The sequence below is a fragment of the Melospiza georgiana genome, chromosome 15 (assembly GCF_028018845.1).
Source record: "Melospiza georgiana isolate bMelGeo1 chromosome 15, bMelGeo1.pri, whole genome shotgun sequence".
In the NCBI taxonomy this organism is placed as follows: domain Eukaryota; kingdom Metazoa; phylum Chordata; class Aves; order Passeriformes; family Passerellidae; genus Melospiza; species Melospiza georgiana.
In genome coordinates, this window is record NC_080444.1 from 11,120,151 (window position 1) to 11,264,329 (window position 144,179).

The 144,179-nt window shown below is 40.6% G+C and overlaps 1 protein-coding gene across 1 annotated transcript; it reads right to left on the minus strand.

Annotated features, from left to right (window-relative positions):
- Positions 1 to 39,652: 39,652 nt before the first annotated feature.
- ATP10B (ATPase phospholipid transporting 10B (putative)) lies at positions 39,653 to 85,372 on the minus strand. Its single transcript, XM_058035102.1, has 22 exons — positions 85,062 to 85,372; positions 83,514 to 83,708; positions 70,934 to 71,138; positions 68,582 to 68,667; positions 65,890 to 65,996; positions 62,184 to 62,315; positions 59,672 to 59,799; positions 58,315 to 58,567; positions 57,171 to 57,400; positions 54,180 to 54,359; positions 53,009 to 53,609; positions 52,401 to 52,507; positions 51,599 to 51,725; positions 49,923 to 50,107; positions 47,533 to 47,845; positions 46,311 to 46,387; positions 45,608 to 45,733; positions 44,285 to 44,485; positions 43,615 to 43,695; positions 43,403 to 43,507; positions 42,775 to 42,962; positions 39,653 to 40,133 (listed from the first exon to the last, which is right to left on the minus strand). The coding sequence occupies exons 1-22, from the start codon at positions 85,370 to 85,372 to the stop codon at positions 39,653 to 39,655; spliced, it is 4,419 nt and encodes a 1,472-aa protein (XP_057891085.1).
- Positions 85,373 to 144,179: the final 58,807 nt, after the last annotated feature.

The following is a 144,179-nucleotide window of genomic DNA, read 5'->3' on the forward strand; positions in this document are numbered from 1 at the left end:
GATTACTAGCTTTGCAGTTGTTTATTGCACTGTGCTTCTCCAAGTAAATTCCTTGCTAGGTGATGATGACATTACTTTTTTTAAATAATGGGAGGGTTACAAAAATGTGATTAATTGATGTTTGCCTGTTTGTTTTTTACCTGCTTACTCAGAGTGTAACCATTTTTCTATTAGTAGTATAGTCTAGTAGTTATGTAGTGATAAATTCTGTAAGGATCTGCATACTTTCAACAGAAGAAACATTGCCAGTACTCTTGAGTTATTAAAAATATGTAAATTGGGAAGGAATGAGAAATGGTCATCCACTCTTTCCTGTTTGTTGTTTTTTATATCTTCCTGTTTTGGGTGTTTAGATTATTTCTGAAACATACTGATTGACCAGTCATTTTGAGCTTGTGCTTTTCCACTCCATTTATCAGGAATTAGTTCAGCCGAGCAGTTCCCACCTGCTGGAGACAGCACATCTGTCACCTCCAGCATGCCCTGGTTATCAGATATCCTGACCAAGGAAAGAAGGGTCACTGGGTTTGGGACAGCTCTTTGAGGAGTCAGGACTTTTCCTTTGTCCTCAGTCAGCTGGTGTGACACTTCTTGTTCGTTTACAGTAAAATTTTACTGCTGAAATTAGAAAGAATAGGTAGAGGTTGAGCAGTTGCAAGGGCTGTTAGCATCTCAGTTCTCATTGCTCTTGTTAGCACACTGAAAATTGGCTTTCCAGTTCCTTACATCTGGGCACTGTCAGTACAGCTGTTACTGCAGTTGTGTCAATGTGCACAGTGTGTGCTTCAGACTGCCACATTCTTCTACATAAGTTTCATCCTGTCATCTCAAAGCACACATAAAAAAGCCAGAATATGGAGCCCACAAAAGTTTCTATTTTTCAATACATAAAGCTTGCTGAAATTGTCTCCAGGGCTGTGACTTATTGTGGCTGAGTATAAATGAAACTATTCTACACTGTAAGTAAATGGTATAGTGATTACTAAAAATAATGCTAGTATTAGAAGTCTTTATTATTGCTTTCAGCTAGAACTTTTTAAAAATAGGAAATAAATAACTTTTCATCATGCACTTTTGATACTAGTGTTTTTACTAGGTGTAATGTATATAGATGGCTGATAGTGTAAATGTTGTTTTCTCTTAGTGATTTATGCCTAGTGGGTGTGTATTTTGCCAAGTATTCTTTCTTCAATTTAGTGAAAAAATGCAGAAAAAAATCAGTAAGTTCTAGGTAAAAAAATAACACTCATTTCATTTAAATAATGAAAAGGAATATGCAATAATTTTTATCTGCCATGAAGGAAAATGGTTTGTTGCACAAAATACTGAGTTGGAAAATCTGATTAAAATGGAAACAAGAGAATTGAACCTAAAGATAAGCAGAGTAAGATAATTCTACAGCAGAAGAAATTGAATGTTTGTTACTTGTGGAATAGGCATTGGCAATAGAAATGTAGCTATCTCTTAAAATTAAAAATGCAGCCAGAAAATAACTGGAAGTTCCAGAAAGCATTTTGGGAACAAATACACTTGTTTCTGGACAATCCAAAATAAGTGTTTGGGCTAATCTGATTCATCATGAGATGAGAATTTTTTTTTTTTTTCATATAAGAATTAACCAGTCCAGATTATTAATTTTTTTTTTCTGTGGTGTGGGAATAATGAAAGTGTAGTTGCAGGGCCAAAGGTGTTATGGGCTTGTTCTATTTTTCATCCTGAAGGGTTCAGGGGGAAGAATATCTACAGTTCCTCATCTGATCTGGGGAGAGCCTGGGAGCAGGGTGTGCCTGGCATCAGGGTCTGTGTCTGATGGGAGCTGATGATGCTGGCAGAGCTCAAGGGCAGAGCTTAGGTGAGGCTTTTCTTTAAGCCTCTGAGCTGAAACCTCGGCCTTGGGTTTTTCGTGGGCGAACTTGATCTTTATAGAGCACAGAATTATCTGTGTGTGAGCACTCTGCCTGTAAACTTGCGTATGAGCTGTACTGAGAGGGATTTACAATATTAAAAATTAGGATATGGCAGTGTTTACCTTGTACTCAAGCACCAGAGTAAAGATTTTCTTTAATCCCTAATCTGTGGCAGAGCTGCTCTGCTGAGAAAGGGAATGATGGAAGGAGACCTGCTCAGTGCAGAAAGGGTGGGATGGTTTTTGGTGGGAGGTAGCCCTTGTTTCTGGTGTGATGTAGCCCTTGTTTTTTGGTGGGAGGTAACCCTTGTTTTTTGGTGGGAGGTAGCCCTTGTTTTTGGTGTGATGTAGCCCTTGTTTTTGGTGGGAGGTAACCCCAGGTGAGAGCTCCCCCCAGCCCAGCACCCCAGGCAGCTCCTACAGACACAGGAATTGCTGTGAGAGCAGATGAGGCTGCCTGTCCTGGGCTGAGTGGGAAAAGGGCGAAGTCAGAGAAATAGGTAATTTTTAAACGGAGAGGACCAAGTGTTTGGGTTTTAGAGGCTGAGCTCTGGGTTCATGACAGCAGCAGAGGTTTTCACACGTGATGCTGCTCGAGGCAGACCTGCCCAGTGAGCTAACTCCCCTGCAGGACACTCTGGCTTTGCAGAGCGCAGCCCACGGTCTGCACTGAAATGTCACAGCCAGCACAGCTGAGCCTGAGAGCTTCTGCTGGGCTCGAGTGTTTGCCTGCCTCTGGTGCCACTGTGCTCCTTTCTGGCTGTGAGTTTTCCTCTTAAAAAAATAAAATACAAAAATTCCAGAATAACTTAATATTCTATTTCACCCTCTTGTTTCAGCTACCCAGCTGTCAGTGTAGCTGTGAGACATTTATTTTTCTGCTAGCTTTGGGGAAAATGTATTTAATGAAATAAGGGTGAAAAAGGTGCTTTATGTTCTTAATGAAATGGGACCATATTCATATTTTATTTCAAGTTCCCTATCTGTGTTAATTAATTACCACCCATGATGAGCTCATTTGGGTAGTGTCTGGATTTCATGTGAAGCTGCAGTAGATAATTAACTGGTTAAAAAGCATTAAAATCTCACTCTTTGGTTATATGTTTGGACAAATGCAGATGTTTTACTAAAAATAAAGGTTTTAATGACAGCATAGAGAATAAAAGGAAGGAATGGTAAGGAAAATGGAGAGAATTTACACATTGCAGTGACTTGATGGCTTTAAGATCTTTATGTTCTTTTCCTGTTAAAACGTATTTAATTAAGAAGAAAGCTCATGGAAGAACAGTCTTCAGGCTGTTAACATTATTCAATCACTCTAAAAAGGTTTGCCTTTTGGTGTAGCAGTAAAACTTTATAGGATGATTGTCTATTAAGTGTCAGTCCTGTAGGAATTGTTAAATCTGGGGTAATAAGATCTCCAAGCTGTGAGGTACTAAGGGACCTTGCTGGAATAGAACAAAATAGTGTTTTTCCAAGAAGTAAATTTATGGCCCATTGGAAAGACTCACCCCCTCACTGCTCTTGCAAAGGCAGAACAATATAATTTTATGGGCTGTCTTCTTGTTTGGAAATGCATGAATTTAATCCTGGAGTGAGTGGGTTCTCAGAGGGAGGGAGTTATTCCTGGAAGGACAGTGAAAGGACAGAGAATGTCACATATGAAGTTCATGAAGGGTCAAAGCAGAAACTGGCATCGTGTTTTTGAAGATGAGAGATAACTAATGCACTGCAATGATATTAAACTCTGCAGGCAAACTGAAAGAGAAAATGTCACCTTTTGTCCTACTTAGTTAAAAAAACCTGTAAAGCCAACTTACCTGGAAAATGGCTGTGGAATTATGAGGATGTGCCCTTCTGCACCTTTCCTTAGGGGTTTCACTGAACCATCAGGTGTGCTGCTGGAGAGCTGGGCTGTTCTGTGCTCCCTGGGGACACCTGTGGGACAGATCCATGCCAGGGTTCTGGGAGGGAGGGGAGCAATCCTAGAGCATCTGTATCCACAGGCATCTGTATCTTAGAGCATGTTCCCCTGCCTCGGGGCTGTCTCTGTGCATTCCCATCTCCCTGGGCACAGGCAGCTCTGCCCGAGCTCACCCGGGCAGGGGACAGGGACAACAGGCTTGGGGAGCACCCCAGAGCTCAGCTCTGCTGCTCTGGGCAGCTCAGAGCTGCTGCAGCTCTTTAACTGGGTCCCATGCAGGGGCATTTCATGTTTTCCCTTTCATTTTGTGCCATGATGGGTGCCAAAGCTGTGTGTACCCAGCTGGGGTGTGACCCCACTAGTGCCTCTGTGGAAGTGCCATGCACTTTCCTGTCACAGACAGCTTTTCATTAAAATCCTTTCGTTAGGATTTTTCCTGCTGAAGCTGAGAAGTTTCAGCAACAAAGTGTGAACAATGGTTATCTGCTGCTGTGGAATGCAACAGGTGGATCCGTGATTGGTCTCCTGTGGGTGTTTGTATTTACTGACCACTCACGGCAGAGCTGGGTCTCATTCTCTGCTGGGACACAGACCTTTGTTATTCATTCTTTTCTATTCTTAGCTGAGCTAGCCTTCTTCTTTTCTTCTATTTCTTTTTAATATAGTTATAATGTAATATATATATCATAAAGTAATAAATCAAGCCTTCTGAACATGAGGTCAACATTCTCGCCTCTCTCTTCATCTTGCAACCCTTGTGACCACCGTCACACTTTCCATAGCATGGGCACACTGTCCTAAGGGATGGACACTTCCACCCTTTCCTCTTCCTGACCTTTTCTCTGCTTTAAGATAAGATGTTTTATTGATGATCATGAGATGTTTTTCCTGCTTGGCATTGGAAGAGGGATTGCCACAGAAGGGCAACTCTGCTTGTGAAGGTCTTGCTTAATTAACTCAGCAGTGATCTTAGCAAGCAGTAATCCAGTGACAAATTAGAAATATCAGACAAGCAAAATTTATTGCTACATACCTTATTTTAAATTTGCAGATGAAGTTTTGTCCTATTTGAGGGCCTTAGCAAGATGTTGCTTTTGTTAATTTGATTTTTCTTTCCTGTCTCACAGAGTCAAGTGACAGATGGGTAGGACTGAGCTGGGCTGTGGGTACCACATGGCAGTTACTGAGCAAATATGTTTGTTCAGAGGTTTCCCTCCCAGCAAGAGAAACAGTTAAAGAAGTATATTTTTAATTTCTGTTGTTTGGTTGACTGGTTCAGCAGTCTGAGAAGACAATTAGAGCTGTAAAAACATGGGCACACCGCTGCCTTTCCTGCCAGCACTGCTGGGGCTGCATGTGAGCCTGATGTACTGGGAAAGCGGCATGGGGTGTTAGCAATGAAAAAAATACTTACTTATAACTTAATTAAATCAATGCTAAACCAAAATAATTCTATTTGAACCATTCTGTTCAGTAAATTTCCTAAAATTTAGTTTTTAAAGCTAAAAAGATTTAATCTGGAATCCCATTGACCTCCAAATATTTTATTTCAGATCAAATATTCTTTTCATTGACACCAAAGAGATTTTTTTTCTGAGACCTCATCTCACTGTAACAAAAAGAAGTATCTTTACAATGTTCTGAATAAATCTGTTTTTTTTTTTTTTTTTTTAATAACTTACCCAACACTGTTTATATATAATCCTATATGCATCTAACATCTATTTTTCCTCAAAAATTCCCCATTTTGGGTATGTGGTTTAATGAAATTTGTGCCTTCCCTTAGGTTTGTCAGAGGTGACGAGGTGTTTCCCTGTGGGAGATGTCACTTTGACCTCCAGCATGTTTGACAGTGTTTTTCTGTGGCCCAGAACGCCTTTGGGTGGGATTGTCACCCTGGGATGATTTACAAAGTTGGGTCAGTACACAGCCACGCAGCTGTTATGCTGAAGGCTCCCACTTTCCTTTTTGCCACACAGACTCTGATGACTCTGCAGCGCTGCACATGTGCCAGATTTCCTTCTTTTCAGCTTCTGGTTGGGTTATTTTGTTAACAAGATTGCTGAGTAACTCTGGAAGATTTTAACTCTGTGTTTGTGTTGTTGTATTTAAAGAAAACAAAATAAAAAAAAAAAGAAGGAAATTTATAACTCACCTCTTTGAAATCCCCAAAGGCTTCCAGAAAAGTGCAAAATGTTTTAGTGCTATATTCCTTGGCTGTACATTTGTTTTATTACTAGGAATTCTGCAACACGTTAGGGCACATTGTGCCTGTGTGTGTGGCCACTTCTGGTGTCAAGGGAATATATGAAATAGCTCATTTTTCACAATATATATCCTGGAGCCATTATTCTGCTTCTGCCCTACAGTCTGGGAACAGCTGATTTGGCTGCAGTGAAGTTTTCACTCTTGTTTTACAGCTCCTGGAAGAAGGCCAGGCACTGGAGAGAGCCAGCAGGAGAATGAGCTACTGGGACAGCCTGAAAATGAATGCCATTTATTCTCAGCTTTGAGAACTGAATTCCATGGGTTGTAATTGAATCTGCTGTCAGACCCATGGGGCTCAGTTCTTCAGCTTGGATATTTCTGTCTTCACATACACAGGAGATCAAAGAAGCACTCGATCATTCTCTGCCTCTTCTGGTGATAGCAGCAAGCAGGAGAGGAAGCACGAGGGATGTGAATCATTTCAGCAGGGAGGGGTCACTGCAAAGGCCTGGCTCTCTCAGGATAAATAGCTGTGCAGTGATTGAATCTCTTCTGAACTCACGGGCTCTGTGGTGCTACCCACTGTTTGATTAGCTTCATTCTTTCCCCTCATTGTTATCAAGGTTACAGCTGAGTCCCTGACATGGTGTTGATGATGGATGATGATGATGATGGGCGATGGTCCCCAGGCCCTGCTGAGAGGTGCATTCTCCTGTGGCCAGCTCTGCTGAGCTCCTTTAGGCTGTGGAACACCTGGACCTCCCTTGGGCTGAGCACTAAATTTGCCAACTGATAATCCACTGTACCCTGCTCTCTTGGTACCACTGCTGTGCACTTATTGCCTCATTTGCTTTGTCTGTGCCAAATACCACTTTTGACAGAAGCTGTGACCATAAAGATCATTCATTTGCACCAGCCAACCAGCCCGCTTATAGAAACACAGATTTCCTTTCCTGGGGTTGGTGATGTGCTCCCAAATTGTTTGGTTTAGGGAGTTTCCAGTGTAATTAGTGATGGCAATGTAAGTGCTGTTTGAAGGCTTGGTAGTACAAACATCCCTCTGTGGGGGAATTAATTCAAGTCACAGGTTAATGTTTTTTCTTGGAGGACTTATGTTAAAATTTTTCATTTTTCATTCCAGGGATCAGGAAAAGTAATTGTCATCTTTAAGCATGTGAAGAGTTACAATTAGCAATGAGCTTTCCACCTCTTTCCTGCAATAATAACACCTAAATTACATTTTTCCAACTCAGTAAAGTGGATCATAACTGATCTTATCCCTGTGTTACAAAGCTCTTAAAAGCATAGAAATGCTAAAACCCCACAGGTGCAGGAAGAGCATGTTCAGCTAAGTAGCTTAAAACTGCTGTGTGCCTTTCATTCTGAATATGTATTTGCACACACAAAAAAATCAGATATTAATCACTGTTGCCTGTGGATACAGATGTACCTTCATACTGATATACTTTTCATATAAATTTTTGTCCTAGGGGTTGAAGAGTTTCAATTGCAGCTGTGTGAGATGTATTGTGCTCACCAGTTTAGAGATTACAATTCCTAAAAGAGCCCCCTGGTTCCACAGCTCCTGCTGTGGGAATATCCATTAAACAGGATAGAGAAACCGAGCAAAGGATGATATTGAAATTTTTACTTTTTATTTTCCTCTATCATCCCTGTCAGAAAGAGGAAATGAAATTTGAGGTCAGAGTTGGCAAAGTCTTCAAAAGAAGAGAGATCAGTGGAACAATTGACAGTATGCCTGATGCAGGCAGTGTGGTGGATATTGGATGCTGCAAAGCTTCGTCCTCTTCCTTCGCTGTGCAGCCCAGCCTTGGGGCAGCGATGCAGCACAGAAGGTGATGTGTGCATGGTGGTAATGATAGTATAAGGATAAAATGTTTCTAAAATCACGGGATATTCAGGGCAGTTGGAAAAGGCTGGGCCTGGTTGGCCCTGGGAAAATGTTAGTGTAGGCCCATGGAAAATGTTAGGCTTTACTGGATCATGAAAAACTGCCTCTGTATAATCATTTAATGACTATGATAAATGATATGATTGTTAAATGCAATGACTTTTGGAAATTGGATATGATTATTGTTTAATCGTAACAAGAATCATGAGAAACGATGTTTTAGGGGTTTGATGGAAATTACAAAAATCCATGCTTAGATGAAATCAATGTATAGAATAGAACAATATAAGTTTAATAATTAATAGGTAGTTATATAACAATAAGGTTATAAAAATGTGTTCATCCCAAACCCATGTTGGAGTCAGATTTGGGTCTGTACCCCTGACACCCAGAGCTCTTCAATAAAAGCACCTGCATAGAATCATTTTGTGATTATGTGTTTCTGAATGCTAGCAGTAACAAGGCCATGGATGAAACCAAGGAATACAGAACTCTTGGGAGTCCCATCTATGTGAAAAACAAAAATGTGGGGTGAGTAATGCTCTTTTTTTTTCCCCTCAAAAGCCTAGAGTAAGTAATGTACTAATAATGGCTCTGCTGATGTCTCAAACTGAGCGTAAGTATTTAAAGTGCAGAGGGGTGAAGAGTCACTGTCCTGCAGGCAGGGAGCACACGCAGGGCTGTTTTACTCTGGTGGTGGCTGGTGCTTGTGATCTTCTCACAGGAGGGGCCAGAGGGGTGTGTGTACCCCCAGGGTGAGGTTACTCACCCCCTACAAACCCCCAGGTCACCATGCCTTTGGCAAACTGCAAATGGGATCTCGCTACCCTCGCTACCAGAAATTCCCAAGTGCACGGAGCTGGCTGTGCCTAGGTGAGAGTCAGGAAAGCTCTGTCCAGCTTTGGGCTCTCCATGAATGAGGACCTGTCATAGCCTGTGTGCAATGAAACAATTAGATAGTATTTTTGTCCTGAGCAAGTATATGTTCTGATCAGAGCATTCATGTGGAAAATGGTGTGAAGGAAAAAGCTGTTCCCAGGGTTCATTATTCTCAAGCCTTTTTTCTCTCAGAGCTGCCTGGATGTTTCTGTGCTCTACAGTTGCTGCTCACCGAGAGAACAGAATAAAATGAATGGGTACAGAGCTATTTTGAAAGCAGATGCAAGGCTGCCTTTCAGCCCTGCAGTGACCAAACCACTCAGGGTTCCTTCCTTAGGCCAGGCTGTTGTGGCTCCCTTTCAGGCTTGCTTGCCCTTCCTGACAAAGCATCTTCTTGATGTATTTAAACCAGAGAAGTTTTCAGTCCCAGGCTGTCCTACTGACATTGCTGTGCCTTTCCAGCAGAACAGAAAGTATTTTTAGAGTGCAGTTTCAAACCAGTGCAACCTCTGTCTGTCCCATTCTGCTGCCTCACACAATTCCTGTTTATTCTGCCTCCCTCTAACTGGGGCAGCCTCAGGATGGCCCAGCCTGCCCATGGAGGAGTGCAGGGTCACAGAGCTGAAGGTAAAATGGCTCAGTGCCTCCTGTCCCAGGGTTCTGTCAGAGGTACAGCACGTCAGGGGACATTAATGGATCTAAATCTTTACTGAATCTACCAGCTCCATGCACATCCACCAGAAGTTGAAGCATCACAACTCTGATGACTGCAGCTCTTCTGGGGGATTTATCCAAATGTTTCATTCCAAAGTGAAATTCTGATTTTTCACTTTATTTTTTCAGTACAGAAGCATTCAGGTAGCTTCACCTGAAATTTTTATGCTGATTTAGATTAAAACCTACTTTTTGGCACAAGTAAAGCTTTTCCTAAAAAGATATACTCTCTCTATGTCTCTTTTAAACTGACCTATGGCACCTTCTGATCTCACTCTCTTTATTTTCTGAAATAAATAAATAAATGGGCTGAATCCCCCTGGTACAGCTCTGGCAGACCAGCAGGGCACCCACATTTTGCAGATGAGCAAACTGAGAGACCAAACACTTTAAATGGAGAAGCCCTGAGTTCTCTTGCATGCTTTTTGCTTTTGACTTGTGGTTTTCTGCTTACTATTCACAACAAACAAATGAGGACAGACACCTACATACTTCTTCTTGTAGGAGCGTGCCCCAGTGCCACCACACTGCTTGTGTGGTTTGCTGCCTTCCCCTCCCTCGACTGATATTCTGTCCCCACTTCTTGGTCCTCTCTTAGAGCATATCTCTTTTAAGATTTTTTTTTGCTTTTCTCCCCTGTATGTTGTGTATTATCTCTTTCCCTCATTTTAAAAATTTTATTTCCTTTTTTTTTTTTTTTTTTTTTAGCTCATCCTCCAAGATTCTCTTCTCCTTGCTTCAAGATGATGCTTGAATCTGGTGGAAAAAATCAAACCTCCTGTGCTGGAGGGCCTGATGAACTGCTTGAAAAGCAAAATGGGAGCAAACAGCAAAGCAGCACAGGGAGAGGAGCAGCACAGAGGGAGGAGCTGCAGCAGCCCCTGGTCTGTAGGTGCTGCTGTGTTCCCTTTGCAGGTGAGGGCAGGAGGTGCCCTGTGGCTCTGAGCACGGCTCCCTTTGGCTGCCTCCCATCCTCTCCTTCAGCCTCTGCATTTCTGCCTTGCCCTGTGCAGGCTGCAGGGAGGGCTCTCAGGAGATCATTTCAGACTCCCCAGACAGTGCCGTGCATGGCTCACTCCTCTGGAGATTCCTCTGCCCCTCCTGCTCTCTGGCTCTCAGGACAAGGTAGCTCTTGCAGACCATGGCTCATCTTTGTGGCTAACATCTCTTTTCCTTCCAGGAAAATGCTGAGTTGCGTTGGGTTCAGCAGTCCTGATGTCTGCACAGCTGAGAGAAATCACTTTGCTGTGAGTGTGAGTGTGGCTCTGCAGCTTTGACAAGCCTCACCTGCCCGGGGGAGGAAGGAGCAGCAGGGCTGGAGAGCTGTGGAGTCACAATGTGCTGACTAAGGTCAGGAGCTTGAAGGCACTCACAATCTGGTTTCCTGACAGCCCAGCCATACAGCAGGCTGTGCTTTTTTAATCTTCTGTTTCTTTCCTTGAAAAAAACCTCTACATCAGAAAAGTTAATGCCTAAAAATATACAGGAAGGCGTGACCCTCTGACAGGATACCTGCACAGCACAGACTTCTCTGTTCATTGGCATGGTTCCCTCACTCTGCTGGGCTAGCCTCTTTTCACCCTGGCAAAGAGAAATTTTTATAGCTTACATTATAAAAGATATTTACTAGGTTGTTTTTCTGGTAGCCATTATTTTTTCTCACTTTCTGATCACTTACTGCCAGTGTGGAGAGGGATGTTGGGCAAAGCCAGCTGAACAGTCTTGTGCCAGGATCTCACTGGGTGACTGAGATGTGTCTGCCTACCATGAAGTATCTAACTTCTAAAATTAAAATGAGGGACTCTTCCATCTTTTCTTAAAAATTTGTGTTCTGTGCTAAAGATAGTACTGAAACTGCCTCAGTACCTATGAATCATGAAATCGTGGAATGGTGTGGTTTGGAAGGAATCTGAAAAATCATCCATTTCCAACCACCTGCCATGGGCAGGGCCACCTTCCACCGGACCAGGATGCTCCAAGCCCCATTCCACCTGGCCTTGAAAACTTCCTTGAGCACTTGGAATTAGTAAAAATATGTAATTTGTTAGGAGAATCTGCTATGATAGCTTTTTAACTTTCCTTTTTTAAACTTTCATTTAAAGTTTTATTCTAACTTTGTTCCCCTTTGTTTTTCTTTGTCTTTTACCCCAGAATAATTTTGGAGCAAACAAACAGTCATTGGGAAAGGAAGCTGTTTCATTTTAAGATGCTATGGAGGTACCTCTGAGAAACAGGTGGTAGATAAATGAAGCAATGTGCATAAAACCAGTAATCACTGAGATGGTTTCTTCAGAATCATAATAGTGTTATTAATAATAATCATTAATTTTTTGTTTAGAAAATCACCCAGACCCAGCCAAGCATTTCCCCCTTCCACAGACAGCAATTCAATTACTGTTTTGGTGGAATTAAATCTCTTGATATTCTGCTGAGAAATTTTATTCTTTATTTATTTTTGTTTTATGGACACAGAGACATACTTTTGTGCCTGAGGCACAAAAAGACTTTATTTGAAGCTTTTTGTAGGACTTTTGCCACAGTTAACACTACAGGTTGAACGGAGGCTCTTGATCTTGTCCTTAGATTAGGCCTCCCCAAACAGGTGCCCACAGTGCAGAAATGTTTGTTTCCTGCTCACACTATTGCACAGAATGCTGCTCTATTCAAGCCAGGGAGAGCTCCTACAGAAGAAGAAACAGCCTCCTGATGCCCAGCAAGCTCTCAGCACCATTGGATTGGGGGCCCCCTCAATCAGCCTCTCCTCAAAAACCTCCTGCCAGTGTTTTACAGCGTCCCTTGTTTTTCACATTTCCTCCTTTCTGTGTTTCCTTGTACAGCTCAGGCAAGGAAGGGCTTTTCTTGTACAGAAGTCTGTGGCTCTTGGGGCATTTTTAACCCCACTGCTGCCAGACAAGCAGTTCACTCAGAAAGCCCTTCAGAGCAAGCAGAGGCTGCAACACATCCCTTGTGCCTGGGGACTTGTACCAGGCTGGGGCTCAGCAGGGGAAATTTTTGTGTTTTCCAGCATGAAAACAAAGCTCTTCTCTTGACTGAGATCTCTGGCACTGCTGACAGCATTTCCCGGGGTCCTGTCAACAGAGTGGTATTTTCTCTAAAAGCCAGGACCCATAGTAAAAGTTTCTAAGCTGTGTTTATGAAAATCTTGGTCATTTGATTAGGAGCTTGAATTTGATCAGAATCCTTCCAGCTTCCCCACTTCATCTTCCTTTCCATAGGATACTGCAGCTGCTCTGACGAAAAGCAGTTATTTAAAAATTTGCTTGTAGCTATGGCAACCTCCATGCACTGTATTTCAATGGAAAACCTAAAACAGCATCAGAAGTTTCTTAATAGGATATTTATGAAGATTTTAGTCTTTATACATTTTAAAATTGAAATACTCTATTTTTAAAAGGGGGGGGTTATCAAAATCTCATTAATTTTGGAAATGCATTTTTGTCGTAAGGGCTGCTGCTTAGCTTTTTTTTTTTTTTTTTTTTTTTTTTTTTTTTTTTTTTTAAATTTTTTTGGTTTTGCTTTTGTTTACTATTCCTCTGGTTGCTTTAACTCTTCTGAGCCCAAGAGCTGGAGCACTTTCCAAGTGCCAGCCCCTCCCTCCTGTCTGTGTCTGCCTCCCACTCTCTCCTGCAGACCCTGTTTTTTACTGGAGGGACAGGGCAGCCAGTTGTGTTGGCACAAGGCTGGAGCAGTGCCAGGGATCTCAGACTTCACCTTCCTGCAGTAAATAACTCAGGGGGTTCATGTAGCCCTTTGCCCATTGTTTTTCTGCTCTTAGAGAAGCAAATAGATGTGCTTGTAGTTGGGTTATTTGGTACCTCCATGATATTTCAACGTTTTCTCTCAAGGCACAGACATCACAGGGTACTTAGTTTGCCTAGGAAGAGCCCCAGCAGTATTTAACCTCCCACACAACTCACCTAGGAAAGGTTAAATTTGCAAATCTGCTATTTTTCTTTTTGTTTTCTTCCCTCTTCAAACTCGTGAGGAGGAAATGAAGGACGCTTTGCTGAAACACACAGTCTGCTGCCCTAAACCCCTGGAGCCACGCTGATACCTTCTGCTGCCTCCGAGGTGTGGATTAGGTCTAATTAATGCTGGTTCTTGATCAATGGTCCTGACACAAATGCATGGAAGGGATTTCTGTAATTACTGCTGTAACAGCCAGGGATTTTTGCTGGCAGCTCCCAGTGCTGTAGGAAGGGAGTTTGCTCCTGTGACAGGATTTTTCTGCTCTGGGTGACTGACTGCCCCATCACTATCGAGATTTTGTTTTTCCTTTCTCCTGGACAGGTTTGAAGCTGCTGGTTTGCAGTGGGAGCTGTCTGAGATGTGGGCAGAGTTTCCTCAGGTGCCACAGGTTTGTGTAACTGAGCGTTGGCATCTTTTGTCTGATCACTCCTGACCCACAAGTTCTCTGAACTCCTGCTAAATAAAGCCAGCTCTGATAAACTGGTCTGAGAAATCTTGTGATAAAGGCAAGTTCTCTGATGCATACTCCTCAGATTTGGCTGAGAGTCTGAAAATGTGCATATTTACTTGAGTAAAGCCGATGTTTACAGCATCCCCGGCAGATCTGTGTGCTTCCATCTGGCTGTTTGGTGCTGCCATCCCCTGCACAGTCCCGGCGTGCGGGGCAGTGGGCAGAGCCAGCCAGGCCGGGGGGTTTTCGGGGTTTTTCAGGGGTTTTCCCCATTCCCCGGAGCAGCACAGACGGTGCGAGGCTCCCTCTGCCCGGGAGAGGGCAGGGGTGTCGGGCAGAGAGCGCTGAGCGGGATCCCGGTTTGATAAAGAACCGGCTTTCAGCAGGAGAAGGGACAGTGGGCATCCAGTGGGACAGGCTGGGGAGTGGGAAACCGAGAGGGAACCTTGGCCAGAAATTATAAGATTAGAAACTGTGAAGGAGCTGTGGCATCCTCTGGAGGCTGCTGCTCATTTCTGGGGGCTGAGCTCTTCTCTTTTGGAGTGCAGCTCTGTTGGTGAATGTCACACCTTAGATGGTGTCAGTCTGCCTCCCCAGACTGTGCTGACCGTGGGGCAAAAGCCTGCTCTTGCTGGCATTTGTGCAAAGGGTTAATTTCAAGCCCATCTCTTTGTGCTCAGTGAGGTGCCTCTCCTGCTTTAGAGGGAGTGAGTGCCTGTGTTTTGGGAGAGTGGCAATCAGGGCAGGGACAGTGGAGCTGTGCTCTGGCTGGCAGGGGCAGGGATGGAACTCACCATCAGCAGATCTGCCCCAGGCCAGGTTTGCCTGCAAGTGGAGAACAGCTCCTTCACTCTGAGGCAGAAGAAGGAGGAGAATGGGAGAGAAAGAAGGTGGGAGACACAAACCTGGCTCTTTCCAGCAATAACGGGAAACCACAGCTATGTGCTGTGTTGTGAATGGAATCCTGGTTTAATAAAGAACCTGCTTGCAAGAGGAGAAGGGAGAGGGCATCAAGTGGGACAGGTTGGCCCTGCTGAGCTTTCTGGGGAGTGGGAAACCGAGAAGGAACCTTTGCCAGAAATTATAAGATTAGAAACTGTGAAGGAGCTGTGGCATCCTCTGGAGGCTGCTGCTCATTTCTGGGGGCTGAGCTCTTCTCTTTTTGAGTGCAGCTCTGTTGGTGAATGTCACACCTGAGATGGTGTCAGTCTGCCTCCTAGACTGTGCTGGCTGTGGGACAAAAGCCTGCTCTTGCTGGCATTTGTGCAAAGGGTTAATTTCAAACGCATGTGCATCTCTTTGTGCTCAGTGAGGTGCCTGTCCTGCTTTAGAGGGAGTGAGTGCCTGTGTTTAGGGAGGGTGGCAATCAGGGCAGGGACAGTGGAGCTGTGCTCTGGCTGGCAGGGGCAGCCTTGGTCCAGAGAAAGGGGAATGACTTTATTCTGAAAGATAGTAGGTTTAGATTAGATGTTAGGAAGAAATTCTCCCTGTGAGGGTGGTGAGGCCCTGGCACAGGGTGCCCAGAGAGGCTGTAGGTGCCCCATCCTGGAAGTGTCCAAGGCCAGGTTGGATGGGGCCTTGAGCAGTCTGGGACAGTGGAAGGTGTCCTTGCTGATGGCAGGGGGCTGGAACTGGGTGATCTTTAAAGTCCCTCCCAACACAAACCCTTCTGTGTTTTCATGATTTTAATTTAAAAATACTAAATTTAGCAAAGAACTTACAGGTGTAGTGGAACAAGGGGTAAAGTCAAAAAGGGGATGTTCGGGTGTTCTCAAAACTGTTACTTTCACTGACTGGCACTGGACACTTTTCCCATTCCTTTCTAGAATTCAGCGGCAAGAAAGATTCAGTCATCCCAGGCTTATTTAGTCCAAATAGCTCTGTGGTTGCCTTTGCTTCAGGAATTGTCTGTTTGCACAGACGATTGCTGAGCTGAACCTGAGAAACATTTGCTTCATCTTGTTCCCCCTTCCCCGAAGACTCCTGGTTTGCAGGAGCCTGTCAGTCCCTTTTGTGAAGCTGCAGAGCTGCTTGGGATGCCAAACACAATCCTCAGATTTATCAAAATGCTTTGCTTGCTTTTTGTCAACGCTGCTGATGTCAGCACGAACAACAGGGCAAAACCATTAATGTTGGGCAAGCCAAGTCTGGGTAGTGTCCGTCTCACACACACAAAGTTGGGATTTGGCTCAGCTGCTGCTGTACAGGCAGGGGTGGTATTAGTCTGTAATGGTGTTGGAATTAAGGGTAGAAGTCCAGTTGGCTGCTGGGCTTAATTCTGAGCCAGTTGTCCCCAGGGCTGAGCCCTGAGCCAGGGCAGATCTCTGGGGCAGCTCTGCAGCAAGGAAAGCTTTCATGTGGCTCAGGCTGGACACAGAGTGAGAGACCCTGTCACCCTGTCACCTGTGAGGGCTGGTACTGTGCCTGCACTCTGCACACGGTGACATTGTAAAAGAGAGAGAGGCAGCTCTGCAGGGGCTGTGCTGGGAGAGCATTTTACAGAAATAGGAACAGAAATAGGAACAGTTGATCTAGCACTGCCCTCCTGTGGGTAGAGCTGCCTTTCCACAAGGCACAGAAGCACCAAAACTGCTTCTTCACACATGGGAGAGAGAGCAGTCTCCTCTTCTGCCATTACTGAAGAACTGCCCTAATTAGTTAATAATTTTAATTGTAAAGCTATTTGTTTTTTTTAATCTGGAAAGCTGTGGCTGTTGTCCAAATCATCAAGGTCTTTTTTATCTGAGTAAATGAGCAAATATTTCATATACGTGATAAAAATGTAGAGTCTCACTGAATACTTTAACAAAGAGGCTGAAAGACAACACTGAATTGCTGAAATAAAAATGCATCAGTGGACGTAAATGGATCTCACCTGTGAGAATAGAAATCCCTTTTGTCTGTTGTGACCAACTGGGGTTTGCAACCCATCTCAGGCAAGGTAGAGCTATTTGTTTAAAATGCTTTACTTTTGCATAGGAGTTGCTCCAGTAATGACTCAGGGGGAGGTTGCAGTGAATAGAATCACTCCTTAAATTGTCTAATGCATGAGAAATTCAGCTGCAGGAAAAAGGTTGGTGAAAAGCCTCCAGAGTGTAAGGTGATCACAGCCCAAACTGCTCTGATCATTTTCACTTGGGAACTCTGCAGTCTGGGCTGAGCCTCACTGCTGATGGGATTTTTCCCTGCAGGACTCTTCTTCTGCATTTGTTTGGATTATATTGGCATTACCTAGTGTCCAAATACAGAGAATGTTTCCATTCAGTGCTTTTTGTGTGCAGAATGTGTTAATCTGCTCCAAGCAGCAGAGCATCCTCCATCAGCTGATATTTTGACACTTCTTTTGGTCCATGGCTACTTCAATTTTCCTGAACTCTTAGAAGGGGAAACATGTCTTGGGACAGAAAGCAGAGCTGCAGAGGTCCCACTGCTTGAAGGAACTGAGGTACCTTCAGCTGATGAAACTCTTCTGTCAGAGGAGTGCAGGCCTGAAACTGTGGTGAAAATCTGGCAGATGTGATTTCCTTTCTCAAAAGGAGGAACTTTCTTCCTATCAGGTCAGGTCCTGGATCAGGAAGGTGACATCTTTTCTTCTATCAGGTCAGGAACTGGATCAGGAAGGTGACATCTTTCTGAGAAGGTGGAAATTTTAGTCTTTGGAGAAGATGGTCCTAAGGGTGGTGAAGGGATGTTTGTGAGCAGCCTCACCAGAGGTATCCAGGATTGTCAGTGACTCCAATCTCACATGGGCAGTGCTGCTCACTGCCAAGCCAGTTCTCAGCTTTCTGCCCAGCAGAACTCACCCAGCCTCCAGCACCTCCATTGGTACCCAGAGCTGTGCAGCCTTAGCAGCTGTGAGGATGGGAATCAGCAGCCAGCCAACCCCCAAAACCTCATTTTCCCACAGTGAATAATAAAATAATTACATCATAACAGGCAAAGCTGCTGATTCTAAGGAGGTTCACTTTCCCAAGGGCAATACTAAGATGATAAGCTTTTCCCTCTGGTGTGACACTGCTCTTCCCTGGGTGGTATTTTATTGTGGTTTCTATGGAGCAAGTGGCTACTTAGCAAAAAATAATGTCAGTATGAGAACTTTATGTGGGGCCTGGGATATCATCACGGACCTTTTCATGCATTTAAAAAACCATAATAATGTCAGGAGAGATTTAGCTATCACTACTAGTTTGCTTCCCAGACCACACCACAACACTTTTACTTTTTATCCAGGGGTTCTTGCACTGCTCCCAGGAGTTATTTGCAGAAGCAGCTCCCTGGAGCTGGAGTGGACAACACAATTTAATGTGACTAAAGTTTAAAAAATGCTTCTCTCCTTTCTAATTCAAACTATATGTAATGAATTATCACTCCTCCTAGGGTTAGAATATAAGCCCAATGTTTTACACCTGGCAATATTTAATGGTTGTGCCTCTTTGCCTCTTTGCTCTGTGACCCAGGGGAATGGCTTCGTAGTATTTCTCTTAAAGACTTAGTGTTTGTGTTGGCTTCCCTCTAAATTCATGGTATTTCATTAGCAGCTAAGCTGCAGCAAACCCCACATAACTATTAGGAAGTCTTGCACATACACAGAGAAAATGCAGTCACAAGATTGCTAAACAGAAATTGCTCTGTCTTCAAATGACCATGGGCTGTCAGCTGTTCCTTTGTTTGGATTATTGTAGACACACATGAAATATTTGAATGAATGCTCAAGTTTTCCCCAGCTAGAATCCAGACAGATGTCTGATAAAATAACAAACACACCCTACTGCAGCCCTCCTCAGAATCCCCTTCCTGCTTTGGCTGGATTTCTCCCTGTATTGAACCCAGTATTTCAGGGACTAAATTGGACAAAGCAAGCAAACAACATCCTTCACATTGATTTCCAAATCAAATCATTGTTAATCACATCAATATTTCCAGCTGGTTCAACAGCCCCGAATCCCAGCCTTGTGGCTAAAGCAGCTCCTCAGCATGGATGCCATGGAGCCATGTGTGTGTAATAGGTTTGCTATCAACTTTGGTTGGAAGTATTCAGGTCTGATTCTTTCACCTCTTCAGTTCTGCACATGACATTGGATTTCATGTCACGTGAAGGGAAGGGACCCTGCCTTGTACTAAAGCAGTGATCCAGGGCAACGTTGACTCAAAAGGAGCCACAAATCCTCAGTCACTGAGGAGTCTGACAATATTTCAGTGCAGTGAGCTCCTGATTTCTGGGGGCTGAGCTCTTCTCTTTTGGAGTGCAGCTCTGTTGGTGAATGTGGCACCTTAGATGGCGTCAGTCTGCCTCCTCAGACAGTGCTGGCTGTGGGGCAAAAGCCTGCTCTTGCTGGCATTTGTGCAAAGGGTTAATTTCAAACCCATGTGCATCTCTTTGTGCTCAGTGAGGTGCCTCTCCTGCTTTAAACAAGGGAATGCCAGTGTTTGGGAGGGTGGCAATGAGGGCAGGGGCAGTGGAGCTGTGCCATGGCCGGCAGGGGCAGCCACCCCCCCAGTGCTGTCCCCTGGCCTGGGACAGGCTGAGCCCCTGGGGGGACACAGGCAGGAGGCTGGTTCACTAATGCTCCAAAATTGACATGGGCAAGCTGCCTAAAGCAAGCTGGGGGCTTGAAAAAATACCTTGAAATGCAATTGTTGGAGGTGCAGCCAGCTCTGGCACATTTCTTAAATGAGAAACATCTTTTTTGCTGGGATAATCTATCATGGTTGAAACATTCTGAAAGGCTGTATCTTTCCCCTAACTGTCTTTACCATTTTAATTTAAAAGCTTTTAAAAATTATCACCCAAATGAATGATAAGGAGTGAGAGGGTAAACTGCTCTGAGCTCTCCATTAATGCAAACAATGCAAAGCGACTCTGCCCTATTTACAGAAAATTAATGAACTTAAAAAAGATGAACTGCATGTCATTCTAGTGATCATAAGTTGTTTTTCATGCAAGAAGGTTTGCAGCTTTATACATTAAATGCTGGGACAAAAGAAACATCTGCAATATTAATAATTGTAATAGATGACTGTATGTTGAGGGAATAGAAATAATATTAATTTTCTTTAATGAAGACTAATGAAATTGTTCTGATCTTTCCATTACAATTTCAACAAGTTTTTCTAATCAAGAAGATCCTGCTTTTTGAAAGCTAATTTTTCATTTTTAATTCCTGAAATGTCAGCAGAACGCTAAAATGTAAAAGCAATATCGTAGGATGTCAGTACATTTCCAGTTCTAATGGGAAATTGATGCATTTCAGGGGTTTTGTTTTGCTTTTGATTAAAAGAAAAAACCCCAGGCTATTAGAGAAAAATATGTTTTTCTGTCACAGTCCTTTATCTATGCACTGACATGGCAGATATTCTTCACTGGGCCTATGAACAGCTGGGTGGACAAAGTGCCTTTTCCCTAAGCCTGACCAGGGCAGGATGCCAAGCACTGAGTCAAGGGATGCAGCCTTGAGGGGCAGGGAAAGAGATCCTCACTGAAAGCAGCTGGGAGCACCACAGGCAGCACAGAGAGATCACCTTTGATAAGCACCCCAGATCATTAAGCCTGGTTACAGGTACTGGAGAAAAGTAAAACCTGACTTTTTGGGGGTGTTCATGTTCAGATTCACAGAGAAGCACAATTATAGGAACTCACCTGTTTTTGGGATGACACAGCTCTGCCCCTTCTTTGTCACCCACAGCAGTGCTCCCAGAGCTCCTGTGGGACTGCCTGGGGGTGGTTACTGCTGATAAATCTCTCTGCCCACATGGACCTGGACCTGCCCCATCTCCCCTCTGCCAGCTGCTGGGTATCAGCCCTAATTCTAGAAGGAAAAATATTGGGGTGCTTGCACAGAATTTTCTTGTCTTAATTTCTATCATATATGTCTTATAATCTGCTAACACTTTTCATAGCATTTATACAGTTGTTGAGCCTTCGATATTTTTCACACCTGACAATTTCTTAGAAAGCATCAATTATTTTCCTACCTGTGTCCACAGTTGTCATTAAAAAAAAAAAAAAAAAAAACGAAAAGGAAATATTAGGATTTATTTTACTTTTTGTTTAAGCAGAAGAACTGAATTTGTCCATAACCTTTATATAAGCACAAAGCTCATAATTTCCAGAGCTAATGATGAAATCTGAACAGCTGAACTGCCATTTTCAGGCCAGTAGGTGGGAGGGAGAAACAGGATAAAAAGTCATACTGAAAATCACAGCTGATTAGTGTGATGTTAGGGTCATTGCTAGCTGCATTTAAGCCCCAAACACATGTAAACACTCACAGATACAGAAAGCATTTCTCTCCTGTAATGTTTCATTTCCTGGTATCATGTGTCTTAGGCTGAGAAACAACTGCCTTCTCCCCTTCCTCTTTTCCTCCCTTCCTCAGCAATTCAGGTTTGTTTTGCCACCTCCCTCTCCCTGCCCTTGGTTTATTGTCACTCCCTTGGTTTCACTGTTAGTCACCATGTCTCCTCCAGCTTAGTGCTGGAATGATGCCCCGAAGTTTCCAGGTTGCTGAGACCTTCATGGCCCCATCTGCTGGCTTGGGTGCTTCTGGAGCAGCACCATGGCACCCAGGGTGCAGGGGATGATGCAGGAGCTTTATTGTCACACACTCTTTTTATTAAAAAACAAAAAGGACGTGAGGAGTTTTCTGTCCGTGTGCTCCGTGCTCTGTCTCAGTGGTGTCACCCCCACATTCACTTGACTTGTCCCTTTCTGTGACACCCATCAAATACCAAGATTGCAATTACACCAGGTATGGACTTTTCTGCCTAATTGAGATTAACACACACAGTTAGAGCATTAGCTCAGGAGCTGAACCTTGGGGCCTTCCAGCAATTACTTATCTATTTGCTGTGTCAGATCCTGATTAGTTATTCCAACAATTACACATTTGCAGCACTTTGCCATGGGAGAGACCTGCTCAGGCCCTTCAGTGCACAGTGAGGGGCCTCCCAGGTGTCCATGCACACAGGTGTCCATGCACACAGGTGTCCATATGTCCAGCTGCCCCTGCTCCCAGTAATTTACACGCTTTGCCACATTCCTTGGTCTTGGCTAGCATCACATATGGGCAGCAAACCCCATCCTGCCCATGAGCACCCCTGTCACAGACATATTTCCTGAAAAATCCTTTTGCTAGGATCTTTTCTCCTGAGGAGCTGGGAAGCTTCTGCTTCTTCATGTTTTGCTCTTTTGGAATGTGATTTGGAGAATTGTTTACCCAGCATGTGAAATTGTTTTTACTTGATGGCCAATGACAGCCACCTGTGTCGAGGCTGTGAGCAGTCACAAGATTTTGTTATCATTCCATTCCTTTCTTTGCTAAGCCTTCTGATGTATAGCATTCTTTAATATAGTATATATAATATACTATCTATAATAAAATAATAAATATGCAATATATAAATATACAATATATAATTTATATAAGTATTATGTATATAAAATAAATGTATCTATAATATAAAATATAAATATAAAATATATGTATAATTAAATAATAAATCAGCCTTCTGAAACATGGAGTCAAGACTCTCATCTCTTCTCTCATCCTGGGACTCCTGCAAGCACCACCACACACCCCCAGCTTCTCCTTGTGCCTCTGTTTATGACTTGAGGCACTGCTGCCCACGCTGCTCTCTGGGTAAGATGGAGCCATAAAATGGGAGGTATCACATGAAATTTGCAGTGGTTGCCACCATCAGTAACTGGGCTGGTAGCCTTGAGCAAATCACCTTTGCCTGTGCTTCTGCTTTCCCCAGGAGCAGTTTGGCTTCTGGAAGACCTACTCTGTGAAGTCTGAGAGGCAGAGGTGGATTTTCCTAAGGTTTTTTGGTACTTCAGTGCTTTGCAGGTGAATCAGGGTACTGATGGAGTTCTCATGCACCCGTCACACTGTCTCCAGCTTGACTGGGGGAAGCAGGACAAAGGGCTGAGATTGCTCAGCCTGTGGTGAAAGGGAAGAGCAGAGGGAGAACATTTCAGTTGCACCCCAAACCCTGCTCCCTTCTCGTTCCTGTTTTTCCTTTCTGGATTCTTCCAGCAGAAACACAGCGTGGCAGGAGCCTTGAGCTTCTCCGGTGAGTGTCAGCCAGAGGTGGCTGAATGCTCCTCATGCTGCTGGGTAAATCTGGAGGGAACCAAACCCTACCAAGCCCTACAGCCCTGCTGGGTTTCCCAAGAGGTACCTCTGCCTCCAGCTACCCTCCTGCTTCTCCTTCTTACTTCCTCCCAGTTTTGGGGATGTAGAGGTCTCTGCTCACTCTTCCCATCACAATGTATGTACAATAAGGCAGTTTTGTGGTGGAAGCAAGTCAAGACCTGATAGAAACCATTGGGAGCAGGATTTGACACTTGGGAACTGGGGCTCATCTGCAGCTCCAGCCAGCCTGGGGCTCAGCTCAGCTGGGACTGCAGGAGCAGGAAAAAACACCTGGGGAAATGATTTATTTGACTTTGTTTTCTGCACAAATCTCGCCCTAAAAAGGGCACAGCTGTCACTCTGTCAACATCAGCAAGTAACTATGTCAAGAAAAACATCATTGTGCTTCTGACTCGGTGCTTGCTCTGTCGAGCAGAGCCCAATAGGTGGACCACTTGGATCGTGTGAGGAATGGCACAGTGAGATGTGCAAAGCTGAAAGGGCTCCTCCAGCTCCAGCTAAGCTTGTTATTTTCCCCCCAGTAATAGAGTGAGAATTGAGAAAAAGACAGAAAATCAGCAGTAGAAAAAATCAGCTCCTCCTTGTTGAATAGAAAATTGAATTTTTTCCAGAGCACAATATACCTGAAGAACGATAAGAAACAACGTTGATATCAAGCTAAATAAATAAAAAAGATGTTACATAACCTAATTTTCTGTGGGCCTTACAGAAGTCTCTAATTTATCAGCTTTCATTTTGCCAGAGCAAAATTAATACGACGAGAAAAGTAGAGCGAACTGCAATACTACAAGATTTCTTAAAAAGAAAAATAAAATGTGTGTGAGCTAATTATTAGCTGTGTGGGAATTCAGAAGGGCTGACCTTCAGGAGAAGCTGATGATGGGTGAATGGCACTGGAGGCAGGGGCCCGTGGTCCCCAGGCTGGTGTTAGCTGGCAGAGAATTGGCTCCACAAATGGGAATTTGCAGCAGTGCTGGGGCTGGCTGGGCTGCTGGGCTTGGAGGTGGGGATGCAGGGGAGGAGGGATGTCCATGTGTGCCTCAGCCAGTGGGAGCTGTAACCTCCTGGGAGGTGCAGGGCTTTCCAAAGGGCAGGAAGGTGCAGGGACAGGGGAGCTGGTCATCCTTTGGTGTCTGTAGGAGCTCAGGGCACTCACAGTGTGATTCACACGCTCAGGGACTGATGAAGCACAGGAACACCACTGCACATCAATGTCAGACAGTGACCTTGGGTGGCACTGGCAGATAAAAGCAGCCTGTGTGCCTTTGCCCAGGGATGGATGACACAGGAGTGTGTGTAAGAGCCAGAACAGCTGTGAGGGAAAACTCCTGCTCTGGGGAGTTCACCAGGGACTCTTCTGTGCCTCTGTGTGCCCTGAGTGCAGCTCCAGCCCTGCATGGAAGCTCTGGGTGGAAATGCAGTGTCAGCATCTTGGCAGACCCTCTCAATCAGCAGTGGAATAGAAGGGAGTGGCCTTTTCCACCACTGAGGATAAATTTATCAGGAATTGTGATTTGATCTAATGCCTACAATTTCAGCTCTGCCTTTAGAAGCAGAACTGGGGACATATCAATAGGAGGTTTCTTTTGGAAAGACCCATTAACCCCCTGCCACTGTTATTCTGTGGATACTCCATGGGACACGGTTCTGTCTCAGTGCCTTTAACCTCAGTTGGGAGCTCTTTCTTCAGCTCTGAGATCTGATTGCATTCCCAATCCCACTTAAACTGGCAGAGTATCATTCTACAGCCCATTACAGCTGCCAGTCATCTAAATTACATGATTTGCATTTATTTGATAAACACAGAGAGTTTTTTTAACCATTGAGAACAGAAACTGATTTTCTGTTGCAGTTGCCCACAGTGCACAGAAAGGTGTGCTGGGTTTCCTGTGCCTCCCCTGCCACCCAGCTGCTGGTGCACATCAGCTCTCAGGCACCCCCCCTGTGCTCTCAGCCAGGCACTTTTCAGGGTGTTCTGCCTTCTATCCCACCCACCAGCAATCTTTTTATCAATGCTGAATTTTCTGTGAACTCTTACCACCTTTCTTCTACCAATGAGATGAAGTGCAAGTGGCTGCTGCTATAACATAACCACAGGAGAAAGCATTAAACTGAAGCTCATCACTTCATCAACCCATGGGTTTTGAAGTATTTGTACAACTAATTAAACTTTTTTCCATCTGTCTCCTAAATGGGAACTTAGTTCTGAAGAAGTCCAAACTTCTTCTGGGGTTTCAGCTTTGCTTCACTTTTCTCCAGCAGCTGTAGAGCAAAGTAATAATGAAAGAAGTAGAAAGATGTAGTTTATTTGTTAGTGCAAGTAGTGGTGAAGTAAAAGGGGAAGCTTTAAAAAATAAAAAGGCAGAGCCAGTTTTTACTGCAGATGGAAGGAATTGCTGTTGACCTCACTTTAGAGAGATAAGACACTCTTTTTCATGAAGGGAAGAAAGGTAAAGGTTTATGCACATGTCCCATTATAGAGTTTTACACACATATTGTGCCTATTTCTGATTGGTCAGTGACAAGTTGTTACCTGTAACAATTGGTGAGTTCACCAGAGATTCCTACATGCTGGCAAGCATCTGCTTTTAGATATTGTTTGCATTTTTCTCTTTGATGGTTTAGAATAGCTTATACAGGTGCAACAGTCTCAGAACCCTTTCTCAGGCAAACAAGCTGTTTTTCACTGTTCCAGGATTCTGTTCTTGGGAAAGGCTGGTAGCTTTCTCACAGCTGTGTCTGATTGAGCCAAACTCCAGTCTGTGAAGCTTTACAGGCCTTGCTGTTCACCACCACAGGAAGGTAGAACCAAAACCTCTGGAAAGGCACATAGCATGTAAGATTGATAGATTGCCCCAGAGATTAATTAATCAGAAAAAAACCCCATCAAATAAATGGGTTTTGCTCTTTCTTTTGCTGGATCCTATGTTATGTTCTTGCTGATTGCAAGGGGAGCCCCTTGTGTTGGAAAGCCTTTTGCTCTGGTGTCCTCTGTTTCCAGGCTGTTCCTGCTCCCCAGGAGCATGGAAGGATAACAGGACACCCTGTATGCTGTGGGAGCAGCTGTTGTTGAGAGGTGTCACTTCACTTTTTATCACACTTGGTTTCCAGGCAGCAAGGCTTTTTGTCTGTTCAGTTCTTTGCAGGACAGTCTGCATTGCTCAGTGACTTTAGGAGAAAACAAGTTGCTTATGTTCTCTCACAGAAAATATCTTGGAAGGGAGCTGAAGGAAGAACAGGGAGATAAGGAGCATTTTTATGATTAAAAATTGTCTCACTGATCTGGTGTGGTTTCATCTTAGCTCATGGAGAAGAAAATGTTCTGACTGGAGGCAGCAAGGCCAGATTTCATTTCTAATTACCATCATTCATTATATATATATATAGGTGGTGTAAGAGAAATACTGCTCAATAAAAACTATGTTTTGTGAGGCCATGGGGATGATGCAGCATAAATAAATGTGTAGGTTGAGGTCATATAGATGTGTAGGTTGAGGTCAGACCTTGCAACATCCATGTTATTAAGGGGTAATAACTCAGTGTGTAGCCACTGCAGTACTAACAATGCTTTTATTTTGTACTAACCCCCAGACACCTCCAGCCCCTCACTCTGCAGGCCTGGCAGGCAGGAGAGTCTGCAGGGCTCTGGGTACCTCAGCTCTGCCCATGGCTCAGCCACAGCAAGAGAGGTTGATGCAGGTCAAAATGAGAATTACAGAGTACTCAAGGAATAATCAATGTCCTCAGTTATGTTTGTATGTGAAATCTGCTGCCCTCAAATCTGACCCAGCCAGCCCTGCCTGCATGGGGAGGGACCTGGGAATACAGATAGTCTCAAAGCCAGGTGGTCCCCACAGAGCCTGTCTGGGTGTTTGAAAGGAGGTTAAGCCCAAGAGTCACAGGGGATAGGAGGAAAGCAGCAGAGGAAAAGTTTTGGAGAGGAGACATCCAAGAATCATTGTCAAAGATTTTTCTACTCTTGCTTCCATTTAGTTTTTTATTTTTCTCCTTACACTCAAACTTCTTCCTTCTTCTGAGGCTCAGATTTGATTTAAATCATTGCAGACCTCTCAGGTGTGCTCTGGAGCAGCCTGCTCAGCCAGGCCTGCAGGCAGATCCCATTAGCCCCTGCTCTTCCCCCGCCTTGGAGCAGCCCCTCTGTGTGACCTGGAGGGTGAGGAGGGGCTGCAGGTGCAGACTCAGGGTGCAGGGGCGAGCTGCAGGGAGCAGCTGGTTCACCTGCAGCTCTGTGTGGGTGAAGGGAAATCACAAACAGCCAGACAATGCCATGTGATGTGCACCCGCTCCTGCTTCCTCTAGAATTTCTGTTCTTACTTTTAGCAAATGGCCTGGTGCATTACAAGTCTGAAAATTCTTAGGAAATTTATCTTTTTTTTCTTCTCTGAAAGCTTTTAATAATTAAAATAAAACCTAGAAAATCACTGCAAGGGGCACTATTTATTTTCAGCTGTGCAGAGGAATGCCCAAACCTGCCTCATGTAGAACCACTCAAAATACCCTATTAAAATTAATTATAAGCCTAAATTAACTTCTAGTAATTCTGGGGGGTTTTGTAGTTTAAGCTCACAGACTGTAGACTGAGTGGTTGACTTGATCCTCACCAGAGCTGATCCATCAGCCAAAATCAGCCCAGTTTTGCTGACCACCATTCCTGTTCATTCTGGCTGAGCTCTTCCACACAGATTTATCTTCTCCATTAGTTCTGGCAGTGCCAATGCCATGGGAAGTGGCTGGATTTTCACAGTACAGCCCACCAAGATGCTCCATGCCTTGATCTTCATGAGAGCTGAGAGCAGCTCAGTGTAGACTTACTGAAGAATAAGGAATTGTATACACAAGGAAGGATTAAATACTTTGGACAAAACTTAACAAATTTACTCTTTCTTCTTTGTTAATATAAGTACCTGGAAAAACATGGAACTTATCTAAAGTAATGTGCATAGATATATGCATACATCCATGTCTATAAATCTTTCGTGTGTGCATGCACCCCTGTCAGAGGAGAGACTTTGGAAATGCACACCTTTATTTCCCAGGGTTACAGCATTTCATCTTTAGTAATTCCCCTCCTCCCACTGCATTGCTGCCAGCATGACAATTATTCTTTGATTCCTTTCCTCCTGTACAGTGTTAATTTTTTAATATCAAATGTGATGCTTTTGACAAATTAATATAAAGTATTGGTTTGTAAATTAATGTGTATTGGTTTGTAAATTGAAGTACACAGGTTTTTCAGTGGAGTTCAGCCTGGCCAAGTCTGAATGCCCTTCAGAAGTTGCTAGGTGACACTGGCACACCTCAGTCTGCTGAACAAATGGGAGCTTGTAATGTTGATGCAGTGTGTTCAACCAAACATCCTGCTTTCATTTTGACAGAGGCTTTTTTCCTTTCTGCAAACCACTGTATAATTTTATGAGCTGCAAGCAAGTTCAGATTACATTTTTTGCCAGTTGTGATTTAGTTCATAAAGCCAATGCAAGTTGTTCCATGTTGCTTTCATGGAAATCAGAGCAAATTCATATATTTGCATGGGCAACAACATAGAGTGATCCAGAAAATTTAACAAATTTCACAGCTTTGAACCTGACTGCATTTATTCCTGTTTTTCTGCCTGCACTTGAATGCAGAACAGCTGAGCTGAAATGCATCTTTGCAGCCTCCTCCAGGCTCACTCAGAGCATTTGCAAACCCACAGGAGCCCAGTCTGTGCAACACAAACATGGGCATGTGCATTGTGTGCTTGGGTGCCCAGGACAGGTGAGTCAATGCTGAAAATATATATCCTTAACCTTATCCTTATCCTTAACCAGAACAAGAACAGTTTTTTTCTGGCTCCTTCCCAGTAGCTGGTGCCTAACAGGTAATACTAGAATTTTATTACAGTGAAAAGTAGGAAAAGAGCAAAAGTCCTTTAAATTTTTCTCTTTATTTCTTTTTTTCTTAAGACAAATATTTCCTGATTTCTTTCTTTCCTGTTTTGAAGCAGTAATCATGCTGCACTGACTCAGACTGTTCACAAGGTGATTTCACTTACCTGGAATTGATGAGAAACATATTTCTAAAAATTTTTCTCCAGGCAGGGACCTGTGGAGCCAGGAAATGTCTCTCAGTGGACTCCTCTGAAGCAAAATGGTGAATTTGAAAAGAGAGGGTTTTTGGGCTTTCAAGGCTTTGGTCTGTCTCTTCCAGCATCATTTTTGTGATCCAAACTGGCATTGATTTAAGATATGTTCCTGTGCAGGGTAAATAACAGCTTAAAGCAGCTGTTAATTAGCTCAGCTCTGTTCCATTCTTGCTTTTCATCTTTATAGATCTCCTTGAGAAAAAGGAAGCAGAAGGAAAAGATCCAAGAAGAAGAAGCAAGAAGGCAAAGGAAAAGAAGTGGATGGGGATTGCAAATGGAAACTCATTTCACAAAGCTTTACATAAATCTGGGCTGCATCTGTGCAAGGAACAGTGACTTAGAAAGAGGAACCTGTTGGTATCTGGAGCAAGGTGCAAAGCCTGGCAGCCTCTTTGCTTGCCCATGGCCATTGTGGGCTCACCTCTGAAATCTCTACCTCATCTTTCCTCCCCTGCCCTTGGCCAGGCACTCCCAGCCCCACTGGGAGGGTTGTGGCTGGGTGTGACTCCAGAGGAAACACAATCTGGGCTCAGCAGGTCTTATCTCACATTTATCTGGAGGTACCAAGCTGCCATGCCCAGCCATTACTATATTTTGATCCATTTTTCATATATAAATATGTTTACATCATATATATACACAAATATAAAGCATTCAGCTTCTGGCCAAGAGGGAGCTATTTGTAGCTCTGTTGCCCACTTGACTGCCTGGTGAGGATTGTCTTTCTGGGAATCTTGGATCATTCCCAGAATAAGTGAGCAGATAAAAATTTGTGTTTGCAAGTGCAGCAGGTGTCTGCAGAAAGTCATTGCTGCTGAAAAAAATAAAATAAAAATTGCTACCCATATAGTACAAAAACCAGTGGGGAATATTTCTTGTTATTTTGCAATACAGACTTTCAATTACTGAGTATCACTTTTCATGGACATTCTCAGAAGAAAAAACATTTTTTGGTACCTTGCATGACTGGGCTGAGATTCTCATCCTGAGGGCTCAGTACTTAATGAAAAACCTGAAACACAAGACTCTTCCCAGTCTCCCTGGAAGAGAGTGTGCTGGATCAGTATGCCAGTGTGAATGCCACCCCTTGCTTACCTGCCTGTTGCCCTGAGGGAAATCTCAGAATTACCTAAAATGAAAACTTTCTCTTCTATATTAAGACCATCTCAGTGACACTGAGCAGCTCACACTCTGCTGTTAATTGGTCTCCAGGTATTAACACAGTGCTTATCTCTCCTTATTTACTTCTCCAGCCACTCTTCCCCTTAATGTTCAAATAAATGGATTGAGGTATCCCAGCACAGAAGCTCTCTCATGTAGCATCACCTCTTAGCAGTTTCATTTGAATGTTTCCAAACCAGACAGGGCAGCATCAGCTGCCTCCCAGGATGGATGTGAAGGCTCTAATCCAGAAATCTTCTCTGTTAACCCAAGCTCTTGCTTATCATTCTTCAAAAGACTATGGAGACAATAAAATATTCAATTTAGTCTAATGGACAGGTGCAATCTGTCTGTCAGGGTTTTGTTAATATTGTCTGGAAAGACTTAAAGAAATTTGAATGTCATGGGTGTCAGCTGCTGGAGTGGCAGGACATGAAGCAGTGCTGATGAATGTTTGTACTTGCACAAGAGGCAATTCCAGTCTATTGTTCAAGGTGTTAACTGTTGACATTAGTGCTGCTTAAAATTTCCCTTTTGTGAATCTATTCAGATTTCCCTCTGAAATTTAGCTCTCATAAGGTAAAGACATTACTAGGGATTTCTCCTGATAAATCTGATCTGTATTCTCTCCACATTTGCACAAATATTTTCTGCCCAGCATCCCCCACTTCTGCCAGCATTCCAGCCACTACAGCTTAAAGCCTGCTTATTCTCCTATCATTTGTTCCATGTAGAGGAAAGGATTATTATTTCCTCTTACAGTCTGGGAGGGAAGCATAGAGAGATGGCTCCCATTTCCCGGCAGGTATTTTCCTCTGTCAGAATCCCTGAGTGGCACCTGTGGCTGCTGAAACCCACAGCAGACCATTTTTTTACCTGTGGGAGAGCTCCCCACTGGGGGATGTGACCCTGCAAGGCAGCCTGGCTTGGTGGCTTTAAGGTATTTATGCATAATAAGGTATTTATTAAGGTTTAAGGTATTTCTGCGTTTTGGTTTTGTTTGAGTGCTGTTGCATAGGGAGAAACTTTTAAAGCATTTGTTGCACAGATAGCTCTGGAAAAAAGTTATTTGCCTTGTTTTGTTTCTGTTTTAGCAGCACAATTACCCATTTTGCTGCTGGCACCTGCATCTTTCTGACCTGGGACCCCTGTGCTGAGGGAAGCCCATCCTTGGGGGCTGGCCAGGAACGGCCCAGGGAGCGAGCAAGCGACACCTTAACCCCAAAATACTAATTAAAAATTGCCCTTGAGCCAGCTCCAGGTCAGGTAGCAAGGCAAAAGGCCCTGGAAAGGGATGAATTTACAGTAAATAGCAAGACCTGTAAGACCTTACTGTTGGTAACAGAGAGTTTCCATACAAAGAGTTTCAGTCTTACTGAAACATGATTAAAACTACTTATGTATAGTTTCTTTATCAGAAATTCAGTAAAATTATTTTTTTTCCTCTTCCCAAAAGTCTGATCATTTAGCACAGCTGAGCCATTAGTGGCTTAACAAAGACAGACCTATACACAAGCCAATAAAAATGTTTTTACAATAAATTATCTGCTTGCCTTTTGAGAGCTGAAACAATCTGTTTGATTGTGACAGTATTGATTAGAGCAAGATAAAGACAATTAAGACCATATATTTCTTGAAGGTGAGCATTTAGGGAATTCTGGATAATTCCCTATTTCTTGTCAATCTTTAGAAAGATTTTCATTTATCACTGAACAGCAAGCAGGTCTGAATAAATTGCAAAACACAGGTTTGCCCACAAAATGACTTTGGATATCTAAAACAAAACTAGTTTTCACTTCAAGATATTTTCTGCTTTTCCTTAGGTAATTGCAACTTTCCAGTATGAGAATCAAACAGTATTATATGTAACAAAGAGAACATATTTGAGGACATACTTTCAATGAAATAGTTTTCAAATTTTAATATTTGTGGTCATTATCATGAAGGTTAAAAATGATAGAAATAATATCAGGCAATTACTCCTACAATCAAAGTGTAACAAAGTGAATATGAAACTTTAATGTATTGGCATTTATGTGCATCAATTATTCTAACGTTTGACTAACTCTGCAAATTCCATTTTCCTTCAAGATTTCTGTATTTTTATTCCAAAAGCGCTGAATAAAAAACTGATGTTTTGAAAACAGACTGATGTCATATTAATTCTGCATTGTGATGAAATTTTGTCATAAGCCCCTTGACTGCTATGAAACAAATATCTTTACTTCAGATGATAAAAAAAAGTGTAATTTTCTATATATTGGGGTCACACAGAAATCCTGAAAACCTAGGTTGTAGTTACAGTGATAAAACCACTGTAATCAGAAAAAAGGGTGAAGTTATCACATAAAAAGGAAGTTATCACATAGAAAACTGTCCTGATTGTCAGGACATGCAGGCATTGTCCCTTTTCCATTGAAGGAGGGGCTTTGCCACTGACCCCACAGGGCACAGCACCAGCCCCTCCTTTCACTGCTGTCTCTTCTACTCTGCCCTCAAGGCAGGCACACACTGATGAAATTGCTCTAATAAATCAGCAATTACTGATTCAAATATAAAAATGTATCTTCCCTCAGCAGAAACCGAAGATGATGAAGTCCTCCAATAAAAAGTAGTTTCAAATACTGTGACTAAAAAGCCAGTTTCAGAAACACATAACAAATGTAAACCAGAGAGAGGCCTTAAAATGGGCTGTAGCTGATTTTCCTGTTCAGCTTTTCCGGAAGTTTCACTGGTTGCTAAGATACTACCAGTATTATCTTCCACTGTGCCTTTGGTATTTGAAATTTTATATTTTTAAGCCCTGTACAAGTCTCCTTTATGCCTTTACCTGGAGCTTTCCTTTTGGAATGAGCAGGTGGGGAGTGTAGGTGAGATTCTCACACATGAAAAACCCCAGACTTCAGTTACTCCAGCAGAGCACTCCTACCTTCTAACCACTTACATTCTGCCTGGTAAATACAATTGCTTTATTTAGAAATCAACAGTTTTTAGGCTGTGTCCTGCCAGATAATGTATACTCTTCTATAAATGCAGAAAATTTATCTGCCTAGAGGTGCTAGAAAATCAGAGGTCTGATTTTCAAAGTTTATTTACAAATTATATGCTCAAATAACTGATTTCCTCAATCAAAGTAATGTTTATGTCTAAACGGTTTGTATTTTAGTGCTCTGCAGGCTGAGGAAGTTTTTTTCAGGATCCTGTAAATGATTTTCATAACTGAAGATGGAGTGATTGAAAGGAAACTCTTTCCTTAAAGTTCATCACTCTGACCAAGCATGATTAAACACTATATAATTTAACATCATTTGCTGATAGAAAATCAGAGCATTCCCCCCCAGCATGCTGACATTTGCAGCAGTGGGGAACGTTTGCACATTTTATGCTTACAATAACAAATGAGATATGAAACAGATTCCAATAATGCTTTGTTCACACAGCATACGAGCTTGTTCCAGATCCCTGCTATTATTGTGATCTGTTTCTACAAACTGGAAGTAAAGAAAAACTATTTTGATGGCAGATAGTGGATAAATCTTCAAAACTCCAGTAGCAGGTTCTCCTCAAGCATGCTCCACTGTAGGGCTAATCCCCTTTCTCACAGGGTTTGAGTTTGGTTTTTTTTGTTAATAAAGACTTGCATAGACAAATAGGTAACATGTATTGTCTTTCTCTCCTGAGACATAGGATTTTTGTTTGATTTGTTTGATTGAAAATATATCACAAATAAGGAGTTAAGTAATCTCAAGAAACTGCAAATAATTTTAAATGTTAAAGAATGCAAGTCAAATGTGGTGCAAGAATATTCCTTTTAAATAAGCTGCCTTCAAAATCAGTATTAGGACTTAAAATGTTTATTTGGTGTGGTGCTTGGACTGCATTATTGAAGAGTGTTGGAGAATTAGACTCCTATTGGCTCTAAATTTTAGCTTTGGGTTTTTTATGTAAGAACTAATAGCTGCAAGCACAATTCTGTCTCTTTGATGTCTGTGTGCTATATTCCTTCCCTACTGTGATATTGAAGATTATGAAATTGAGCAGAGGATCCTAAGAACAGATTCCCAGTATTTATATGTTAAAAATTTTTGAGAAATCCAATTTGAGTCTTTACAGCATTGCGTCCTCTCAAAACATGATTAAAACCATGCTCATTTTAGCTAATTTACTCATTAAAAATGTGCTCATTTTAGCTACTGTAAGAGAGTGGCAATTCTTCACAGTCCTCTGCAGTTAACCAAGAACATGCATGAATGCACACTTCAATTGTTTTGTTCATAAAATATGTTAGATTGACACTTAAAGCCTTTAATGATGTGTGTACACTGATGGAAAGCTGTTCCAGAATTTGTTTGGAAGGCTCCAGAAGGTCTTGGACTTGCTCATGCTCTTCCTTTATCATTAATCCTGATCTTGATACTGATAGTTCGCTCCCATCCCATCCCATGTACACAGGAACAGGATGAAAGTCTCCTCTGCTCTTCAGACCTTGACTCGGACCATGAAATCACTGGCCACAAGCTGCCTAAGCATTGTGAAAGAGGATCCATTCAGACTGAGCTTTGACATATTTGTCCTTCCTGGCAAAAGTCCTTAGAATTAAAGTATTAACAAAATGAGATAGGTACTAATAAAACTCCAGTGGAAGCCAGCTGATTTCAAATGCACTCAACTGACCTGCCTGCAGTCTATTGATTTCTGTTTGTCCTTTTTAAAATAAAACCAATAAATGTCTGGAAGTTCCCTAAGTGATTTGTTTGATGTTAAATAGAAAAATGTTAGTAAAATAAAGTGGAATACAAAAGGCAGGAACCATCTCTGTTTAGACTCTTCTTCCACTGGATTGTCTACTTATTGCAAATATTTTTACTGCTTCCCCTCCCAGTTCCATTAAATTTCTGTCTCAGCTTTATGGTGTTGTACAGTAATGGGTACAAGAAAGCAGCAGCATGATGTGGTTTCTGTGAAGGTCAAAATTTTGTCTCTGTGAGCCAAAGCTTAACCCTTTTGTCATTTCTGTTGATAATTTACAGAGCAGTGCTCTCCTGCTGGAGAACACAATGAGCACACCAGTTCTCTGGGCACCAACAGGGAAGGTGTGGCTGGATGTGGAAGCATCCTTCAGTAGCTGCACTGGGAATGTGGGGAGTAACTGTTGCCTTCTGTGCATTCAGACAACAGATCCTCAGATCTTATTTGAAAAATAATGATTCAGGCTCTATTCAGTCTCAACTTTTTTCATGTAAATGAGCATAAGTTGGTGTTATATTAAAGAGCCAGACAGAAAGTTCTGTTTGCAGTTGTCTCATGCACTGATAATTGCAGCAAGTTCCAGTCCCTGGCAATGTCAAAAGTACTTTACAGCTCTTCAGTATTATTGGGTCTTCTCTTTAAATCCCACCCTCTGTGATGATTATCTCCAAGAGCCTCTTGTCTCCACGTTTATATTTTTACTCATCAGTGCTGCTTACAAGTATCTAATCATGCCACATCCTGCCTGCAGTCACCTTACCCCTAAAGTTAATAGCTCTGTACTCATACCTCAAACTACAGCCAAACAAATGAATTAAACATTTCAGCATCAGCCAACAAAGTGGGAAAGTAAATGCAATTCATCTTTGGGAAAAGTAGCTGCTCACTGTGCTTCAGCAGAGAATCCATCTTCACAGAGTGTTAAAAGTGAGATATGTAAGGAGAGAGCAAGCTGGAATCCTTCCTCTCTCACAGCTGAATAGTTCTGGGTTTTACACTGCACAGTTATTGCTGACTTGCAGCAGATAATCAGCAATAATGGCAGAGACCTCTCCAGCTGGCTGTATTGAGACAGACATGAACAAGGTGTGTCTGTGTTTGCACTGCCTGCATCTTGTGTTAAAAGAACCCAGAATTTGCCTGTTCTGAGAACATGAGGGGTGACTCTTCACTGACCACTGCAAGCAGCAGGGGACTCCATCCACGACCTCCAACAGCCCTGGCAGGCCAGTTCCTGCTCACCTCTGTGTGAGATGTCACCTCCTCTTTTTCATTAGGTTAATCTATGTATAGCTCACTGCTCCATATGCAGAATCATCAAAATAACATCATAGACAAGAATAAAAAGAATGCAGTAATTTCACACATTCCCTCCATTAATTTGCTTTATTATCCAAGTATATGAAATATTGAATATCACCAGAGGATACATTAAAAATGAGACACCTGTTCTGTTATAAAGCATCCACATTAGAATTAATGGAACATGGACCTTGACAGTATTATTAAATATGTCTTGAAATAAATAAATAAAGCTACCTTGGAAATCCAGTTAGGTCTAAATAACCCATTTAGTAAATACACTTCCCTTCTTCCAAAGAAATTCCTTAGGAGACTATCTGTCTTGCTGGAGGCTTGTTTTCACTGGAAAAGAAAGTTTTTTCTCTTGATCTTACATCCCCAAAGGAAGGATAGTCTCAGCTAATTTACCTCATGATCAAAGGGAAGTAAGTGCCTGTTCAACATTTTTTTAAACATGAGATAGTTCATGGTAAGTGCATAGCCAGGAGCAGAAGGAAGATCACACTGTTAGCAGTTATTGTGGGTCCAAACTGAGGCAGCATCTGTTTCAGAGGATGGCTGGCAGCCCTGTCTAGCCAGGAGGGGACACACAGAAAACTCTGGAGCTGCAAGGCAGAAGTCAAGCCTTGCATGGTGCTGCCTTTCTGTTCTGTTTATTTCAGCCTTCGCTCTCCTCAAGGATCAAGGAGAATGAAGGAGTGGTTTTCCTCTATGTTGCAAACTGTCCAGGTAAATTCAGCCATTGGACCATTTGTGGTAATCTACCACACAATAGAATTATCAGTCTGTATGTTAAGCTACAGAATTATTTAAGGCATGCAAAATAGCATCCATGCAAAATTGGATTATTTATTTCTTTCTTTTACCCAACATAACTATTTTTGGTTACAGCTTAGAAAATACTTAGAAAATGACTCTTCTTCCACTTCTTTTATTCCCAGACACAGCAGGATATGCATCACTAAATAGCTTTTAGTGGTTATTTTGTTGGAGTTCATAATCAATCCTGTTTTGCCTCCCCTCTATGCTATTTCTAACCCTAAGCCAGGGCAAAATCCATGACAGGACCGTTTTGCAGAGACTGATGAGAACACATGAGATTAATTCTCGGCTTTCAATTCAGGAAAGGCATACAACTGGCATTCAATTCAGGAGGTCTTACAGAATTGGTTAAGCATCTCCTGTCTAGCCCTGTGTACATTCAGGTACATTTATCCTCCAGCTGTTCTGATAAGGGTTCCTACAATGCAGAGGAGCAGCCTCTGGAAACAGGAGTTTGCTCTGGGGTCCTGGGTGACAGTAGGAAAAGCATTCCTTCACCGCTGTTTTTGTCCTCTCACCAGCACAGCAAGGCATGACCTTATCACACTTATTTCTATAAAACACTTCACATTTTGTAGTACAATATGTAAGTAATTGACATCTTCTTTAAGCTCAAAGGAAATGGGCCATTTAATGTAAAAAATAAGCTGTGAATGGTAAAGGATTTCTCTTTAGTCTTGCTGCCCCAGGTCTGTTCCCAGCTAGTGAGCAAACATTTGAGCAATCTCACCCTCCATTTAAAATAATCTCATCTATACCTATTTTCCTTCATTTTGCTCATCAAGCAAAAAAATCTCTTATTGAATTAATTGCTTGCAATTAATACTCTAACAAAAGGAGTTCTTACATATGCTCTTGCTCTGGCTACTGGAAATCCCAGTGGGAGATGTGCTGCTCAATTTTGCCTGAGCTGTTTTGAAGTAAGAACTTGAAGACTCTAGCTACAATAATTATTATAACATACAGAAGTTAAATTAGCATTTGCTAAATAGGTTATTAGAAAGATCACATGTTGTCAGAGGTAGTAAATAGCAAAACACAGCATGTATAAAAAAGGCTGAACACCTATTAAATCAGAACCAGTGGCAGATTCACAAAAGTACAGATGGTTTGAATTTTAAACTAGATAAGATTTCATCCCACATTGTGAAGAAAACCTTGGGAAATGGTCTTACTAGTCAACATTTCTGTAAGAAATATCAGTCACCCTTCATTGCATTGCAATGAGTAGTTATGATGGTGACATCTTATGGTTTTCTTCTGCAACTTTTTGCCCTGAGATACCAAAAAAGGGATAACATATTATGTATATTTTGGTCATTTTACACCATGTTCTTCCTACAATGTGATTAGGGACCTTCATATATGTCTTGTCAAAATCTCCATTACTGAGATCCATCAACTAATGAATGTGACACACTGTGGGGAGGAGCATGATTCATACTTGACTGAATTCAGCAGCACCACATAACAATATAGGGAACTGAGATAAGAAACTGAATTTCTAGAATAAAAATCAGGGACAACTTAAGAATTCCAGGACACAAATCCTTGAATGTGACTTGTTATATCTGTCTACTTCTGTAGGTATGAAAAAGTAGACTCCTCTTACCACCAAGTTGTCTTGGCAGTTTATGTGGTTCAGTATTTATATTCTTCATCTTTATAACCTCATTTGTCCTTTTCTTAACAATATCAGGTCAACTGCTATCTGCATAAAAATCTTACTCTTCAGAGAACACAGGCTGTAGAGCTGATACTGCTGTATGTGTAAAGCACATATATTAAAACCTGGGACATTCTCTAATGTCTCTCCATTGCTATTATTCTGCAAGTACCTTTAGTATCTGCAGGTAGTAATTTTTCATGCAGAATTTTAATTTTTAAGTTACTAAGCTCCTTTTTAGAATTTGAGAGTAAAAATCTAGAGTGGGATGCGTTGCTTTAAGAGTTGATTTAATAAAGAATGGATTCTCTTTGTATTAACTCAATAGCATAATAATAACAACATTGAAACTTCACAAGTATTCCCTATTAATATGATACAAAAATATCTGTTGAAAGAAAGTAATTGTGCAATTCTCAGCAACTGCATGATGCTCATGTAATGTTTCTGTGACATGACCAGACCAGGAAGATCACAAAGCCATGTACTGATAAACCCAGACAATGATGCATTCAGCTAAGGTTGCATATTGGAGTTGCTATTGCACTACTCCAGCTGCCTCTCTCTCCATTTCTAGTGAGAATAATGGCTGAGCATAAACATTTTTATTTTCCCTGTTGAGTCCTCCTCCACATGGGCTGTGGGTTCCATTTCTGAACGTTTCCTCAGAGTGTCACTGAGCTCACTGACCGCCGGTGGTAATTAAAGCTTTTGAGATAATCTTTACCATCCTGCCCAGGAGCTGCTTCCCTGCTGGCTACAAGGGGATGATGGCCAGAGGAAGGCCCTGCTGAAGAATCAGCAGCAGCAGATTCTTCCTCTGCCCACCTGTTAAAGAAGTAATAGCCTTCCTCGTATGTGCTTCTCCCCAGAGGATTAGGGGCAGAAACTCCCAGATTTTCTGTGTCCCTGGGAGACAGGGCTGCAGCTGGATGTAGAAATGGTGACACACATAAGTGGCTGATGCTTTGGTCAAGGTCATCATTAGATGCAGGTGAGGCCACAGGTGCACTAGAAGCAGCTTCTTTTCTTGATCTTAGTTTCTGGATTTCAACGTCCTGTTGCTCCTTAGGAAGCTTTTCTACTTGCTGTGCTCTCAGAACAAGAGATGCTCCAAGGGTTCCTCGTAGGGCAAAAATAAAGAACCTGATGAAGGAGGAAAGGAATGGATTTTTTAATCTGTGGGCTCATTCCATAATCTACATCACGTATCCCAAATACAGATACTAATTTTCCATTATTTACAGACATCAGGTAGACACCTTATACCTGGTAGAAAGTTGACTCCTGGATCTTAACACAACATGTTACTACATATTTAGCTTGACCTGTATAGAGTCAACTATATGTATATATTATCATTGTTTTGGTATTTATAACTACTTGTTTGCTGAACAGTGAAGAAAAAAAGAAAAAATCTCAAGAGATGCAATATTTGAAAATATGGAAGTTGCATTTATGCTGCTAAAACAGGCTAAAGAAGAGATCCTAATTTGTTAGATAAGAGAAAATCAGAAGTTAAAAACCTCAGCTTTTGGATTTTTTCAGAAAGCAGCAACAGAAATGTCCTCTCTGCCCTTTGCAGGACAGAGAACTTATGTAACTAAATATTGTGTGTTGTGAGACTGCATACATCCTCTCTCCATGTCATATCATCTTTGTGTGAAAATCAAAGTCTCTTTCAAAGCATCTTTTTTATTAGGATTTGACCTTTACATAGGTGGCTTCAACATGTATTTTATAACAAACATGGTTACTCTGTGAAATTGCATTTCAAAAGGTGCCATCCTCACATCCTGCTGCTCAATGTATCTATAAACAAGATTTACAAGATTTAAAGCCTAACAAGCAGCAGTACAGAAAGGGCTTTTAAGGCAATGAATTTCTTGGGCTTGCACAAGCAGGAGTGGATAAAGTGAATTTGCTGTGCCTGTGCTCAGGCTGGTCAATCCCAACAGAATCTCAGGTCTGCTCAGGAAGTGCAGAGCATGGGAGAGCCCAAGACTTTCTGTGTACATCTGCTGAGGGTCACAATGTCCTGTGTCTTTCTCCTCAGCCCGTTTTCTGCATCTTTAGTGCAAGTTCCAGGTAAACCAGACAGGATGACAGAGAAGGAATAGGAAACTCTGTCTCCCATCCTGTAAACTGCTCTCACCTGCTCCTGCCCTCCCACAGCCCCGCAGGGTGTGAGGCCAGGCTGGGCACAGGCCAAGGCTCCCCCTGAGTGCTGCAGCCCAGACCAAAGGCAGCACTCAGGGGAAGAACCCAGGAGAGCAATTATTTAAAAAAAACCTGTTAGAAGGAACCCAGAACCTCCAGAAACCAAGTGAGGAGATAAGGAGCCAGGCAGAACAGTGCAATGGACCATGGAATGGAATGGAAGTTAAAATTTAGTGCATTTCAGCAAAGGGTGGTTTCACCACTGCTGTCATCTGCTGGCACAGCTCAGTTGGAGTAGAAACAGGTCCTGGATATTCTGCAGGTGAAGGAGTGTGCAGAAAATAATCTGGGGTACCAATACAAAGGAACAGCACTTGTCCAGATTTGAAGATATGAATATATCACCCTTAACCTCAGTAACCAGCTGAAGCAGCAAGGACCTTAAGTGTGCTAAACTCCCAAGATGGAGACACGAGCTCTCTAACCACGTGCTTGACGCAGCTCTCAGCAGAAAGCTCAGGGTCAAAAATGTCACTGTGAATGAGGGCTAATAGGAAAACAAAAGTCATGCAGGAGCAAAGCAGACTGGAAAAGGATGCCCTGCCTAGAAGACATGAGACCTTACTGAATTGTGTTGTTTATTCTGATCTGAACTTATATAACATAAAAATCACAAGAGCATCACAACTCAAATGGGAAAATAAGAATAGTTTGAAGAAAAACACCATCTATTGTTGAAAAGTTCCTTTTCAGTCAAAGCTAAGACTCAGATTCTAATGCCTTAAAGCACTTACAAAACCAGATACTAAAAATATTGTCCTGAATTTTGTAATACCAGTGTGCTGCATTACTTCATGGAAATTAGGATGAGAAGGAAACCAGCAAGATAGTCAAACCAACCCATTTCTTTCAATGCCCAAGCAAATAACAAATAAATATTCGAAACAAATGGTGCAACTCAAAACATACCTGCTTTAAGAATTGCTAATGTATTGAACATCAAAAGTAGTAATGTTCCCATATATATATGGGGACAGAATAAGTCTGTTTTTTAAACCATTTTTTCAGCAACATATCACAATAACTATCCCTCTCCAAATATTATACAGTCTCAATTAAAATTATCTTTAAAAAATCTGATTTTTTGCAATACAAAGTTAAACTAAAATTCTGGATGCAATGAATATTTTTCATAAATAAATGCTCTTAAATTCAGCTTAGAAATGCATCATAATGTACTTGAAACCAAGAATATATTTAGTAACTCTCAAACATACAGGAATAATTCAAAGATTTGTTTATAATCTTGATCTGCTCAACAAAGTTGTGGTCATGACAGTGAATAATTAGGTAGCAGATCTGTACTGGTAAATTTTGATGCACCCCAAGAAGAAAGGTTTCCCTGATGGGAAAAGTAGAAGATACATAGTGACTGATCTAGGGTTATATAACTGAAAAAACGAATGGTTCTTGAACTGGAAGGTTGAACTCAGGCATCTGCCTTCCACTCTGATCCATTATCCTGTGCAGCACGTGTCTGACACATCACATATCTGTACACATCTCTGTCGTTTCTTCACTCCCATGTCTGCAAACTCACAAAAGGAAAACACTCAAACATCCAAACCTTGGTAAGAGCGCGACGACGGGGGTGATGAGGCACAACAAATAGAAGGTGGGGTCCTTGAGCTGCCTCTGCATGATCCAGTAGGGGTTGGTGGGGGAGCTGCAGAGCACGCAGGCACCGTTGTAGGCGACAGAGAAGATGAGGTACAAAGCCACACTGCAGAGCATTGCCACCAGCTGCAGCACGGTCTGCAAGCACAAGGGAAGCCAGTGAGACCCTGCCTGGGTGGGTGCGAGACAGGAGGGGACAAAGGCAGCTGGGAAGAGTGCATCTAACAGTGCATTTTACTGAAATCTGCAGTAGCAGAAATAGCCAGAAATAATTTAGAGAACAGCAGTGAATACAGTTCTCCAAGTTACACTGCATACATTGAGGTATGCAAGTATTTGGCACTGTCCTGTCTGAAGGCATGATAGAAACAAATTCTGTCACTGAAGGTATTAACCTGGGGCTACTAAAAAATTCTGGCCCTTTGTGAAATCTTAGTGTACCTGTTACTTACTTTTTGTGACCCAGAATTCAGGTAAATGACTCTGAAAGAGAATTCTATGCCTACACAAGATGCAACATTCACAATAAAAACCCCAAACCAAAACAGTGCTGCGAACAGGACAGATCAAATACATACCCATGTTTTCATTTCGAGAGCCTGGTGCAAGAGAATGGTCAGGAGGGCGATGGTGTTGATGGGGTTTCCAAAGGAAAACACATCTATGTCAGAGTCTTTGTAGGTCTGCAAAACAGGCAGAGAGACTCTGGTGAACTCTGACTATTCAGAACTGAATTTACTACTTCTAAGGAGGACAGGAGAGTGAGAACATTAATAAGCCTGTTACTTACCAAATAAGGGACAAAGAAGCAAATGAGGCTTTGATAGAAGGCATCCAACATTGTAATAATAAAAGCTGACAAGTTGTATATCTGCAGGAGTTTACAGATAACAGTCATTATGATGGGATATGTGTCTCTAGCTGTCCTGCAAACATAATTGCTGTTTGTCTTCCATTCACACCACTAATTATTGCTAACTGGTCTCTTTCTATGAATAAATACCTCCTGAGCAGCTGATTAAACCAAAGGCTTATCTCTAAACAGGCATTTTATCTGTGTTAATAAAGACAGACCTTAGGAATATTACCAAGTCTACCAAGAGTATTAAAAGCTGAATTTTGCCAATGTCACGTCCCTTCACAATGGATGTTATTCCTCAAATTCTTTCTCCAAGCTCCTTCTAGAGTTATAAAATTGGTCAAAAATCCTTTCTTCTAATGCAACACTTATTTTGTGCCATTTTAATTTGACTATTTGCCCTATTTAAAATTACCTAGTGACCTCTGGTGTCACAGCTCCCATGGAGTGGAATGCATTACTGGAGAGACAGAAGATTGGACCCTGTTGTTTCAACATTCCAAGTAAGTCTAAACTCTTTTCTTCCTTCCCTCATTCCTCAACAAAAAAACCCTGTGGTCCTTTGGGTTATCAAGCAGTTATTTCAGCAGCCATGACATACCTCTGAATTCTGTCCATTCTTGTACAGCTCGGGCAGACGCAGGAGCGTTTCTGCAGAAACATCTTTGTCAAGGATTCCAAAGAGGAGAGGGGGCACCGAGGTGAACAAGAGGTTGAATAAGACCATCTGCCAGTAATCTAGCATGGTGTTGCCTGAGAAGCCACAGAAGAACTGGTACCAGAAGAGCAGGTTGACGTAGCACTGGGAGAAGCACAGACAAACAAACACATAGTTACACCTGTGGTTTATTTGTTTATTGAGGCACTGGTTATCAACAGAACCTCCTCTGAGGACAGGAGCACTGGCTAAAGGCACTGCACTTCGTTCCATAAATCAATATACCCTAAGGGTCTGTTTCACAGTGATCCACTGTGATACAGCTTTTTAAAAGGCATTGTGGTCCTTTGAGAATGTATCAGAGAATAACTGAGTGAACTGTTCACAGCCCTGAGCACCAGATTTTAGAATCCTTTTGGAATCTCATTGTCCATGTGGAATCAAAGGCGTGCTGCTCCCTAATGCTATGGGGGACATTAAAGAACAGCGGCATCCTAGTCTGGAGAGCTAACTCACATTGCAAATAAATAGCCCTTGAACTCTTAAAGGATGTCCAGTCAAAAAAAGCAAAGTGTTAATTTCCTCTACAAATTTTAACAGTAATAAGAAGTAATCCTTATTGAAAATTATTAAAAACTTCATGAAAAAACAGATACCTTGAATTCTAGGTAAAAAGCCTTTCATGCTCAGAGCGCATTTCATGTCAAATGGACTTGTTTTCCCAGTCTGGTAGGAACTGAATTACTTCATTTTTTCCACTTTATATCATACTTCAATGCATAGATCATTTGCATATACATTAAATTTTTAATAAAAATGACAGATATGAATGCATCATTACTTGCAAGTGGCTCCTATAAAAATTCAGAGGTTTCAAGGCAGGCATTTCTTAGTACACACTCATCTACATTCGAGTGCTAATAATCTGATCTCCCTCATGCAAATTTTATTTTGAGGCTCATGGGTATTATTAATAAAGTTTCTTGTGCTAGCATATAAAGTTACTAAGCCTTGAGTCCTTTTTCCCTCTGGAATAATGCTATTTCAAAATATATTTAGAGCCTGTATTTTTCTCAATGCTCTATGCAGCATCTTGCTAAGAAGGAAGGGGCATACTATAAACTTGCAAAGTGAAGGAATACAACTGTAGCTTCATAAAAAATAAGAGTATAACCTGCAAAAACCAAAAACAAACAACCAAGAAAACCCTCAGCGCTGGAATTAACCTTTGCTAGGATGAACACTTAATAATTTTAATCATCTTACCACATTTTTGTAGAAAAAGTAAATCACCATCTTTGCCAGGCGAGCATAGCACCAATGTCCGTGGACAAGAAGGAGCTTTTTGAGATGCTTAAATCGGGGTATTGCAAAGTCACTGGCCATCACAGCCTTGGGGAAAAGGAATACAAAGTCATTTACAATGCATCCTTTTCACACACTATGTAATGAAATTTGAACATAGACATTGAAGCAATTTCCTACTATTGAATATTGTAGAAGAAACAAACCAACAAACCTCAAGAACATAGTTGGAGCTTTCTATCTCTGCAGAGCTCTCCATTTAAGGAGAATAAGGAAGGGGGATGTATGGGAAAGGATATAGGGCAGAAGATTATGGAAGAGAATCCACAAAACCTAGAAACCTGGAAATGCAGCAGCTGAGAAGATTCAGAAACCAGATGCTCACCTAACACTGGGCAGACATCTGCTAATTTTCCAGTCTCATGAGCAAACACAGGTTTGTCCTCACATGATAATTTTTTGGCTCAAAATGCTCTTTTTTTTTTTTTTTTTTTTTTTTTTTTTTTTTTTTTTTTTGTGGCTGGGCTCTTAATTACAAACTGCATATTAATTTATGATGCCAACTTGCATTTTTAAGATGACACTTGAGAGTGTAGGGCTGCTATGAAACTTATTAAGCCTTTAGGGACTACCTGACAAAAGAGGAAAGAAACTGAGAGGATACCTGCATGCCTTCTTGGCCAGATATTCCAATTCCAACATCAGCTGCTTGAATCATACTCACGTCGTTTGCACCATCCCCTAGAGTGGGAAAACAGGAGGGAACAATAACAATGCAAGAAAGGCTGCCTCCATCAGAAGAAGGAAATAATCTCAGCTGTGCTGATTATTTCAAATATTCTGTACTACCATGCATCTTGATCAGGAGAACTGATGTGTGGCATCAAGCATCAAGGCTCTGGTCTTGGTCTCCCTCCTTCCCTGGCTCCACCAGAGCAAAATCCAGCATTGGGACCAGCTGGGTGGTGACACAGCAACCCCAATCCCATTTAGATCAGCATCATTTTGTGTTTCTGCTTGGCCAAATCCATATGCTCAGGAACATGTTTTGCAACACCCTATTTCACTGAATTCTCTGAATCTATGACAAATTTGATTGCAGATGACAACGTAACAAGCCAGTTTCAAGAATTATTTTGCTCATTTCAACTCACAGCAATATGTTAAGTATGTAACCAAATTTCCAGGGAAGGAACAGCCATGCTTATTGCTTGCAATATGGAGATTGCAAATTAGGTTAGTTGGTAAAGTAAATGAAGCAGTAGGCTGAAAGCTTATGGTTTGAACTGTAAGGCAAAGTAATATTTCAAAAATACAATAGACTTTTCTCTTTTGTCCACAGAGGTGTATTTGTTTAGTTTGGAGTAATCTAAATCAATTCATCAAGGATTTTAGTGGCATCATTTACCAAAAGTGTGGAAGGAAGTTCAAAGCATTTCACAATATTTGGAGGTAAAAGGCAAATGAGTGCTTAATACCACTCAGGAGATAATTCTGTTCTCACCAGGAAAATCTGACAGGAAAAGGGCGTTATGAGAAGATAAAACAGTGACTAACAATGAGTGATTTCCAGGCCCAAAACAAGGACGTTTTGGAGGCAATATGTGCATGTGTTTGTACTGATGTGCATGAAGGGGACTTCTGGGAGATTCTGAATTTGTAGTGCCTTCATCTGTTTAGAGGAGGTGGATTTGCTTTGTGAAAGCTGAAGCAGGGCTTTTATATGGGCTTTGATCAGGACAGATTAATCAATGCTGTTTCCTCACCGCCCCTACCTGAGGCACAAAAATTTGCCCCATACAATACATCCCCCACATTCCTCTCCAAGACAGAACCTGCCATGTCCCTGTGAGATGCAGGGTAGGCAGGTAGGATGAAGGAGGTACCTATGGAGAGGGTCATGGCTTTCAGCTGCCTCCGGACCAGCTTGACCACCATGCTCTTCTGCAGGGGCGTGGAGCAGCAGCAGAGCACGGAGCGGCAGTGCCGCGCCAGCTCCAGCAGCTTCTCCTCCAAACCTCCCTGGAAGATGATGCTCAGCGTCCTCCCATCCAGCACCAGCCCAAACTCGGGGCTGGGGGCCTCAGGGGATGGCAGAGATGTTGGGATGATGCCAAAAATCTTCCTGCGCGGTTTGTCGCGCTCGTAATTCTTCTTCACCTCTTCCAGGGTTAAATTCAAGAGAGATTCACAAGTTTCCTGTGAGAAAACAGACGTGGGTCTAGAAATAGTTATCTCCATCTACAGCACAGCACCTTGCCAAATGTATATTTGTATAATCATGCCAGGGGGTTTAAGCCTATCAGATAAACATGAGGGGAAATTTACTGAGAAATGCACTGATTCATCTGATTGGACATTATTTCAATGACAGCATCCAATCCCTCAGTGAAAACACTGCACATTTTATCAGCCAGTTAACTGAGGTAAGGAATTATTCTAAAAGAAAATATAATAATCTTTACATCAGGAAGGCATGTGTGCATTTATGCTGAGAGTTCAGAAATTAAAAGAAAATATTTTCTTTCAAGGAGATTGAAAAATCTAGTTCTGATATGAACGGTGTGAGATATTGCAGCATTGGCTTCCACAAAAAATAAACTGTGGTAAGAGAAACAAGAGGTCCACATTTTCAAAATTACCCACTAACTTTCAGAGTTAGGCCTTTTCTAAGTCACATGTCAGGCATGTGTCACAATTAGAAACAGAAATAAAACTTCATCTTTTCAAGCATGTGCCTCAAACGCAAAGTCCTTCTGTCTTAGCGAATCTGCTTCGTGTTGGATCAAGTCCCCTTTTAGATGCCAACAACTGGAATTGACTTAGTAGCACGTAGAAACAGATTTAAGGGGAAAACTCTCACCCCTCCCATCCAGATCTCCTAAACTGGCACATCACTATCAGAGAAAATCCAAGACGATATCAAAGTTATTTTGCTCCCTCTTAGTACCCAAAGTCCTCCTTCTGTGGCCCTGAATATCTGAGGAGCTAATCACTCCTCTTTCTGCCTTTTCTGTCAGCTTTATTGAGTGATGATTCAGTTCTATAATGTTATTTTCACTTTATGTAGCATAAGGTACATGTGTAGGATGTTTGCAAGATTTAAATTACTCTTAAGTGGGAGGTTCTGGAATCAAATGTACCTCTGACATCTAATAAAAACCTGCATCTAGCATGAACACCTAAAACCCCTAAAAATATTGAAGAAACGTCATCTTTGTGTGAACAAACCAAAAACAGCAGTGGAAATTCCTGGTTTGCCTTGACTTGCCTTTTGAAACAAAATCTGCCAAGCTACCTAATTATGTTGCATCTTCTTGGAAGATATCTCATTTTCAGTGTTTGAATAATCTGCTGGGCTCAGGGGTAAGGAGAGGCCCTTCCCACTGACACTACTTCAAGACCTAAGTTTGGCAAAATTAACAGGTTAAATGTATATATTACAGTGTCCCTCGCTGTTGCTATTGAGAGTCTCTTTCAGAATTTGTCTTTGGTTTAATTTTGAAAGTGAGGGAACTAAATCTTATTGTGGAGAAACTCCAGTGTCCCCTGAACCAAGGGGGTTCCCAAAGTCCCCATGTGTATACAGGTTGCTTCTGAGCCTGGAACCACAGAGGCTGCTGTGGGTAAATGCCCATGCTGGCATTTCTGGGAGCCAGGGTGGTCCTGCCTGCAGCATCTCTGCTCTGGCACCAGCCCTGTCTAATTTCCATCCTAAATGTATTCATTCTGCTTCCTGTTAAAGCAGATCTGTGTTTCAAATGGAATTACACCTTGGAATGTTTTCTGTGCCACATTCCACATCATCTTTGCCTGTTTCTCTATTTCCATGACATTGAAAGAGACAGATATTTGCACAGGGTTTTTTCTCGTTTGGAGAGGTGCTAGCTGCAGACAAAAGCATTTAGAAACCAGGCCATCTCACTGCTCCACGCAACTGCCTAAACCAGTCAGTATTTTAACAGTATTTACTTAATCCTCACAATAGCTTTCTTGAGAAAAGCAAGCTTGTATTAGTAACCCTGGTTCTCTGGGGAGGGAAGCTGAGACAATCCAGGTGTGTAACTTGTCACACAGGGAAGCCCTGCCTGCCCTCCACAGCCTCGTGCCAGCCCTTGGAAGAGCTGAGCTCACTGTGCCTACTGCTCCTAATGCTATCTGGGGCTTTTTGACTGTTCTTTGTAAAGTGAGGTCTAAAACAACGGAACGCCAAGCTGCAAGACACAAAGAAAAGGTAAGATAGCAAATTCTGTGTGTTCTGTCTTTTTTTACTCACCTTATTTTCAGTGTTAATGGTGAAGACAGTGTCCCTTTGGTTCAGAAGCTTGCAGGAGTATGCAATGTTAACTGCTGTCTCCTGTTTGTCTCCTGTCAACACCCAAATTTTTATCCCAGCCTCTCTCAGAGACACAATAGTGTCAGGTACTCCGTCTTGAAGGCGATCTTCAATCCCTGTTGCTCCTGGGCAAATAGGAAAAGAAGAGAAATAATTATATTTTTATTAAAAAATCAAGCTGCTATTTTCTTGTTTAAAAAAAGCTCTTTGCTTTCCAATCACGCTGCTGAACTTATTGAGAATTGAACCAAGGTTTTTTCCAACAAACAAACATGCAGGCGCATGATCTGCATTTGGATTAAGGTCTGAATGTGTCAACAATCAAGTTCTGTCTCTTCATTTTGCTCATTGCAAGAACAATGCATTTCATTTCTTCCTAATAATCCAAAATGACAATGTGCTGGCAGAGGAATCACAGCATATGAATTTTAAAAATGCTGCATTAAGTCGCATCAAAGCAACCAGAAAAGATGAACTTTGACTGTTTAAATGGACGCTGTCCCTGTTGTCAAGTCAGCTGCTTCAGCCATCAAAGGCAGAAGAAACAGTACAGTACATTTTCTTTTTGAACATGCACAAACTTAGAAGCAGATGCCAACATTCATCCTGATGATGTTGGGAAATGACCATCTGAATGTTACAATACTCCTTATCCCTTCCACTAGAGGTCAGTTTGAAGATGCTGTAACTGTGGTACATTAAAGATAGATATTGATTTAGGCTAAGGGAACACTTTTTGCAAATTAAAATGTGAAAGCACAGAGAGCCTTCATAATTGGCAAAGGTAACAGACTCTGACAAGACCTACATTACCTCTTATGTGGTCTGCTTATGGTATTTAGCATTATTACTCTAATTTTTAAAATCACTGCAGAGATTATGAGAAGCCATAATATAAGCTATTACTTGCAATCACAGAAATTCAACAAAGTATGGGCACAAATTGCAGTCAAAGAAAAATGACAACTTCAAAAATCAAAGTCATAAAGAACAAAATGTTTGCAAACAAAATAGAACAGAAAGCACTGAAGTGCTCCATAATTTAACAGAATGATATTGTTAGATATGACAGTGATGAATAATGCAGAAATGTCAATCAATGTAAGTTTTAATGCTAAACATCCTTTTACAAAGAGCACAAAGCAAGCACAACAATGTAACAACAGCAGGAACTCAGTGGCAGAACACCTACATGTTGAATATACTGGATTTTATAATACAGTTCAATTACCAAAATTCCCTCAGAATTTGTGCCCAAAACTGAAGTTAATTTATGGCATTTTATAGGTTTATCTAAGGATATGGATGCATGATTGAACTGTGGGAACTTCATTCTCTACTGTGTCAGCTGAGCCACACTAACAGCTGATGTGCATGTTATTTGCTCAGGGCACACAATACCTGCAAGTAACTTTTTCAAAGTTATTGCAGCCCAAAATGCACAAGAATTTGTATAGACAGTCATTGGATTTTATCTCCCTAGTCTGGAGATTTGAAAACCACAGAGGAAGTACTTTAAATATAAATTAGTATAAGCTGTTGTCTGCCATACTGCCAAGACTATCACAGGAGAGCAAGTGATACTTCATGCAATGACAATTCTTATTTTTAGCTACCCAGCAGGGTGAGTTTGGTCTCCAGATGCTGTGCTGTCTCTATCAACAGCTCCTCTCTGTTGTCAATTGCAGCTTCTGCCTCCTGACGAAAATTGGCCCATTTTTGAAAGTCATCTTCATTCAAGACCTGCATAACACAATTTAAACAGTGTTTATTTGAAATTTAAATAAGAGAGGAATGCCAACATTCCGGATCACAGAGATTTCACTCGTTTCCAAACTGGTAAAGTACTGTGTCATCTTTAAAATAACTCAGACTTTTCCAAGAGAAAACTGCAACCACAAGTAGTTTGTACAGATGACCTACAGCTGAGACTCAACAATATGACATAGGGAAACTCTTGCTCGCATAACTCTTGCTTAGCTGAGAACACACAGTTTCTGAGGCCTGATCTGCATTTCTCCAGAGCTTGAATATGATCCATTTGTTGCACAGTGACAACTCCTGTATGAAAGCATGACACTAAAATTCACTAATTCAGGCTGAGAGCAAGATTTTTGACAGTTGAATGCCAAGTAAAAGAGAAAAAGTTTGACTGCTCTGCAGACTCTCTTTCTTGCGTGGAAGCACTGTAGAGTAGGTCAGCTGAGTTACTATAGGAGAAACAGAGATAAATGTTTTGAGACTGACTAAAAATACCTCATTGGGTCACATTGAAGAAAAAGAGAAAAAAAGACTCCAGACAAGGCAATAGAGGGACAAAGAGATGGGTATATCTGGCTGGTTGTCTGAAGCAGAATTATAACCACTATATTTTTCTAGCAATTCTATTGACATGTACAGAACCTGGTGCTCTCCCACCTTCTTAGCTATGCACAGGGTTCTCAGTCCATCATGGGCATAGTAGTCCAGATGCTTCTGTGTTCTTTCTTTTATTCTTTTCATTCTCTTGTCTGAGCTAATGTCACCTGTGAAACACAAGGAAAAGATTCCATATTTTAAGTACAAATAATTTTCAGTCTAATGGCCTAAGATTAAAAAGAGCGGGCATTGGAGAAAAGTGGATTCCATTACAATACCAAGTTCTTGACAAGCTCAAAAGTATTGGCTGTGCAGAAGCTGAAATCTTGCTAAAAATTCACATTTCCTTTAAGATACATTACTTGTGGTTTTTAAAATTAATATTGCTGTACTCTTGCTGACAACCTGAAAAACAATGGTCGGGCCCTTATGACAGTATTATTGCAGAGTACACAATCCCCATGGGTTGGCATTATCAGTGAATTTTAATTATCCCATTCCATATTCTAAGCACTTCTGAAGTTGAATAAATATCTCAGTTCTGATCTCCAAGGATAATACTAGACAAAGCTTGTTCTTTGTTATACTTCTAATATCTAGATATAATGTTTCATGCAGAAAAGACCACAGCACACTTCTTGTTAGGAGACACAACAGATGTGTCTCACACAATGGCTCATTACCTTTGCTGGAGCTGTCCAGCAGCTCCATTATTACAGAGTCAGCGCCTTTCGTGTAGACCACAATCTCCCTGGTTAGAGGGTGCCTCACCACCACAGACATCCTTTTCCTGACCGAGTCAAAGCCCAGGGTGTAGAGGATATCGAAGGTGAGCAGCGTGCCCTGGGGCAGCTGCACCGTGACCTGCTCGGGCGTGCGCGACACGAGCACGAAGCCGTAGGCCTGGGCAGCGTAGACCAGAGCTGCCTCGTCCGGGCTCTCAGCCTCGTAACAAACGTCTGCTGGCAGAGAAGCCTTGGTTGCAGACCGGAAAACTTCATCCAAGGAAGCAGTGCCGATCTCTGTGCCGCCCTTGTCCTGGAGCTCCTGGCCCCCGCTGCCGGCAGAGCTGTCCTTGTCATTGTCACAGCTCTCCAGCACAGCAAGGGGCTCCTCGGTGCTCTTTGCACTGAAGCTGGCACCAAGTTGCGAGCTAGACTGAGATGATGAAAAAGATTGACTAAGGCTTGCTAATTTTAGCCTTTGAAATATCTGATGAATCTTCTCCCGGGTGATTCCTGAAGGTTTTGTTGGTGGTGGGGTTGTGACCTAGAAATAGGAGAAAAAATGAAGGTTCAAAATAAATAAATGTGAACTTCAAGAGCCTTCTCAAAACCTCTCTCTATTTTTTTGCACCTAAATGACAATAGTAATAACTATTACTGTAATAACTGCAACTTCCCCTTTTCCCATCTCCTGCCATTTAACTGTGGTGGAAGGATTTAATGGAGAACTCATATAAGAGATGGCATCCAAATTTGATGGTGATTTGTATTTCTGCTTCTGAAGCAAAGATGTAATGAAGCTCTTGTAGTTCTGTCAATTGCCTGGCAGATCAGAGAAAACCCAGTGTGTTCAACAAACTTCTTACAGCATATATAATACAAAATCTAAGAGAAAAAGTGCAGATCCTGTGGTAGCCTTAGCTATCATCAAAAATAAGAAGACAAACTAGGAAAGGATACACAGGCATGGAAGCAGTAGATATTACAGAAAATGTAAAGGAGCTAGAGGACAACTCTCAAACAAACCAGTTTTCATGGCTTCAGTTTTCACTGGACACTACGTGGTTAAATGGAAGCATGACCCATTTTCCTCATGTATTTAAAGTTAGATTACCCTTTGTCTTGGCTCGGTAGCTGTGGAGACCAGAACTGTGTTGCAAATGGCAAGAGCCAGAAAAAAGTCAGTAAAGGATGTGGAAGTCTTCATGTGTAAAAAGGGAGAAAAGCTCTCAGTCTGGAGGGCAGCTTCTCGCACTCGCTGCAGCAGCCTGCTGTCAGGAGTCACATCCTTTTCCTGGAAGAGAATTACTCAGGATTATTTTCATTCACCCTTGTCCTCAAGGAATAACTGGCAACATCATAGACTTCTTGAATTTAGACCAAGAAAATACCTTCAAAAAGCTGCCCAACTAGATAATTAGAAGGAAGTGCATCTTCAAAATGAAGATGATCTCAGAATTTTATTTCTTTTGAGATGTTCTAAAATTCAGAAAATGCGCTACTGGGCATTTCACTTCAGCAGCAACTTTCTGAACTCAAAAGTTTCCTCTGGAAAAATTGAAAATTGACAGGCTAATTGTGGCATCAGAGACAGGTTTTAAAAACGAAACAATAAAAAAAAATCAATATTTATCAGAAAAATTTTTCTCATTTTCTTTTTCACATTAAATGAAAAAAGCGCTGATCTGAATTTTCAGTCTGAACGTATATTAAAAACCCTAACCAAGCAAAAAAGAAAACCGAATAAAACAGCACTAATGATGATAATCATTTAAATTTGCCACCTTTTCAATGTTAACAATTTTGTTAGTGAAAATGCCAATATAAAATGGCTAGTGCCATTCAGTTTTAAGGTTTCCTCATTAACCTGATAGCATTTCTTCTACTTGATGGCATGAAAACCTGATGACCATGGGACAATGAAAATCTTTGTTAAATGGTTCTAATAGCAAGGCACTACTTATTGGAACTATTAAATCTAGATGGAAATGTACTGTCACTCCCTTAATTCATAAGAACTCCTAAAGGTAGAGAGTAAATGTTAATTTTCTGTCGTGTTGCAGTGTTGAAAAATGGATTTCTCTTACAAACTTCAGTCTGCTGACATACACACAGGTCTACAAACACATTCTGTATACCAGGAGTACTCAGGATGCTGCAGATTTGTAGAAAAGTAAAAATGCATCAGATGAGGTGATGCAAGTTCCAAAGGGCAGGAACTATAGAGACACCAAAAATTTATTATTCCCATTTTATTAATAGGGAATTCGCTCAGGTGGCAAAGGATAGTACTATGTCTCATTTAAAGGTCATACAGGGCAGGCTCTGTGCAATATCTAAATGTCTCTATTTTCACAATTGTCATAGGGCATTAAAACAATTTATCCAGTTAGAGTGACACCTTTGAGCAGCTAAGACTGCTTAATGTTCTTCTACAAAAGAGGCATTTGATACTAGTTCCTCACATATTGCTTCACAGTGAATTAAAAAAATGTTTATTTCTAGAAGAAAAAGAAAAGGCCTGGCAGTAAAAATATAATTGGAAAATATACTGACAAGAAATTTCTTTATCATTCTTCAATAGTCACGACATCTAAGAAGTTCTCAGAAGTCATGGCTCATGGGTTCTCAAGAATACACGGAGATGTTCTCAGCAACTCATGAGGTTTGGGCTGGAAAATACTGGGATAACAATTTACAGACCTCCCATATTCCAAGAACAGTAGGAGTTCTGAGTGGTACTTACTACATGACAGCAGAATTGAATGAGGAAAGTAGGATCTTATAACAACTGCAGCAAAGAGAGTTCTGAGAATTCTGCATTTATTAGGCTATTTTTTTTTTTAATAAAACGATTTGGATGGGTTTTCCAGGCCTTTAACTTTAATTGGAATTCTAATTTTGAAAGTGTATGACCTTTTAGTGTTCACAAAAGCCTTGTCTGAAACGTCTGTTAAAAAACTTTCAAGAAGAGCAGAACAGTCTGACTTTAATTAGGCTGAGGGTGAATTTGGGAAGCTTCAGACCTAAATTACAGCAGATCCTGCTCCCCTCTGACTGCAGCCAGCATGCTCCAATTGAGGACTCTGGTTCTTTGTCTCCCCCTTCCCTCTCTTAGCTCCAGCAAGGCTTGGATTTCTTCTCTCTACCTGTTGGCTCTCTGTGGCTGTTGTCACATTAATCGAAGGGACAGGACCACAATCAGACTAAGGATGATTTATTAATTAGATAACATCAGTCTCAAAGGCCATGAGATTTATAAGATAGCAATCAGTCAGCCTTGGTCACAAGTTCTCTGTTGCAGACAGGATATAATTTTCTAATCCAATGGACAGTTGTCACGGAGTGTTTTCCTTTTCTAACCTGCCACCTTTACTTCTTTCTACTGCAATGTGGATACTTTTGTCCAATAAGGTCCTATTACATGCACACATATTTGTCTCTATTATAGCAGCCAGCTCTATTATAACTCTTAGCTTATTCTATTCAAATCACAATACTGAGACACTGAAATTTTTCAGAGCAGAAGTCCATTTTGATTTAAGTGAAATGTACATCTTTGAATTAAGTCTGTAGCTTGCAAACATAGCTGTTTGGTCTGACTCCTGACTCAGGAATTCTTTCTGATAAAGAAGAATTAGTGGCAAATGTCACTGAAATCAGTAGAATGAATATGTATGAACCTATTGTGAAATTGCATGCATATGCATTTGAGAGGGAGAGAAAAAAGGATCTGGAGTTCCCAGAGGCACACATGTCGTTTGAGGGGAACGATTCCCACATGCAGCCAGTGCTGTAATAAACATACTGGCTTTACAACTTTCACAGAAATTGTGGGGTTTGTTTGTTCCACAAATCAATACTACACTATAAAACCCTGCATCACCTTGTCTAGTACAGTTTCTTACTTAAGGCACATTCTATAGAAACATAAGTTGATGATTTCTCTGTTCAATGTGTGTATCATCCTTTCACACCAATCTAGACTTCTCTAAGGCTATGAATCAAACCCTCTTGAGTCGGTGAAGATTTATCTTTCTGACTCCCATCCCAAAAGCAGCAGAAGGGTAAGTTAGAAGGTGCTGGCCCAGGCTGCTGTACTCACGATGGGGCTGCTGAAGGCCACCTGGGACTGGCTGCTGTCCCGCCGACCCACGGACCTGCTCCTGGTGTGGCCCTTGGAATGGGCCCGGTCGCTCTGGCACCTCCGCAAAGGCCGCACCGTGCTGGCCTTGTAGGTGCCTGGTCTCTCCAGGCCCATGGGAGGAAGAGTGAAGTGCTGAAGCTTTGCAAAATCCTCTAAATCCAACTCTCTCTGTGTTTTCAGTCGCCTGTCTGTAAAAGAAAAATGAACCTCTGATTCTTCATTGATTTTTTTTTTTCATAGTTTGAGAGGAATTCCTTGATCAGCTAAAAAAATCTGAAACAAAGTAAACCAAAGCCAAAACATTTCAAAAGCCATCACCAGAAAAATGTCACGGCCCACTGTCCAGCAGTTTCTGGCAATTGCCACTGTCATTATTGCAAGAAAATAAAAATGTGTTTTCAAAGTGATCAGTCACTTTTATGGGCTTCTCTTAATGTTTCGTCTCTTCAGCTGCTTTTTGCAGTTGGAACAGGAAAGTGAAATATGGTAATTCACAAATCCGCTAATGTTTTCAGTCACAGAACACAAACATCTTTTTGGCAGCTGCTTGCCAGCTTAACAGGATCCTTTCCACTGCACAGAGCATGAAAGTGATGACGAAGAAGGAGCCTGAGTCAACACCATGAATTCCGAGCACTGAGTGCCAGGATCCGCCAGACCCGGACTGCAGCCAGGATCCACTCCAGGAAATGAGTGCCTTATTTTTCATATCACACAGAAGTGTACGTTTACATAGTCACAGAAATAATTACTTATGGACCCACTGAGTTTAAATATTAACTTGTATCAGTTTGTGAGCTTATAAAAAAGGTCGTCCGGTGTTCATTTAGAAATGAAAGAGAGAGTGTTCTCTTTGAATGCAGAGCAAATCCTGGAGGTGCCTGCAGAGGGATCTGGAAAACCTTTCCCATCTGCCTTCAGAATCATTTAAAACACCTTCAGTTTTGTGAATCTCTGTAACAGCAGTCTCTGACAAAAAAGTGACCATTCCACAAAACTCTACATTCCATCAGAGGGCTCAGTATGTTCAGGTATTAAAACTTAAATGAATGACATTTAATTGCTCAGACAAAAAAAGCAAATATAAAAAACTGTCTCTCACCATTTTCCTGATGGGAAAACTCAATTCCATCAACAATACAGCGTCGAAATACCATTTTATTTTCTGTCAGTGTCCCAGTTTTGTCTGAGAAGATGTACTGGATCTGTCCAAGGTCTTCAGTAATAGTGAGGGCACGGCACTGGATGGGCAAATCTGCTTCTTCATCATACAGGTCAATGTCATTGTGAATTAAGAAGACTTGGCCCAGTTTGACCAATTCAATGGACATATAAAGAGATATGGGGATTAAAATCTGAAAGAGAGTTTAAATTCTCAGTGAGGGGTGAGATAAATTTCACTGCTTTCTACCAGCAATGTCCTGGCACACTAATGATTTCCAAAAAACCAGCTCTTCCTGGAGACATATTTTAGGGCTGATGAATTCAGGGATGAAAAAAAATCCTGCACACAATTGCAATGGAGAAACAGGGATAAGTGGCAAATATAAGACTAAATTCCTAGAGTACTAAATTCAAAGGTGGGTCTTTCATATGATGCCCTTAGAAAGCAGGTTTTCTAGACATAGGATCATTCTCTCTCTTACCCTTCTGAAACTCTGAAAGGATGGACTAGCATAGACTCTTAGTGCAGAAAAGTTTCACAAACTATTACTTTTCACACAACACTTTCCACCCACAAGCTTCCTTGCCCTGAAAGAAAAATGAATTCTTAAGATGCACGAATATTCTGTTCCAGTAATGAAGAATAATCCCCCAAGGAATCTCTTAGCAGCTCTGAAAGTTATATTCAAATTTTGTTAATATTAAAGAAATTCTGTCCACTTAAATCTCAGCACTGGCATCAAGAAATCTGAAAAGTAAATGCAATTTTTTTCCTCACCCAATAAAATATTCTTTCTCAATTAGGCTTAATCACACTCAGATATACAAGTATCCTACTTCTAATTTAGCTTCTTTCCTAGACCAGATGAACCATACCTAGTTATTATTCCCCACTGGTAAATTGGCAATTTTTATTTCACTGTTTTTCTGAGATGCTAAGTGGCCTTCTTATTTTGGAATTGTGGATATAGGCAGAAAAAAAAAAAGCTGGCATTTGAATGTATAGATCTTTTTTGCATCTGCTAGATATTCTGAGTTAAAGGTATTATACATGTACTTCCTATCTATATCCTTGTGGCATTTCAATAGCAAGAATAAAATGAAGTTGGAAAAAAAAAGAAAAAAAGAAACATTATTTCACACTTGGCTGATTTGAAACACTCCTAGCAATATTTTCAAATAGGATTAATAAGGCACTGCACAGCTATTAATTGATATTAATTGTTCATTAGTGATTATACTCAATTTTGAGTAGCTTCTTCCTTGGAGGTAACAGAGAGGTTTTTGTCTTTTACCTGCAACAGGATTATCATTGCCAGGAACATGTAGAAACCAGCAAGAACTGGAGCCACAAAATTGCCGTTCCAGTCTGGGACATCATAAGGTGGATGCTCCGAAAATTTTCCTGTCCAGATGCCATGCCCTGTGGGAATGAGACACAAGACTGAAATGAGCAGTGGAGTGAGGGACAAAGCTGCTGAAATGTGCAGATATGGACTGCTCTAACAAAACAGAGACAGCATTTCCAAAACTGTGCTCCCCAAGCAATGCTGCAAATCTTTTGGAGAATGCGGAGCACCTGCAGAGCTCTGTAGCACATCTACACAATTGATTTGTTGACAAATAAGTGACAAATGAGTATTCAGGGATATTTTCATTCACCTCTGCTTTGTCAGGTGTTTCCCGTGGCTCTTAGCTCTGCACAGATCTTTTCTCACTCTGTGTTTCCCTGCTGGAAGACTCCATCTCTATCACCTATCCATGAAAATCCTCAGAGCTGAAGACTCTTTCCTCTTATAGAAGTAAACCTGAGAACCTTTGTATACAGACAAACTAAAATATTTCTTATTCTCCCTGACCATTCTTGATTTCAATCCGTCTTTGCTAAGAGTTGACAAATCCCCTAAATTCAGTCTGGGCAACTCATCTTTACATTCCTTCATTTAAATCATATCTCAAACTGCTTCTTCCTCCATGTTTTAAATACCAGTAGTGCAATATCATTGCACTGCTACAACAAAGCCTCTGTTCCAGGACTTAACAACATCCCATGACAACTGTTTTACCACTTTCCGTATCAAATAAACTTTTGTCAAGGAGTTACTAAATTTACAGCATCTGAAGCTTCCCACAGAGCTAAGGCAAACATCTTGTCTTCCCTCATTGCATAATTTTTCCAGATGCCAAAAACCTCTATCAGTCCAGTTCAAATAAAACTTCCATTAACAGCAGTTAACCAAGCAGTTGTTTTGCAGCATCTGCCTACTGAAATGCTGCCAAAAATATTCAAATTGTTTCAGCAATGCTCTTTGGCTGCTTCAGACCACAGTCACATCTGAACAAGGAGAATTCTGCTCCACAGGCTACTTCTTACCCCAATTTATACAATTTACTGTATGGAAGAACAATCCTGATAACTGATCCACCAGGGATACTTTTCCCTAGAACCCTACATTCAGACAAGGCTGCAAAGCAACAACTCACGGCAGAGACTCTGGATTTTGGATGGCTCAAAGGTAATGGATTTTTTATGCTTTTATATGTTTAACTTAGATGATGAATATTTTTTTTAACCTGACTAGATAAATTATTTTTCAAAAAAGGCTGATTTTTTTCATCTGAGACTTCTTTTAACCTTAAATTGAAGGACTTTATTACTCAAGAGCCCCTACACACCGGATAAGGCAAGTCTCTAAATTCACATGACAGCAGCCAGGGAACAAGGAAAATAAAATCTCTCCCACACACAGAGCTCAGTTGTGAAACTGAAATCCCATTTTGGTACCAAAAGTCCCACTGCAACATGAAGCAGTAATACTAAAGAAGTGATCAAGCCAGTTCAGGTGTTCATCTGTTTTGGATGGCCCTTACTTCCCATGGCATCACACCTGATGACTGACTGGTGCCACATCACATTTCCTCTAGGAAAACTTGATTTGGAAGTTGCTTAATCAGAGCAGTAGCACTGAGTAAATTTGCACTGAAACAAAATCCATTATAAGAAAAAGGGGCTCATGGGAGCCCCTGCTATCTCCTTAAAGCATTGCCCCATTCAAAAGTCAGTACACTTTAAATTTGGTCCTTTGCTCTGAATGATGAGATCCTGTTAATTCTGGCCTGCCTGGGACAGATTGCCATCAGAGCTGGAAGGCAAGAAGGTGCTTGCACACAGTGAAGATGATCTTTGTGAGATTACCAGTCCAGTAAACTCCAGTCAGTTACCAAACTCCAGTTAATAAATTCACGTGTGCTCGCCTGCAAGGACCCCAGAAAAATGCGGGCTGTTCCAAGCAATTAATCCATTTCACAGCCTGATGTAAAGGGATTTTTGAGAAGGAAGGAAGCCGTGGAGGATGTAAACTGAATGAATTAGTTATGAGCAGCTCATGGGTTCTAAACTGTGTGTCTCTGTTTAATACCACTCCCAAACATAACAGAGTAAGACACTACTGAAATGAAAGTAAAGCAAAATAATTTTACTTTTGCTGCTATGCACAAGGAACAAACACCCCCTCAGGAAGGAAGGAAGATCTCAGCTGACAAATATTGATTCCTGCAATGATTCCTACAATTCCTACAGGATGGCTTTCTCCTGCTTTACATGTATGATACCATGGTGGGGATGAATCTTTCTGATACATTTATAGCCATGTTTTCTTCACCTGAATTGCTCAGATTTGTCATTTTAACTCATTGGAAAGACCAAGGAGCCTAAAGACCCCAAGAGCATCCAGCTGTAGATCTCACTCATGAAAACATCAATTTTAATCACCATTTAGGAAATAGATTTTTGTCAGTGCTTCATACCTATGGCTCCAACAAGGCACATCACAATCAGGAGTCCCACACATGAGAAAATGTCCCTGTTCATCCTCTGCTCGATCCTGCTGCGCTTGTAGCGAGCACCGCTGTTGTTCAGCATGGCCTTCGTCTCATGACCTTCAAAACACAAATTAATATTTTCATGGTTATGCAATAGTTTGCATTTTGGTTTGGTTCTTAAAAAAAGTGTTCTCCCCGCAGCTGAGAGTAGGCTGACTAATGTTGACATTCAGAACTTTCCTTGTCCATCTTCCTATTTGACTGACTACATCATTCTAAATCTCGAACTTTACCAAAAACCTCCATTATATCACAGGTTTCAGCTGTCATATACATTTTTCTGTCCCAATGACAGCAGATTAATTAGGGTCATTAATTTTATATAAAGTATCAAAAGCCAAATATCCACGAGAACAAGAAAATTAAAAATAGTATTATATTCTTGCATTTTATGAACAAATTGTTAAGCTGCTATACAGATTCCTAAAACCTACATTTGAATATTTTTCAGCAACAATTCAAAAACCACTAGATACATTTTGTATATTAAATAAAATTCAACAAGTCAGTGAAAAGCAATAATATTTAGCTTTTCATTATTTGATTGTAAAGTGCTGACAAAACAGTCATATGAGAAATAAATAAATCCCCAATCCTTAAACTTAGTGAGATATAAGTGAGCTGCTATAATAATAATAATGAAAAAAAAGGAGTGCTGCAAGAAGTCAAGAAGCAGAAATTACTTTTTCAATTCTATTAAAGTTATCTAAACTGTGGCTCCATAACTGGGATATCTGGACACCATCTGTTGTTATATTGATTTGTATCTTTTATGTTTATTTCTGCAGTCCTTTTCCCTGAAAACACAGACCCTGCAGGCTTGTATTTAGCTTTCATTTGTATGTGCAGGATGTGTGTGACAAGGACTGTTTTCCAAGCTGCCTTTTAGGTTTCTCTAGGGAAGTGATTTAACCCAAGAACTGGAAGTTAGGTGCAGTTCAATCACACCTGCTGTATTCATTCCAGCTTTACATCAGTGGTTATTAATTAAGAAGAGAGCTAGAGAGAAAATTAGTCTCCAGCCTTATGTTCAGGACATTCACTCAAGAGCTGGGGATTCTGGCTTAGTATTCCAATGAATATGTAATTATTTACAAAACCTGGAGCTGTGTCAGTGGGACCAGTTTATGCTACCAGTGCTCCTGTCCTTCCAACTCACACATAAACACAAACCCTCTTGTTCCACTTAGGCAGGTATTCAGTGAACAGGCAGGAGATTTGTGTTCACTGCCACACAGGCAGAACTCAGAACAAACTCTAAGCCTTCCCTTTGGTGAGCAAATTCTCTTAACCACAGAGCTACACTGAAAGGGACAGCACTGCTGCTTGAATTTCTGTTCCTCCAGCAGCTGTGTGAATCTTATCCCTCACTTTTCTTTTATGTCAGGCATAGTGGAATGCTTTGTATTGAAATCAAAACAAGCCAAAGCCCTCTAATCCCTCCCAGAAAACCCTCAAAGAAATGTTGATGAATTTATTTCAGGAAGAAATTGGGATGAGCTTATTTCCAAATATCAGTTCTACCATTCCTTTCCACTTCAGGTGATCATCAGGAAAAGGACATTTCTCTAACACAGTTATCACCTTCTAAGGAACAGAAAATCAGAGATATGAGAAATAAAATGCCTTGTTCTCCTCTAATCCTCACCCTTTCCTATGCTGTGAAGCCCAGCACCTCACCTACCACCCCATTGGTACCTTGTCTCTATTTCTAGATGCTGATGGGCTCATCTGAAACTTCTTTCTGGTACTTTAGTATATGAAAAGCATATAATTCTTACTGCTGTCCCAATCAGAATGAAAAAACAACATTGGCTGTCACTCTGTAATGAGGTTTTTGTGTTTTATGCTATTGCTTTGTGCAGAACAATTTGGGTAGCCATGAAAAGTAGAACTGTCCTCGGGTCAGATGGGAACTGCACAGACCAAGCAATTGCACTAAGTGATGGCTGCACTCCTCACAAAGGCTCCCATTAGAAAGAAAGTTTGAGGAGTAATAGAGTCATAAAAATGGAAAGTGTGCCATCTTATTATGTGACTGATCTTGATTGTTCAGAAAAGGTCACAGACCATGATTAAAAGCCAGAGTATAATCAATGTCAAAGAACCCTAGAAATGAAGCTGATACTGACTGATGCCAGTCTAATTTTAGGAAAAAAGCCCCAAAACTTTTATGCTGACGTTAACAGTAAGAACTCAGTTGGAAATTGATTTGAAAACCTACTCATATGAAAACCACCATTCTTGGGAAAAACTTCTAAACTCCAACCTTTTCTACTGGCAGCTTAAGCATCATAAATGGAGATCCACATTAGGATCTGTGCTGGTGGTGAAGGCAACATGCTGGGAAATCTGAGCTAAACAGGAGAAAATGAGGAACTGCAACAGGGAAGGGAAGATAAATTACTCCAATTATATCAGGAATTATACCCACTGTGATTTTTATACAGTAGCTACTTTGGAAAAGAAAGGATTACAGAGTTTGGCTCTGTCTCTCCTCCTCTGCCCAGTGGGCACCATCCTTGCATGTGGAGTTCACAGAGACACAGTGAGAGACCTGCAAAGGCAAAGCTGCCTTGGAAACATTTGGGAGCTGCAGACATTCAGAGCCCACTTGTGTAGCAGTGAAATAGACAGTCTGTTGTCAGGAAAATTGTGCCAGGCTGTGGAGATGAATCTCAGCTCTTCTAAAGGTGTGACTTCTCTTTTCTCTTAGGTGGCTCAGCCCTGAACCCCTTGCTGCTGATTAGGCATAAAACAGTTAATATAACTCTACTGGAAAGATAATAATAGCTAATAGGATTAATTGTTGTGTTTGAATTGACTTGTATTTAATCTGCAAAGAAGAGGGAAGCTGATACACTCTGTCTGATGCAGAAGAGGACACAGCTGGCAAAGCCAATGATAAATCACGCTCGCTGAGTAAAAGCAATGGTAGCGCTCCAAAGGTAAAAGATGCTGAGGAGCAGATGAAGTGATCCACTGCTGAACCTGGCACTGCTGCATTGATCTGGGCACCACCACTGTCTCTCTCTGTCCATGTGTCTCCTGCATGAAGTTCATGGTTGCACAGACACTCCGTCTGTGTCAGCACAAACCTGAGCTGCTGCTGCTGCTGCTGCCTTTTCTGCCACCTCCAGCTGCTGCCTCACTGCCTCCTGCCTGCTGGCACTGGACAGATTGAATGGATGAATGAAACTCACAGATGACTTTTTTTTTTTTTTTTTTTTTTCCTAATTAGCTCTTTAGCTGCTCCAGTTTCTACCCTGAGGAGCCAGTGAGACCTCCCTTAGGGCAGCTGTGTAGATTTTATGACAGATGGAATTAGTAATGTAGCAAGAGCTGAGGGTTAAATACACCTGAGCAATTTTTTACTTGTCTGGATATTTTTACCAGATATTTGACATGCACAAGGATACTGTCACTTGCCAAAGACCCAGTGCAAGACTTGCTGGATTTGGAGATGGATGAGTAATACCTTCACTTAAAAAAAAGGTTATATACTTTTTCTGTTCACTACCAGTTTTTAAAACAAAATGTCAAATTATGTTGCAATATTAGACTATAGTTATTTTTTTAAGGATATTTACAGGGAAATTCTCAGTTTACCTAAATAAAAAGTACATCTTACCTGCATATATAACGATTCCTACTGCAGTCTCAGTATTTCTGATTGTACATCCACGAAGCAAGAGGTTTTCAATGTTGAGACCCACCTGTTCATGGTTTGGCTGCTCCCTAGAAGAAATATAATCAAATGGAGCAATTAATTGTTCTGTTCTAATGGAGTGTTAAAGAAAATTTTCATTCATGTGCATGTCTGTTTCAAGTTGAAATAAAGTAATTTTTTATTTCAAATTCACGGCCCTTTTTTGCTTTTATTTCCCTCAGTTTCAAGGAAACTTTTCCAGCAAAAAGTTACAGAGAAGTCCAAGTCTTTCCTTTAAAGACCACTGTGTCATGATGCCAATACAAAGCAAGTTTGGCTTTCACTTGGAAACTTATCCGGTAGATTCAATATCTTATGAAAGAAAACAAGAGTCCTTTTGCAACTTCTTACAGCCAAATTTATTTTAGAAAGAAGAGCAGGGGTTCAGATGGATACATCTACACCCTGTAAGTGCCTCTGTGACTCCATCAAAGTCATTGTGAATCTCAGTCCACTGAAGCAGCCTCTGGGCTGAGGGCTCTTCCTCCTTCTCATCCTGGACAGAAGAATTTTCATCCTGGCCAGAGGTGCCCCATCATTGACCAGATCCTTCTGCTCGCAGCACAAATTGGTGAAAACCAAAATGTCAGCGCCCATCAGGCAGGAAATTTGTTGTTTCCCTCTGTAAATTAATGGCACACACCTACCCCTACCCACAGCTTTTATTTTACACTGGTAGGTTCCTCCTGAGATCTTTACCAAAGCTGAAAGCTTCTATTTCAGATGCTTTGTCTTGTTCTGTTTTGTAAAGGTCAGGGTGGGAAAAGATCTTTTTTTTTCCTAGAATAATAATCTCTCTCTACTTTCTATTTGGTGTTTTGTGTTTCATTTACCAGCAAATAGTCTCATCTCTCAAATGAAGGGCAAGGCTAGGTTATATCAGAGCTGAGTGAAGTCCAATGTCTAAGTGCAGCTGCACATGATTACACAACTTAAACTTGCCATGGGAAAAGGTCTAGGTGTCAACAACCTACAGATGGTGGAATTGTAGAAACATAATGCCAGAAATCTGTTTTTCTTGGAATCTAAATTCAGCCTTGGGGAACTCATTTAATAGAAGACTTCTTGCATCCCCTTGAACAGAATTTTCTGTGATTGGACATGTCAGATGGATGTCACCAAGTTATTTCTTATCATTTTTTATCAGAGAGTGTTCCTGCTATTTTATAACAAGGCAGTAGAGCCTCAATAATTTATTAACGGTTCATGGACAAGAAGGTTGCCTGCTCCAAATAATTTGTGTTTACAAAATAGCTCAAATCTCAGCAGACCAAAGACAGAAACTTCACTAACTCTCAGCAAGTAATTTTCCCCAGCAAATACTTTCTTCTGTTCTTGAAGAGGGGAGAGAAAGGCAGCTAATTCCGTGTTCCATCAAGCAAGTGAGATGATAGGCATTCACCAAAGAAATTTCTGTTACAAACTTTCAGTTGAGAGTTGAATATTTTGAAGCCAGTCCTGAGTCCTAAGGGGGTGCATTTGTGTTTCCTTGTGACATATCTCCTACATTTCTTTAATATCAGTGCTCTTTGCTAATTGGAGGGATTGCTTCAATTTAGATTGTACCCAGTGGTCCCTGAAGCCAACAGCCACAGCCAGCAATCAATACAAGCTCGACCTCTTTTTCCCTTGTAAGAAATTGCAGCAGAGGAGAATTGGCATTGCTGTTAGACACACCATTCCTACAGGGCACAGCCTCAAACCAGATTAGGTATGGTCAGTGCTAATGGGAGATAATCCCTGGTTTACTCTGTCACAGACCCAGACATCTGCAGCTCCTCCAGGTGCAACACTCACTGCTTCTTCCAGAGCCACTAACTCCTAGTTTAGCTACTGGTAAATTCAGCAGAGCTGGGGCATGGATGAGGATGGTGGCACATTCTTGCAGTTCAATTATTTACTTGACAATGGGGCATGCATTTGGTCTGGGGCAGTAGGAACCTTGGACAATCTCTGCTGTGGTGTGGGAATAAACTGCTCTGGGTTGGAGGGTAAGAGGATTTTAAGACATGAACCATGACACAGAGATTTGCCTTATAATTCATAAATGGGGTTAAATCTGCTGAATTTGCTGTTATGCCTGTGCCAGAATTATTTAATGAAGCAGGACAAAAAAGAAACCTATCCTACTTTTTTATACTAGTCTGGTGCATCAGTTCAATAGTATTTTGCATGCATGTTTGATTTTCTTGCCTTTCTAATAAGGAGAAAATCTGGATTATTAGATCTTGGACACCTTTTCCCTGTGGCTGTAAAGGTGAAGAAACTAGAGCCATGCAGCTGGATACCTTAAACAATTGGAAGGATTTATCTAAAATCTAGTTTAGTCTAATCATCAGGTCATGTGTACATGAGTTTATGTCTAAGTTTTGAAGAGAGCTGAATCTCTGGGAAAATAGTTTGTAGGAAACAACTGTAAATGCAATGCCAAGCCTTGGTTCTACCTCACCACAAAACAGAGTCCAAGTCTACATTTTATATTGACTTCTAAATCTGGGAATAGATAATAGTGACAACCATCAATTTCCTCAACATACGTTCCTTCCATCCAATTTCTCCAAGAGGACTATGAAAGTACAGATCAAAAATGTATTTATGGATAACAAATACTTACATATAACCTTTGAATTTATTGAGATCATTGTTTGGCATTTCACAGATGATGGTGTTTTGGAAAAATTCTGGTTCAAACACAGTATCCTACAAGAGAAAACAGACTGAGTGTCAGATCCAATGAGTATTTGAAATTATAAACACCAAAAAAAGCTTAATTTAGACCACCAGGGCTGGAGCACTTGCCCTAGCAGGACAGACAGAGACATTTTAACTCATTCAGCCTGAACCAAAGCTTCACAAGGGCTGAGCATTTCCTCCTCTTGGAATAACAACTGGTTGAATTAAGTGAAGAAAATGCTGTGTATCGAACAAGACATCACAGATGCCAATTAGTGGAAACACCTGTCTTCATTTTAAGTGAATATAACAAAGATAGTAGATTTAGATTAAATGTTAGGGAGAAATTCCTCCCTGTGAGGGTGATGAGGCCCTGGCACAGGGTGCCCAGAGCATTTTTGGCTGCCCCATCCCTGGGGGTGTCCAAGGCCAGGCTGGATGGGGCTCTGAGCAAGGGCCCAAGGGCAGGGACACCTTCCACTGGACCAGGCTGATTCAGAGCCCAGTTTAACCTGGCCTTGGACACTTCAAGGGATGGGGCACCCAAAAATTCTCTGGACAACCTGTGCCAGGGCTGCACCCCCTCAAAGGTAAGAATTTCTTCCTAATATCTCATCTAAACCTACTCTCTGTCAGTTTGAAGCCACTCCCCCTTGTCCTGTCCCTCCATGCTCTTGTAAATCTCTCTTTCCACCTTTCTTGCATCCTAAACTCAAGAACTAACCCTGGTTAGTTCTAACTCAACTGAAGAACTGGCTAATATGTATTTATTTCCTCCCTGTTTAAAGAGTCATTTTATAGGCACAATTACATCTGAGGGGGTTTTAGGCAGTTCATAAATCACAGGACTAAGCAAAGCTCAAAGAACAAGGAAGAACAAGGTTTTATCACACTAAAACCTGCAGTGTGATACCACATCCACTGGGGTTTTTTATGAGCACACTGTTTACACAAACACAGCACGAGAGCAGGGTGATTCAGGAATTATTGTCAGCTCTGACCTTCCTGAGCACTGGCTGCCACCACGGCCAGAATTTTGTTCCACCCTGTTACTGTAACAGGAGTTCTTAAGTACAGACATTTCTGGGCATAGAGTTTATCTCAATAACAACTCAAAGTCTAAAGAAAATCACCATGAATAGGCAGTCAGGGGCATAATTTAGCATGGGGATATTTTCTGATATAATGGAAGACTTCCACACATTATGAACAACTGAGGCAAAAGTTTGCACTTTGTGTAATGGTAGAGCAGCACCCTGTTCTCCTCTAAAAGGATAAATAGGTAGAAAATCTAACATGTAAATTAGAACTACATGGCAAAAATACAACATTTAAAAATGTTAAGTAGCCAGATTACTGTTTTTCTCAGAAATAAAACCTCTTCCTAATCATCACTGGAAGGCACTGGAAAAGGCCTGTGCCATGCCACAATATGGGAAAGCCCTTAATTGTCTTTGAAAAGTGATTTCCATTTGAACAACAAGCAAATAACACGAGTACAGCACCTGATCTCAACTGGCCATGGAAATGTGCTTTTATTTATTGTCTGGTTGCTCCCTGGCAGCTGTGTCCCAGACACCAGTAACCCCAAAAGATCTCCCTGGTGGCACTGGCACTAATTGCTAAATAAATTAATGTAATTCCTAGAATTATCTGTGAGTTATTTCCTGTCTGCTGGAGTGATTCCAATGGAACAAAGTCTTTGTCCTAATGTACTACCACTCCTTAAACTTGTTCTGGGTTATTTGAAAAACTGCCCTCCTTTTTGTTTAAAGATACTTGAAAATGTACCAACAATATGTAAGTCATATTTTCTAGTTTACTTCAGGTTTATCCAACATGAGCCACAAAAGGAAAGGAAAGGAAAGGAAAGGAAAGGAAAGGAAAGGAAAGGAAAGGAAAGGAAAGGGAAAAAGTAAAAAGGAAACGATACTGCCTATGAAACATAAACAGTGATTTTAAGAATTCAAACTGAATCACAAACCGATGTCAAACATTTAACTTTAAAAATAAATTAATTTACCTTGAGATCCTATTAAACTTCCAACCCAGAGTGCCTTAGAGCACCTCCAGCAGAGCTCTCACACCTCCACCTGCCTTTGCAGTGAGTTTGGTGTGTCAGGTGCAACAGAGACACAGAGTCCATAAGGAAACCCACTGATGCTTTGGCAGGGGACCACGAGCTTTCTTCCAGCTGCCACGCAGAAATAAACCCCCCTGTGCAGTGTCTGGAGACAAATGTGCCCATTTGGTGGGCTGCACAGCCCATTTGTGGCCTCATGCCCAGACTGACCTGGCTGCTGAAGCCCATCACCACGCGGCGCTTCTTGAGGTTGGTCTCCCCGTCCAGGTTGGCGGTCTCCAGGTGGCAGATCCCGTTCTGGTCAGAGGAGTGGAGCAGCAGGATGTCTGCTGGGACAATCTCATTGCACTGCAGCTGCACAAAGTCCCCCACTCTGACATCCTTCCAGCACTTCTCCACGTAAGCGTGTTGCTCCCTGCGGCATTGAAAGCATAACGTGGGTGATGAGGGGCATTGGGAAGGCAGGCCTACTGGGTTGGGGGGCTTCAAAACCAGAAAATAGGGCATGGGGGCACAGCATTTTTAAAGGACCTTTTCTTAAAGGACACAGCACAGAAGCTAGAAATTAATGATTCAGACACTTCCACAGCACCACTTCACCGTATGTCACATTCAAACCAAATCTTTACATGGAATAAAACATTTACAGCAGCTCTCTTTCATTCTAGCACTAGTCCTATAATCTGCACAACAAAATATTGCAGGCAGTTCAGACTAACAGAGGTATTTTTGAGTATCTTATTGAAGAAATTCAGATTATTGTTTTTGGCTGTGATTGTTTCCTAGACACTTTCCAACATCAGCATATAGCTCCTAAAAGAAGCAAACCGATACCTCAGCCACACTTGCTTCAGGTCTTTCCAGTTTGTAACTCTCAAGAGGTAGTTACAAGTTTTTAGCTTAGTGCAGAGAAACAACTTCAAAAGCTGGAAGAGTTGATAAATGGTCCCTTAGTATTAAGCAAAAAAAAAAAAAAAACAAAAAACCAAAAAAACAGCCAGAGCCCAAATCAAATGGAAAAGTTAAAGTAAGAAACAAAAAGCTTATAATTTAACAAACAATTAAAAAAATAAAAGACCCTATGGGGTTCAAGGAAAAGAAATTACTATTTCATCAATGCACTAAGTTCTGCAAATAGCAGGCATTTTTTGACATTGCATTTTCAGTAAGTAATCCTTCAACTGCTTTTAACCATCTAAGCAGACCAGAAACAACACAATAAGCTTTAAATTTATCTAATGGGAAAAATGCACTGCAACAATTGCTTGGCTCCTCTAACTCCTTGAGAGGAAATTATTTTTGCAGGATGAATAACCAAATCATCTTATGCCTTGCTCTGTGAGAGGGAAAATTCTCATGATACTTTACCAGACAGACAATTAAAGGCTTTTTGTAATGACTCAGAGCCTCATTTTTGGCTAAGTTTTTAATCATCCCCATCTATTGGATGGAGAATACTATCTTCCATGGCAGTGTTTGTGTCACGAGGAGGGGAGCAGTGATGGCAGAGATAAAAAGAGTTTTGCTGCAGCTCAAAGCACCCATCCAGCCCTGCCTCGGGGCTGCTCCCTGCTCACCCACTCTCCTGGCTGGGTGCAGAGGCAGCCACAGCACTGCCAGGCAAACCCTCTCCCTTGGCTTCAGCCACAAAACAACAACAGGCAGGTGCCTGTGCAGCTTATGCAAGAAGTTAAATTCTGTCCTTGTCCCAGTGGTACTGAATTTTCATTAAAAACCCAGAACCCCCCCCAACCTGAGTATTTAAATCTCTTTACTGCTGCTTTTGAAGCACTTACTAAACCATGGGATTGTAGTAATATTTTTTCATCTTACATTGATTTTTCTTTCTTGAATTTTTAATTATTCTCATTTTGTCTGATTCTGCTTACCTGCATGGCCTTTTTCTTTTGTGCAACAACAGACATAAAAAATCATATAAAAGAACAGAGGTTTTTGTAAGTTAATTAGGTGCTGCTATGCATTTTTAAAAATTCAAATTAAATTTCTATTTTAAAAGTATTTTAGCAAGTGTATGCTGAGTATTTAATCATCTACAAAGCAGATACTAAGTTAATATAACAAATCAACTATGTAGTACCAATCCTTTCCATGCCAAACAACTTTTGAACAGGACTTCTTAATTTGTTTGTTTAAAACATGAAAGAAAGAGTACAAGATCAGTTTAGAGGAAGCAGATGTCTTGCCTTGCCATCCTAGACATTTAAATGCCATTTATAGTTTGCATATAATGTTTACTGTGGCTTCTCCATGGTAATCCTGCCTCTCTGTACGTCAGCTCTTGCACAATTCAGAAGTTTACAGAGCATATTGCTGATTTTGTCCACTCATAAAATGCTATAGAAGGGCCTTGTCTAGCTGGCTGTGTTCCACATCAGCTGAAAGAAACCAGATTAACCCAAATAATCCACAGAAATCGTGGATTTGTAATTTTTTTTTTCAATAGCTTGCTGTGAAACCTACATTACATGTAAAGCTTCAGGGTTCTACCCCGTCACTAATTAGAGAGGAGACAGTGAGTCAGAAAAGCCAAATGACCTCTCTCAGATCAGAGGAAAAGCCTTCCTAGGCACAGGGACTGCAGCTCAGGGATTGCTGGAATCCCAGACCTGCATTCAGGGGAACTGTCACTCTATCCCAACAAGTATCCAAAGAATACACATTTTCTGCTCCTGAAGAAAACTTCATCTGAACCTGCATGATTAAAATTTTGATTATACGATAAGATTAATAATTAAAAATACCGAAAATAGTACAAAGCTTTTCTACGACTTTGTAGGGAATTGCCAGTGGATGAAAGGAAGAAAAGCACTTCATGATGAAACTGGTGCACCCCACGGCAGCACTGTCCTAGTTGTCTAACAAGATTTTTCAGATGAAGCAGTTTCCTTTCAGCAATCCCTGTAACTGGGAACACTGCCCATTTTCTGTGCACTGATGAAAGTTAACAGCACAAGCTCGGGTTGCTAAATAAACAGAGGAGCTTAATAAACCCAAGATGGTCTGATGAGAAACACACACAAAGGGCAAATGTATTGAACCAATCAAATAAAAATCACCAGATGTGGGGATTTTCAGTAGGTGGGAATCTGGACCTTGGTTCTTACAGCATGTGGTATCAGGGCTGTGGCACACTGAAGACAAGAGGTAAGATAAAAGTTCCTCAGTCCCTGCTCTCTTTTACCAGGCAATTTATCAAAAGCACATCCAAAAAGTGTTCCCTTGCTCATAGACATCATGATGATGCCCATCAGAGGATACTGCCAGTGAAAAGAGGCCTTGAACAGTCAAAATGATGCCTGCCAGAACTGTTGTTGAACTCATCAAATCTGAACAGAAGGCCTGAACTAAACAGATTTTATGAGGTAATTTCTGGGAAAAAATGATAATAAAAAAGTCCTGCTGCAGTTGGAGATTGAGGGGGAACATGAATAAATTATTGACTTTGTGTCAACAATTAGATTTCACTTTCTTGGATTCAATAAAGATAATTTCAAAGAAAAACTGGATTAAAATGGATGGTGAATGGAGGGAAATAAAAATTATTGTTCTGCTATATAGAAAAGATTAAATAAAACTAATTCTTCACATGCACTCCACAGCATGGATGTCTCCTAGATTGTCTTAGAGAAAGATCTTCAGAAATCTCTGTCATTTAGAAACATTTTATCAGACAATTAATCCAGGCAATCTTATTCCCTAGAATTACAGCAAGCTCCATCTCAGGATCCTTTGCAGTTCAAAATAAAGATATGGCTTGCTCTGCACTATATCCCCCCTAAATCGTCACCAGGTCACAGCACATAGAAAAATATATCAGTGTTGTCAACAGAGAAATGTACATATTTATATTTTTTTGTATGTAAATTTGCTAGAATGCTATATTTGAAAATTACCTCCTTCAAGCACCACTTATTTTATAAAAAACAATATCCTGGGATCCTGCTTCTACATGGCAAGAGGTTGAATCACACAGCTGCTTACCCTTCACAGTCTATTTTTGCAAATAAAAATCTTGCACAATTATATCATCTTTTATATGCAAACCCCTCACAAAATATTTTCAAAGATCCCTTCATGCCCATGACCTCACCATTAGGAGCTACTGCCACAAAACAAAATACTGACAGCAAAGGAGCAGATTTAGGACTCAAGGAAGGCACTAGGTCAGACAGGAACTGATTCTGGAAACTGTCCATAGGTCAGAGTAGAGCACAATTGGCTGATGATGTTCCTGAGCTGCAGATGCTGCCTGGGCATGGGAAGGTGCCAGGTGGGTTTGTCATTGCTCCTGCTGCCATGCCATGCCATGCCATGCCGTGCCATGCCATGCCATCCCATTTCTGTTCCAGCACACCACCCCAGCAGCACCAATGATTCCATTTATCATTGCCCAGCCCTGTACCCAGCCCCAGCCTTTCCCCACAGCACCAAACTCCCAGGATTTGAACACTATGTTAAGACAGCAAAAGCACCTTTTAAAAAGAACTGAAATGGAATATTTCTAATAAAGTACATTTCTAATAAAGTACATACACTTGTATCATACTGGCATTCCAAATTCTCAATGCTAATAACAGATCCTATCTTCTCATGTGCTTAAACTGCCTATAGCATCATAACAAGTAACTTATTTTCTCAATGGTACAAGCCTATGCTCAACTTCCATAACAAACTGAAGCTTATGGAAACTTTAAGTAAGTACCAGATCTTTGTAAATGTATTATTTGTTCATATAAATGGTTTTGGCTTTATTTTAACTCACCTTTGAAGAAATAAAATAGAACAGATGTAAACAGCATGTTACTTAGACTTTAATAGGTTAATTTTGTAAATTGTAGATTTTTGTATTTAGGAAAATCTATTTTTTTTTTACTGCTTTGAACAAAATACTATTGTTACAATTCTTCCTAGTACCAGCTGGAAGGAACAGATAATTTCAAGGTGACTCAACTGATGTCTCCTAATCATTAGTATTAGTTTCTATGGACTCTCATTAACTTGTAAAGTTTCTGGAAAGCACAGCCCACATCAGCTCTTTTGATAGTCATGCTTTATATGAACATGTGGCTCTTGAGGTCACATGGTAGAAACACTCCACTCTCCAGGTTTTAATGGTATTTTAAAAGTTCAGACAGTTAGGTTGAATCTTAATGCCACGAGGCCATGATTTTGCAGGTCTCTGAGCCAAAGCCAGAGATTCTAATTTATTTGGTCTTAATGTTTAGTCATTAGCTCCACTGCTAAGCCATTGCACCTTTTCTGTGAAGCAGCTTTAATTGTCTTGGCAGGTAATAGATCTTGAAGAAAGCTCTGATCAAGCAATACACGAAGCAGTGGTAGCTTTAGTGATGCATTTTCTGGATTTTCTCCCACAGAGGCTGAGGCTCCTCCTGTAGCAATACACCCTGACTGGCAATTGCAGCTCACTGCTCTTCCACTTCAGCTGCTGCTGCCTGGACCAGCTGGGAGCTGGTTTGCATTTAGCCAGTTCAGCTTGTCCACAATTCCTCACAATGCACTGTCATATCCCACACAAGGTGTTTTAATTTCTTCATGATTTTGGTAGCACTGGTTTCAAGCAGTGTCATGGTGACACAACACACCTGAGTGTTCTGCTGGGTAAGGACATTTTCTCAGCTCCCTGCAAGGCTGAAGAATGATGCAGAAGGCACTGTTTGTGGCAAACTTGCTGCTAATTCAGGTATCCACAGCTAAACCAGGGACAAAATTTCCACAGTACATGAAGAGCAGACAAAAATGACAGGGATGGCAGAGCAGGGGATGCCCATTGCCAGAGAACAGCACTCATGTTTAACATTAGGCAGGGGGGTGTTAACTTGCAGCTAATCCAAGTGCTTGCTTTGCAGCTGTCACAGGAATTCACCTGTTCAGGAGGTCTTCAGCCTCCAGCTGATAAGATACACTGTCCAGAAAAGGTAACACTGAAGCCCTGATATTGCTATGCCCAAGAAAACTGACTGCAGTTTTACCAGTGGTGAGGTTTCAAGGGGGACACAGGCTTTAGCCCTTTTTTTGTGTATAAAATGAAGCCACTAAAGCCTCCAGCAGGCTCCTAGTCTTTAAAGTTATGCTTTGTCAGAAAGCAAAAGCAACAAAGCAGAGAGGAAAGGCTCTTTAACAAGTGAAAACTCAGGGCTGCTGACCAACACTTTAAATTTAGTATTGGCAAGAAATCTTTCAGCTCTTGTGCTCTTGTCACAATGGGATTTTCCTCTCATCCTGCTTTCTACTTTACAAACTTTCAGGTTCACCTTGGGTTGAATGAATTGCATGTGATATTTCTGAGTCCAAAGAAAAGTTGTTTTTCTTTAAACTCTGCATTTTGACAGTGGGTCAATTTGCGTTTTCCAGCATGTCTCCATCCCTTTTCTCTGCTCTTTTCCAGATGCCCACACCTCTGTTGGTCACTGCATCCCTGGCCAGTCCCAGCACTATCCCAGACAGGAGGAGCGCCCACAGGAGGTACAGTCTGCCCTCTGTTCAGAAATCCAGCTACACAGAGCAGGTGAAGGAGGTTCAGACAGAAGGGCAGCCTTTGCTGCCCAGCTTCCCATAAAGTGTGCATGGTCACCTGCAGGCAAGCAAATCTCCATTGCTGCCAGAGAGAAAACTGCAGCACACAATCACAATACTTCAGTTGACTGAAAAACTTTAATTCTCTTTCAAAACAGTGGGTCCAGATTAAGCCACTTTCAGTTTTTCTGCTGCTGGCAGTTTTCATTTCATGCACCACAGTAATGAGCACTTTGTTTTTTCCTTCTTTCTATACCTCTGCTCCAGGGCTAACCCAGAGTTAGTGCTGATGCAAAAATCTTTACATGTTCTAAAACCTTGCACTAAGTAGACAAAAAGTCAGAGTGAAGGCCAGCCTAAACTTTTTGTGCCACAGGCATCAGTGGACTGAGAGAGGAGGAGATTGATGCTTGTAGGAACTATCTGAAAATGACAGGCTCTGAAAGTATTACAGAGGAACTTTCCATGGGAAGAGTAATCAGGCTACCTCATTTAGGATGCCTGTTGGCTTACCTGCTTCTCCAAAAGGGCCACAGGATGATTCAAGGCACATAAACAAAGTTTCTCTGAGTCACTGTCTCAGATACTCGAATTTAGGTTCTTACAATTAACAAATATGAATAGCTTAAGTAATGTTAATGTTTTTGTGGCTGCTGCTGTGCCATACTGAACTGTGCATAGCCTTTGCATTTGTATCTTCATGTCTACTAAAACACAGGAAAAAATAGGTTTAATCTTCCAAAAATGTGCAATTGATGCAAAAACCTGTCTGGATGCTATGGAGTGTTTACAGAGTTTGATATAACCCTTGGGGTACATCACAGCCAAGCTATATAGTAATTACATATCAGTTAGTTCCTTAAACATTATAGAAATTCAAGAAAATTGAATATATCTAATAGCTTTGGCAGCAATGACATTGACATTCACTTTCATGTTTGTGTGCCACATTCAGTGCTGGCCCCTGTTAGCAAGTTAATGACAAACTCCAGAGAGTTTAGAGAGAAATAACCATGGGAGGTTTGGAGGGACTGACTGACTAGAAAGATGAAAAGAGCAATCTGTGCCAGTCTTAACTGAAATGTCTCTGGGTGTTGCATATAGGTACAGCCTTATAAAATAAGGGCCTTACCCCTGTAAAACCATGGCTCAGTTACTTTGGCCAAGCAGAAGAGGACTGTGGGAAAGAGACTCAGCTGAATTAGGGGCAGGAAAACAAGTTATAAACCATTGTGTGTTCATATCGTGGTGTATGGTGGTTGGTTGAATTATGTTTGTTATGCTTTCAAACTATGTAACTGATAATGGGCAAACTGCTCAAAAAGGCCTGGTTTTTGCAATAAAGCAGCTCTCCTTTGTACCTGCCTGGGGACTCTGTGTCACTATGGACCCTCACCCTAAAATGAATATGATAAAAATCACATATATTTGAAGACTATAATTAACTGTTATGGATGTAGTCTAACTAAATAGGGTTCCATGAAATCAGGTGACTTGAGAAATTTAAATGTAATTAAAGAGGCATAATAAAGTATAGCATCATAGAAAATGCTTTGATGCTTTGTAGTAATGGAAATCTACCTTGCTTGGAAAATGTTAAAGTAGACAAAGTGTATTTTAAAGAACTCCATGAGAAAGCAGGCCTTTAAACATAGGTCTGTACCCTCTGCAATTCAGTTTTTTGTTCTCTCCTTTTGGTGTGTGATTCATTCCAACAGCACAGCAGATTGTCTACAGAGTATGATCCCAAAAGTTTGGGTTCCAAAAGTACAAACTCCTCAATCACACATCTGGGTTATTGCATCTCCCCAGGACACTTTAATGCCTATTAATGGTTTCTCATTTTTTCAATTAAACATTCTTTAAATACACTACTGGAAATGTCTTTTCTTTCATTTGACCAGCAGACCAGATTTCCCATTTCAGCTGATCTCTTTGAAAAGAAAATTAGAATAAATATGTTTACAGGCAAGCCCATTTAATTTTAATTTCCCTTGCTCTGTGTTGGAAGAAGGCAATTTACTGCATTTCCCCTGTTTTGGAGAACATTCAGTATCTGGAAAAGTTTGGTTTGCCTTTGTATTTCTTTTGGAACAGGTGCCAGAGTCCTTATTAAAATCTGAAATAAAGACAACATACACTCCAAGATTATCTCTTAGAATCTAATTAATATTTCATCTAGGATGGGAGATCAGTTGTTCGATTAGAAATAACTTTTTGCTGCCACAAGATTGACAAAATTTGCAGTGTCCCAAAAAGACTTTCACCTATGTTAAAACAATTACTTATTTTCATGATTCATATGGAATAAAATTAGAAGACATCATGCCCTTCCATGACTTTGCAGCTAGCAAGAAGAACAAGAAATATCAGCTTCCCAAAGCATCAGAGAAGACTGATTGAAATTATTCATAATATAATAAGCTGTAGTGACTGATCTGATGGCAAATGTTATTACCCACAATGTTTCCAGAGGGGATGAATGCTGTACTCTGAAAACCTTCACATTTTCCTTTCACTTCCATCACCTTTTTGGGCCATAAAACTTTGGTGAAAGACAAGATCATAGACAAGACTGATTCATAGATCAAAATCTTTTTTATGGGATGGAATAACCAATTTTAAGGCAGGCCTGTCTCATGTTTCTGCACAGCAATCTTGAATCTGGATTGGAATATATGTTGTAATTCCACGGTGGATATTTTTCCTTTATACAAAACAAGTTCTACTGTATTCCCTACTTCTCGTGTTCTCATGGTAAAAGGATTTCAGATGTAAACTGACATGGTTTCTGTGTGTAAAGAGGAAATAAATAAGATCCCTCTGCAGATTTATTCTTTAGCACCTACTGCCCCACTTATTCTGTCCCGTGCTGGTTTTAACAATATTAACAGATAATCCATTGCCTCATAGGCTAATGCAACACTGGAAAAGCTAGAACATTCAGCCACACTGAAATTTCAAATATAGACAGAAGAGGCAGTTTGCCACCCTACCCAAACAGCTGCAATTATTGACATTCTTCACCACAGATGAGGCCTTAAATCCTCAATATTTAGAAACTTGTGAAATGCCAGCTTTTTATAAAAGTTGTCAGTTTTTTTAAATGAGAAATCATTATCTATATATGGGCCTAATTTAGCCCCTGTACAAGCAAACCTATTGCTTTCCTGTTTAACCTGCAGGACACAAAAATAAAAATCTGCCAAACACATGCAGGAGAAGCAAACAGAAATGACAGCCCCATGTGATAAAAACCACAGTTCTGCAAGATCTTGCTCATGAAAGCACATGTTACATAAAGCACTGTTGATTATTTTGGGGGCTGACAGGCACATTAATGGAGATGGAAAGTTTTGCACTTCTGACTCCCAGATGTGATATTTTATCAGGGAGAAGTCATTTGCTACTTTGCTGAGAGAACAGTTTTGATACAATAAAACATAATTTTCAATCTTCTGAATGTCCTAAAAGCAAGAAGTCATGAAGCAGTTTGAAGAAGCGACCACAGACACATGTAGTTAATTCATTTAGAGGTGAGTAAACAGAGGCATAAATTACTGTCTTTCATTCCTAGACTGTTTTTACTGGTCCATTTTACATACTTCCTAAGAAAGAAAAAATAACTGAAAGCTGTAAAGCATAAAATAAAATGCAGTTCAAAGGGCCAGGTTTTTAAGTGATTTCTTGGCATCTAAGGATGCAAACAAGTCCATGACAGATCTTGTTCTGTGCTACCTTAGGTTGGGAGAATTAAACCCTCTTGAAAATGTCTCAGAAATTCAGCTGCTGTAGCTCTTTAAGCACCTGCTTGCAGTGCACTGCATGTCTAAGAGGCTGATAGACACACCAATGCAATGAAACTCAAAGTTAACTTCGCAGTAAAATAATACTTAAAAAAAAACAAACCAAAAGAACTTAAATAATACAATAATACTTAAAAAAAAAATTTTCCCTGTATGAGAACAAATACCAGGTGATATATAGTGCCCATGACTTTTCCCTATTTCATCTAATGACTGTGATTTTTCAGCAGTTATTTTTAAATTTTTTTAAACAAAAAGCCTCACCATTGATCAAAGATCTTGACCCAATGTTTTTGGTAATAAAAACTGTACAAAACTTACCTGCTGTAAATGGAGCATCCCATGTGATTGATTTCTTTGTCCAGTTTATACCTCCTGAAGTCCTCCCAAGCATCTTTAATGGCTGTGATGATCATTATGGAACAAATGGGGATCATAGACACCTCTGGTTGGAAAGCATTCACCATCGGCACAAAATTCAGCAGTGCAATGAACAAAAAGTAAATATTGGCAAAGCGGTGAAGCTGCTCAAAGATATTTTTAGGGAGGAAAGTTATGATGGTATATTTTGTGGTCTTAATTTCATTGGTGTCATAGTATCTGTTTGGGTTTTCCTTCCACTTCTTGCTTCCAAAGGGCAAATTGGAGACAATCGCACGTTTATTTTCATTTTTCTTCTTTCTTTTCCTTACTTTTCCTCTCTTCTCCAGATCCTCATTTTGGATTTCAGTGTCTGAAGCACCACATTGGCAGCAGGTTTCCTTGAAAAAATGTTTTTTCCATGTCATCCTAGAGAAGCAGCCTGGAAAACTTTTCCTTGACATCTTGTTTTTCTTTCAAAAAGTAGCTCCAAGTTGAAAACCAATGAAGCCAGAAGAGCTCAGTAGTCCAAATGAACTCCCAGATGGTGAAGAGAAGAGTTGAGCTGTCTGAATCCCAGGGCTGCCTCCTCCACGTAGCCAGGGCCAGGGATCATCCTGACTCAGCTGCACCAGCTCCTAGATCCTGCTGGGGCAGCTGCACCTCAGCCCTGCCAAAAGCATCCTGAATGTTCTGTTCTTCCTGCCAGCAGATGCCTGGGGGCCCTGCTCCGACCACTTCCCTCCTCTGCCCGTGTGAGTGTCTGTGCTTTAACGCAGAGCTGTGGCAGAGCTGAACACACACACACACACACGATGTTCACAGGTCACTTCAGCAGCTCCAGGATCACTTCGCAGCCCTGGGAGTTGCCAGGAAGCTCAAAGGTAATGGGCAGAGCTCCGTGTCCCAGATGTCAACAAAGGATTGCTACCAGCCTCTGAACAGACAGCATTTCTCTTGGATTTCCTCTATCCATTGTTTGTTTTCATGACCATAAGATCGATTATTATTAAACAAACAACCAACCCCATTCCCCCAAGCTAAGTAAAACTCTGATTTTGTAGCCGGAGGAGTCAGACACAGACAGAAGCAGGTCTAAGTGCAATGTACCTGGATTGCCCCTCAGCCAGATCCTTCTCCCCAACAGACCCCAAACCTTCCTCTCTCACCTAGGCACCTTGGATCCTTCTTCCTCTGACACGTTAATATGTCAGCACAGATGAGGCCTAATTTCCACAAGAGCTAATAACATGTATGCAAACCATAGCAATTTTTTTCTCTGTGGCCCGGGCTTAAGAGCAGGTGAAAAAAGGAAAGCACACAAATACTTAAACTTATTTTAAATGAAAACTCCTGTTTGCTTCACGATGTAGCGACAAGGTAAGCAGTCTCAAGTTAGTACTTGGACAAGAAACTCTGATGAAATCGAAATGTTGCAACAAGAATTGCAGTGAAATTATTTCTTCCTTCTGAGTCAGTCCTGAGCAAACAGCTTCCCACAGTGTTGCACCAGCTCCAAAGCCAAGCTGGCTTGTATTGATCTTTCTGCTTACTGGAAGTCCTAAAACTTTTTCATCTCCTGATCATTATGTGATTTTCCTTCCTGCTTTTTCATCTCTTGATTATTATTATATGATTCACCTTGAATGTAGTTGATCATTAATTTCTGTATTCCTGGCTTTAGTGTGAGATATCTGAAGGACTTTGTTCCAGTTTCTGTACAATCCCAGTTTTCTGTTCCAGACTTGAGTAAGTTCCATTTATCCTGCAGATCCTGCTGCTATCAGGAGAGGAATTTGTGTGTGTTGAGGAGCTGCTCTGAAAACTTGAAATGAAAACCTGTATGCATCAGCACACACTGTTGTGATAGGAAACAAAGCCTCAGTGATATTGAGATGATTTAAGTAAAACAAATAAGGCATTTTTAAAAGTAGAAAAAAATATTTTGTAATGGTTCTTCCAAACTTAGAGTATTCTGAAAGGACAGTGAGGGAATTGCTGTAAAATCAGATGAGCAGTTTCTATCACAACAGAAGCAAGGAAACAAATAATTGATTTAGTTTACTTACTTGTCATATACCCTGGTTTTAGTGAAGTTTATTGTCTTATCATACTGATATTTTCTGTAGTCTTGAACAGCATCCTTAATCATGCTGAAAAGCAGCACCACGAGCAGAGGCAGCATGGTAATCTCCCTGTGGAAGACTTCCACTTGTGGGAACCAGTTCAGAACCACCAGAAAGAAAAAGTAAAGATTACCCAGCCTGAAAAGGTATAAAATAAATTAAAAATAGTCAGAAATTAGAATGTATCCTTTCCTTAATGAACAACCCCATTTCTGTGTCAAAGGAACATTAATAATTTCACTCTTCTACCCTGTTTTTCCTTTCTCCAGAACAAATCAATCAGCTGCTTAACCCAGATGCAAATTTTTTCTTCAGAAGAGCTTGTGACATACATTTTCATACTATTATAGCTAGCTCCAGTTTTCTCACATGTTGGAAACAATATTTGTCTGTGGGATCTCCAAGGTCTTTAATGGCCTCTCAGTCTTGAAAATAAGTACAAAATTAAACAAAGGCCAAACAAACCTTAAAAAATAACCAATGAATTTATAGAAATGTACCCATCAAGAATCCATGAAGGATTCTGCATATGGCAGGTTGAATTAGAAATGGGTCAATCTAGTATTCAGAATTAAAATTTCAAAGCTAGAGATGGATATACAACTTCCATTTCTCTTTATTGTTATGATGGTTCCCTGGAATCGAGTCCTTTTTGACTTGATTCTTTATGCTGGGGGTGGTGGGGGGACTTTAACATAATTTTAAACCAGCACTTGGAAAGAAACCTGACCTTGCACTTGCACATATATATATACTATTTCTACATTGGTAGACTCTCACTTTGTAACATTAAAAATATATCAAAATTGAGCTGCAGAAATCTACAAAATTTCAGAGGTGTCTCAACATATCCAGTTAATTCATTTTGCGTTCTAAAAGCCAGAGGTTTATGCAACACAAAACCAGAAGGATTTTTAAATAAAAACTTGATTTTTTTTACAAAGAGAACTGTTGCAGCATTCAATTAAAAAGCTGATCACAGCAGTAGTTAATCACTCCCTTGCTTGCTTTAATCCACCATTTCAGCGTCAACTGTGTGCCATTTTGTTACAAATTATCATCGCCTAAATTTTAGTACAGTTGCAATTACAAAAGCAGCCCTTCTCCATCACAGTCAAATGTCACAGTTTCAGAGAGAGTTCTTGAATCTCAAGAATCATTGAATTATTGCAGTTGAGACAGCCACGATACACAAAGCATCATTATACAATTTTAGAAGTCTTCAACCCATACAGAGCACCATCACACTACACCAGAAGGCTGCAAGGGTCTGCCCTCCTTGTTCTTCAGCCCAGCCTTTTACCCCCTCCTGTTGCTGCCCTGCCCCTGTGTGCCCTCTGCTCCCTTTGGTGCGTGCTCAGTGCCCCTGGGCACTCCAGGGCTCATTGCTGTCAGTGCTGCTCACAGCTGTGCCCATGGGGACGGGCTGGGCCAGCCCCACTCCAATCACCACAAACTCTGTGTGCTTACATTGAATGTGTTTTTTTTTACCTGTGGAACTGTCTCAGAAGATTTCGGGGCAAAAAAGTGACCCATGTGTACTTTGCGGTCTGTATCCTGTTTCTAGAATAAACTGTAGGAGCTTGTTTCCAGTCTTTGCACTGTCTCCCAGTGTCAGGCAGCACAATCCTCTGCGTGTTCAGGCAGAGTTTTGGTTTGGCTGTGGCAGAAAGCAGCAGAGGTGTTGATTCTGACAGAGCCTGGCGGGGATCGCGAGCTCCCCGTGGCTGCCAGCGGTGCCGAGCCGAGTCCACAGACAGAGCCATCCTCAGCAGGGAGGGCAGCCTGAAAGACAAACGCATGGCAATGCTGACAGCCAGTTCCACTCTGGTAGAAAATTCCCTTCATGTTTTGCAAGCTGAGGTTTAACACAAAGACAATTCTCCTGCTCAGCGCAGTGCATGTTCTTCGATCTCAGAATTTCTGTAGAGAATGCAGAGAATAAAAGACAAAACAAAATCTTCAATAAGAGAAAATCTATTTCTATCTCTGGGGACGAAAAAAATATCTAAAATCTATTTTCTGTGCCTTAGAACAGCAAATTGACAGAGATAAAACCAATTTAACAGTGGTGAACATCGACTTTTCCATCATGAATCCTGTATCCTATTTTTCAAAATGTTAAGTGCCACTAAATCTTTTCAGGCATTTTTCTTAAAATATCTGACTTTCTTACAATACTTTTCCTGTTCATTCTTACTTATAGCAGGACTGGTTCAGGTTTTGAATCTTAATAGCTCAGATAAAAAAGAGCTGCAGCATCAGCTTAATCACATTCACACACAGGTAACAGTTTTCCAAAGTCTTCAAAGAAATCTGATTTGAAAGGAAAATCCCAGGCAGCACTAAAACAATGGATGTTTTATGGGTTGGAGAGATAAAGGAATTAAATCTCCCAATGTTAATCCTATTATCACTGAAAATTTGTCTCCTGGTTTGCTCACACATTCACAGCTGCAGGTGTGATGCTTGGGCTCCAGCCACACAAGAGTAGCTGTTGTAATGTTCAATCTGAACACAGCAAAATCTCTCTCAAACAGTGTGAGTTTGAGAGCTGGAAACTGCCATACCATGACAAGGCACTAAATGTGCAAAAGCAAACCAAAAATAAAAGGTGCTGGCCTTGTGCAGCTTCAAGGTTCCACTGAACAAAACATGTGAACTGAATCCACCTAAGTTAGGCTGGTGGAAATACAGAGTATGTGACTTTCTTTAGAAAAATACCAAATTCTTAATCGTATTCCAAAATATGTGTATGTTTGAGTCTTGGAAGAAGAGAAAACTATTCTGCCAGTGGGCAAATTAACAAGTATTTGACTGAAATCAAAGTTATGTTCAACATATACCAACTTAGAGCCATGGTCTCACAGTGTAACCTTTAAACTGTGGTGCTGAAGGATTTTATAATGAAAAGGCAGAAATTCCATTGTTGGTGGTTACCGAAACCACACAGTGAGTACTCAGTGGAAACACTGCTGGGAAATGATGCAGCTTATATTTTCTAGGTTAGAGGATGGACACCTGGAAAATTCTGCCACCTTGCTCTTGTTCTGAGCAATTAACTCCCCAGCTGATTTCACTTTAAATTAAGGTCTGAACAGTGGATGGAAAAGTGACCCAGATACATATTGTACTGCATACATCTTTAACCACATTATACATACATATATATATATATATCTATATATATATATCTATATATATATATCTTCATCTAAGTTGCAGGTGACAGAGTCACTCACAACCTATCAGAGCACCTCATTCTGTATCTGAGATACACCAAGGTAGATTGAAATTCCTTAGACTTTATAAATGAAAAAAGCAATAATTTCAGGCATATTGCTAAAAATAAAAGCAGACAAGATTAATTAAGGCAGCTTTACACATAATAGAACCATGTCTTCCACAACTTCCCCTGGGAAACTTTTTCTAAAGCTTCACAAATCACAATTAGACAAGCCTGCTTGACATTCAAGAGAGGGTCTCTCTGCACTCCATCTTAACAAATTTCTTACTGTACAAATGAATTAATGAAATGACTTAGTTTTATTCAGTTTGGAATTCAGCCCTCCTCCCAATTGTCTTTGAAATGCAGTGGCCAAACAGTGCCATATCCATGAAGAGAGGCCAATTGCTGCCATCAGGAAACTGAATGTGTTGCAGGAAATGTAGAGATTCCTCATAAACCACACAGAACTAAGGAAGTGCTCTGTGGGGGGAATTACACAACTGCATGCATAATCAAAGCAGCAAGATAATGGCTTTCCTGAACTGTGAGCTTCAGTGCTGAGGGTGAAAAAGCAGCAGAAACAAACAAAACTTTTAATTTCAGATCACTAAAAACATAAAGGATACTAAATGTGCCATCAGTGTAGCAAATCACCTAACAGGAAAGAAGAAAGAACTCAAATATACATCCTTCTGTAAAATGACAATTTTCTATAATTCAGACAACTCACAAGAACATTCCAGCTTGCTGGAAGTTTGTTGTGTTATGCCATCTTCTGTATGGCAGGAAATCTACAAAATATATTGCTCTCCTTTGGCAATACATTTAATGTGTCTGTCCTATCTATTTATGAAAAAACATCCTAAAATATATTTTCTGCAATTCTAGAATATTTTACACACTTGTTGGATTTATATTTTCACAGAGATAGCATTGAAAGAACCCATGAAGTGTGGATTTTTTCAACATATTTTATAAAAGTCACTGGCTTGCTTTCATCTGGTTAGTGAAGCTTCAGCACCACAATCTATATCCTGAAAGAGAAACATCAAGGTGATGCAGACTTTTCCAACACCATCTTGTTTGGGATTTGCCACCTATTCCACTTCAGCATAGTGATTACAACAGGTGCTTTTTCCAGCGCTGGCACATTGAGAGCTATTGCAGCCTTGCCTGAACTCCCCTTTGACAGACATTAAAAATTAAAATGGCAACATTCACAATGTCATCAGGCAGCTATTGAGAAAAGAGAATTTCTTTGCAACAAAAGGAGCACTGGCACACTCTTTCTGTAGATTCTGGAGTGCCATTTGGTAACTTGTGTCATCAGCCAGTTCAGAGGAACAATGTGAGGAAACAATTTTTCTTTGTCACTTGCATGTAGATTAAAATATCCATCTTCTATTAACTAAAAGAGTGCCTGTGCTATTTCTGGAAGGGACACTTTTTGCCTAATGGTGCTCTGAAAAAGTTCCTGTTTGTGAAAAGCTATTGACAAGCCTGTCTCCTAGGGGGGATTTTGCATATCACATCAGTAATGTATTCACTGCAATAAGCAGCTGTTAATTCTACCTTATAAAAACCAAGGCCCCCATTCATGTTTTGAAAGCCTCTTTTATTTTTCTTCTTCCTGTATTTAATCAATGAATGAAACTTTCATCATTGGTAGGATTGTGCTACATTTCTGTTCTACACATCTGTGAAGTCACTGTGATTTAGCCTGCACTGTGATCAATTTTCAGAGAGCCCATGCCTGTATTTATCACATAATGTATCCAGGGCACATGAACACATTTGGAAAAAAGAGAGGAACAGGATAATTATTTATTCCTTTTGTTGGAAGGGCTGAGAGGCACACTGGGTTGGCAGAGACAAAGGGAATCACCTTTGTGGCAAGTTGTTTCCAAGTGTGGATTCTGACACGTACAGACAGATCTGCATGTCCCAGATGAATTACCTTATACTTACCTGTCTCAAGCCTTCTCAGGCAGGCCATTGTTTACTTTAAAATTATTTTATATATGTCATATGATAATGGGAAACTAGGCATTTTTATGCAATTTGTGAACATTCTTTTTAAGAACTTAACAAGAAACCAGAGGGAAGATAGCACTATACACCGTGGCATGCAGCAGACATAATTTGGCATTTTTATCCCCAAATAATTTATCTTCCAGTTGTGAGTACAGCAATTGGAAGCCAGCAAAAAGTATTCAGGAAATACTTCCCTTTATTGGAAAAGGGATGCTGCAACAGAGCACTGATGGTGGTTTCCTTTTGCACCCTTGTGTGGACACTGAATAAGTTCTTCTCAATTTTTCATAGCTAGCCCATGTAATGAGCATTCTCCCTGTGATTGCTTCATCTCATCCAATACTACAGAAAACTTCCCTCTTATATGACAGGAACACACTGCATTAGAGAGCTATGCTGATGCTATTAGCAAGGAAGGACAGGTTGTGACATATAATTTACAAGCATTTTTTCAAATGCTATCTCTCTTTTGAAGACTCTTGTGTAGAAAAAAGGTATTGTTAACTACAGGAGAAAGCTCACCAGAAAGTCAGCAATAAGAAAATAATTTTCTCTCTTTTGAGGTTGCCTCATTTCGTCCAAATAACAGGCTCAGCTGCAGATCTCTGCATCCCAGACTTAAAAGGCTGCAGAAAGGAGTCCTGCCTCTCCTGCATATGCAAAACAAGTTTTACACAATCATGCATAGTGCTGTTTATTAAAGGGATCTACATTAAATGAAAAACAACCCTGCTCACAGGGATATGTAAAAACAAATTCAGAAGGTAGAGATACAAAACAGAGACATCAAAGAAGGACAAGATCTGCATCTTGTTTTAAAAAGCTAGTTTTTAGAACTTCAGGGCAAAATTTTAGACATGGTGGAGCTTATGTTTGAAAATCTGTGAGAAAGTGCGGTGGTAGCATTTGCTTTCAGGAATGTGCATTATCAAGAATTATGAATAAGTAAATGATTCCACGTTTTGACCTGATATTTTCACTTCTACATTACCTGTGAATCAAGAAAGTCTCAAATAGCACAGGTCCCCTCTAAGGCTTTATTCCATAATTCCAACATTTTATTTCCTAATTGAAAGCAGCAAGCAACTGTTCTTGTTGCACCATATGGATGGTGCAGCATCCATTCAAAAAAAGAGCCATTCTGGGGAAGGCTTGACCAGGGAGATCAACATTACCAAGTGAACTGAGTATTATAGAAATTTCAGCCACAAGCTTCTTTATCTGCTTTGCAATTATCTGCTGGAAAGCTCTTTCATTTTTGGTGATACTGTACAGAAATTCTTCCTCGGTCACAGTTCAGAGACAGAATCATGTAGTTAAGACTAATGGGAAAAGGAAAGGAGATTGGGAATAATGAAGAATGCAGATGTATTGATTAGCAGGATACAGACCACAGCCTAAAATTATCCTGTAGCATTTTATAGTAGAGCTATAATACTTGCAGAATTAAAGAAAATTGCTCGAATGAAAAAAGAGCTCCAAAAAACGACTTCATTCAAAAATCTTAGTGCAGACTGTTGTCATTCAACTGACAAGAGAAATGTATTATGGATTAACAATTATATAATGCTTTTCAGTCCAAGGTTGTGTTTGTGGAGGATAAATAGAAAAGAGCTTTTCATAAATCTAAGACGTCAGACCACAGAGCTTCACTGCTCTGTTGCTGTATTAGACTGACACATTTTCCATGTCTTAGATGCTCTTTCCTTGGGGAATAAACCTCAAACCCTTGCAATAATAGGTTAATTAAAAGGCTCTTTGCTGAGCCCAGATTTCAGTGCTGGATGCAGAACTTTGCTGTAGCTGGGCAGTGCAAGGCATGTTCAGGCAGCTCTCCCTTCTGCAGGGCTGCAACTGTGTTATTAAGGCTGGTTTCAAAACAGATGTGCTCTCAGCATATGCTGACATACAGGTCATGCAGACAAGGATGATTATCAAATATTATTCAAGAGGGAAGTTTCCAGCTTGCAAACAGTAATGCTGGATGCTGTGTTAACTTCATTCTGTGAATAAGGAGCTTGCTCAGGTCTCCCACATGATCTGCTCATTTAAATAGAGAGTTAGACTAAAATTATCTGGCTTGCTGCAAGGAATATCGCTGCTGCCAGCACACCCAAGAACTACAGTGGGCTATTATTGCATTTGGGGCCACTGTACTTTTCACAAGTGTAGGCAGAGGCAGCTTCTGCCACCTTTCAAGGCAGGGATTGCATTTGGCCAGCTCACATTTTCAGCTGAGGAGACACTGGAAAATGACACTTGCACAGAGCCCTTACAAAGCCCAAAATGGCAGGGTGTTACTTGGAGACATCAGGTGGAAACAGCAGCCAGGGCTGTGCTTGTCATGACTTTTCCTCTGGCTTTTCTTCCTGCCAGGCTTTGGCAGTGGATTCCTAAAAATATTTTATGTGCATGTATATTTTCAAATAAGTAAACATAGTTGCAGAGAGAAGACTGCAGGCTCAGGCCAGTGCAGAAGTGAGACTGAGAGATGAGGCCATTTTTAGAAATAGTCAGAACTACACATCTTGGCTGGATATTGTTTTGAGGATAAACATGAAGGTACTGCTCTAAACCCAAATGTTTTCTGAAAACAGGCCTTTACTATCTTATCTAAGAAACATAAGAGACATGATACAGAATCTCTTATGGTTCACTTTAAATAATATTAAAAAATTTTCTATGCCACATGAACATACATTGGCCTAAACAAAACTGTATCACAGCCTACACCACTGACCTTTAGAAACAGCCTCCAGATGAAGTTCTAAATACAGGCAAACATACAATTCTTTCTTTGCTTATAGAAGAAAGGGTAATTCATAGAGAAAAAGTAAAAATAGTCAAGACCTAACTCCTTCCTGAGCTCTAGAAAACTTCATCTCCATTCTTTCCATAACCTGGTTATCAGGAAAAAAAAAAAAACTCAGATCAAGAAATGAAAAGATGGGTGTGCTATAGTGCCTCTCACTCATTCAGCTCACAGGACATAAATTTGCAGCTCACCAGTTCTCTTTTGGATGGATACTGCATCATCCTCATGGGGCAACATGAAGAAAAGTTGCTGCTGCTTTCAGTTAGAAAATAAAATAAGAATTTTGGAATAATGGAATAAAGAGGGGACTTGTGTTATTTGAGGCCTTCTTGATCTACAGGTAACATAGGAGCGAAAATATCTTGACAGTGTTCTGCATGTGGGGAACCTGCCTTATCCATACAAACACTTCAGACACCACTAATCAAAGAAAACAGCAGCAAACAGCACCCTCAGTGTTCTACAATTCTTGCCATTTCTCCATGGCTGAGAAAAGTAGGATTTTAGGATTTTAAAAGTATTAAGGAATTTTGGGCCCAGTACAATCTGGGAGTAGAGGAGTGACAGACTGCAATAAGCCCTCCCAATCAAATGAGCATTAACTCAACTACAGCAGCTCAGCTGGAGCAGAGTCGCCTCTGGGGGACACAATCCTGGCCATCAGCAGCACTGTGAGAAGCCATCTCCACCATCTCCACCCAGATCCTGGGGAAAGGAAGCACAGACAGACTGGGGAGGCAAGGCAAGATTTTGGTAGGGCAAAGTGAGGCAACTTTAGACCCACTGCACTGGAAGCCCATTTAATCAGAAAAGGTTTCCTCAGTAAACCTACTGCAAATAAACTCAGTAAACTGCAAATAAATGCTTCCTGCCCAATATCCATGTCTGGGTGGGGCTTGTTGCACAGCTGTCTCTTGTTTTTCTAAATAAATCACATGAGCAGCATTTTCTGGGACTGGGAAATGTTCCCTGTGGTCTCATCTGCCCATTTAGAAGTCCTTTGAGTTTGCTATTAGAAAGGAAACCAGTACCTGTTATCCAATGTATGCCTCTGCCTCCAGCTGAGTGATCCTGCACACTACTTAATTAGAAGACCATGTATTTCAAACTCCAGCAACAGCAGAATTTAGTTGCATTTTAGCCCAGAAACGAGGACACCAAAATTAGACCAATTGTCTGAATAATAATTTTTTTTGTTTGTTCCACTTAATATTCAAAATCAAAGTGAAGTGGCCTCTAAAAGACAATCTAATATTTATAGTGTGTATGATTATAAAGCACTTAGGCTGAAAATTATGTTGCAGATGTTCATGTGGGAACTCAGCAATGCTGAAAAATTCCAAAAGGAAGCAGAAAAAAATGAAAATAAACTGGAAACTGACCAGAAGATCCTTTATATGTAAAAACCTTTTATGCATCTATGTTTTTGTCAGAATGTGCTGACTCTAATTTCAGTTCTCCAAATCTGAATATTAAAGTGCCTCAAAGAGAATGGTTACTTATTTATATGAAATGGAAAGAAAAACCAGAAAGGCTAAAAAGACTGCCAATTCACCAGGGCACAGTCAATCAAAGACCAAGGGAAAGCTTAATCAGGACCCAATCACAGAGCATTGTTGGAGGAATGTCCAGTGACACCTGGGCTGGTGGCACAGGTGTGACAATGTGCACCCAGCATAAACTTGCTCTGGTTCTCTCTGGAACAATTATTTTCAGGCATTTTGAAATATGAAATGGCATGAAGATCATGTCGGTCCAGAAAAGCCCTGCTGGGCAGTTGTGCACACAGGGAGAACACCTGGAGACCTGAGAGAGCCGTGTCAGCACCGCAGGGTGGACACAGGGGAACCTGGACACAGGAAACTGATCTCCCCTTCTTGCTCACAGGTTTCCTTGGCCTTCAACACTACCACAAATTTCTGAGAACAAAATGCATAATAGTATGTACTTGTGAAACACTCCTTGGAAGCATTCATTCCCTTTTAATAACATTAGTAAAATTCCTTTCAATCCTATCTCTCCTTCTATACCACCATGCTCTCCAAGGCTAGGTTAACTAGGATACACATTTTTGCATTTAAATAAACTAGATAGATAAAAAAGGATAATGTGACAGAAACTATTTTTTAAGACCACAAAAGAGCATATTATAAAAATTCACTTGTTGGCAGGGTGTTTCTCCCCAAACCCCTAGTAATAAAATCAAAAAGGCCAAAATTTACAGTATGCCCAGTCAAGGCTGGTTTTCCTACAAAAACCAGTTTATCCTATCCATATCTCTGATCTTTCTTGCTCCTCCATCTGTCAGGTCGCAGAGTTGCAACATCAACCTTAGGAAATGTCACCTTATTCCAGAGAAAATGAGTCACTTGACAGGCAGCCAGCTCTGATGGGGGAGTGGGAGAGGACAGGGGTGGGAGGCAAACACTGATGCACTCACACTGCAAATTACTGCAGGTGCCTAAAACTAGTCCAGCTATTCTGGCTCTTTCTAAAGCAAGAAATCAGGGAGAAGTAGCCTACAGGCAATGTTCCACGGAGACAAAAAGAGCTTATGTTTGTACTGCAAGGTGACTCAAGGCAGTCCTTTTGCAAGGAAACAGGGATTATTAAGTAATTTTGGCAAACGTCACATCTCATCCCCATAGAAAAATACATAACTGAAGCAAGAGAAATTAACCCTTTCATGTCAGAACTACATCTTAGCAGAATTTCAGATGTACTGCAGTGAGACCCAAAAGGCATTAAAGGCATAGGCAGAGACCCAAAAGCACATTAAAATTTTGAGATCTAGAAAAAATTCAGAAAAATTATTTTATTTGATTCATGCAGGCTGCATTTAGAGAACACAGTGATGATATGTAAATACCAGAATTAGGAAGCAGAACTGGGTCAGACCTGTTGAAGCACCTCTTTGTTATTCAGCAGTGTAGTTATTTTATAAAATTAGGCAAGGCCAAGAAAAATGGGCTGAAGGAAGCAAATGCTCCATGCCATAACTACCTGGGGTCTAAGAGAGTTATCCCAACAGAGCTGGGTACAGATACTGCCTTGCCAGAATCTCTGGGAAATTCAAACTTCCCCTCCCAATCTATGTTCAAACCCTATATTTCAAGTAAAGTTTATCACAAAATCTCTGATAAGGAAATGAAGACCAAACATTGGCAGATTTTCCTTTCTGCTCACATGAAAACTTCAGGTAAAAAGCAAACACATACCTCTGTCCTTCTGAAGGTTCCCTAGGCTTACTTTTTTGTTGCTTTGCAATAAATGACTTGTGCAGTCATTTATGTGAATGCAAAATAATGAGCAAACAGTTGATGGAATCCAAGTGATACCAGAACAGCAACTGTTAAGGCTGAACCCAAAATGAATTCAATACATCTAATTCCAAACCTGATCTTCACTTACATCTGCTTGCAACATCTGAGACAATATGATCATTATATTTGTTGTTAATTATTACTTAAACAATGGAAATGAAGAAATTAGAATTTTGCTTAAGATTGCTCAAGGGCTGAAATATGTTCTTAAAGCAGAATGATAAGTATCAGACTGAGAAAACATTCTGAAGATTTGCACTAAATGACAAAAACCCAAACAAACCAATCCGAACATCTTTTCTGATATTATTCTCGTAATTCTAAATTTTAAGACTTTAAATTCTAACTCATGAAAACCTGTTTTGTTCTTCTGTTCTGCAAGATATTTTTTGGTTGCAGAATATATACTATCATATAGCACATATGTAGAATTTATACTATCATAAACACTGGCAAAAATTTCAGGTTTTAATTAGCATGCATTTAAAGAGCAGAACATGAAGCACACAGTCACTCTGATGATTTGTAGCCAGGGTTTGTTTGAACAAAACCAGCAAATATTTTTTGTTTGCCTTTAAAGTTTGAGGGTGGCTAATTTCTGTTACAAACTAAAAGACTGGTTATTCAAAGTACTCAATTCATTTAATTATAATCAAAACCAGATGACAATCAAAGTCAAACACAGCCAAAAGCATTAGTAAGGTAAATGCTCTTTGAGTCTGATGTATAAGTCACTTCACTTCCAGGCTGACTTTTTACATACAGTAATTTTACTAAAATCACATTAGGTCATGAGTCTGTTCTTGAGTCAAATGAAAAAAGTTGTTATCATCCTTTTCTTGCTTATATTGCTGACACAAGAGAGACTTCCAGCCAAGTCTTCCTCACAAATTCTGAAGTGTTACAACTGGTCCCAGAGTGTGTGAAAGAGCTTCTGTGCTGCTGCCAAATGATGTGGTTCTGCCAGAGCAGTCTACTTGTGCACCACAGTGATTTCAAACCGACTTTTCTTGCTTTTAAAAGCACTGGATTGCAATTTATATCTTCACACTGAAGCTGATTACAGCCTGCTGTTACACGTGGCACTCGACTCAGTCATCTTCTCCAGCTATTAAGTGAGCTGGGTTTAGCTACAACCCAGAAGTGGATGGTGGAAACCATAATTTTTTACAGCTTTGCTTTGAGTAGGGAGTGCTATGAACTTGGAAAGCTGTCAGTATAACTTCCTGGAATTTTACTCATTTGTTATCTTATGTAAGCCCAGCTGACCTGCTACAAGCACTGGAACTTCTTTTCCTCTAAATTCAGAGACGGATTCAACAACTTCACAAATTTCAACAAATTTTGTTCTTTCTTGTCTTCTATTACTTAATTATTTTCTCTAACTTGAGTGTTGTGGGTGTTGATCCCTGTGTCCTTTCTCATTACATGAGCACAGAGTGCAGTTATAAATACCAGGGGGTGCTGGCAGTTCCATTACCTGCAATAAGAGGTGTGACATTTGCAAGTCCTTCCAAGAACAATAAGTGTGATCACTGCTTCCGTGGGTGATGGTTATAAGATAACCACAGCAATCTGTAGTTACCATTATACCAGTCTAAACTGGAAGGTTCACAATGGTTTTATTGCTTTTCTTCGCATTAGAAGACAAAGTCTCTTGGCCAAATCATCTATTTCTGTACCCCGTGCACCATCTTTTCATTCATCAGTGCACTGCAGTGCCTCAAGATATGGTTTGTTACTGTACCATGTGAATTCTACAAAATAAATTATTTTCAGAAGTAAGGTCCCCTTGGACAAAACCCCCAGGTCACATTGGTCACCCTTGCCATTACGCAACAGTCTGGCACATCTGTAACATTTCAGCAACTTTTTCATGGAACACTGGCAAAAAAGGCAATGCATACACTTTAGGAACCTTGTTCACCAGGGATAATTGTTACCAAGGAGCTGTGCTCTGACTGCTAAGAGAAAAGTGAGCTGTTTTTAAAAATGGACTCTCAATGTTCCTGCTTTTATAGCTGAGACATGAGATTGCATAGCCTGATTTCCTGTTAACACTCATTAATACTTTACCATTGCCACACTTGCCAGTACTTTTGTCAAATTGTTCCTATATTAAGTATGCCCTTGATAGAATTCTTGATTTGACAACAGTAAGAAATAAAGCAGAGATCTCTCCTAAAACAAATTTTCCTTAATCACATAAAACACAGGTTTATATAGACACAGCAGGGTGATTTCCTACAGAAATTTCAACGGAACAAAACCAATTTCAAGACTATTGTGTAGCAAGTTCCACCTTTTGCTGACATTTCCAAGAGGTGATGATAGTTCTTGCGATGAGTGGTACTACATGAGGCAGCTCTCCTCAAGGTCTTTCACACAGTGTGCTGCAAATAGGTGGTCACCCAAAGAACAGCAACACAGATGCTAAGGTTACAAAAAAAATGCCTTTTAGAGATGTTTTCAGTGCAGAGGCAAGGCAGGGAGGTTGCACAACCCAGGACACAAGTGAACTGGTGACTTGTGACAGCATGAGAAAACAGGCAGAGGTATCAAATATTAAATGGTGCCACATCAAATGATTCTGACTCTAATCACTATAAGATGAGGATAAAAAAGAATTTACCAATTGTTTTAAAGCCCTCTGTCTGTTTTGCAATCATTAACCAGGCAGTCATTGTAAAGAGTTGGTGATGTAAATGAACCACCCATTTTGCAAACAGAAATATGACTGTTATTGTCACAGGCAAGGACAAAAATTCAGAAACAAGTGTCCCAGTTTTACACTCATCCCAAGAGGATTTCACATAAAACTATTGCTTGTAAAAAGGTAGAACTGTGAAGAATATGTTGGGTTATCCCACAACAGCTGAGTATTTTACAAGTCTCTGAGGTTGACAAATTCATAGCTATAATTTTAACAGCACAATATTTAAAGGCAAACAGCAGGCAGACAATGTGGATTCAGGGTTCTATTTCCTAATTTTTCCCCTATGTTTACACGTTTTAGCTTTGCAGGACACTCCCATATTTAGAGAAAGATTAGCACACTATTTTGCCCCAGTTGCACGTGTAACAGCACTAAAGTAGGTCAGTGCCATTTATTAGAAATGACTGTTTTAGTGAAAACAATATATTTATCTTGTTGCCCTTAGAGGAAAAATATCTAAAAATTTTAGTGGAAAAAGGGACACTTTTCTACTAGATTAGACTTTGAACATAAATTCATTAAAAACTTCCTTTTTTTTTGTTAATGAACTTAGAAGGTGTCCTTCTTGAACCATAGAAACTAGACAAATGTCCTCTCTGAGCTATACGGTGCTAAGAAACAAACTAAAAATAGTAGCAATCTTTCCTTTTATACGGTGTGCAAGGAATAAGTAGAACTAGATATGTGATTTTACAAGTTTATGAGTTGTTCCCAGCACAGATTCAGGGTTTTTTTCCCCTGTGCAGAAGAGCAGAAATCACCAGAACAGGCACAGGGCAGCAGGTGACTGACAGGGCACACTGGAGATGAGCCCAACACTCAGAGACATTTCTCTACTGAAAATATTTCCACTCAGTCTGTATCAGCGAGGTACAAACAGAGCACAGACAACTCTTTAAGCAGCCATGCACTTGTTTTATAATGCCCAGCCTGGCTGCTGCCTCTGTTAGAGCTCTCCTGAAGGCAGTTCCATTTATGAACTGTTTGCTCTCTGCTCGCCTCGCAGCCAGCGCGGCACAGCCATCACTCACTGCAAGGGAGAGGGAGCATGGGCAAGAAAAACAGCTCTCCCCAAATGCCCTCATAAATTCACAGGGAGAAATAACTGCGCAGCACTACCCAAACCCTTTAGTTTTATTAATGGCAGGAAGGCAGTATTTCTTTCCAATAAATCTCCTCAGCTTCACCTACTGGTTGAAATGGAAGATGCTCCATGTTGGACAGTCCTACTTGCCTCGTTATTACAACTCCTGAAAAATATTAAATCATGTAATCTGCTTCACAGGACTGCCTGTGGCAGAAATACACTCTCAGAAACAAGTAAACAGTGTGGGAGTTTAAGCACCAGCAATTTCCCCTGAAAGAGGGGCCACAATACAAGTGTAGCTGTGATATTCTGCAGTGGCTGATACTCCTGCCCCAAACCAGGCTTTAGAACTTGCACTGCTCAAGTATTTGTTTGTTTTGTTGTTTTTTTTTTCAAAGCCTCAGACAATAAACAGGTTACTGAAACATGGAACACAGTGTTATTAGCAAGAACATCACAGATTCATTTTTTTACAACAGATCTCTAAGTGGGAGGTTCCTTGTGAAGTCTGAGAACAAATTTGCAACTCTCCAATGTGCTGCACATGTTTTGTCCATGTATGTTCCTAGTGAGGAACGTTACTCTCCTAAAACAAGTCTGCATTTTGTTTTTGCTTTTTAGAGGAGGCTGCAAGAGACAGGATGGAAATGGCATCAAAACACAATTTCCACAAGAATTATGTGAAGTCTACCCTGCACAATGTAACATTTTAATCACTCCCAAGCATATACCTTACGTGAGGAACAGAGCTAAAATGATGTGTTTACTGAATGGTGGCAAGCCAAAAAAAGCACAAACCAGATGAAGGGATACTCAAGTATCTGCTTAATTCCAGTTAAATATAGAAGAACCTGTATAATTTCAGCCTTCAATACCCACACCTGGCACTACCCACTTCTGAGCTTTGTGTGGTAAACACTCCAAGATCAGCTTTCAGATGGCCCTGGAAACAGGAAAGTGGAATTCCTGGACCCTGTGGATGGACCAGCCCCATGGATGACATCTCCTACAATAGAGATGGTGCTGATATTGATCCACCTACTTCTGTACTACTTCATAATATCTGATTGAATGGTACAACTCAACATTATGGCCAGATTTTAGATGCATGGAAACTTCTGTAGGGGTTGTCCGCATCTGGAATAATCTCTCTCATCACTGAATGTCAGGTCACTTTAAAGACAAAGGAATTTAGGACAGTGATGTTTTGCATGTGGTAAAAAAATGATAAAAACCAAGAAAAGGTAAAAAAGACTAATTGCAAAAACAGCAGAAAGTATGATAGAAGAACTTTGAAAACTTAATTTTTAGGTAAACTAGAGGCAACTACTTTACAAGTACATAGTAGAAGAAACATATCATTGGGGAGACAGCAGCTGGGATGAGGCATGCAGGAAAAAGTTCAATTTTTTACCGTGGATTTGCAATTGATGATGGGGACACTACAATGCATACAAGGTCACCTCACTTGTCACTGGAATGGAGTTGCCTGTAGAGTGGAAGGTAGTTACTGATTAAGAGCAGATAGCAACATTATAAAAAAACACTTTGAGCCATGGATTTCAAAAAGCTGTATGGGGGAATTTTAGGCAGGCAGAATGTAATTATCCATTTGGAGCTCAGCCAGATACACATAACTCTGAACTCTGTGTTTGCTGCCAATCTAAATAGCACCACATCCCCACCACTTGCAGTGGCAGGACTGCTAGCTAGGCAGCTCCCAGATTAAGCACTGGGTACCTCGTGATCTGTGTGCAGGATGGCTATAGCAAACTCTGCTGTCTGGGAAGCAAAAAGCCAGCAAAAAAGCCAGAAAAGCATCAGGCAGCATGACAAACACTCTGTTACTTTGAAGTCAAGGGCAGATCCCTTTTCACACATTACAGATGTAAAAAGTTATTTGGCAGATCAACCTTCTTGCAAGCAACTGCAGCCATCTGGCTTTGCCTCAAAGCTCCCACCCAACAGCTCCTGCGTGTGGACAGCCCTGGGGAGCCTCACACAGTGCTGACAGCTCCAGCAGATGGGTGCTCTCTGCTCCCTATCTGCCCAAATCCCTGCTTTGACTCACAGCAGCTTTCTGTTTCCAGACATGCTGCTGGAGCTGGAAACAAGCGCCAGCTGAATCAGATCTTGTCAACGAGGCACACTCCAAACGATGTTCTCAGCACTTAACAGGCCATCTTACAATCCTCTTGGCACATGCTCTCAGTCTGTTTTCCTGCAGCTACTGGATTCTCCACACTGTGCTGTTCATTGGAAGAGACAGGCACATTATCCACGTCAGCCACATGGGCTGGAAAGCTGCCCTCAGAGCCCATCCACATCACTCAGGGCTGAATCCAGCATGTTCATTTCATCCAGCATATTCAAGCACCATTTCAGAGAGCAACAGAATAGACTTAGAGCAAGTAAAACCCTCCCCAGATCCTGAACTGTTTTTCCTTCTCACTTACTAGACAGAGCATAAGTGTTTTTTGCTGGTTTCTGAGCACTTTGTATTTCAAGGAATGGTTAGAGCTTGAAGAACAGCAGTAAACCCCAGAAATTCATAAGGGAAAATACATGATACACTGGGAGCATGCTTCTTGCTATCCAAATTAGAATTATAGTTGTATCATTTATAAACATATAAGATTTATGTATTCTCCTTCATTTCCTGCTTCAGGGGATGAACCTGTTCTGAACTGAGAGCTTGAAAGGAAACTCTTGCAAGGTTATGCCCTGAGCTGTTGAATTTAGTGGCACAGAATAATTTACACCAGCCAGGACCCCTGGAGATGCAATGTCCCACACAAGAGCAGGACAAACTTCAGAGGCAGATCAGGTTGTTCTGGGCCTTGCCTGCTCAAGTTCTGCATTTCTCCAAGGACAGAGGCTCCACAGATACTTCTTAAAGAAATTCAGAGACACGCAGACCAGAGGTCTCATAAGGGTCTCACCAATTCTGCTGTGTGATGGCAATAGTTCGAGGGAAATACTGCCAAAATACCCATATTCTTACACTAATCTTCCTTCAGGTAAAAGGAAAGGTGAGAGGCTTGCAAAGGATGATTTGAGAGAATCTGAGATAACACAAGGAACCTGTCTCTTGTAATTAGGTAAACTGTCTAGGGAAATAAGTGTACAAGCTCAATGCTTTAAATTCAGTATCTACCCCTAGGAGATACAAATATCCAAAAAAGGGTAAACAACAATTTCTAAAAATCCAGAAAATCTTGGAAAAATAGCACCATCCACTATTTCTGTATCACTATGGAGTTTAAACTGTCGAACATATTTAGAAATCTCCCCAGTTTCAGACTGCCCTCCTTGTTCCACACAACTGAGCCAGTCAGACACAATATAAAACCCAAGTGTTTTAGAAGAGGTGGGCATGACCTGAAAGCTGCAGCCTTTTATCCAAGTAACTTTTTTTTTTTTTAAGAGCCACTTGAAATTGTACTAGATAGTAGAAAAAGCATAGGGGAAGGACTAATGTACTCTTTCTTCCCTCTGCATTGTAAAATCCACTCATGCTCCAGAGACGTGCAGAATAAAAAGCAAACTTTTCTGCAGCCCAGGTATGTCTCTAGTTTGTTGTGGGTAGTATGGCCTAATTTTTAATTACAGTTTAATACATGTTTAGGGCTGTTAACCTAATTAGTAAAATAACCTAATTACTGCATCAGAAGTGGGACACCTACATTATTTCCAGCACAAAGTAGTTAAGCTGTAGTAGAATGATTCAGAGAAGTTTTGTTAGAGTCAAGGATTCAATCAAAGTTAATATTCAGGAAAACATGACACCTGTTTTCATTCAGAATTTAACTGGAATGCCTTTAATACAGTTCCTTTGACAACATTTTCATTTAACTAAACCCAGCCTTTTTGAAATTGACTGCTAAATTTTTAAATGTGAGTTTAATTGGAAGCTCAGTTAAAGGACACAACTAATCAGCAATCATATATTCAGATCAGGATATGACCAAAGAACAGTGGTCAGCAAAATCAAAACTGTGAATTTTTCATTAAAACCTTGGCAGATATATGAAAACTCTGTGTGATGGCTTTGAGGTGGATCCATCTTTTATTGCAACTTCTATTTCTGGGGCACTGCAGGAAGGATTGGTGACCCCAGCCTGATGAGAGGAAGCTGTGAGGGATCCAGCCAGACCAACCCTCTGTTCCCAAGCTGCATCAGAGTGGTTGAGCTGTTCCTGCAGGACTGGTAGTGAGGATAAGGATTAGAGGGGAAGCTAACTCCCCACACCCCAGTAAGTGCCAAATAAATAGTTCAGGGCTTATAGGCTGTTATTTGACTGTCAGCAAACAAGAGCCACAGCTACACTCAGGCATATTGGATAAATTATTCAAACTACAGCAGTACAACTCTCATCATTTCCTGGCAGAAATCTTTTCCCCTGCTCCTTGACCAGCCCCAGTTAGTCAAGCAGAAACCAGACATGGCCATCTCGGTGTGTTCTGGGCTTTGCCTCCTCACTGCCCGCCAGATCACTGACAGAAATGAACTAATTCTTTCAGAGAGCCCATGTTCAACAACTGGGATGGCAAAGTTGGGCTAATGAGAGCAAGAAGCCATAATGTGGTTATGTTACAGAGTTCACTTGGAAGAACTGCTATCAAGTCCACTAAAACTAGCAATGGCCATGCCACTGAAAAACAAACAATAAATACAGAATTCTGTCTCTGTGATTTTCTGCATCAATTATTCCAGTTGCCATTTATGAGTAGATTTGATTTAAAGGATGGCACAGATATTTGAACAGGCTAAGTGGCAAGGAAGCAAAGCCTTATAGAACATTTTGATTTTCAGACTCCTAGTTGTAAAGCAATATATTCTTTCAGCAGCCAGTACTACCAGAGAAGTCAATTTAGTTTTTTATGTGAGCTTACAAATGCAAAGAAAGACCTGTAGCCAAGCAACACATTAGAACAAAAAATTGCTTGTGGCACTGCAGGAGAGAACTCCCAAAGCCTGTTCACATTTGCCATGCAGAGCCCCAGAAGCTCAAGCTTGCTTGGGTCACTCTGTGAGGGTGGCTGGGCAGGAGCTGTGTTTGAACACCCAGGAACAGGAGTGTCTGTCACAGTGGCAGCAGCACTGGGCACAGCTGTCAGGGAGAGCTGGGATGAGCTCCAGATGTCACAGGTCAGGCCCAGAGCTGCTGGGAGCTCACAGGGCACCTGTGCACAGGTGGTGCTTTCAGCAGAGCTTACTGCCAGACAATTCAGGAGATCAGGAAACTATTACTGAAGCCTTATTTTCAAATGTTCTTGGCAATGTGTAGCTGTTGCTGGGAAACTCTGTGGCAGATTTGCAACAGAGCCCAGGATGGAGTTTTGAGTTCGTGACAATCTGCCACTTTCCCAAGGAAGATTTTTCTGAAGAAATCTGTCCTACCTTACCATTCACCATCATTCACATCACAGCAGCCCAAGCATGATTAGAAGAAAGTTAAAGAGGTTGAATTTTCAGCAGTGTTTCTAAGTCACAGGTGGTAGAAAACTCTTAGGGATCCCTCAAAATATCCCCCTGCTGTTTTCTATAAAGAGAACAAAAGCTGAAGATATAAGAGAATGTAAGACGCAGAATGGCTGCAGCAGCTTTCCTGACTTTTCCCTGCTTTCTGCATGAAACCTGTGCTCCCTAACAGCCCACCCAGTTCCCAAGCTCTCCAGAGGCAGGAGAGCCGAGGAAGAAGGTGCTTCTGAGCAATGAAAGTGAACTTGCAAGCAGGATAATCTCAGGAGCTGCTGCCATTTCCTTTCCCTGGGCACCTGCCAGTGCATTCATCCCTGCTGCTGTGATGCACAGAACTCCCTTGCTCTGGAATGTGTTCACACAAGGCTCAGTAATGGTCCATTCAGCAGGAATTCCATTGCACATGGTGTGTAAAGGGAGATGACAACAGTGACACCCATTTGGTTTTCTGATACAAAGATTTGTGTCTCAGTGGATTTATATCATACATGGATTCTGTTCATCCTCCTGGGGAAAAAACCCTGTCTTTTCTCATGTTATCCAGTATAACATGACTTTACTCACACTTTCTGATTGAAATAACTCAAAAAACAACCACTGCTTTACAGATACAGAAGGAAAATGGCACTGAGGAAAAATGGCAGGTGAGAGGGACCAATCTGATTTTTATTTATGCCTCAGCACACGTTCTATTCTCACAGGGGCTGTACATGTGCTGGCAGCCCTGTCCCCTGCAGGTTTCTCCTTGGCCAGGCCAGGGAAAGCCTCCAGGGCCGGAGTGTCAGTGACCCCTCACTTGCCTGGAGGTGCATGAAGATTGCACAGGAAATCAAGGTGTGGGGTGTCACCTTGAGTCAGGAATGGGTAATAAATGACACAGACCATAGATCAGAAGGCTAAGAGGCTAGAGGCCCTAGTTTATTGGAATCCTTCTTTTATATCCTGCTCAGGAGGACCTGGTCATTATAACCTGCTCAGGTGGACTGGTCATTTAATCAACACATCTCACATGATTGGCTAATTAAGAAGACACCCCTTGGTCAACATCTTATGAGAAAAATAACTCATTCAAAAAACCACCAGCAGATTATTTACCATTTGTTTACCATTCTTTCTCTCTGCCTCCCTAAAACCTCCCAGACCAATTAATGGGAAAGCTCATCTGGCTTTCTCTCTGACCAGACTGTCCTATCCACAGTGGGAGGAACCTCAGCACATAAAAGCAGCCAGCTGTGACACAGAGGAGCCATTTGTGCTTTGGGGTTCTTGGAGGGATCAGGGGCTCTCTTGGAGGGTCATCTTGGCCCTTTTCCCACCCCTCTGTGCTGCCCAGGCCCAGCTGCCACCACGGCCAGCCTGCACCCACTGAGCCCACAGCTCCAGCAGCCAAGAGTGCTTCACTGTAGCAGGTCTCTTGGCCTGTTCAGAGAAATAGGGATTTTATTCTTCAGTGGAAAAATTGAAATCTTAAATTAGTAGAAAAACATCAGCCTCCCTGCTCAGTTCTTGCACAGCTTAAAATATAAAGGATTTTTAAATCCACTTCATGTTCTCAGTCCTCATCTGTGAAACGCCCTGTGGGACACAGTGCAGCAGAAAGAGGCAGCAATAACTCCAGGGCCTCTGTGTCTATTTGGCAGCCAGTGAACTTGTCAACACAAGGAGATTTTCCATGAAGCTCTAGCAGCATAGCCTATTCTGGCATAATTATTGCATAATGATTTTCTTTGACTATTCCACAGGAAAAAAACCCAGCATGTTTACAGCTAATAATACTCTAGGCTTTATTTCAGTCACAAATGCCAAGTCAGGAACAAGCCAAAGTAAAATTTAAATTATTATTTCTTAAAATACCTATCCATCTTCACCTCCTGGTAGAAATGGGATTTTTTTTGATAATCTCTCCTCTGCATTGTCTTCTCTGTAGTAGTAAAAGCCATCTGCACTATAATACATCTCAACATTAAGGATTAGGTTGCCTTTCCTATTCACCATACATAGGATGTAACAATTCTGTGCCATTTTCACCTTCAAATCTGCCCCCTTTTCCAAGCCTCCAGGTAAAACAGCCTTGCAGAATGTCCCAAAGCCACTAAACTTGGGTTCTAACAACTTGCAGCAATAGCAGGAATGTAATCTCCAAGCTTACAAGGACACAAGCAATACAGAAATTTCAAGCAGCTGATTGAATAGCACAGAGATGATGTGTTCCCTGCAGGAAGCAGCACTGTGGAGACAAACAGACACTGCCTGGACAGACAGATTTCTGAGTGCTCTGCAGGGCCAGCCCTGCCCAGCAGCCCAGGGTCCCACAGGTGAGGGTTCCTGCAGCCCCCGTGGCTGGATGGATGGAAAACACTTTGCAATCCCCATGTCTGGGGTTCAGAGCTGCTTCTCCAAGTCCAGTCAGACTCAGAGTAGACACCCACGATGCCTCCTTGCTCCTGTCATCACAGGCCAGGATCTGCAATTAGGTGCAGAAGTGAAGGGAACCAACTCCTTTCCATTCCAGTCACACACAACTCTCCCATGAAACAGATCAAATGCTTGAACACTGCCTCAGATGCAAGCAGGAAGGGCAGCTCAAAGATGTTTTTTTGACCTTTCCTATCTCCATAAAATACTTTAGGGTAAAGCCCAAACATCAGAATTAGTGTATATTCTTCCAGTGGTACAAGAAGGAGCCAGGTAAAGGTCTCATCTCAGTTACCCAGGCAACTGCAAACAGCAGAGCCTGCTCATGCTCATTAGAAATTTTTTTTAAAAGCATTCAGTCCTGGAGTCTGCAGTGCTTCCAAGTGATTATATTCATATGGTGCATATATGCTGCAAAAATAGCTTCTTCATTTTCTGCCAGCCAAATTAACCATGAAAATGGACCAGTTTAAGAATGTAATTATTATAGACTAATTTGTCAAACTAGGCAGGCACTGTTTCCTCAGCCTGGGCAGCTCTGTCTTCTGGGATTTCACTTGCCTGAGGGTTTTGTCAAAGAGCAAAGGCAGCTGGAAGCAGACACAGTGCAGAGAGGGCAGGTAGGCAAGGAGAGCTGTGGTGGAAGGGGCTCTTTGAACTTCACATCTGCAAACAGACAGCTGCAGATCTCCAGCAAAAGCTCAGGAAACTTCATTATTGCAATGGGGAAGGGATAAAGCTCCCACACAGAGCTGGGATTCAGGGCTTAAACAACTACTGAAATGATGCAAACAGCCCCATCTGAACCAGGCTCTGAGGAGGAGGAATCCACAAATGCTGAATTGCAGTCAGTGGGTGTGAGGCACCACACCCGGGAAGGGTGAGAGGAAAAAAGTGTCTGGTTCCAGAGTGGAGACAGATTTGGACCCCAGATTCTTCCCCTGAGTTGCAATAGGCAGGACTCAGCTGGGGTACACTCATTTAACCCCTGAGGTCTTGTGAATAACTCTGCTGAGCCATCCATGAGCAGGACTGGGGGTTAATGTAAAGAAAAATAAGTTTGGATTAGCTTTTTTTTTTTTTTTTTTTTTTTTTTTTTTTTTTTTTTTGTCTCTTTGCTAATGGCAGAGATGGAAAGAAGGGCACATTATGCATGCTTCTCAAGTAGTGCAGATGAATTTCTGTAAAAAGTACAGCATTCTGGAAAAGCACAGAGAGACGTCCAGGCTCCTGCCCTGGCCAGATAACACCACACAGACCTCAGCAAGTAAAAAACCAACCAAGAAACCTCCACCATTGCACCACATCATGGTAGCGATGCACTCCTGAAGACCACCTCTATAACCAGAGAGTGGCTCTTATGAAAAGAATGGCTGTAATTAGAAAAGATTTTTTTAAAGTTAGATGTTGATAAGACATTTCATTTCCTCTACCATAAAAAGAAGTAATAAACATTAAGGCACAATGAGATCTAGGAGCATGAATTCATTCTTTAGATGAGGCTTGAAAGATGGCAACATAGAAAGCTTATAAAGACTATTTCTGGATGGCACAAAAACCAAGGAAAAGTGTGGATTTTTACCATTTGGAGAAAAAAAAAAAAAAAAGAAGACACCTCAAGAGATAGAGTGGCAATAAGTCAAAGCAGGAAAGCAAGAATAGATGAAGCAGACAGAGAAAGTGAATAATAGCTGTGGGGAATGTTAGCCAGGGCACTGCCAACTGATGCTTCACTTTTTGTCTGTCATCTGGAGTGATTGTCACAGAAGTTGGTCACTATTATCTTGACTACAGACATTTTCTCTACAGGAGATTAATCAGGCTGGACATTTTAATGAAATACCTTTGGAAACAAAAAAGCTCTTTTTTATTATTTTTCATAAAGAGATGATAACTTGATGAGGCTATTTCAAAGTGTCTGACTGGTTTCTGATGTAACACACATATTAGCTGCAAAATCTTTAATATAAGAACAATTTGTTAAAGAGATTAGTATAAATCTATATGAAAACCTTTGAGGTTTTTTAAATGAAAAGAACTTGTCATTTCCTGTCAAATATTCTCTGTTGGCAATTATTGTACCTATATATTTTTTTTTGTCTTTCATGTATTATGAGCTAGGTGGAAAAAAAGCCATATCAAAGCACAAATATAAAAATTAGTTGGAAAAGCCTTACAAAGGGGGTGGTTTAGAAAACACACCAGATGACATTCTCATATCCAAGCAAGGTAGGAGTTATTAAACCTTACATCTGGAGTTAGGAAAGAGTGGCTCACTCTGCAGGGAGAAGATGAAAGCCTCAGCAGCTAACAGAGACATGATAAATAATAAGTACTGCTATTGCCTGCATGGACACAAAGAGTTACAAGTGAGTGGCTGTAACAGTGACTGTGCACTGGCCAGAAATGGCACACTGTGTTGTTTGTCATGTCTTTTCCATCAGCCCTCAGTGCTGTTCCTATTGGTGTTAATCCCACTGACTGTTTGCACAGAGGAGCTCTGTGCACACACTCTGGGATAGAAGCTTCCATGATTCAGAGACTCCTCTGACTTCACTTCTGGGGAAAGCTGATTCACATTCCTGTTGGTGTGCTGGCTGCACCTTCTCCCAGGCCAGCTCCACTCACTCCTGAGGTGGATTTACCTACACAATCAATATCCTCAGGAATGGGAAGGGTGAATTGCAGCTGCTTTTCTGCAGAGCAGGAGCATTCAGCACCTGCTGCACTGTTTTTCTGTGGTTAGATGGGACATACAAATCTAGCCATTTGTTTATACATTTAACTTCTGCAAGCATTGGAGGGATTTCTGCCCATTCAAAAGAAGAAAAAAATCTTTGACATAATTAACACTCTTTTTACTTTTAATTTAAATGTATATTTTCACTCGAATGAAAATTAGAACTCTAAAATTTATTGGTGGGGTCATCCGAGGAATTATTCCAACAGCAGAAAAGGTTTGTTGTATGAAGATATTTGTTCCAATTCAAGAACTAATGTACAGACAGACCCCACATTTACAACTGTATACAGCATTACCCATCCTACAAGAAACTAAACACCTTGTTTTTAATCACATCCAACTGCTCCAGCTTCTAGGATTTTCACACTCAAAGTCAAAAGCTGCATTGCACACAGTACCATTAACATTCTTTTCTGTCTGCAAGTCTCAAAGTCAAGTTCTTCAGCCAAAGACACTGTACTACAATCTTTATGAAAACTTCTTTTTATTTATTAAATATTTGAATTGATTTAGAACCCCAGAAAATAAGAGCCTACTGAACTTTCCATTTATTCCAGTCTAGATTTGACCCATTGCTTTGTGTGACACAAGCAATGAATCTTGCTGAAACCCCTGTTTAAAGGTTATGACAGTTTGCACAGAACACGAGAGAACTTGCAATGTCATTACTGACAGGGCTGCAACCTTCTCTTGTTGTCATCTTATCAAATCATCTCATTCTTGTTTAAATCTTGGCCTGAGTTACTCAAAATGACACTTTGCCATTGCCAGTGACTGAGTCAGCCAGTAATTGCTGCTCAAAATAATATAAATTCATAACAGTAAATGATAGGAGATAGTTATTTTTAACATGTTTGACTTGGCTCCTGAAATATCACTCAGTGACACAGGATAATAACTCATGGAAGGGTGAACCAGCTGGAAAGCTGGAGAGGATTTACTCATGGGATTGACAGCACTGCAAGTGACAACACAGGAGGCTCTGCTGCCTCCTGCTTCCTTCTCCCCACTGCTGCATCCAGATTTGCACAGGACCTTTCTGTGCACTCACTGTGCAGGTCAGGTGGGTGCCAAAACCTGTTCAAACACCTGGAGACCTCGAATGGCCTTGTGAGGGACACATGAGATGAAATGACAAATTTCTGGTGTTGGTCATGCCAATTTTCCATCTAACCAGAATTTTAGAACAAGCCTTCAGAGGATAAAGAATTAAACATTTTAACTTTTAAGTGTCTTCTCTCCAAAGCCAAGCTTGTAAAGACATAGGTACACCCCTAAAAACACTCAGATATAGCAGAAAAATAAGAGAGACAATTTTTTTCTTGCTTTGTAAAAGGCATTCTGCATTCCTAGATCAAAGAACAGCTGTTTCACTTCATTAATCAACTATTTAATCAATAAGCATGTGATCTGCCAAGAAGGAGTTCCAACTGCAAGGGGGACACAACAGGCACAGTTGGTTCTGAGACACTTTGCTGCTTATTCCTGTGAGGCTTTTCAGAGCTTGGTTTGACTGATACTGAGGCCAATTCTGTATTACCAGACAATAAACCAAGGACTGAAGCCAACAGTCAGACATATTTCAGTTTGCACTTGTACATCTACCTCTGCTCCTGACAGACATACAGAGAGTGAGCTGACTGACCTAGTTAAAATTGCCCAATTAGCTGAGTGAATGACAGTCTGAAGAAAGTGAAAAAGAGCAATATTCTAGGGAGGGAACCATCAGGGACTCTGCTGAGAGTAGGGAGAATCTCCCTACTTATGATGAGACCAAGCTCAAGTTTCTAGTCCTGTTATTTCTACTATTTCTTATAGGAAATTTAACAATGCAAGTGAAAAGACCTGGAGTAAAAGGTGCTCTAATTCCCTGTGTATGAGACAGTTTGTACCTGTCCTCAAAGAACAACACTCCCTAACCAAGCTCATATAGATTTTTTTTTTTAATATTAAGAAAGGAAATACTAAGTTTTCTGGCCATATGTTAAAAGTGTATTTACCATATGGTATCACCTTCTGTGTTAGTTGGAAAACAAATACATTTACCTTCTGTTTCCCATTATTATCCTTAAGAACATAAAGGTGTGACTTGAAGACAGCAGAAGAAAAAATAGTCAAAGTACATAAATACCACACACTGGTTCAAGAGACTGGACCAAATTTGTGGACTTAGCAGAACATATTAAAGCACAGGGTATCTCATTGCATCAGTCAAGTTTCCTTTCTCTGTTGCTGTCACTGCTTTTGTGCTTCTCAAGATTCACAGGCCTCTGAGAAAAAGCCTGAGCATGGCATATTAATTAATACATTCAGAGCAATCTTAGTGTCTCATCCTCTTGATGAAATGGCCAGAAACTTATTTACTCTTCAGGATTTGGGCAAAATGACAGAGACTGCAGAGAGGACAAAAAAAAAAACCCAAAAAAAACCCAAAAAAACCCCAGCTTAAAAAAACCCCCAAAACCTCGTGGAGCCCCTCTTTTCTGCTATTAGAATTCTGTAGCCAAAGCAAATCAGAAGCATCAGTGCCATGTCACTCAGTCCTGTCTGGTGGTCAAAGAGCACGGCAGGATTTCCTTATTACCAGGCCCTAATGTTGCAGTATTTATGCTTGTGATTAACTATTATTGTAGTAAAAGGTTGTGCAATATCCTCCCACTGATACTGATGCCAAATAAGCAATTAGGAAGCAAAGGTTAGAGTCATTGCTTTTGACCAGCTGTAAAAGTAAATCCTAGTAGTGGGATGATAATTCTTCAGCAAGGGGCATGCTCTGGTCCCTCCAAGCCTTTCCTTCAGGTTTCCATGGAGGTAATGCTGCTCAAGTAAAGCATTTTCTCGTATTCTAATATCTCTTTTAAAAAAATTATCTAGCCCATAGAAATTGGTATATGCTAATACCAAGTTCATTGTTTGATTCATCACATTTACCTAGACCAATTATTAATTATTTTAGGACAAACTCATGACATCACTGCAGTGTGTGCTATATGGGTTGGTTTGGGTTTTTTTCAAGCAAAAAGGAGTCTGTGAGAAGAATGGATTTTTCTGATAGAGATTCTGAATACAAGAGAACTGGAAACAAGGTATAAATCATAAGCTATAAATTTTTCCAGATGCTACAAACCTATAAAATAGACTATACATCTGATATCCAGGCAGATGCTTTGGTGCCCTGCAAGTCCTTATATGAGATGCCCATAGGTGAACAAATAAAAAGATTTTGCATTCCAGACCATATATCAAGACCTAAATAAGCCTCTAAAGCAGCAGAACTTGAGGCTTCTGACTGCTCCCAGCAGCAATGTGTGAGATTTTGCATACCAAAAGGAAAATGCAGTATAAATTACACAATTCCAGCATTAGATGCAGCCTACATGAATGAATCCCTTCCTCATGTGCTGCTGAGGTAGCTGAAGGGGTGACATTGGTGACTTCATGCTGCATCCTTGGGATTGGAATGTGCAAAACTGAAGCAATCCCCTGCAAGGACAGTCAGGACCTCAAAAGGGGTGGATAATTTAAAAAGCAGAGCATGTGGCATTTCTAGTAATAAGCTTTTCTCTTCTTCCCTATATATAATTACTCTTCTTCTTTTTTTTTTTTTTTTTTTTCCTTGATTTTTTTTCCAACCCTTTTCTCAGCCTGGAAACAGCAGAAAAATGAGAAAAATAAGAACACCTGTAACTTAAAATGAGAGAAACATCTAACACGAAACATGGGTCTTGTCTCCAGTTCTCATTTCTCAAGAGGAATTTCTGGTAAAGGAGAGCAGAGAATGACATATACACCTATACACCCTGGAATGTGAAATTTCAAAATTGCTGTAGAAAATTGTTAATGTGATCCTCAACTTCAAGGTTCTGCAGTGTTGTGTTTGATTCAGCACTTACAGGTAGGTAGGAGAAGCCAGTAATTTTACAAAGGTTTAGGAATGTTTCTTAATATGAAGTCTGTGACTAAAACTAAACTCCAGAACAAACAAGATCATTAAAGTAATTATGAATGTTGAGTGAACTTTACTGCCCTCTGACTGTTTGATGTGAGATTCCTCAGTCACAGCTTAGCCCAAATGAGCTTGCTGTACAATGTATTTTCTTCATGGATATCCACTTCAGTCCCTCGTAAGGGTTACATGTTATTAAAAATCAAAGTGGGTTTCAACAAAACCTTTGCTACTCTCAAAAATTTTAATATTGTCAAGATTATCCCTTTGCCTTTCTATCAATTATGAAAATCAACAGAAGTGGAAAGTGCTATTTATTAAATGAATAACTTTTGAGTACCTAGAACCTATGTGGCATACAATTTTTACAATACTTATACATTCAACACATTCTTCACAATGACTATATTAGATTAAAATGCTAAACTCCATCTGCAGACAAATTCATCAGGTACTTGGGATTTCTTCATATCAAATAGCCTGCAGGTGTGCAAATAAGCATTCACAGTCCATACCAGATGTCCAGGTCTAATTAAAATTAAAATTAAAATTTTAAAGGGCACGATCTTGATGGTATTGTTGATTTTCTGTACAGCACATTGCTGATCCTCACTGCCTGCATGGAACAAAAAGATGTACTGACAGAAACTGGTGCAACACACAGTTCAATTGCTACCAGTAAATCAGACTTTACATAGAAGAATTAAAAAGTGTTAAATTAGACCCAAATATTGCCATTACCTTCTCTCAAGTACCCAAAGGATCTAAAAGTTTTTTCTTTGTCTCTTTTCTCTTGTTATGAGAAATGCAAGAACGTTTAATACCTAGCTAATGTACTCAATTAAAAAGATGTCTGCTATCTGGACCTTCCTCTTCTGATGGACCAGTCATACAGAATCTCCTATCAATGATTATTTATGAGAATTACAGTGTTTAAAATAGCAGCAAATCCAACATGAATACTTCCAGAGGGAGGAGGCTGCTTTAGGAGAGCACCAGTTAGCTAAGAGCAGGAAAATCACTGTTCCTTATTTTCTAGATAAGTAGTTAGCAAAGTTTGTCAAAGCCAAGGAATACCACAGCCTAGGAGAAGAGCTCTTCTCTCCATCCTCAGTACAGAAAATCTAGTCACATTTCCCCCAAAGGGTTCATTCTAGATTGGAGTGAAAGTTTCTTCTTTATAAAGAGCTTAGAAAGAGAAAAGTCTCTGAGGAAATGTTGAACACCAAACTATGTAACATCTTGTGGATACACAAGTAGGAATCTCTTTAAAATTCTAGAAATACCCCTTTTTTTCACCTTACAGAAAGAAATTCTCACTTATAATACAGAGTAATGAAAGCTGCATGCAGATACCATGGGGGACCATGGTCTCAAGTGACAATGTGGATATAAAAGACAGTGTTACATCTAAGATCTTGTCTTTACCACAGAAATAATGGGCAAAGACATATGCATGACTTTCCAAATATAGATCAAGCACTGAGGGTGCTGACTTTATAAAATAATAGAACCTGTGGGGTTGGTTATTCTACTTTCCCCCCTGTCTTTTGCAAGTCTCAGATCAGGAATTTCTACTTATTCTTTGTTTTTAACTAGCTATAGAGATAAGTCAAAACAGATTAAAAAAAGCGATGGATAAATTTTACAACTATTTTAGATTTAACAATTTAACAGCCTGTATTTCAGAGCTCACTTGTATCAGTATAACCCTCCTACGTTTCTGAGAGGGGAGGTCATGGTTCATATAAAAGCATGACCTTTTCACCTGTACCAGTGTCTGTTTCACTTAGCAAAGAGAAATGCTGTTACCATCTTAGAAGTTTGTCCTCAAGTGCAATACAGGGATTGAGCATTTTGAAATCATGCCCCATATCTATGTAGTTCCAGGAAAAAAAAAAATCCACAGCAATGGTAAATAATTTTCAAAATAATTTTCACCATTAAAAAAGTGTAAAATTCTGTTCTGGAGGTGAAGGAAGTGACAAGAACCAAAGCCTGTTCATTTTTGTTACAAGGAGACCATTTCAAAGTTGGCTCCATCAATATAAAATACCAAAGAGAGACATTCAATAAAAATGCAGTTATGGTGTTAAGTTTTGTATAGCAGCTGCTCCAATGTGCATTAAACACAATTATGGTATCAAGAGGCATTAATACTGTTTGCAATGTTTTGTGAGACTAAAAGCAATTAATTAAAAGGCAATATGGTGGCACATAATGGATTCTGGCTACTCGCCACCATGAGCAATAATGGATTTAATTGAAATAATAGTAATAATTGCATAGATTATTTTTTTTCACTGAAGTGGAACTTTCCATCCCCTATTTACGCATCAAGTGGTGGGTCAATGAGCATTTGAGAATCTTCTTTTTTTCGCCTTGGAAAACACACATGCAAATACAAAACTAAAGGACAGATTTCATGTCAGCCAAAAATGATTACAAATATTTCTGCTCTCCTGTATACAAGGGTAATAATTCTGGGCATTGTATTTCTAATGCATAAACAAATAAATAGTGACAAATGCTATCAGAAAATGCCACCATGATTTGACTGGCAGAAGGTCTAGGCAGGCAAATCTAGAGTGCTCTACAGACAGCCTTTTAATAAAACTAATTTCTTGTTTATAAATTAGAATCATGGGTCATTAAGCTTTCTGTGATAAAACATAATGCTATCCAACTAGTCAAACAAAGAAATGAGCCATGAAGGATAGGTGAGATTATATATTTTCCTAATTTCAGTTTGGAAATCTGAAAGGAAACCTTGTCAACTAGCAGTGATTTTGTCCTGCATAGATCTGTGGTCATGTAATCCAGCCTTGACAGTTAAGGCAATGTTGCCTTGGAATCTACTTGAAAAAAACTCTTCCACATTCTCTGTGCAAACCCCTTTACATCTTTTTTTACCTTGTCCTCAATATTTCATAGCACTTATGTGCTTTACTGAAATACTGTACACTGCAAAACATTCCAGGCAACAGAATGAGTGATGAGAAAAATTAGTCTATACCCTTATCTGAACCTTTCTGCAACTTTGTCTTTCTTCCCTGTTAGATTACCTTCCACTTTGTCTTGGGTTGCAATGAAAGCTGTAACCAAAAGTATGTACTCTATTACCATTTACATAAGATGTTAAAATAGGTAGAGAAGTGTTCTTTATGTTCTGCATGATCCAGCTCTGGTAACTCCCTCCAGGGTCTATCTCCTCTAATGGGCCATCAAGTATTGCTGCATGATTCCCAGAATCACATCTTCCCATTGGGAGGAGCCCCGCCCAGAGGGAGGAGTCAAACATTCCTTACTGGATATAATCTGAGGTTGGAACACCATGAGGGCCCTACCACTGGATTCCCACAGGACAAGAGCTCAATAACCACCACTGGATCTCCAGAGAAAGACCAGATCTTTTTACAGGATCACAGCCTCAACAGAACCACATCCATCATTCCAACAGGACTGCAGCCACCATTTAACTGGACTGCCACCACCACCCTGACCAACAGGGTGTCAGGTTGTACTCTGACTTTTGTCAATTTAAGCCAGTATTTCTGTAGTGTTACCTTCATTATAATTTTCCTATTAAATTGTAATTCTGACTTGGAATCTCTTGCAAGATATTTGTGTGGAGTTCATTCCTCCCACTGGTCTGCCCTCAAACTAGCAGACACACAGCTTACAACTGCCCTGAACTTCCCTTCTGTGCAAGCTTTGTTAAATCAAGATTTTCTTACAGCTTTTCAACAGTTTCTTATCCTTCTAATTGCTTTCCTCATCTTGACATGATGACTTCATTCCTATTCTCTTACTCAAGGGACTTAGTGTCTTTCCAAAAGACTCAAGCTCTTCTATTGCATATTGTGGTAAAAGTCACTTTACTGTCCAGTGATGCTTAAAACACATTTTTTAATTTTCTAGAATTCCATACCTCTTCTGACTTTCTGTAAATGGAATTTACAAGAGCATTGTGAAATGATTTTTAAGGGACAAGCATAATGGTAGATTTTTATTTTGCCCCTGAATTTCCCAACATTTTTGTGCTTTTAGTTATCAGCATCGTTATTTTCCTCTTTCCTGACAATATATCAATCTTTATTTAAAATATAATAGCTTAAAAATATTTTACATTATTGATTTCTTTTTCAAAAATGCCTTTCTGGATAGATTCAAAACAGTGCTCCAAGTTCTACCCAGTCAGATATCTTAAATGAGGACACGTGGACTGAGTATACAAGGCTTGTCTATTCTCTTTATTCTTCATCATCTCATGCAAAATTCTTCAAAATCAGCACAAAACCACCCTGTGACAGAAGATTGTGGCAGAAATTCCTTGCTGTGGTAATTCACCTGAACAAGACAAGGACTAGGACTTTTTTTCAGAGAGTGTTTTTATGTACAAGGTGTTCCAAAGTGATTTACGAAGTACCAAGTTATAAAGCAGCCTGGCAGAACAGATACTGTGAACTGAAAGAACATTATATGCTTCTAAAGGCTCCAGCATGTTTCAAAAATTGGGTATGGGAAACTAGCTGCTAAATTGGAAATGCTTAGGTCTACTTGGAAAATGAGTTAAAATAGCAGAGAACATTACCAAAGGACTGCAACAAGGTCTGGTGGATGAAGGATCATCCAGATGTCAGAAGAGGAATACAAAAGGAACTCTTCTTTTTCCTATTCACCCAATTACCACATTATGCTGCCTGATAAACCAAATTTTACTGAACCACCAGGCCTTGAATAAGAACATTAGGATGGTAACGTGAGCCTTGCAGTAATGCCGAGGGGTTCAGCAGTCTCAGCCTGTCCTGAGACTGGGAGAGACTCCTCACTCCATCCTGACTGCAGAGAGGTGCTCAGTGACACTGCAGCAATGTCTGTGCTAACCCTCAGAAAGCTTGCTCCTGCCAGAGGATACTCAATATTGATAAACAGAGGATACTCAATATAAATAAATAACCGTAATGATAAAATGCATGTTGCCAACCAAAACTGAACTTAGAACTCTGTCTAAGAGCTGCCAGAAGGAAAAGCAGTGTGTTGATACATCTTGGTACACAAATGCACAATCTCTCACACTGGTTTTAATCATGCTTCAATCATTTTTCTCATCTAGACCTTGAAACATGAAAACAAGAGCAAGCAGCCACACAGCTGAGATGTGACCACAGGGGGTAGTTCCAGACCAAAAGCGTCTCTCTCTTTTGAATCACCAGTCAGAGAGACCTCTCCGTGTCAGAAATCAGCTACTCTCAAGCTTAAACCTTCCTGAAGGTCACACAGGGGCAGGCACAGAGCAAACAGCAGAATGTCCAGCAACCAGACAAGCCCTGGCGACCCCTGGATCTCTGTGAACTCCTCCCCATGCCCCAGGCACATCTCAGACTGCTGCCCATGGATCTGGGTGCCAAGGAGCTCTGCCCTCCCAGCCCTCTCCACACTGTGGCAAGTCCCTATGCTAGGAAAGCTGAGGATGAAAAGCCATTACTAAAATGGGCATCAGACAGCAACAGGTTTAAGAAATTCTGAAAGGTTTTTTTTTTTTTCAGTTTTTAGATAAGCTTTCCAAATGCATGCTGTGCTATAGAAAAAAAAAATCAGCTAAAATTAAAAAGAATCAAATAAGGGTAAGTGATAAAACAGATAAATCCCCATTTATTAAGGTCCATTTTTATAAAATAAATTTGTCTCATCTTCCATAAATTAGACTTTCAGCATTTAAAATCCCCTTTCTTTGCTTGTAATAAAGATTTAAAATAAGACTGCAAATGGAAAACTTTTCATAGGAGGGGAAAATTCTGTTTTGATCCAAAGGGTTGAAAAATTGATTAAAATCTGCAGAGTTCCACAACTGTAGCTGAAACCAACTCTCACATGTGAAGGGTATTTTATGAAGAGTAATGAATAATCTAGGTTGGATGTGCAGGTCTCTCACTTCATCTTTGTAATAAGAAATCAGTAATGAAAAGAGCATCGCTGGTATCTTTTGTTGCAAGGTATTCCTCCCTCCTTGCAATCATTTATCATTCAGATGAAATAAGTGCAGGGGTTTTTATCACATCAAAAAGCAAATAAGTCAATTTGAAAAAAGCATTGCAGCTGTATAAGAAGGAGCTTATTAGAAACAGCCATTGCAACAACTTTTTACTTAAAGAACAGGTTATTAATCCAGAAATGTTTCTTTCATAACATAATTATTTTTCCATTAATATGGTTTTGCTAAGTGCAAATTAAGCATAAAGTAATGGAGATATTTAAAATATATGTTTCTATTTACTGAAACTAAATACCAAATGCAAACTGTATTTTGTTAGAATTCACAATTCACAGTAATCATCAGTACAAAGGCAAAACCCTGCTGAATTCCCCAGACAGTGTCAAAATTGATTAAAAGAAAATGTTAACTTCTTTTTCCTTGAAAAGCCCAAACCCCCAAACTTTTGAGTTCATTGCTCATGGTTGAGCCTACAGAAATAAACAGGATATTGAATGCAGAGTGAAAAAAATAGGATTTTCTAAGAAAAATGAAAAAGTCAACATTAAGCTTCTAAACAGCATCTCAGGCTCTCCAGTATTGCAGAAAAAGAGATTAAAAAAATAAAAAGACACTAGAAAAGTTTGAATCTTTAGCTTTGCTAGTTGGTATCTTATTACTGTGGTCTGAGATGATGATTTTGGGAACATAAGCTCAGAAAATTAATACTTTCCTAGCTAAAAAGCCAAGAAGCACCAGGCAGTGTGATCTGAGTACTCTTCATGCTGGGAGAGACAAAGAAACACCTGACACAGCCACTGCCTCGTGGGTTGGACAGGTGGCACCACTGAATTCTCAGATTATTATGGCAGCCTGGCCCAGTCATTTGGTAATTTATTTTCAGTTTTAGATATTCCTTGTTCAAGAGTATAACCTCAGAGGTGTGCTTTCACTTTTTCTGAGTTCCTGGGTCAGCAGAGCATCAGAGTCCCAGTGAGGATCCCCAGCCCATATGCCAGGGTGGCTCTGGGGCTGGCTGCTCATTCTGCTCTCTGCAGAGGGGAGCTCTCCCAGCCTGGCTGCTGAGCTCCAAGATGTGGCTCCTCTCCAGAGCAGAAAGCTGTAGCTGTGGTTAAAGCTCTGAGCCCAAGCTAATGAGCCCCTTGGAGAAATGGGATTTCATGGCCTGGCCTCACTCAGCACTTGGGTGGAGGAGGTGGAGCAAAGTCTGCCAGCAAAAGCACATCTGCACCCCTTGTGAGCCTGTGCTGCTGTTTCCACAGGGAAATGAGCTCACAAAGCCTGCAGGTATTGCTGAGAGCTCTGCTTGCATTTCCCAGCTCGGCACTGACTGAAAAGCGCTGGCAGCTCGGAAGGTGACGTCCCTGAGCCCTGTGCCAGAGATCACCACTGCTGGTCACAGCCCATGTGCCTGGGCACACACCTGCTGCTCCTGATGGCACAGCTCACCCTGAGCTCTGCCAGGACCCTGCTCTGGGCTCTGACCTGGACCCTCCTGCTGGCTGCTCTGCACGGCAGCAGCCCACGGCTGAGCTGGGCAACTTCTCAGCTCCTGCAGCAAGAACCCACTTGCACTCACCTGGCAAGAACAACTGCAAAACTGTGTTCAGCCAAAGGATAAATAAGCTGTGTGCCTGAATTGCGTCCAAATTGGTTGCTGTGGACAGCACTGAGAATCCAAACTGGACCTTCAGAAACCCGCACACTCCTTGAAGAGCATCCTAGGGAGCAAAGGGTGATGCCACCCTTGTGCACAAACCACAGCGCCTTCAAGACCCACATTCCCTTAAGACAGAGTCAAAAACCAGAATTTCTGCTAACTAAAACAGCAAAGAAAATAAACCACATGGTACAAGAACTTAAGCTATTTGGTATTTTAATCTTGGAGGTCCATAAACCCACTCATGAAAGCTCATGAAACAGTATTGCCTACAGAGTTCAAGATGTAAAGGCTGGTCTTCTAGTAAAGTCAAGCAATAAACCTCTGAGTGAGATTACACTGCCAAAGACATCTTTAATACTTTATTAAATCAATCAGTTTGCTTGCTATTGCTTTGATCATTCTCAACAACATGCAGGCAATAAACACTGACAAAAGCTCAGGACTAGACCACTGCTACAGTATTGCTTTTCCTCATACAGTCACAACATGCAATTTCTTCTCACAGATCCTGTGTCTCCTGAGATTATCATAACACAAAGACATAAGGAAGAGAGAACATGCTTCTTTTCCCAAGTGGTTTTACTCTGACAGCACTTTCTACTTAGTCACTCTTAGTACCTTTCTTGTATTCTCATGTTTTGTGACTACATCAACTTATTTAATTTCCTGGCACACTCACACCACCAGTGGGAGTAACTGAGCTGTCACATCACCTGCACTTTTTCTGAATTTTGGGGAAAATGGTGGCCATGCCATTCAACCACAGCAGTTGCAGCACAGAGGGAGGATGGAGAAGGCATCACTGCAGGGAAGACCTTCATCTGCCAGTCTCTGTCTGGGACAGTTCTGACACAGGAACAGAGAAAAGATTCCACTCAAAAATACACCAAAGAGAAGCAATTTTGAAGCACATACAGCACCTGAACTGACCTAGCAATAGGTGAACAGTTTCATTAATGTCTGTAAATGAATAAGAGCTTCTGAGCAGACACCATGCGAGCACAAAGAACAAATTATTAATACAAAGTCAAACAATAAAATCAGCGATCCTGCAAAATGACAATAACACATAGAACATCTCTATCTATATGATTTGTGTGCTTTAAGAACTACTTAAGGTCAGGTTTCCAGCTGTGAGCACTATGGCTGCTCCCCAAAGGTGTTTGAAGGCACTGATTCCTGTCCTCAGGTGCTTTGATAGGGGCTTATACAGTGTGCCAATTAAGCCTAATTAAGAGGGGAGAAGTGTGTTTATCTAGCAGGATATTTGGCCTTAATATCTGTAAACCCTGGCACTCTCTTCTCTATAACCAGAAAAAGAACCCCTGGCCAGAAGTCAGAGGGTGGTTTGGCCTGAAAGCATCCACACACACACAGGCGCACAGTGCACTGACCATGCTGCTCAGAAAGCCTCAGAGCTCCAAAACCCCCTCTCTGGATAATTAAACTCCACACAAAGTAGAAAATTACAGTATTAGTTCTCTGCTTGCTGTGCTGGCTGGTTTTATAAACAATTCCTAGCAGACCTGCCTGAAAAGCCTTTCGGTAAAAATAAGATAATGAGTTAGAAAAAGGAATAAAAAAGAACACCCACCCACACCTGGTGTGGAAAGGCCACTTCTGAGGATCTCAATGCCTTATCTTGCAGAGGATATTAATGAAGAACTTCACTGCACACAGAAGGAGGAGGAGAGGCAGAGAGATGAAGCAGAGGGAGGGATGGCTTGGGAGAAACATCCCTGTTCTCTAAAAACATCTTCAGTAAATCCTGATGGTTTGCTATCCAACCCAGAACAGACTATTTACAAGTTATCCTCAAGACTCAAATCCGTAAATTAATTTTAAATAAGAGGCTGTAAAATTCTTTCAACGTGACAGGAGCTCTAACATTGCCCAGTATGTGCAAGTATTAACTTCCTGAATTTCTGCTTTTCAAATGTACTTTTAACAATTTTAGGCTAAAATATGTATGCTGCATGCTCAGGCAAACCTCCAGCTGCATAGAAATGAAATATTACTGAAAGAGGTTGTTTACAAGAGCCAGCTGGAGCAGCTAATACATATTATAATATGCTAAGCCCTGATAGTCCCATATCACTTGCAATTACTTAAAAATGCAGTAGCTCTAAGATTGAGGCAAATTAAATTCCCTTTATTCATGAAGTAACTAAAACAATGGACAGGGAAATAAAAGAATATCTGCAGTAAAAGGTAACAATTGGTAACAGACAGGCTGCAGGCAGCAAAATATGCTTGTTGACAGCACCCTGGAGAATGCTAAAGAAAACACCAAGATTTCTTTAATTGCTTCTTATTTACATTATTTGATCCTGGCCCATAAACTCTATTAAAACAATGAAAACAGCCTCCTTGGGTTTACTCATTACATAAAGTTTATTTTAGAATGAGACCCTGGGTGCCTGACAAAGGCTCTCCACTCCTCCAAAGAATTTTTCTGAGGATGGTGCAGACAGGCACAAGCCCAGCCTGCACACAGAGAGGCAGTTCCAGGTCTGCCCCTCCGAACAACTGGGCCCACTCCATCCACATAGCTGCTCAAATAATGACAAAGCTCTCTAGAAGCAAGAATAGGGAGAAAAGATTGTGTTGGCTGCTTTATTCAGACTGATGCTGCACACAGCTCAAGGCAGGAATAAAAGTGGTGCAGCCAAAGAACAAACACAGCATATACTCATATGCTGTTATTGTGTAAATGTGAAAGGTTGTACTCTTTATTTACCTGTGCAGAGTACCTGCGAAATCTCACCTTCCTCTGCTAGCCTTTGTCAGCTGAGAATGCTGGATTATTATCAGTCTTACAGTTGGTGGAGAAACCACTAAAAGCATGTTTCCAGAGTGACTGAGGACATGTGGAACTGGATAACCTCAAATTAGGGCACTTGGAGAGTTCTGCCTGCAGCAGCACATGGGAGAAAAACCTGCCCAAGTGCAGAGTAACTCAAGGGTGTTTGAATCAGAGGTGTGCAAGGGCAGGAGAGTGAGTGCTGCCTGCTGAACCTGAGGTCAGCACAAGCTCAGCAAGGGGGAACAGCCAGTCCCAGAACAATGATATCTAAACATAGGTGCATTTCTGAAACAGGAGGATTTAAAAAAAACCCCAACACCAAACTATAAGTATGCATTCTTGTTAATGAGCAGATATAACTTTACTCTTCAATAACCTGGAGGTCTCTGTTGTACAATGTAATAACAGCAATCTGCCAAAATTAGCTCCGTTTCTGAAAAGTGATGGGTGAAGGGACAAAGGGTTTTAAGGGCTTGGTCTGTAAAATACAGGAAACACAGAGAGAGTTACAAAAGGATATGGCTATAAGAAACAATTAAGTAATTTAGAAAATGGCCCTCAGGGTCAGGGAGTTTGGTAGCCTCTGCCCTACAGCTTCACAGCCTGCATTAACTTGTGCTCAATAGCTCAGGAGCTTAAATCCGTGCAAGATTTGCAGAGTACTTCATCCACAAAAGGTGGGTGGAACAAGCAGCTGAGCTAGTGGTTCAAATTAAGCCTCAGAAATACAACAGAATTCTAATATTGGTGTGTGTTCCTAGTCCACACCTTCCTAATCCTCCTGAAATTACCATATAAATAAAGTGTCTCTTTGGATTTAGTCATTAGTGATCACTTGCATGTAAATCCCATTATTGGTCACACTAATGGGAAGACTGTAAACAGATAAAAATAAAGAGAATGGAGTCTCCAACAATTTTGTAAAAAAGGTATTCAAAATGAAAATCTTTTAGAAATCTTATCCTAATGACAATATTATTGTACAGATGGATGCACAATACATATTGTACAAAATATACCAATAATGTTCTTACCTTTCTGAAATAAATTGCTATCAGCCATTACAACCATTCCCCTCCCACAGAGCCAATACTCAGGCATGACTCTGACAGAGATTGATTCCTCAACTTGACTAATTGGTCTGAGGATACAGAAAATTAACTGTATCCTGCTCTGCCTGAGCTAGCAGCTTTTGTCTTTGCTAGGAACAGAAAAAAAGAAAGATTACACAGTACTTATTGTTATGTCATTCTCACTAGAAAAAAATTAGAAGTAGTTTTCTCTGCCAGGGTAATTATTTCTTTTGCACAGAAGCTTATAATTTTTGTTTTGTTTGCTTGATAATTGTTTTCCTGGTGCTTGTTTTAATTATTTAATTTCTAAAAGCTTTTTTAAAAGCCTGGAATTAAGGACGTTATTGCTTTGGAATGGGGAATAGTGAAGGATGACTCAGAACGCTCACAGAGGTAAATGCAAACACATCTCTGCTCGTCTCTAAGTTGACACAAACAGCCTGCAATGAAATTGGTGAGGACAGAAACATCCAGGGTAGTGGTGCACCACTGACAAACCACTCATCCCTCAGAACTCTTTGGACTCTGCAAGCACTCCATCTTTGCATTATTTTTTTCCCTCATACATCTTTCAGTACACAAACCAGAATCAACAGGGAACCTCAGAAAAGCCGCTCCGAGCAGCACCACCACTGTTTCCTGAGGCTGCTCCCAGTCAGAGCTTCCAGCAGCCAACACGGGCTGAGGTTGCTCTGCAGCCTTTGCATTAGTGGGGTCACTCACTCCACACAAAACATGACAAATCTACTTGAAGCTACAACATAAATTACCCCAGGACAAGTCCCCTCAGGGGACAACCATTTTCTCTGGGGCAGAAGTTTCCCTCCCTAACTGCTCCCCATACCAGGCTTTCTTTAAAATATGAACCAGACATAAAGCTCACAAAAGTTCCCAGTGCATTATTCTCTTCTTTTTGTTAACAAAAGGATTATTTTTTATTCCTCTCTCCTTGAGAGTTCTTTCATATTCATATTTAAACTTCTATATTTCTTCCCTGAATCTCCCTGGAAGAGCTCTCTGCAGTCTCCTGTGAAGTTCTATCAATATTAGTATTCTGCTGCTAATGCAGCTCCTCTGCTCTCCAGCCACAGCAGAGTCCCCTAACATAATCATATTGTCTGCCATCCACAGCAATAAAGGTAATCTGTTCTGAACCTCCTCATATATTGGCAATCTGTGCTTTAATGGATTACTCTTTGGAGGAATTTAAGGATGTAGCTAAATTGTAAAATAAACTTTAGCAGAAACAGCTTCAAAAGTCAACAAGACCACTACTTTATATTAAAACAGAAAGTTTCTATTTTATGCTCCATTTCTTTCCAATATAGATTTCTTGTTACTGTAAAAGTCTCTATTTGGCTTGTTCTAAAACCTGTGTGTTTTCAAAGACCCTGGAAAAATTAAAAAGTCAAATAAGCAATTCATACCAATGATGATTTTTTTGGTATTACTGAATTCTGCAGTTATGTTTACTGTTTCAGGGGGAGTTTATAATTATGCAAATTGCTAAGCAGTCTGCATAATGTACAACATGTTTGGGTTCACTGACTGGAAGCTGAAATACATCTCTTTAATGCTGCTTGTATGCTGTGCAATTCAGTTTGCATTTCTTATGCTCTACTGCACTGTACCTGTCTCCAGCAGTATCCTTGTCTTTCTGAATTTACATGCAACCTCAGTACCTTTGCAGGCATTTGGCTTTCAAGAATTACTTAAATAATTCATGTATGCCAACTTAACATTTTTGCAAAGCAAAGCAACATTTTGATAGCCCTGTACTTGCTGAAACCTAGTGAAGAGGCTTTCACCCTTTTCGTTATAAGCTCTATTGTTATCATCATAGTTAAACACTGTTCTAAGCTGTGTATATGCCATTTAAGTGGGTGCTGTTTTATTTTCTAAATCAGATTTTTTTATATACACTCCATTGCTTTAAACACTGCACACCATAAATATTCTGTCTGTAGTCACTAATAGACTGTGGTATTAGACCATAATATTTTATTTTCACCTCCTTGTGCAAGGCAGCTCTGTGACTGGCTCTGTCCCAATCTTGTGGATCCTCTGGGCTGTAGTGCTGTTCATCAGTCAGCTTTCCTTGGCTTTGAGACAAAATCAGCTCCTGGCTGCTGCTCCAGGCCAGGATGAGCTCCCCAAATTGTTGTGGTCAGCCCTGATCCATCCCCCTGTATCCCAGGGTTATCACTCAGGAAGGAACTGGGGAGGAAAACTACAACAGTAGCATCAAGCTGAGCATGAAACCAGTTGGAAAGTTTTACTCTCCAACATCTGCTGCTCACTGCGGTGGCAAGACAGCACTCTCCCTCTCTCGGGATTCACCAGGGCTCCCCAGTGAGTGTGTTTTCTATTTTCACATTAACAGCAGCCTCAGAATCACAGCCAACGCTGCCTTGTGCCACACATCTCCCTCGTGCTGCATTGCACAATTTTATTAGGTGATTAATTAGACTAATTATTAACTTCAGCCCATCCTCAGAGTGTGGGATGCTGTGCAAGCTGACAGACTCAAAACCACAGAAGGTCTTGACTCAGCTCTGGTTATGCTTCTCTATGCTCTCTGTGGGACAGTGATGCCCAATTAACTTATATCACTGTCTGCAAACTTAATAGAGTTTTATAGCTACGTGTATCTGGGACACATTTTTCACTCTCCCATATCTGAGATCATCTGAAAATGGTTTTTGTTCTGCTGGTGCAGGCCTGTATGTGGGTTAGACCCAGCAAGCCTGGGACTAGGCATGGTTGATGCAATGCCAGACTTGATTTTGCCATTCTACCCAGCAGTCAGTATGGAATCCACTCTTATTAGCCCTTTCTGAAAGAGAAAATATTCCACTAACCCTTCAAAATAAAAGAAAATATTCTGAAAGATTTTTTTCCCCACCACCTTGTGTCTGCTTTGGATGTCAGTTATTTTGTGTCTAAAGTTTAAAATGGATTTTATAATTTTCTAATATCCACTTATTTTTAAAAAAGGATTTGTTTCAGCACTTTCTAAGCTCCCTTGTATAATTATATGAAAAAATATAAAATATTATTCCTCCAGGGGATAAGCCAGCTCACGCAGTTAAGAAGAAATTTTCCTTGGAGACAGATAATTTCATAATTAGCCACTACAGAATTTCTGGTGGCTTCCAGCTATTGTGGGGAAAAAAGATATTTAACCAGCCTGAATCATTGGCCTCAAATAATATCACCATAATTGTGTTTGGACTGGACAGGAGTGGGGTGGACAAAAGCTTTGATAAAATTGCCAAAAACCAACCCAAGCCACTGTTATCATCAATGTCTCCTTTTTCAATTTTTTTTTTTTTGTTTTCTTTCATGTTTTAATTGAGTTTATTCTTAATTTACCCATTGAGTTTGTGCTTAATAAATTAAACAACATTTGTATTGGTCAGAACAAGCACTTTCTACATTTACTGACTGGAAGATTTTGAGCTTATTTATGTAATCAGATGACACTTCTGCTGCAGATTTGCCATGTCTGATAGTGACCATGCATGTGCAAGATCCAAGAACACAGTGACTGATGTTGTCATTCCAACATTTGCTGTTTCTTTGTAAGACCTCAAAAAGTTTTTAAAAGAATCAGGTCTTTCTTGTCCAAAGATGTGTAACTTATCAAAATATTTAAAAGTTCCTTCTTGAAGGAATAGACAATTTCATTGAACCAAAGAACAAGGGCTTATGGAAAGATGGCTGTAGAGCTACAGTCAGAAAAGTACTTGTCCAACATTATAAAAAGTACTCCAGATTTCTCAAGAGACTCAAATTCAGACCCTTAGATCATTTTTAATCCTCTCCCTGGAAGGTGATCATTTTCGCCTAAGCAGATCAATCATTTCTCAGACTATATTCCAGATGTTTCAGTAACATAGAGCTCATACAGCATTTATCAACATTCTACCTTCACTTCTCAAAGTAACCAAACTAACTGATTCCTTTTGTTTTTTGTGCATTAAGCATCCTTCCATCATTGCTTTCTGTTCAAGAAAAATGCTCAAATCAGTTGTACCCTTTAAAATGGCATTTGGATGACTGTGGCCCAGTCAATGGTTCAGCAGACAGTATTTAACTGGTCACATCAGTGGGTCCAGGCAGCAGAAAAGCTTGAAAGAAGACTTTGAACAAGAATAAATGACAATATTATGGACAGTGATCTAGCCTGAGGAAAAACAATCAAAGAATAGCTCTGAAAGGCTGAGATGATGAAATCCAGTGGATGGATGGATAAAAGATGGAAAAGAAAGCATGATTCAAAGCAGAGTGAAAACAACCATAATTGAAATACATTCATTTTAATGCAAGCTATTTCCCTGATGTTTTTTGTTTATTGCCTTACCTTACAGTTTGATCCTGCTAAAATTAAGGCTTTGCATCTCTTTCCCTTCTCTTTTTACATACAAGTGTCATACCCCATCCAAGTCTGATAAAATTTTACTGTGCTGGGATGTTATTCAGTGTTAATAACATACAGCATTGACCTATATTTATTTTATATATTTATTTATTTATATATATTTTTTTCCTATAGTGAAATGGTGAAACAGTTCCTTAAAAAGCTGTAATAATTTTTACATGACTGCATACATTAATGAGCCTCAATAAATAACGAATATTTAGCTGACTTTTCTTTAGGAGATAGCCAAGTGCACAGAAACTGCTCATTCCTCAAATGGCACTAATACTTGCTTCCTAGATACTTATTAATTTTGAATGCCTGTACCTATGTTAAAATAGTTTTCAGGTAGTTCTTTTCCATTTCAGAAAAAGGGAAACAATATTCTCTTCATTTCACTGTCATATTGAAAGCTTGTTTGAGAGGCAGAAAGTATCATAAGGAAAAAAAAAAAAAAAAAGTTCTGGGTTTTATAATAGGTAATCCCAAGGTCTCTAAGACAAGCAGTACAAAAGTAACTCCAACATAATTTTTTTCTTTCTGGAAACAGATTTTAAATAGAAATGGACTCAAACTTTTCATAGATATTTAGATATTTAGAAAAGAAAATAGCCAGAGAATAGTAATTTTTTATGAATCAATTTGCTCAGATTTTTCATCACAAAAAAAGCCCGAGAAGCAGATCAAATAAAAGCATGACTAAAAAAAGGAACAGACATTTTTCATTAAACCTGCAGAACACAATATCTGCTTTATCTCTGCATACATTTCTCTATTAGCTTTTGATTTCTTAATGTTATTCATAATGATTTGCAATTCTAATATTTTTTATTGGGAGGAGAATCTGCAACTGTTTCAAGGGGCAAAGGGCTCATTTGCATGCTATTTATTGTGACTTTGAGTGCACCAAAATATGAAGGACTGATTGTGAACCAGGTACAGCACTTACACAGCAGAGCTCCTGAAAGCATCATTTGTAGTTTATTGTACAAATAGCCATCGCAGATGTCATCTCACTGGATTTAGAGAACTATTTTAATAATTTTGTATTGATAAGAGCCTGGCAGAATACCTGCAGGGCTGGGCAGCTGTTTCCTTGGTCTCCATGGAAATGATCTCCTGTGGAACCAAACTCCCTTTCCGCTGTGGTGGGGTAGGCAAGCTCTGAGCCAGCTCCATGTGGAACTAGACAAGAGAAACCACAGGAAGCTTTCCCATTTCCACTTGTAAATTCCCTTCCTGTCGTATTTCTCTGAGCTCTGATGGAAAAATCTCACTGGCTGATTTCACCCTTTTACATGAGCCCTTTTCCCACCTAAAAGCTGAACCTGAGTGTCCCAGGGTGTCTTTCTGTCCTGTAAAAACCGTGGCAGTCACATCTATGTATGGATGATCAACTGTACGTGAGCCCATGGCTTGCAGTGATTTATCAACTTGTCTGACATTGAGGATGGAGGATCTTTACCTCTGGAGGAATAAATTCACCTTCCAAGTGCCAATACCTGCTGTTGGAATGAGAAAAAACCCCTTCATAAGGCAGGGGCAAGTGAAGTAAATTCTAGTTCAGAGGAATGACAGGACATTGCCAGTGCCTAGAATGAAGCCAGTGATAGAATATTCTTTATCAACAGAAAGAAGTTGCTTCCAGTTCAGTTAGATGCAAGATTTATCTTTTATATCAAGTACACATAATTTTCCTTGGATAGAAGACCTGCACAACTCATTTGTCTCTATTCCTGCAATTTGTACACATTGCAATTAAAAAACTCATATGTCAACTAAATACTAAATATTGCAACAATGAAAACCTACAAAATGATACTTGACTAACAGAAGTTTTGTTAGTTTTCATTGATCAGGAGGAAGAGAAACACACAGTGGGGGGAAAAACCCACAAACAAACCAACCAATAAACCAAATCCAACCAGAATAATTTTCATTATGCATGTGAGCAGAGATTTCAGTGAAATTTAGCAAATTTGAGTGTCTTTTCAGATCTTGTATAATGTCATTAGACAGGAGTATGAGCTAGAAACAAAATCACTTGAGCAATAACTAATCAAGACAGTAAACATAAAAGATTTGTTGGAGAAATTTATAAGTGTTCGCAAAACTGCAGAGAAGCAAAGTTTCTCTTAACCAAAGAAATGCACAGCTCTTACAAGCATAACAACCCTACCTGACTTAATTCCTCATCTCCCAGTCAAAGTTTGAAATTTTTACAGTGAATTTGAAAGATTGAGACTATACTGAACACAACAGCCACCTGACTGCAGAAAAGGAGACGCCAGAAAGTTCTGTGGACAGCTGCTGATCTTCTGTGTTTGTGAATAGAAGAGGGCAGTATGAAGAAATCTTATAAAATACAGGCAAAATATGTTTCCCTGTAAAGCTCCAGGAATAAAATTATTACGAGCACCTGTGATCACATCACAGGCTTTGGTTGTGGGGAGTTCTGCAGCTCCCCTGGATCTCTCTGCCTGCTCCCCACAGTTCCCATGGCTGGAGCTGTGCTGGTGCTCCCAGCTGGAGGAAGGCTGAGCAGAAGGCTCCTCTCTGCCTGCCTGCACAGGCTGGGGACAGAGACCCTAAAAAGGGCTCTTCAAACAGTGGCTAAGGCAGCTTGACTTACAGGGAACTTCTTCATATTTGTGCTTGAAGAAAGACAGAACAGAAAAATCGATAGTGGAATGTGAGAAAGAATCAATCATGAGGGTGCAATGGAGCAGTAAATAAACACGCAGCCTGACAGGCTGCTCGGGGCTATCGGGCTGCAATTCTGAAAGGAGCTTTCAGTGCAGCACTTCATTTTACTTAAGAAGTGAATAGAGCTAGAATCAATGCATCTCTTAAAGAGGTACTTCTAAACATTATATATGTTTAAGTTATGTTACAAGCGCCTAAAGCAGGAAGGGGAGCAGACTCAGCCTGCTCAGGCTCAAAGCCCTCAGCGCCCAAAGCCATGGGCAATTCTTCTGCAAGCTGTTGGGGGCACTACTGAAAAGTGGGTTTTCCATTATAAAACATGATATTTCTTTGTATTGAAATGTGTCCTGTACATGCTATTTCTAAACAAATCCCCAGAGATATGAAATGCTTTCTTGAATAGTTTCCCTTTCTCCTTATTTCATTACGGTAATTTTGACAACTTGTGTCCCAAAACTGCAGGGACACATTTTCCAAGGGAATTATTTTCCCCCAGACTCTGTGGTAGGAAGCTCACTCGTGTCAACTCTTCAGGCAGATTCCAGCAGAACAGTGAGGGGAAGAGCACAGACAGAAGTTTCCTCTCTGCACTTCCTACCCCAGCTGACTCCAATTCTGAACACAATCCTTTAGAAACTGAGCACAACCTGAAGTTCTTAGCATGAAACACTTAATGCCATTATGAATTTAGATTCATTTCTTTGAGGAAAGAAAAAAGACTAAAATGAAAGCTTTGGGAAAAAACAGTGTTTCTCTCATTTGGGAGCTCCGCAGTTCCCAGCGATACTCAAAGGCTCTGTGCCACCCCTGGGCTTTCACCGTGTAAAATCCCAGAATGGGATCTGACAACACTAGATGGCACTGTTAGATTTGATTTAGTCATGTGATTGCAGCAATGATCGAGTGGGCTCCTCCAAGAGAGGAAAACCCTATTTTGAGTTATAAAGGAAGAGTGGTCTCTTTGATCTGTCTGAGAATCATGATCTGAATCTTCCCAACTAATCCATCTATAATCAAGGAAAAATCAGCAGAACACTTTTCCATGAGATACAAAATGCAGGTGGATGTGATCACTAAGCAGATGAACAAAAAGCATATATTGTGGTAAGAGCACAATATGCAGTAAAACAATAAGAATTTATTACTGTCTCTTAAAAAACGTTTTATGTTAGAGTTTCATTACTTCACAGTAAGAAAGAAAAGAAATGTAAATTTAACAGTTTTTTACCAAACTCTTCTCTTCTTTCTATTCCAGGTATTGAGACATCTGAGGACACCAAGTTTCCCCAGACATCATGAATCTCAGCTTAAATTTCACTACAGTCAGGAGAAAGGAAAAGCAATATTTGCACCTAACGCATAAAACTGCAAAGAAGAAATGTTTTTAGGGCTACTCCTGGGAGAAATGATGTTAGGAGAGAGTTGTAGGAGAGATAATACAGTTTTATGATATGCAGAAAGCCTAGATTTTTACCAAACCTGTCTTTTCAAATCTATTTCACAGAGACTATAGGCGTGAGCCTGTCTCCCAACACAACAGAAAATGTGTGAAATAAGAGGTAATTTCTTATAGCTTGCCAGTCTAACAGCAGCAGCCACCATTTTTTCTTTGTCACTCTCAAATAAGAGCAAGATTCAGACAAAAGTACAAAGATCAGTTCCATTTCCTGGGTTTTTAATCTGCCCCTGCTGCAAAGCACCCTTTCCCTCAAACCTTTTTCCTGTAGAATGTTCAGAGGCTTCTTAAAATTTTGTATATATGTCTCTCTACATTAGAAATCCTTAGCTACAATGATGAACAGGCAAACATATAATATTTTATAAATAAAATCAACAGCTCTAATTGTGCTGCCTCACAGTCAAGCACTCCTCACTCTGTGCTGCACAGGGAGTGTTAAACACGTTACCCCTCATGCTCTCTTTGGGAAATATTCACCAATCTTGTAGGCAAACAGACTTCAAAAATGTTCTCACTAATTCAGTAATTGCTTTTTCTTATCATCAGATTTGGGGAGAATCCCACTATTTAAAGAACATCTAAACCAAACCCAATAAAAAGCTCTTTTCCTTCAGCTGCAGTCATTTTTTTTTCACAGGCTTAGATAAAACCAGAAATGCAAGGCATATTTAATGAACCAGCAAATTCAGTCTTGTGACTAAGCGACATCAATGATTATTTGAGTGATTCTGACATCAGAGATAATTTTCTCAGGGAAAAATAAGCTCAAGGTTAAATAATTTCAGAAAGAGGACAGGAGTCCTGATTTCAATTTTACAACCAACTTCCCAGCTTTCTTGTCTCGTGGTTTGCTGCTCTCTAATCTAAGAATAGCAATCAAATCCAATCTGTCTGGTGGGATGCTATGCTGCTTCCTTTTCAAAAGGCACGGGGAAAAAATTTTTGGGATGTTAATCTAGTTATCTGGTGGGAACACCTTAGGCAGTGTGGTTAGAAAGAGGAAAACACAGCAGGAGTTGCAATAAAATTGCACCACTGATCACAGATGTTTTCTACCTGTCTAGGCCAAATTAATCTGTCATCCTTCCTTCCAGCAGCTCTGTGATTGAATCATTTCCCTAACTACAACTATAAAAGAAACATAACAGAAAGAGAAGGAAACAAAACTATATATCATTTTATAATGAAATGGAATTTGTCTGAGATTCAAAAAATGGCAGATGGACACTTTGCATTCAGGGCAACTTGGCTTTGGAAATGGAACTAAGTCACAAAGTTTGTGGACTGCAGAATCCCTGTATACTGGGTAAAGCAGATAAAGCTGAGAAGTGCATTTCTATTAGCAGTTATGAGGCAGACCTCTCCCATTTGATTATCTGTTACTTATTCCTTGTGCAGCAGGGCCTTGTGGTCTTTTACCATACCCTAAAGAGTTACAATAATTTTCCCACCTCCAGAATTCCCTAAAGGGAAATCCATGAAATCCATGCATCTCAAAGCCTGAATTAGCTTTGATGCTCTCCCTAAAATAAAGACTGGAAGCATAATTCTGTGAGCTGAAGTTCCCCTGAAAATATTAAATTTTAGCTATTTGTATAGCTTAAAAGAAAGGATCAAACACTTTCCAAATCTGAAATATATGGATTTTCAGCACCAGCTGTTGAAGAGCTTATAAAGGCTCAAAGGAAGTTTGAGTCTTTATATGAAAGTTTTGGATTTATGTTCTTGAGAATGACATATTGCCTACAGAAGATCAATAGGAAAAGAGAAAGGCAATACCCCAAATACCACCTGCTGTTCTTTTGGAGCAATACTCTGCTTTGGGCAGTCTGCCCAAGAAAGAGCAAAAAGATTTTGTCCAAATATAGATTACATTACATGGCAATTATAGAGCCTTCCTGCTTAAACCAGAGTTTTGAGTTTTTGAGTTTTGCCTCCAAGGTTTATTTTTGACTCCTTTCACTGCAGTTCAGGACAGCACCACACCATGCGCTGGTGGCTGTACATCAAAGGGCATTTTGGTTTCATCTGTGGGAGTCAAGTCAGTCCCTAAGACAATTATTCATCTTGGATTCTTCATTACATGACATGGCAGAAAAGTCCATGCTAAGCTTCTCTCCAAAGCAAACATCAATAATATTATATAGCACTGATTTAAAAAGCAGCTCAGTGAAAAAAGCCCCAGGTAACAGAGCAAGGACCAAAGATTGAAGTTGTCCCTTTCAATACAAAATCAAGGTCTAAATCTTATGGTGGGTGTTTTTGTTGTTGTTGGGGTTTTATTTTACTTACTTACTTTTTAAAGAAGGTTTTAATAATGCAAACAAAACACCAAAACCTATCACACAAGCCAAACCCCAAATTTGGATATCTCCTTGATAAAGGCTACATTACTGCTATAACTTACACTTCCATAAAAGATCTGCTACAATGAAACAGTAGTTCCAACTCTCATGTCGCTTTAATGAATAAAGAATGTAAATGAGGCCATGTTTATAGAGACTTATGGACCTTTTATTGGATTGACTGATGGATCCAGGGAAAATAAACAGATAAGCTTTCAGGCACTTGTTAACCAAAGCAAAGCCCCTTAGTCAAGAACACAACATGATAATTCTGATGGTCAAAATAGTATAAGGTAACATATTTATTAGGTTTTATTTTTTTTTATGTGTTCTTGTTTTTTACTATTTTATTACTCAGAGGATTAAATCTGAACACTTGAATACTCAGTTCTATCTGATGGACTACAAAAAGCTTCTATGAGACTTTAATAATGAGAAGTTAAAAGTAAGAGGGAGCAAAATGCTGTGAAGATGGTTGGGGTGACAGGGCAGGGGCACTTCCACAATGATGGCAGCAGAGCTTGGAGGGGCTCTGGAGGCTCCCCCTGCTCTGCTCTGTGGGCATCCCTCAGCTGACACTGGAGGATGTGCATCCAAAGCATCTGGTAGGGCAGAATTCTCAAAGGGCTGTAAGTAACAAACAATTTGGTAAGGGACTCTAAGTTTAAGATCTAACCAGCCATTCAACAGTCTGTTATGAGAAGAGCTCAAGTTTTTTGTCCTGATTACTGAAACAGTTCAGTAAGAGGACCTGGGGAGATGTGGCAAGAGAGCTGGGGAACATATTGAAAAGCCAAATGTGCAGGACATTTCTGTGGATCTAACAAACCATTTATGCTGTTTTGTGATATCTGTTGCTCTGCAAATCACAGAATCACAGAATTTCAAGACTGGAAGAGACCTATAAGATCATCTAGTCCAGCCAATGTTCTAACTGTTCAACTCGATCATCATGGCAGAAGTGCCACATCCAGTCTTTTTTTGAATTCTTCAAGGGATGATGCCTCTACCACCTCACTGGGTAAATGATTCCAGTATCTGACCACTCTTTCTGTGAAGTATTTCCTTCTTACTTCTAACTTACATCTACCTTGACGCAACTTGAGACTGTGTCCTCTTGTTCTATCCGTTGTTGCCCGGAGAAAGAGGCCGACCCCCAGCTCACTACAGCCACCCTTCAGGAAGTTGTAGAGAGCGATGAGGTCGCCCCTGAGTCTCCTTTTCTCTAGGCTAAACAACCCCAGCTCCCTAATCTGCAAATACTAATCTGCAACTGCCTGTCTTTATAGTAATGCATATTGCAGCCTCGTTGCTGTATGAGGCACAACATCAAGCTCAAGCCCCCACCTAGCCCAAACATGAGCTTTGTGGGCTCTGAGACTTCAGAGTGAGGTATCTGAATGCACTTAATTAAACACACTGAAAAGTTAAATTGCACCAGTATTCAGACTTTAAGGTATCAGTGCTGTGAGTATCACAGCAAATGCCTCCTGAAAACCCAGACAAAACACATTTCCAAAAAGCTCTGAACCCCCATGAAAGTAGCACAGCTGACAACAGCTTGTGAAGAAGCGGTGTGTTAAGCACTAATTATTGAAAACATTAGCTTGTGTGCTTGCTCCAAGCAACAGCATTCCAAAGCATTCCATTAAAAAAGTAAATTCTAAAATTACAGAAAACAAAACAGACATTTGGTGAGTCTTCTAGCTTCTAAATTAAAATTGGATTTCCTGAAGGCACCACATGTGGTCTTATTGACAGTGCTTTCAATGACAAATATTTGGAAGAATTAAGCAGCAGCAATGAAGGTGCCACAGCTAAGGCTGAGCTGGATCCTGTTCAGCAGAGCCCAAGGTGGGACAAAAGTTAAAGCTAAATGTCTCTGAATGACCATTGCTCTTCTTGCAACACAGCCATTTACAAGTCATACAACAGCTTAAGAAAAAACAAAACAAAACAAAAAAACCCCAAAAAACCCAAAACCAAAACAAAACAACACAACCAACAAAACCCCCCCAAAGAAAACAAAGTAAACAACCAAACCCCAAAATCCCTACTTCAATGAGCTTCTGAAGCCTTGTCCTACAATTGGTGCAGTTTCTTTAAATGGCCCAGTAACAGGGATTAGGTCAGGAATAGGTGGGGCAGGTGTAATGCACCACTCAGAACTGCATGTTTATCTCTGCATTTTGAAATAGATTAATACATTATATACCAACTGATTATCCAAACCATTTATTCAGTATTAAGGAACATTAAAAACCTACATCATGCGTAACCGCTAATCAGCAACAAATTCAAACTTAATAAACTGGTGTTTAATTGTATCTTGTTAAATTTAGCAGCTATCTTAATCATAATTAAAAACATTTCTAAGATGCATTTTAAATCATTACCAAAACCTCTTGCCAGTCCATTTCCAAACTGAAAACAAAACGATCAGAAAAGTTCCCATTGATTTTTTCCTTCTCCAAGCTGATGGCAATAATTTATACACAACCCTATCTCTGCCCCAGTAACCATGATTAACCCACATCAGGCAGTGCCAGAAAAGCTGTCCAAGGTGACAGCCAAGACAATAAAATATAACTACACTACCAACAGCAATAAAATGCTTTGCCTCGCTGCACTGATTTCTTTGGAGGCTCACCTGGCCAGCAGCTCTGTGGTGCTGCAGTTCTGGGCAGGGTTCTGGGTGATGACTCTACAATGCCCCTCTGGGCTGTGTAAAAATGAAATACTGCAAAATTGGGCACGTAACTCACAGATGCCAGCTGTAAGGAAAAGGACAAGGACCTTGGATTTACAGATCCTTTCAGGCCAGCAATAAAGGACTGCAAGGTTCTGTCAGACTGAGGCAGCAGGATGTTTATAACTGCCCTGTTGTCTTTTCATCAGAGGAGATGAGGAAGAGCTTTGGAGATGATGCGCACTCACTGGCCCAAAGCCTGGCTGGTTCCTGCTGTCCCCAAGAATGGTCTGAGCACTGTCCATACCTACAGGAGAAGGAGGGATGCAGCTGCACATGGCAAAGGGAGAGCTGCTAAATGCTGCCACAGCCCATTGGGAGAGCTCCTGTGCCCCTGCTGTGGCAGCAGATCCCAGACAGAGCAGGCACAAATCCCCTACACTTGCTGCAACTCTGCTGCTAAGGGGCCTCTCTAAGTAACCTACCCTGGGGCTCTTTGGACACGGATGTAGATGGACAGCATTTGGCAATACATTTACATTATATCCATGGAATATAGGACAAGGGGAGATCCAGCACATCAGGGTAATAGAGAGAAAATCAACCCCTGCCAGTCACAGCACAACACATGTGACTTCCAGAAGAGTCTGGATGTATATCAGCACAATACCTGAGAGCATAGCCATACTATTAACTTTGCTGAAAAACACATATGCCTGGAAAATAAACCCATATTGTTCTTTGGTTCTGAGAGTCCAAAGTTTCTTTTTTTTCTATATAACTTCACTCCTACAGATGGATAAATGGAATATGAGACAGTTTTTACCACAGAATTGCCCCAATTGTTCTTACTGTTGGGAAAAATCAGTAGTTAGAAATGCCTCAAAAATCAAATCTCTAATACTTTGAAATATTTTCAGGAAAAGGATGGGGAATAATCTGTGGGCCAAGTAATCAGGTGTGTAAATATGGCAAAAATCTGGTGCTACTTGAGTGAATCAATTAATTCAATGGGAAACAGTAATTGTAAAGACATGCTGTTTGTTCTTTGCACCTTTCTACTCAGTCTGTAAGAGTTTCAGCCCTTGAGCTTTATTCTCTTACAGTTTAAATGATTTTTTTTTAGAACGTTTTCCTGTTTGCTCTATTGTGGTATACATCTGTCTGTATTAAAGTTCATTTAATACACTAGGGCTCATGCTTAAGTCTGGAATTCTTTCAAGTCTCCTTTATTATTTGTTCCACATCCTCTGCTGCTCCAAATTTAGTTTAATAAGCAACTAACTAGTTCACTCTCCCTGTCAGTCATGTACACACATTAGATACTGGCTATGTTCAAGGACTACCCTTTTGGGAACCTTGCTTAATACTTTTCTCCAATTTAGAAGAGCCTTTCTGACAAGCAATTGCTTGTTCCAATTTTTTTTTAGGTGTCTTTTGTTGTATTCACATTGCTGTACAATTATATTTCCTGAGTCCCATACCTTCTCTCGATGGTCTTCTCACGGCAGATCTTCACAGCAGTGGTGTTGTTGCTTCTCGGTCAGGGCTCCTCTCCCCAGGCTCTCCCTGACCACCCCGCCCCCTTTTATCTCAGCTACCTCCATGGGCTACAGCTGCTGCCCAATCAAGGACATCACAGCTGCAGCCCATTTACAATAACCAGAATCAGGGCAGGGTCACTAATACAATAGAGAGATCTTTAACTGCCATACATATATTTACAATACATAAGTTAACTCAGGCCCCCACAGTCTTTATCCTCTGCATCCACTCTTATGTCCTCCCTTGACTAGCTGCAGCTTTCAGTTTAAGCAGAAGTCTGTGAAGAGGATTCCCAAATCCACACATTGAGCTGTACACAGTGCACTGTGAAGGCCACTGCCATGCCTTCAAAAGAAGCAGAGAGAAAAGTTTCACTGCTCCTGCAGTGCTGCTTCTGTGGTCACACTGGCTGGTTCCTCTGAGGTTAGTGGAAGATGGAAATGGTTCATGGAAATCTTAATGGAAGATGGAAATGTTTCATCTTTTGTTTCTTTCAAACGTGGTGAGAGAGATTCTACTCTGGGCAACATCAAATGATCCATGGAGTAACTCCATGGGTTTCAAAGACTTTGTGTGTCCCACACCTTTTCTCTACCATGGATGTCAAAGCTCAAAATCTGATGTGGATTCCACGTTTAGCATAGTAACAAACTAATATTTCTCACTGGTTCAGGGGACAAGACATTTCTTGAAAAACCCACAAACAGAACAACCAAACAAGAAAGGGACTCAGGGATTAATGCAAACCCTATGCATGGAACAAGGGCATGACATGCTTAGGATTTGTTGTGCAGAGAAGAGTTCAAGTTGAGAATTTTGCCCTAAGGGACAGCCACTACCCTTAATCTGTGCCTCCAGCTTCCAGCAGCATCACTGCAATTTGAAGCAGTCGGACTTTTGAGAAGCCTGTATCCAGCCAGCCTTCATGACTGTTTAAAGTCTCTGTCAGGACTCTCTAATGATTTGTACCAGAACATCTGCCAGCCCTTGTTCAGCTGAACATCTCTGGTATGGCCTCAGAGGGCATCCTGCTTCTCTGCAAATAATGGGCCTAAGTGCACATGTAAAGAGGGTGGAAATTGTTCCCAAAACTACCAAACACTTAACTCACTTCTCTCTCTGGGCATCTTAGTGGCATTACAAGAAACCAACCATGTCTTTGCTACTATTTTGCATGGAATGCAATTGAAACAATAATTTAATATAGCAGAGACACCAATATTTGTGAAAGCTTTCTCAGCATTATTTCCCTACTTGGGAGACAATGTAAGCCCTTTCTCCTTGTGTGAAACCATAGGAGGATCCTTGGAAAAACAGTTTAAGTAGATCTGGGAGTGAAGCAGCAAAGGAAAGAGTGGAGACAAAAGTGAAGTATAAGAGCAATTCCTCTGTGCCCCTTGCTTTGGATTCTGTGATGCAGCCACAGTAATGTTGCTTTAGGCTGAAGAAAAAAGGCAACTGGATAGAAGGAGACTGTACCAGGCTATATAATCCGACCAAGGAAATCCTTGTGGAAAACTCAAAGGCAGGCATCTTACAAGATAAGGTGCCTTTAATCTAAGTGTTGCATAAAAATCCCTTTCCTTTTCCTCCAGGAAACTTTCATAGAGAATCCCCGTAAATCCAAGGAATTACTCCTCTCCACTTTGCATTCAGCAGTTGGCAGGAGAGAAAAGATCAATCAATAAAAAGTTCTCTGTGCCATTAAAAGGTTTTCTGCAACATTTACATTAAACCAAAAATGAGTCAAATCAAGACTGCCAGTAGAAGGCACATCTCAGCTGTTGGATATAGGGGAATAGGTCTAATCAAATGAGAAGACAACACCTCATTAGAAAAGGTGAATGAGGTCCTCCACCTACATTCTCCTCTAAATCCCACCTCAAAAAGGATAAATAAGTGCAATGAAGGAACAATGTGCAGATGCCCACCCTGCTAAGGGTGGCTAAGATGGAGAATTAAGCACAGATGTCCAGCCTAGGGCTGAAACATCCCCTTTGCTATAACATGTTTAAAAGTCAAAGTTGAAATTTTACAGCTTCTCTTACAGTAAACACCACACAGTGAATTTGCCTTACTGTGGTAATCAAGGCTGTGGGAAGGGTGGGCTGTCAAGCAGGCACTGAACTGTCCAGAATGATAATTCTTAACCCGAGTTCTTGCCATGCCGGAGGTTCCTGCTGGGAGTTATGAACTGGATGGATGATTATGACTTTCCAGATGTCATCCAAAGACATTAGAAAAATCTCTGCAGAAGATTTGAGGCTCAAGGAAAATGCCACAAACTCTTCTGAAGCTATTCAGAGCCCCTGTTACAAATGCTCCAATGAAATCAGTGTAAGTTTCATTTTATGAATTTCTATACAGCTCTTAATTCCAATTTTTATTTTACTCTACTGGCACATGAGTATACAGATCATTACTAAAAATCCTGCTTAAAGGCCCTAACTAATAGAAAATCCTTACTGCGCTATGCATCATAAAGCAGATCATTTTTGCAAAGAAATTAGACTAGGAAAAGGAAGTTGTAACTTTATTATAGAAGCAGAGCTAGGAATCTGCCTGAATCCCACAGCTTTTGAAGTACTGACAGAGATCAAATCAACTTTGTCTCCTGTGCACTCCCTCACAAAGCCAATTTTTTTCTAGATTCACCATCCTCTTTCATGCATCAACAGAAAATGACCTCATTCAGTTCCTTCTTTTGTATGATACAAGATATAAAACCTGAAGAATTTTTAGTCTAAAACCCTAAATGAAGTACAAAATATAATTCCTTCATCAAGCTGGTAATTGAAAGGATACTTTCTGTCCTGGATCAATGGCTGTATGCAATCAGATATTCAGTGGGCTACATCAATAACTACAATTTTAATTTTTCTGAAAAACTGCATTTTGAATGGCAAGAATATATATTTCCTTTATGCAGTGCTTTGAACAGGTCATATTTATGTTAGTAGCAATAATTAATTTCATTCTATAACTTCACACGGGACCATTAATATTCAGTAAACAATACACTGCCTGTAAATGTTTATTTATTGAGTTTCTCCCTTCCTATTTTTCAATCCAATCCCTTCTGTACATGCTGTTCATGACCAGGTGTTACATGGTGCATCCCTTGCCCTTCACCAGTGGCCTTAAAGCAAATTTCCTGTGATCATTCTCTTTTCCTGCTCAGTTCTAAGATCAATCAACACAGGATCATTAGTGATACAGCATTTAGCTACATCACAGAAACTTTGTGACCACAAACATAAGCAGGAGCAATTGCTGAAATTTTCTAAGACATCAGAAGAAAAATTTATCTTTTACAGGATTTTTCCCTACTAATATGGGAAATCATAAGCTCAGAACACTCAGGTGTTTCATAGCAAGCTTGTTAGCTTTTGTTCAGGAGTAGTTGAAAATGTTGGATATGATCCACTGTATCCATCACAGTCTCTTTTCTCACGTTTCTTAAAGTTTCTTTGAGCTGCACATCTGCTTTTATAAATATGCCACTCACAAACACATCCCTGTGTAAAATATACCCCTGAACCTGTGACTGTAACACAGAAAATCAAGAGAAATTGAACTGTATTTTTTTTATTTTAAAAAATAGAGATTTCCTTTTAACATATCTGATCTCAAGTCAATAGCCTCCATAAGACAAATGAAACACAAAATTTCACCAGTACAGAATTGCCACACTTCTGCTTTTGCTCCTAGCATCACCAAAGAAACCCTCCCTGCAACTCAAATGTCAATGGCATTGACAAACAACATAAAAACCCAATATCATCATAAAAAATTACACAAATAGGGTAAAAGCCTTTTTTGCTGGAGGGTCCTATTCTCAGTGACTGGTAAAGTAGCCAAGTATAAGTTCAATATCTCTTTTTGGAAAACAACCAACATATGTAGCTTGAGAGAGATCTTGCACACAGATTCATGGAGGGGCAAGGAGTCAGCTCTCACATGGAGTAAAAGCCTGTCCCCTCTGCATCCCCCTTTCTCCCCCAGCTATACATATACCCCTTACAGAGTTATAATCCATTTATTCCCCAATAATGAAGACACATTTGATTGAATTTTTCAGATTGCTCACTTATTACATGACATTTGCTTGG

What these genes read in the sequence shown, in the direction of transcription:
- ATP10B (XM_058035102.1), bottom strand. Translation starts at nt 85,372, where the DNA reads ATGCGTTTGTCTTTCAGGCTGCCCTCCCTGCTGAGGATGGCTCTGTCT. An exon ending in TGGCCTTCAGCAGCCCCATC is followed by an intron (nt 54,360 to 57,170) that starts GTGAGTACAGCA and finishes ATTCTCTTCCAG; the next exon opens with GAAAAGGATGTGACTCCTGA. An exon ending in CAAAGGTAATGAGCCATTGT is followed by an intron (nt 52,508 to 53,008) that starts GTGAGACACATC and finishes TGTGTTTCACAG; the next exon opens with GTGACATTAGCTCAGACAAG.